The sequence below is a fragment of the Parasteatoda tepidariorum genome, chromosome 12 (genome assembly GCF_982258835.1).
Source record: "Parasteatoda tepidariorum strain Cologne lab strain chromosome 12, Ptep-v5.0, whole genome shotgun sequence".
In the NCBI taxonomy this organism is placed as follows: domain Eukaryota; kingdom Metazoa; phylum Arthropoda; class Arachnida; order Araneae; family Theridiidae; genus Parasteatoda; species Parasteatoda tepidariorum.
The window spans coordinates 47,196,413-47,338,224 of record NC_141766.1 but is presented as its reverse complement, the minus strand read 5'-3'; the positions used below and the strand labels follow the sequence as shown (position 1 = coordinate 47,338,224).

The window sequence follows — 141,812 nt, the reverse complement described above, 5'->3', positions numbered from 1 at the left end:
GAAACGACTTGTACTGATACAAATAAATGATGAAATTTTCAAAACAAAAGAAACAAATTAAGCGTCCGAAATCAGTATTTGGTGCAGCCACCACGCGCTGCAATAAGTGCTGCTATACGACGTGGCATGGAGTCAAACAGATGTTGAATATCTGCTTGAGGAAGAGAATTCCATATCGCTTGTATGCGCAACCAAAGTTCGTCTTTGGAAACTGCAGGACGCGGATCACGAGTGAGACGCCGACCAACCATATCCCACACGTGCTCAATAGGCGACATATCCAGCGAATAAGCAGGCCAAGGAAGAAGTTGCATGCGTTGTGCTGAACAGAAGTCTCTAACAGTCCGCGCAACATGTGGGCGTGCATTATCCTGCTGAAAGATAGCTCCAGGGATGCCTTGAAGGAAAGGAACGACTTCGGGCTGTAGCACTTCACGGACGTATCTGTTGCTATTGAGATTACCCTCAATTCGTATCAAATTGGATCGTCCATGATACGAAATCGCACCCCAGACCATAACTCCGGGTGTTCGACCACTATGTCGTTCAATAATACACTCAGGAAGGCAGCGTTGACCGGCATAACGTCTAACACGAACACGGCCATCATGGGTCCACAAATTGAAGCGTGATTCATCTGAAAAGACAACTTGGTGCCAATCAGCTCGCCAGTCTCTGTGCTCAAGAGCCCACTGCCGACGCAGCCGTCGATGATCCGCCGTGAGGGGAATCCTGTATAATGGCACCCTTGCACGCAATCCACGGCGCAGCAGACGACGACGAATTGACGAAGCCGACAATTGTACACCTGTAGCAGTAGACCAATGTGCTGCCAGCTGCCTGGAGGAAGCTGTGCGATCATTCACCGCCATGCGGAGCAGGTGTCGATCATCGCGCTCTGACGTCACCTTCTGTCGTCCAGTGCCTGTTTTTCGAGTTGTTCGGTGCTTGTCGGTCCACTGCTTCCAAACTCGCATCACTGTGGAGCTGTTCCGCTGCATACGAGCTGCTATTGCGCGATAGGAAAATCCTCCTTCTCGAAGGCCGATTATCCTCCCTCGTTCAAACTCCGTAAGTTGCTTGAATTTCTTATTCTTCCGTCGTGGAGGCATACTCAGGTCTCACTAAACGTTTGCCACTAACAAATAATCATAGACTATTTTCAACGTCCCGCTACAGCACTTTATTTATACGCTTTCAGCATCAATTCAGAGGGCGCTGCGCGCGCCACGCACGCGATGGCTCTGAAACTTTATTAATTTGCATAATATCCTATAATTGACATTTGCTGCGAATTTCATTTGATTCTGATGATTCCTTCATGGTGTTGCATTTTCTACAAACAGCAGTTTAAGTTCTAGCTAGAAGTTTCTATATAGTATAGCTAAAGAATTGATTTCAGATTTTTTTTATTCCCCTTCTAAAAATGTTTTTCACAAATAATTTCTATCAGAAATCTCTAGGGATGTTTTTAAAATTTTTGTCTATATTTGATATCAAAAAAATTTGCTATGCTCTAGAATTGAATGTATTTTAGTTGATTTTAAAACTATAAATTAGATATCCCAAAGTTACTTCACCCAAGGCACCCTAAGTGCTCATGTGGTAATTTTCAATCACAGAAGTTTTTTTTTTTTTCTTATTGTAGGCAACAGAAATCAATTATATATTTATGTTTTTTGTGTTATGTTTTTTTTTTCAAGTTCATGAATAGCTAAAAAAATAACTTCATAAACACATCAGGGATATTGCTCTAAAAATTTATAATAACAATTTAAAATAATTTGAAACATTAGGTGATTAAGTTTTAATGAGATCTTTTAATATGATACGTATATTAAGATGTCAGACGGTAATAAGTTTTTGAGAAAAAGTGAAAATTACTTCTCCCATAAACTAACATGGATGTAGATTATAGCTAAAAACGATGCCAACAGTCTTAAATCAACTAAACCAATCGAATAAAACTCTTTTAATTAGACACGCTTTTCTATAAATAGCCTTTTAGACTAGTAAAATTTATGGTCCGTGTTCCTTTTACTTGCCCAAGGGCGCCCCTGGGACTTCATGATGTTTTTGGAAGTGCGAACAATCAAAGGAAAAGAGGGGAGCAAATTGAAAAGGAAATGAAAGTTGAGTGCCTAAACACCTCATTGAAATGTAGAGAATTTGGTTTCCGGTCACTTTTTGAGTATCACAATTTGAAAAAAGAAAAAAATATATACTATTTATTCAGTATAATATATTTATTTTAAAAGATTTACAAGGCAATGTGTTTCTTCGTAGATTTTTGTTTTAATACAATTAATTGGAACTCAAATTTTCAAGAGCTAATCCCCCCCCCCCTGATTGCCTGGGACCCCAGGCGCCAAAGAGAATTTAAAAAAGAAGAAGAAATAAAAGTACATGAAATGCTCTTGTATGTTCTAAAGCATTCTAAATGGCATTTTCTTTGCAGCTGTCAAATCTTTAAAAAAATAAACCACCGTTTTTGTTTTATGCAAATACACACTTCAGTAAATGAAATAAAATAACAAATGTTCTTAAATACTAATTATTTTAACTAATAACACCTCATCTACCACTGCGGGGGGGGGGGGAGAATACACGAGGTTTAAAGACGCACGATTCCAGAATTAATAAATTTCATCTATATTGACGAGCCTTCTACGGCCTGCGGTCTTTCTTAAACATATAAATAAAATAAAAACATGAATAAAATAAAAACTATACATTTTTTTCACAAAAAAGGAAGAAAAAAATAAGGAAGAAAAAAAGATTAGGAATTTTAAATTGCAAATGAGTCTTTGAACGCGCCAAATCTAAATGATTGTAGTTTTTTTATAGCTCTTTTCGTTGTTTTTTACTACAAATTTTCATAGTTTTTAAAATCCCGATAATTTTACCTCGGCAGAATTAATGCGTGAATTTCGAATTTTAGTAATGCTTTTAAAGCTCTTTATTTCAGTCCATTTCAAAGTTAATTCAAGTTATTTTCGATCGCGTTTCATCGGAAGTAAAATTTTCAAGAGCTACCCCACCCCCCTGAGTCGGATTTCCAAATGTTTCTTGTCCGATCTCTTAAATGCAATATTATAACGGCTCGAGACTTTCAAATCGGGCAAGTAATAATCTCTTTTGAAGTACGTTATTTATGTCAGTCTTATCGTAAAAACAGGCTATTTTTCCATTGCTTGTTTTCGGCAATACGCATTTTCTCATGGTTTTGAAAATACCATACTTTTAATATATATTAACACGACACTAAATCGCGAATATGCACTTGATTTGTGCCAAATTCATCAAAAATCTAAGAGATTTTTTATTGTTCTTTCAACTGTTATTGCTAGGCTTCTCCACAGGGTTTCAAAAATCCTGTTATTTTTAATCCGGCAATAAAACGACTTGCAACTTTCGAGGCATTTTAATCATTAATTTTGATGTGTTTTACTACTGCCGATTTCATCGTCCATCCAGCATGTTATTTTATAATCTTTTTTTCTTCTTTTAAAATAGCCATTATTTCCCTTTTTTGATTTTTTCAATACAATAGCATTATTACAAAACGCAAAATTCGACTATAGGATTTAATGCGTTTTTAATTTTTTGAGCTTAATTTCTAATTTTTGGTAGTTTAAAAAAATAAGAAGAAAAAACTTTTATGATTTAATATTCATGAAATCTCTTATAATTCACTAATTAGCAATGTCCTAAGGTTAAGAATATATAGAACTTAATCCTAAATTAATATTAAATCTTATTTTGAGCAATTATGCGTGTTTTTTTTTAAAAATTTTATTTTAAAATTTAAATTACCCCATACGATTTCTTTACTTAAAATATTTACTTTGCAGTTATGTTCTCAAAAAATATTTATCTCTTTATTTTTTACTTTCATTCAAGAACATTACAGTTAATTGATTTTAAATTATACTTTTATGTTACTTGATGTGATATAAAACTGTTATTTTTTTCCCATCTTTATATTTTTCGATAAATCTATCTATTTATTCATTTATTTTTGATAAAAAGGAAATATTTTTATTTATGACAGTATAATTTTGGTTTTCTTCAGTTGTTAATGCTTAAGAGAATTTAATTTTATGCAAATATATTACAAAGCTAACTGATAAAAAGAAAGAATTAGTTGAATGAATTAAGATAATAAAAAATAATTATAATTATTTAAAAGAATTTAATTTAATAGAAATTTATCACTTAGTGACTGATGAAAAGAGCTGTGTGTAAAACACTTATGTTTACATTAAAATTATATCTAATCTATTCAAATACTTGGAACGTAGCCCTTCATTCAGAATGGTAGTGCACTCTACTATAGATGAATTCAATGTTGTTACTCAGTAACAATGTACTTTTCTAAATTTCGCCTTTTCATCGCGATTATTAATTCTTTGCTAATTCATATAAAAATAATTTAAATTAAAATCTATAAATTTTTATAAATTAGAATAAAATGAATGATTATAAATTAAAAATAAAATGAATGACTATAAATTCCCGATTATCTCTTCACAGTGTTCTTGTCTCATATAATATATTTTTCAAAAAATTGTGTTTAGTCTAAGATTGAGTGCATTTATAATTTTTGCTGTGGGGGGGGGGGGCGCACCTAAGTCTAAAACATAATCAAATAATATTAATTCTCAGTCTTTAAGCCAGGATGTAAACATTTCCATTACAAAAATACCTGTTAGAAAAGTATATCAATTTTGAATTTTTTCACATCAAAACTTTAAAATAATGAATGTAATTGAGAAGCAAGAAAATATGGACAATAGGAATTTTTTTTGATCAGTAAAACAAAACTTAATGGAAAAATTATTTTTGATATAAATGTGGCATGTGTACAGATGGATGGAAATGGAATTTCTGAAGTTGAAAACAAATTGTAAAATTTGTATTGGAATTTTTTTTTTTTAAAGATTACGTTACATTTGAATTTTCAACTGTGTAAGAATTAATCACTTTTAATGAATAAAACGTGGAAAAAAATGCATATAATTATTAAATATAATCTAGTTTAAAGAATAAATGTGTTAGTCGAACAACATTATCACAATAAAACTTAATATTGATATTTCAACTGTAACTGTTGTACCTATTTTCGAACTTATTAATTATTCTTACTGTTCATGTATTTCATTTCAATTTTCAAACTCAGCTGTTTACTTGAACAATAGGGCAAAAATCTTAAACAATTTTTATCACAAAACATATTTATAATGAAACTACATAAATTATTTATGCTACGTCCTGTGATTGCTTTTTTTAGGTGCACCTAAATACTTTTCATTTTTGAATGCTTATAAGTTTAATTTTTTTAACTCTAATCTGAAATATTTAGGATCCTCTCAATCATCTTATCTTTCATAATTTATTGCTACCAGCTGTCGAGTAAACAGCCTATTTTGTAAGTTTTTCGTTCATGCGTATCCTTTCTCAAAAGGTTGGTGAAGGGAAGGGAAGCATCAGTTAAAAAAAAGTTTAGATAGAAAGATAGTGGTGGTGCCATCTACAGAGGCGTTATTGAAATATAAGAAATTTTTAAAATGATTTGTGTAAATTTGTAATTAAATACATTGAGTTTGGGAAAAGAATACAAAAATTATGTGCTAATTAATTCGAATTATGTTAGTCAATTTAATGCAAAAATTTCCTTATTTTGTCGATGATTTTAATCAAGTCTATTCAATTTCGCATTGAAGTTAAAAATATTGGCCCAAACTTTTTAAATTCATTACTTTGTCATGAACTCATACTCCCCTCAAATATGACGGAAAATTTACCTACACTCAATAAATAAGTGCCTCAAATTTTACATTATTGCTTAGTCTAATTAAGGAAACATGCTTTATATTAGTCACACCAATTGTATCACGAGTATGCTTGGGTCACATTTTGTTATGATTATGAAATATTTCTTTTGTATTTTTTATTAAATAATCATGTGAAGACTCTTGAGTCAATGAAAAACGAGTGAACAAAAGAGATCTTATTATGAGCAGTAAATATATTTTATTCAATACATGAAATGCTGCCTTTTCTTTACATTGAATGATCGTTAAATACTAAGGATTGTATAAATATATTTGCACTTACAAACTATAAATAATTTATTCGGATTTCTGTTCGCAATTTTTGCATTTTAACGTCTTAATCACCAGTCATTACATTGCACATTTAACATCAAATAAAGAAAATAGGAAAGAAACTGAACATAGATTCTTGCAAAGCTTTTTATTTATTCAACGTTCATTAATTAATTAAAAAAGATGATCATTCAACAACTAAGGATATACATATTTCTAATGAAAAGGCAGAAAATCAATACTTCGAATAAAATATAATTACATACCCTTTTAATAATCTTTTATTATTTCTTGATAAGCTTTGATTTGAAATGAGCTTTGATTCTGGAAATGAGCGCGCCATTTTCTGTTCTGTAGACGTCTGTAAGAAGGTCTGGGAGGAGGCGTTACTCATTATGATTAGTATACTGCGCATGCTTGAAAACATGCCTTGAGGGATCATCCTGTTTCCTGAGGATTCACAGGCATCCTCACGCTATACACTACCGCGAAATTATGACGATCTCAACAGCAGTATAATAAAGTTTGTAAACAAATGAGGGTAATGACGTCATGCGAACTGACCAAACCGACCAGAAACCTGGTGCACTTCGTGCGTAACTGGTGACACTGGTTTGAATATTGGAACGATCGGTGCAGTGCACTGGTGTAACTGGTTTTAATATTGGAACGGTCGGTGCGGCAAACCAGTGTAACCGGTTACACCGGTGCGAATATTGGAACGTGCCCATAGAGGAAGGAAGTACGTTAGTTTCTCTCTTGATTTTCACATAGATTAAAATATTTTAACTTGAAAAACTATATGGAACTGAGAACTACATTAAACATAGTTCTAAACAAAAGTATCACGGTTATTTTAAAAAATATTTTTGTTAAATAAAAAAGGGAAAATATCGTAGTACATTCCTATACAACTGAAAAGAGGAGGAGAAGGGCTAAAGGCATGAAACCGGTCTCTCCCCAGATGGCATATTCGAGTGTTGCGATCGCGAATTGAAACTAAAACAAAAATCGTTCTTAATTTTTAAAAGAAATATTTACCTCTAAAAATCTTAATTTAATTTTTTCACATTGCCGTATTTTTGGAAAAAAGTGACCATAAAAGAATAAAGTCTGTTTAGAAATGTTCCATTAACATGCTACGCTTTAATTAAAAAAAAAAAAGTGTTCTCAACTTTTAAGACAAAAAGTGTCGGAAAACGACGAAATTGACTTGTTTCAATATAATTTTTAAAAAATCAGCATTACAAAACTCATGGTTGAGTATAAAATAAAACAAATTAGAAATTGACCACCACTGGGATTCGAACCCTGAACATCCTGCTTTGCGAAACTTACTCGCGCTCAGCTGTACCAACCAGGCCACGCCACAAATAACACGGTGTTCCAACGAACATTTAACTTAATGTACACTCTACCGGTCAGTCAAATAAAAAGGTTTTGGGCCCCCGAATTGCTCTATAAAAATTTTCTTTGGTACATTTGTTCGGCCCATTGAACCCTATTTTCGGGCCGAGTTTGAACATTATAGGTTAATATTAAAGGGAGTTACGTGGTTTTGACGTGTGCGTGCCGACCCGGTCCATTTCCGACCATTATATACAATATTCGCATCTTTAACTAAGAAAGATACTTGTTTTTATTTGTAGAACGCATTTTATTCACACTAAAATATTGAAAAAATAATATTAAGTAAATTATCCCGAATTTATCCTTTTTTTTACCCCTTATTCGCCATTTCCTGAAGAAAAAAGAATTTTTTTTTTATATGGAACACTTATAAATATCGAAAATCACATTAAGAAATTAATATAAAATAAAGTAAACAAAAAAAAAATTAGAAATTGATCACCGCCGGAATTCGAACCCAGGTCATCCCGCTTTGCGAAACTTACTCGCGCATAGGCCTACCAACCAGGCCACGCCATACACGGTGTTCCCACGAACACTTAGCAGCCAGTCAGTCAAAAGCCCATTGGGGGCCCTCTAATTGATCTATAAAACTTTCCTTCGGTACGATTGTTCGGACCATTGAACCCTGTTTTCGGGCCGAGTTTGAACATTATAGGTTAATAATAAATGGAGTTACGTGGTTTTGACATGTGTGTGCCGACCCGGTCCATTTTCGGCCATTTAAAATGGGGCATATATGTACCATTGGACAAATCATTTAGTTGAACACTAGTTTTTTGTGACATTTTATTTAATTTACAGAACTTACAGCTTCAATTCATCATCGAAACATATATGATTAACATTTTAAATATGATTGACATTAATCGAATTGAAATGATTTTTAAAAAGTCGAATCTGTCAATACTCGTCTCAAGTGAAAAAACTGGTGTAGCGTATCTACCACTACAAAATTACAACTACAATTCACTAGTATATAAGACATGTTAACTCGACTCTATGTCGGGGTACCTTTTCATAGATGAAGGTTGACATGGTCAATATCTACGCTCCCCACATTGGTGACCCGGGCGTGATGTGAACACGCCTACCTTGGCAAAAACGCCCACTTTGATCTGGATACGCCTACTTCGTTGGATGGTCCACATTGAACAGTTGACTTGCTACTTGTGACTGCATAATTATCCACCTCCTCACGCAGTTGCTACTCAGTCTCATCTCGATCACACACAACGTTGGCTTGCATACACTCGACTGCTAACGGCAACACAGGAGCGACTACAACCGTGAAGTTAATACACCTCTCACATTCAGCACTAAAAAAAAATACGGTGATCTTAATACAGCTCTCCCGGCTTCGCACAAAAACAGCAATGAATCAACTAGTGGCATCCATTCATCGAATTCTATCATAGCTATAATTCTGGTGGGGGAGTACTGTAGCGTATCTACCACTACAAAATTACAACTACAATTCACTAGTATATAAGACATGTTAACTCGACTCTATGTCGGGGTACCTTTTCATAGATGAAGGTTGACATGGTCAATATCTACGCTCCCCACAACTGGCATAGTTTAAAAATTTCTCAACAGAAAGAATTTACTCCAATTGAATTACTAATATTTCATATATGTCTTCAGGATCCTTGGCAATAACAGAAAAACAAAATTAAAGAAAAATATATCACAGTGTTCATAAAAAAGATATTTTTCGAAACTGTGCTTTTACGCACCTTTGGCCAAGAAATGGATTACCTTAATTTTTTTTGTTAGTCTAACAAAAGTGTGATTAATGCTTGCAATAAAAAATAGTTTATCTTACAAAAAAAAGTTTTTAAACTAAGAAATGCAGGAGTAATAGTGATACAAAGTAAAAAATTTGATATCAAATACCAATTTATATATCATACATGCTTTATAGTTAACATAATTTTTTGAACTACGATTTATAGTTAAATTACCTACCAATGAAGAATATCACATCATAATAGTAATTAATTAAAAAAAACTTACTTCTTATAAGAATCGCTATATTTGACTTTAAAATCACTTGAATATGAATCTGATGCATGATTTCTAATCACTAGAATTGCAATGCATAGCTTTTGAATCTCGTACAGGGTGCGTAGCCAGATTTTTCAACAAAAAATAAACTTTTTAAGCTCTCAAGAAATACTTTTAATTACTCTCCAGAAAAATTATAATTAGGATCTGTACGGTAATAAAAATTATTTTTTTCTATCGTTTAAAGTTCTTAATGTATAAACATAAAATGAATAAAATTCAAAAACATTTTCAAAAACTTTATATAATGATTATAAAATAGCTAGTTTCTGATAAATATTGCAGAGAAAATTGTGACAATCATGCATTTTTTTTTTTTTTTTTTTGTAATTTAAAACGACAATCAACATGGCAAAGAAAAAATCTCTTTTTAAAAGATGGAAAATTAAACGCTTTTTACAAACCCCGAAAAAAAAAGCACCCTTAATCACTTTTTAAAAACGCTAAGCACCCTGTCGTATAAATAGAAAAATCGATGCTTGATATTACAAACGCTCAGATACGAATTGCAATATTGAATTTTAAAGATGCCTTTAGCATCCAAATAAGAGTCTCGGTGCTGCCATCTAGTGTGGCAGAAACTAGACGTTCAAATTAACATGGCCAACGGTATCTCAAACCTTTGTGGTGGTCCTGAAAGAGTGGATACCACTTCTGGAGAACGCACTAGGTCTGCTCATGCGTGCGCACTTGTGCAGCTCATTGGAAATTTAAAAAATTGAAGATGCGTGAATAGGAAACGCAACATTGGATTTTAAAAAAGCGTGAATACCAATCACGATATTAATTTTAAAAACGCATAAATATAAACCGAGATATTGGATTTTTAAATCGTGGAAATACAAATCGCAAGGTGTAAATTTTGAATCAGGTAAATTCGCGATCGCAACACTCGAATACGCCATTTGGGGAGAGACCGGTTTCATGCCTTTAGCCCTTCTCCCTTTCCTCTCCTCCTCTTTTCAGTTGTATAGGAATGTACTACGATACTTTCCCTTTTCTTAATATTTTTCCTTTTTATTTAATCAAAATATTTTTTAAAATTTCCATGATACTTTTCTTTAGAACTATGTTTAATGCAGTTTTCAGTTTCATATAGTGTTTCAAGTTGAAAGATTTTAATCTATATGAAAATCAAGAGAGAAACTAACGTACTTCCTTCCTCTATGACTTTCCACACGCTAATGGGGAAAGCATGTGAAGTGTTGCCATAGGAAAAGAGTTCTGCTCTACGCCACCTGCAGCCCATTTCGATCGCCAATATGAAAATAGATATTTGATATTAGCGGAATCCGACACAATTCCAAATATTCAACATAATCCGCCAAACCAAGAGTTTCCGAGAAACAATGGTCTTAAAATACACAGAATTCCGCGAGATTCGCAAAAAATTAAATGCATTGCTCTTTTTTATTAGACCCATAAGGATGGGGGGGGGGGAATGGAATTCTGCCAATATAACGCGAATTCGTATAATCCGCAATATATCTGTAGAAAACCATGAACGTCACTGTGGATAATATGACAAAATTATTTCTGGGCATCAGCCAACGCAAGATTCATAATCATCTCACGATGAGGTAAATATTTATATTGAAAATTAACAGCCTGAACAGAAGGAAATAAACTCCACTTCTTTCCAGTTGTGTATTGTTAATGTCAACATGGTTGCAGTTCGAAAATAAGTTAGTTTCCGAAATGATGTGCCATTGAGAAATAACACTAAAAATGATGTAGAATAATTTCCACAAGACACAAAATAAAAATACAGTGTTTAAACTATGCCTGACTAAAGTTAATTTAATAAAAGTTACTTTTAAAAAGACTGAATCATTTAACATCAATTATTTTTGAATTTTTATGCATTCCCATAGATGTCAATATCTGCAAATTTCCTGTTTTAATAAAACAATAATGTTTTTACAACTTCACAGACATTTCTTTAATTTTGCCAGTATTTTTTTAAAAAAAAACATCAAAAACATTTAAGAAAATCTTCTGAAACTATTATACATATATATATGATCCAACTATTTTTATGTCATAGTGCTCAAAATAATTTTAATTCAGATTTGTTAAATCTAAGATCAAATAATGGAACATAAATTTTGATATCAGAGGAAAAAATTAACTTAAAAAGTATTAAAAAATAACAGCTATTTTTATTCAACAAAACTGTATTTTTTACATTTCATACAGTCATTACTCATAAAGGACATTTTTGATTTTAAGGAAAGTTTAATTTCTTCAACTCCAAAACAAAATTTCAAGATTTAATGAAATTATGTTATTTGACAATCTAAAAAGATAATTCAAATACACAACACAAGAGTTCAGTCCATTATACAAATCATCCAATTGCAAAACTTTAAAAAATACAGTAGTAGTTATTTTTTTTTATAAAAATAACTTTTATAACAAAGGGAATTTTCAATTGAAAAAGAAAGTATAGAACAGAAACTAGATTAATGCCAAAATGTAACAGAGCTAATACTAAATCAATAACAGTTATTTTTTCTTAGAAGTTAAAAAATCTGAATTGCACTTATGAAGCTTTGCAACTGCCATAAATGCTGTGGAGATGGGGAATTTCAGTAGTGAATTGATCCATTTTTAAAATTGATAAGTGTTTTGCGTCATTTATAGTCATTTAAGAAACATATTTAAATAAGAGAACAATGTTTGCAACAGTATTTATATCTGGAGGTATAAAGTAACAATTCTAAGACAGAAGAAATAAAGAACACAAAAAATTTCAAATATATATTTATTAATGACGTAAAGGACAAATTCTAGTGTAAAATAGTAATACAAAAAGAAACACATTAAAACAATGTTTTGAGAAAGTATGTATGAATATTAAGTTTTAATGAACTTTCCTCAATTTCTCTACAGCATAAATTTCTAACTGACAAATTCTGATAACTTTAGTGAGTCATTTAGTTTAATTATCTACCAAATAAGCTATCAGTATAATTAATTATGAGATTATCATTTTAGGAGACAAAAAGACTGTATAAATAATATAAAAAAACAATTGAAATTTTTTATAACTTACACTATGATACAATTAAAGTTTATTCTCTATAATAAAAATATGGAATTTTTTAAAAATGTATACAATATATATAGTTTCCATAAGAGACTTATAGTAAGGCATTCATGCTTTTTTTTTTCTATAGGGCAATGTTAAGTCCATAAGAAAAAAATATATATTCTGACACAAATACCTGAATAAATTTGTAGCGTATCTACCACTACAAAATTACAACTACAACTCACTAGTATATAAGACATGTTAACTCGACTCTATGTCGGGGTACCTTTTCATAGATGAAGGTTGACATGGTCTGTAACTACTTTCCCCACATTGGTGACCCGGACGTGATGTGAACACGCCTACCTTGGCAAAAACGCCCACTTTGATCTGGATACGCCTACATCGGCAGTAACGCCTACTTCGTTGGATGGTCCACATTGAACAGTTGACTTGCTACTTGTGACTGTATCATTATCCACCTCCTCACGCAGTTGCTACTCAGTCTCATCTCGATCACACACAACGTCGGCTTGCATACTTGTGATTACTCGACTGCTAACGGCAACAGAGGAGCGACTACGACCGTGAAGTTAATACACCTCTCACATTCAGCACTCAAAAAAATACGGTGATCTTAATACAGCTCTCCCGGCTTCGCACAAAAAAAAAAAAACAGCAATGAATCAACTAGTGGCATCCATTCATCGAATTCTATCATAGCTATAATTCTGGTGGGGGAGTACTGTAGCGTATCTACCACTACAAAATTACAACTACAACTCACTAGTATATAAGACATGTTAACTCGACTCTATGTCGGGGTACCTTTTCATAGATGAAGGTTGACATGGTCTGTAACTACTTTCCCCACAAATTCAAATGTTTAAACTTTTTTATAATGAAGATATAACAATATATTTCACATTTTTATAATATTTAATAAGTTAGGTTTCAGAGTTATAAAATTTATAAAAAATCCAACTCTATCAAATGCAAAAACCTATTATTTGTGCATTTTTTGAAATATACTACAACTGAAGTAGAAAATAATGCGAAAAATAAACATTCCTCTTAACATGTGTTTACATTAAAGTACACATGACCAAAAAATTAAAAGGAATGTCCTATACTCATATTTTCTATTACAAATAATAAGTCCAAAATTCTAATATATAATAGAAAATCAGAAGTACATTGCTACTATACAGTTTTTGTTTGTTTGAAGAATTAATTAAGAACTTGTAGCTAACGAAAACCTGTTTTCCTAATTTGATAATTAAAAAAATTAAGACTTAGAAAACATCACTAGAATTATATTACAATTCTAAATCAATCATAAAATATATAAAATAGAAACTTAATCATAATTCTCAAAAAGAAAAACAATAAAAAATAGTTTTAAATGTTGAAATATTTGTGCCAGAGTATCATGCATTCTTATAGACTAAACAAAGTGAATGAAAACAAGGTATATGTTCTTCTGCAACATTCTGTAAGTATAACATTTATTTTAAACTGATCAAATATTATACTTAGCTATCTTGATATTTTTACAAAAACTTTAAGCAAAATCAAACTTTGTTACAGCCTCAATCTCACATAAAATAAAATTTTCTAAAACATTTGCAAGACAGACATGTACAAACAACAGAAGGAGTGCCAAGAATCCAACTCCTGATTTTTAAAATATTATTAGTTAAGAAATACTGCAGATACAAAGAAGCATGCACAGGCATGAGGCAGTCATAAACTTGGTTTTCAAAAGGTTTGGAGGTTAGATTTTCAATGAGAATAGTATTCTTTAGCCATTTAACATATGGGTATACCACCACAAGCGACCAAGACAATAATTGAAAAAAACATGTTGATCAGACATTTGATAACCTATTACTTACTTGAAGAAAAAAGCCCAAGTCAACATACAAGCATGGTTATTGATATATTGCATGAAGCTATGATCTTAAATTGAGCTTTTTTTTTAAAGCAAAAAGGTGACAAACAATTAAACTACTCAGGTAAATCAACTAATTTTTCCAATTACTGACTTGGTCACTTTTGGCAATATGCCCACAATATGTGTGTAAAAATATCAAGAGTATAATTATATACTGTTAATAAATAATTATGAGCATAAAGTTTTGGTCTTAAATACTGGTGCATTAATTTTAAACATTTATATTTAATATTTAAGCATTTTGCCCATTCATTTAGTGTTTGTATAATTATCAAACTTTTAATTAAAATTTAAACATATTTTTATAAGGCATATCTAAAAATCTAACACAACAGTATTTTATAGAAAATATAAGCTACATTGCAAATTTATTTATATGCGACAATTTTATTAAGAACATTCTACAGCCTGACAATTCACATAAAAAATATTAGCTAATAATCATATAACATTATCTTTAAACTCTTCACAATAAACTTTACATAGTTTTAAACAGACTGACATTTGTAATGAAGAAAATATAAAAGATAAATTTTTTAATTAGACAACAATTTGTGACACTTTAACTTGAAAATATATTTGTTATTAATTTATAATACAATGAATAGTTATTTTTTGCATCAATAATAAAAGAAATACTATTTATAATTGTATACTAGATTTAGATCAAATATTTAAGTATTCATAAACTCTGACTAATTATTAATTTATAATCAACTACTTAAAAGCTTTGAAGTGTGTATTTATTAAAATAAGTATCATTAGCAGCTGTAAGACAACTCTAACTATTAAACTAGCACTGATGTAAAGTTATTTTAAAAGTTGAAATTAAAAAAAAATAATAATGAACAATTAAAATTCGTAGGATAGATGGTTAAGTAGGGAGATTTTTTTTATTACTTCAATAGATTTGAATAAATTCACAAAGTCAACTAACACATTAGAAAGAGAATAATGCAAATTTCAATACAAAGAAAATTTTATAATTTTGAAATTAATATTGGTTTCTTATTACTTCAAACAGAAGTAAATGTAAACTATACAAATCAATACTCTCAACATATGACAACAATCTCACAACACAAACATTAAATATTGCTTAAAATAGCTCATATAAAAGTAAAAAAAAGGCAAATATAGAGCACAAGACACAACCTTTGACAGAGAAATTCAAGGCATTTAGTTTCAAAAGAATCTTATTCTGCTTTAAATAATTTCAAAAAATAGACAAAAATATCTGACCGATACCTTTGAATTCTGGTGTAAATTTGGAAGAAGAAAAAAAAAACTAAAGTTGTATTTCATAACTCTTTAGTTTTTTTTTTAATACAAAAATCATTTTAGTTTTTAAATAAAATAAAGAAAAATAATTTTGTACCGAATTTGTTTTGGTACCAACTGGATTTTATTTCTTCTTTTTTAACTAATAAAAAAGTAAAACAGTTAAATTTAATTAAAATTTTTGAAAATAAAAAACTTATGCAACTAATTTCAACCAGGAACATTACAAAAGTTTCAAGACTAGACACATAACTTGGTAAAAAAATGGGGGAAAAGTTTAAAAACAGTGAATCAAAGTTTTAAACTAAATGCCTCATTCCTGAAGGAATTCACAATAAATTTTCATTCATCTTAACTATCATGTGGAAAACGAAATATATTTTAAGACAAACAAGAATGAGATAAAATACAAATCCTTAAATGAAAATGTTTCACATTTAAGCAAAAACCAAAATGTTTTTGAGTTCCACTGATAAGCTATAAACGTTAATAATGAAAGTAGTAGACTTTTAAACCTCAAGCAATAGATATTACAATATTGTTGAAAAAAATAGAAAAACATTTCAAAGCAGATAAATAGATAATAGAGAGAAAATATAGTTTAAGCCTCACATAAAGAAATGCTCGATAAGATGCTAGCCTTCTGAATAGAAAAATAGGCACCATAGTTGAATACTGAAGCAAAAACACGATTTAACTATTTTTTCATGCACATTTCTTTTCGTATCAGGCATTTCATATAGATATCATATAGTATATTTGATAAAATAAAGTTACACGAATATGGCAACAGTTAGTTAAAGGGCAGTAAGATTCGTTGTTTATGTCTGCAAACAGATTGTAGCATCAAAAGAGAAATACCTAAGCTCAACAACATTTGCAGTTTTTCAGAAAAAAAGTTTATAAGGTATTAATGAAGTACTAGAATTGGGTGATTAAGTGCTTAGTATTTACATACGGAGTTGATTGTTGGAACTTGGAATTCTAAGTATATTTCACAGCATCTTTTTAGAGAAGTAACTATTATTTCGTGATATTACACTTTCAGAAACCATAATTTTTGCAATAAAATGTATACAAACATGTAGGCAAACAGAACCTTAATTAAAACACCTAAAAAGAATATATGTTTTGATTATCTTCAAAAATGTATTTAGTACTTTTTTAAAGCTAACCAATATTTTCTAGCAAAGTATTATTGATAATAAAATTTTCAAACCAGATTTGGCATGTAAAAAATATGTAGCTCAAATAAGATCAAACAAATTATATTGCACCAAGAGTTAAGTAATTAAATGAGTTAGAACAATAATTTAATATGGAATAATAAGACTGGAAAATTGTACAAAAAATGTAATGCATTTAAGACAGTGAGAAATTATATATATTTTTTAAAAATCCTGTACAAAAATGGGGGAAAAAACCCAACTCAATCCCAATTTTCTTAAAATAAATTTTTCTCAATTAATTCTGCACATATTCTTTAGCCATTCTGCAGTAATCTTGAGTAAAATCAGTTCCTTCCACAGGGTTTGCACTTTTCTTAAACAAGTGACTATATTGTAATAACAAAGTAACAATATTGTAAAACAAGTGACAATATTGCAATATAAAAGTTATAGATTTCTTTTTATTAGTTTTCACTTTAAATTTAAAAATTCTTTTTCTTTGATTTTGCAATTAGACATACTTATTTTGAAATACTAAGCTTTGAATACAAACAATTTAAAATATATCTTACGTTCCTAGTTTAGCAACTACATTTACGTTTTTTAAGGATCCTCTGCTCCAGTATAAGAGATATCTGTCAATGCCTGAATGAGAAATGTTTTTGCCTTCCGTGTAAAAATGTGAAAAAGAATATTGTTGCTTTTAGATTAAATATCTTGATTCAAGAATTAACTTTAGTTAACTATATAATTAGCAAGTTTTAAGTTATTTTTGACTTGTTAGAAATTTCAAACAATTTAGTTTAGAACAAACAGTTAACATAGCATTCATAATTTTAATATGACAAAGTTAGAAACTAAGATATTACATAAGTTTATGGCACTCATTAACAATGATCATTTATAGATTGAAATAACTATAAAAAAAATTTTCAAGCTCACTGTGAATTCACTTGAAAATTACATCACTTTTTGAATGGATTTATATAATTGTCAACATAACAATTGGTGATTACCAAACCAAGTTTTACGTACACATTTACTTCATTAATGAAAATAATTACTATGCAAAATGGTATTTTAGAAATAGCTGTAAGGTAGTGTGAAAAAAAAATAGATATTTAAAAAAAAATCTTATTTAAAATTTTATGGTCACCTTACCTGTATACAATTTACTATTATGTTGCAGCATTCAACCCTTTAACTGCTATACTACAAGGGCAATTTGTACAAAAAGCTTCGTGCCAAGCACAGCCTCACCAATGAGTAATATGAGAGAAAACTGGGTTTTTGTACAACCAGCATGTATCCCAAACTGAGTTCAAGATCAATAGCTAAGGGTTAAAACAACTGTAAAATTTAATGCATGGTATATATACCTTAGTAAAATAGAATTAAAAATTAGGAAAACAGTTATAATCTAATATTTTGGCACATCAACATTGCTCAAGCAGTTTTTCTTATTTCGGTAAAGTCGAGCAAAGTAATATTATAGGATCTATTTTAGTATGAAAGAGTTATGAAAAGTATTATGAAAAACTTAATTTTTAAGCAGACCTTTAACTGAACTATTTTTACTCACGTTTCAACAAAACTAAAAAAAAATTTAAAAAATGACAAAAAGTAAAATATTTAACAATTCAAAAAGTTGCTAAAGCAAAAAAAAAAAAAAAAAAAAAAAAAAAAAAAAAAAAATAATAAAATAAAATTAAAAAAAAATCAAATTCCGTAAATAAAAATATAAAGGCTACTTAAAACAGGTTAATTAAATGAGGATAGTTAAAAAAATTTTATGAAAACTCTCATCTAATCAATTTATCTAATGCAGTTAAAAACATTTAAATAATAAGAAAAAGAAAGCATTTAGAGAAATGTTAAAATAAACGAACATAAAAATATAATACTTACTATGAAATACTAATAATACCCTTAAAAGAAAGACGAAAATCTTTCATATAGCAATGTTTAAAGTCTTACTGAAGAAAGAAACTAATTTTTAAGTTAGACTCAAACAATTCTCTTTTATACGAATAAAATGTTAATATTATTGTTTCTAAGTAAAATCATTTAAAACACTAGATATTGTCAGGTATTTTAAAACACAGGTTACTAAAAATCATAAGCAAAAACTAACAAATTTAAATTACTGAGGAATATGAAAAACATTTTATAACAAAAGCAAAAATATAAAATGAATTATTTTTAAAATTAAAAAAATTTCCTAAATTTAAAAAAATAAAAATTCATAATTAAAAAAATAGCAAGACATTTGGAAGTATGACACGACAAAAAGTTAACAAAATTGAGGTTATCGAATTAACTTAAAAATACTGTTACAATACTAAGATGAAAAAAAAATCATACTAATGAAAAATAGTTGGCATAGCTCACACAATGGAAAATACTAAATATAGTATCACAGTATATAGGTACTCATACCAATAAATAACATGGATCAGGCACAATGATCCAGTCTTGCTTATCAAGCAGAGTTAAAAGTCTTATCCAGTTCAAAATGTTTGATGAATGAATGAAACTGTATATAGTGGTAGATGGTACAATGAATGCAGAAAACTAATAATTTTCCATTTTGATGTTTGAACTAAGAGCTTTAAATGGAAAATGATAAACATGAAAATTTGTAACTAAAAGCACTAAAAAGAAATGCATACTCATGGGAATTTTTACAAGAGTACAGAAGGCACCTTTATTCTTTTTTCATACTGTGAAATAAGTAACATTATAAATAATATTGCCACTCATTATATAGGACTAATACTTTGTAACTCTCTGGCAGCTAAATATGTAGAAAGTCACTTTTAGAGCTGTATTCTTCTCTGCATAGCAAATCAAGCATTCCAATATCATTAGATAAGGAAATGGCATATCAAGAAGAAACTTTTCTCCAAAATTGCTTACTAACACGACAGCAAGAGAGTTAACAAGTTTTCAATGTACAATTTATATTATGTAACAAAATATTAAGAAAAATATATAATGATATTTTCCAGCAAACCATTACAGTTTTTTAAGAATGAAATATTTAATAACAATTATTAACTTTTATAAAATATTATTTATTTTAATTGTTAATGTAAATAACATACTTAAATATGAATACATATTATATATACAAGTGAAATGTTCAAAACAATTTTGTTTCAATTTTACAAAACAGCAAATTAGTGCACAGCACAACATATAAGATGGTTCATGCCTAGGGAATTTTAGGGATTTATTATAGGAATAAAATACAAAAACATACCATAATGATAAGGACAGAATTCAAAATGATTATAATTTTTAATTTTTGTAAAATTCATAATTTTGTATTTCTATAATTTTGAGTTCTAGGACATTTTGCTGTAAGGATTTTTATTTTTTGTGATATTAAAAAATTTGTATTTTCATTATTCTGAGTTCTAGGACATTTTGTGTAAAGATTTTTTCTCAATTCCTCAGTTTGAGGTAATTTTTCTTAAATATGCGAAAATTTGGGTGAAATTTTGATTGGACAAGATCATGAGAAATTTGCAAAATCTAGAGGATTTTGTAGCTGCGTATGTTTTTGTGAAATTGAACTTAGAAAATTACATAGAACTGGAGTGCAAAATTAAAATCAGTTTATAAAAGTTTAATCAAAACAAAGATAATGAGTATTAAACAGGTGCAATGTGAAGTTAACAAAATGATAAAAATAGAGCATGATCTTTTGAAACAAAAGTTAATGACAAAATATAAATAACAAATGCGGTATTGCCACATGAACACAAAAGTACTAATGACTAACGTGCAGTTTTAACATATTTTTAAATTTTACATAAATTCAAAAGCATATTAAACAAGCTTTGTACTCCAGAAAATTGCCTACTGTGAAAGCAATTGAAATATTAATACAACATTTGCACGTAAATTAAGACATAGAAATATCTTAAATGTTTTATAACAGACAAGACACGTTAGTTATGTTATTCTAAAACAAAAACACAGAAAATCTTCATAATATATTTAACTAAATTTTATGAAAATTTTTTACAGATAATATTTAGAGCATCAACCAAATGAGAGTACGTATAACTAAAAATATCTTATTTTATACCATTATAATAGAAAAAAAAATAACAGGGTATAAATATTATACCATAAAATATCAAATCAAAACAGTTAAGTAAAGCATTTAAAGACTCTGTTTTTATTTGCACAAAAGTCTTTAAATATTAGTAAACTTTTACTTAAAGAAAAGATTTCAAATTATTCCTAATCAAAAGTACTTAAGATCTATTTACTAATAATTTTTTTCACATGAAAATGTGTATGAATAATTTAACTAGCTAATCTTAACAGTGTAATAAAAAACTTTTAAGTTCCTTGAAAGGAATAATGTTAGTTTGTTATAAATATCAGAAAACACAACTATAACAGAGATTCAAAGACTAAAGTGGAAAACAAATTTACACATGAACAAATGTTAATGATATAAAAAGTAGTTTATATGATATGTATTTTTCTAACGATGCCAAATAACAATTTTTTTAAACAATTTAAACAGCAGAACTAACACAGTAACAGAAAAATTACAGAATAGAACTATTTTTATGCCTCAAAAATTATTCTTTAACAAAAGATTAGGCCTCTGAAGGAAATAATAGCCTCGTTCGTTCATTACTTTGTTCTGCAGATCCATTAACAGCATTTTTCTTTTTATCATTTACACCATCTTGTATCAAATGTTCACAGACTTCAATTGAATCACAATGTTCATCTTCAACAACACTATTTAAGTTATGAGGCATATCAATCATTGGAATTTCTGAAGTATTTAGAGCATTTACTTTTGATAAGGACTCTTTACTTTTTTGTTTTTTTAAAACACAATCAATTCCTGAGACTCCAGGACGACTTATACAGCCCACTTCCACACTGGCACGCCTTGTTACAGCATCATTATCAACAGATGCAGTTCTGTTCACAAGAGGACTCGACTGAATCCATTTTTTATTAAATTGGGAGGAATTATCACTATTGGAACTAGAACATGCTGGCAATCGATTTAATGATCCAGATTTAGGAATCCAGACACTTTGATCCCAACATGTGTTGTGAAATATTTCTATTTGTTCAGGGTCTAACTTATGGTGTCTTTCCATTAATGTAGCTCTATAAGCAGCTAAGTACACAGCCCAATGAATTTTCATATAAAGTATTTCTGTTATGGCCACTACAGTATAGTCAGGATTGAAGGTTTTTAAAGTTGGATTCTCAGTTGTTACAGCTGATGCAACAGATATACTTGATAAACTTTGTCCACGTGCTTGTTGTGATGAGGCATCTAAAAATTTAAGTGGTTTGAATCAATTTTATACAAGTATTGAATATACTTCTAATTGAAATACCTCATTTATATATGAATAGAAAATAATATACCATAGGGTATGAATTAGTACATTGAATAAATATAAATTAAAGGCAGAAATTATTTCGTCCTTGAATTTATCAGATCTTAATCTAGGTTTTTAAATATGGAAAATTCCATACAAATTTGCAAATGCTGAATAAACTTAAGAGGAACTATATCGAATAGCAATAATAGTTTTAGATCAATTACACTATTATAACTGCCAAAATTTATGCTTTCTATTTATGTCTTGCATTTTTAAATTTAATTTTAATTGATTTGGACCATCACCATTAATGAAAGAATTAGACATGTAAATAAATATATGACATTAACCTGACAGTATAGTGTGTTCAAGCTACCACAAAATATTAAATATATTTATACTTATAACTGTAATTCAATTGTCATTATAATACCACTGGGGGAAATCCTCCTTGGAAGAATTAAAAGTTGGCAAGTATGCACTATCTTTTCTATGTAAGAATAATTATCGCAGGTCTAGTTGAACCTCAAAAATTTCATTTGCTCATTTATTAATTGTAAAAATGCCTTATATGATAGTAGTTGATGAAATTAAAACACTTGTTTCAAGTCAGATATTTCAGATTAAAAATAAAATGAAATTTAGTATCTTTTCTTTTCATCAATATTTCAACTTTTTTAATTATCATATGTGTATTTGAATTCTAATAAACATTCTAACGATTTAGTTAAAATATAATTAATATTTTTTATATTCTGATACCATAGACACCAGCAGAAAAAAACTGCAGGTCCGTAATACCACCATTGGAATTTTACATAAAAAAATAGCAATAAAGTTAAGATTTTGATCAAGGACTGAAATTCAGCAGATTAGATTTTTACATTAAGTTTTATCACTTCCTTCACACATAAAATTACCATGATTGTCATAGAAATATGGAACTGTAATATAGAACGAGCTTTATCTCCAGGTGTATGCATGAATCATGCAACTATAAATTAAAATAGTCCTAATTTAAAACTTTTATTATTATTATTCGAACAAGTTTATGGATAGTAAAAGCAACATCCACACAATTATAAAATGCTGAGAAAATTTAAAAAAAAGTACCACTTGAAAAACTTACAAATCCCAGAACTTATATGAAACTTGAAATAATGCTAAATTTCAAATAAATAATTTGTTACAAGTTGTTATAAACAGTAATATTGTTGTACAACAATAGACATTCTTATAAAAACTAAAATAAATATATAAATAATATAATATGCTTTTCATAATTTACTCTGAAGTTCAAAAAAAAAAAAAAATTACGTAGGATAAAAGAAATTTGATTTTAATTTACTTTCAACCATCCAATTTTTTTTTTTACATTTAAGGATTAACATAAGTGTAAAATTTAAGGATTAACTTATGAGAGACAAGATAAATAAATTTATTATAATCAAGATAAATTCTGCATATTTCAATTTATATATCAAATAAATGTACCAGTTTTTAAATATTATAATTAATATCCATTGATACAAGGTATTTTTAAATTAAATATTACAAAAAGTTCAATGCTTCATAAGATAAAAAAAAACTAGTGTATTTTACAAGTTATTAAAATAAAATTTATGCGTGTCATTAAGGTAAAATATTACTTCATTCATAAGAAACAACAGTTATAGCTTACAAATCTAATGAAACCATAATGTTAAAATAAACAAACCTGGGCTAACAGTAACTGTGATTGCAGGTATTCCAAAGTAGCTAAAAGGCCCAGTTTCAAAAACTAAGTTTTCTTTACAAACAGTCACACGACATCGGCCTTCCAAAATAAGCACAAAATAATCAGCTGGTTTACCAGCTTGATACAATATACCATTAGAATTCGGACCATCCTTTACTTGTTTTGACTTGAAGAATATATTTTGGGTAAGAAGTCTTTTCAGTACTGTTTCAGAAAGGTAATTATTCCTGAAGGGTTCGATTGCTGAAAATAAGTAATGGCACAAGTCAATATTTAAGAAAGAATATTAGTTATTCAACCTTAAACTCTCCTTTTCAACAATTCACATTTTTATATCATAATCTCTTAAAGAATCGAAAACAGACATACATAAAACAGTAGCTACAACAGTTTACAGTGCAAATAATGAAACAATCTTAGTTAAAAAGCTTTAAGGCAAATAGTATATTTGGATATGTAGTGACTGGAAATTTAGATTCAATAAATGAAACAAAGATTCACTGTGGTTTGATTCGCAATGAGGACATAAATAAAACATTAGAAAAAATCTGGCAATTAGAGAATGTAGAAGAAACAAAAACTAAAAGTAAAGAAAATTTAATTTGTGAGGAACAATTTGCAGATACACATTTTAGAGTTAAGGAAGGGAAATATGTTGTTTCAATGCCCCTAAAAGAAGATCCCTGTGATGCCAGAATTGGCATACACATATTTATTTTCTATCTTTTAAAATATCTTTCATTACTTAGGCGGATTTTTATTAATAGAATTATATTTAAAATAAATCACAAACTTAATCTTTTTAAAACAAACATAAAATATTTATTTCTTCTCTTCCAGATCAATGTAACGGATATTTTTTTATTTCATTACTAATGCAGACTTATATATTCACTGTCGCCTTTAATCGAAAACAAAAATCTATTTATAACTTTTTATTCTAATTTTCCAACGGCTAAATGTTTCGGTTGCATGGTTGTAATAATTCACATAAATTTGTTGGCGACTCGTGATCGCCAAGGTATTATTTTAACTCTATTTTGATATGCTGGTTGGCCTTGTTTTGGCTATGCTATATTTTAATAAATCGCCAATTTTGGATCTCCTGCCAATGCTTCTGTGTCCGCTGGGAACAAAATTACATGTACTTTTTAATTTGGCTTTTGATTAGGCAGGTTGTGGGGGAATTGTCTCCCATGGCCTGTCCTTAAAAATATTATGCAAAAATTGATTCAACTCAAATTCTTATGAATGATATTCATATATTGATACCTCGAGCTCTGCAAATATACTACTAAATAAAAGCTTTTTTATTAATTCTTATCCGGCTCAACTATTATTTTATCATCTTCTGTTTTCATCGCAATCTTCAATTTGTCAATATCTTCAACTAATCCACTATACGAATACACCCTCCAACTACTCCGACCACACCTTAATATTCCACCATCATCTTCTCGATAAATTGGCACCCTTGGCTTATCCTTCTTCATAAATATGGTGCCTAGTTACAAGGAACGAATTGGGTTATCAACGCAAGTCTTTAAAAGCATCTACTGATCTTCAAGTCCATAAATTTTGTATCTTCACGGCTACTTTATACTGGAGCTCATGCTTAGCGGAGAATGTGCAAAGCTGCGAATGCAATTGGAATTCGATGAAACTTGACCCTGGAATGGTTTCTTTAGATGTTCGACTTTCCCCCTCCTACGCTACTCGAAAGAAATATCTATTAATTTATGATTCATCATAAAGAAGAAACTAAATTTGTGTTTCCTTCAACTCTCGTCTTGCTTTTGATTTCGTTTTCATCAGGATTTCATCGAACAGTTATCCGTTACGTATCCTTTCAATTATTTATATTTTATGTTTACAACATTTAATTGAATTTAAAATTTTTGTATGACAAATTGATAGAGCATTTGACTTAAAAAAAAATTTTTTAGAAGTTAAAAATATAATAGAAATTTTTTTTTAATTTTATTTAATTACAACCTGAAATTTTGTAATTTATCCAGTTAAGCGGCATATTTGATTTTATTATTAGCCTTTTGGTGATGTTTATACAGGTGAAGAATTTATTGAAAATTGAATTATTGTTGGAATTAACTTAAATTCTGAAACTAATATATTTTCACAGGATTTGAATAATTTAGTTTATATTTTTATTTCAGTGATAAGGATTTAATTAATTAATATACAAAAGAAGTGATGTGTAAAATCAAATTTTTCCATATTTTATTTTCTATATAAAAAAAAAAAAAATCGAGTGTTATATATTTTATTCGAGTGTTGCATTTTTTAAAAATGAACATTAACGATGTTTTCAGTGATTTTAAAGAATAGCAATAACATTTAAGAGCTTTTTATTATTCACGTTTATTGTTCTGTAAAATGATATTTGAGTTAAGATTTAAATTGCCTATAACTCTTGAATTAAACTATTTTAACGTCTGAACAGAATGATTCAAATATACTTTGATTTTCAAAGAAAATGTTTTTGGTAAATTAGAAAGAGTGTTTTCCGATTTTCTTACGTTTTGTTTTTGTGGATGTTACGGTGGCTTTCGTATTTTTGCACCTGATTTGACCAGTGAGCAAACTTTGTTAATTTGAAAAATTTCTTCAACTCTTGTATTCTTATAACAGACAATTTCTTCAAAGCAAAACAAGAAATGATTATAGTGTTGGTTAGGTGTGATTTGCATGTGAAGTTTCTTTAAATATCTTGTATTTACAGATCGTGAGGTGTTTGTCATTCTACTTATGTATAAGTTTATTTTCAAAGATTAATTTCTGCAATCAAATTTTGCTATCTAATTAAGAATAACAGAACTTAAAATATTCATATCATATATTGGTTCATAATAAGAATTTCAATTTTGTATGATTTCATTGGTCATTTTAGCATTATTTATGTTACCGTTAATATTTTGGGTTGATCATTATCAAGCATTGCTATATTACAATAAAAAGAAATTGATTTTATACTGTTGGCCATAAATTGATATACGCTATATATATTTTTAAGTGCATTTTTATAATTATTGTTCATTTATAAATGTTATTAAACTAAACCAGAAATGTATTTTAAATAATACTGATAATAATAATGATATACTTTATAAACCCTTATGCACACTTAAATTTTACAATTTAAATTAGCTTCAAGCAAATTAAGTTACTTTGAAGTAATCATAAATATCAATAATTATCTCTCTAATTTTTTGAAATGTTGCAAATTTTCAAATAAGATAACAATACTTAAATATGAAATATTGACAGCTACACAAAAACACAATAGGGAATAACATGTTATTAAAATGTATTATAAGGATTAAGCTATCCCAAAGTGATTCTTAATCAGTACTTATAGTAGTGTAACATAATTTCACCCAGATTTTTTTAAGAAGTTAAATAATAAACACACAATAACACACTTTTGTTATCTTATGAAACCATGTTAGTCTGATATTCCAATCCTTTAGAAATTAGGTTGGTATGAGTGTTTGCAAATTTGAAAATTAAGGATTTCAGAATCTATATTTTTTCTTTAATTAAAAATTTCATTAACTGTCTCATTGTTACTGTTGTTTTGCATGGAGGCATCTGTGCAGAATAATTTATGGTGATTTTCTTTACTAGGGCCCAGGTAATTAAAACTCATTAAGTGACATAGAGATATTTTTATAATAAAATGAACATGATAATAAATAATTCATCTAATATTTTTTTTTAATTTTACAATAGCTATTACAGTGTAACGTCCCATATCCGGATGTCCCTTTTCCGGAAGGGTCAATTTCCCGGACACTTTTTAACAATCAAAATAAACATTTCTTCATCTTCCCCACTCTCTTAAAAAAAAAAAAGTATTTTGACAGGTTTTTTCCTTTCTTAGCTTCTAGTGATCTATGCATTAAACCCATAAATCAACTGAAAAGAGAACAGAAGATCTACCAAACGCTCCTCCTCTGGAATGCAGGAAGGGGGGGAGATTTGTTTTCAAAAGAGCACAATTGAGTCCCCTCCCCCCTTCTTTCCTGTGCTGCTGGCTAGTAAAAGAGGCATTTCCTGGAACCTTTTTGATAAAGTGTTAGGGAAAGAAGTACTGTGAAAAGGGTAAACACAGCAAATGTTAAAGTGGAGGGGGAATCCCCTTTAGTCACACAAGAAAAAATAAAGAGAACCCAATCAGCATGCCACGCCTTTATGCTTGATTGATAGCCAATGACAGGAGAGAAAATAAGAACTTGTCACTTCCCCCCCTTCAACTTGAATGACAAGTAAGAAGGAAATGAATTTTGCTTCTTCACCTACCCACCTTAATGAATGAATGACGGGAATTTCCCCTTCTTGCTTGAAACGTTCTAGTTCAAAATGGCGGAGAGAGCAATTAATATTTTCATAACTGTAAATTTTTTTAGTTTCCTATATTTATTTTTATAATAGCAATAATTATTTTTTTTTTAATATTTTGTTTTTGATTGATTAGATATCATTCTAATACTAAAACATTATTGCCCGAAAAATAATGTTATTTAATTTCTGCTTCTTAGATTCAGATCATTTTAATCTCTGTTTACCTTGGGGGGTCTATTATACGGAAAAATCGATTATCCGGACTTCGGAAAGTCCCGCCGATTCCGGATACGCGACTTTCCACTGTATATTTGTCACAAATAGTTTTTCTCTTAAGAAAGTAAGCTATTTTATTCAATGAAAGTGCATATTAAATAGGGTTAATCCAAACAGTTACTCATGAATATTTTGTTTAATCAAAACATAAATAAATTGTGAAACATTATTATATATATAAAAAAAAATATTCTATTGATTTGAACAATGCAATTGTCGAGTATTTTTTAAGTATTTTAATTTTTAAATAAGTGTCCAACTGAGCTAAAAATAAATTCATGAAATTCAAAATAAGAATAATTGAGCATTTTTATATAAGATGACAAAATTTTCCTTCATTAAAATGAAGTGAATTTTTATAGATGCAGTAAAAAAAAAAAAAAAATAACTTTTATCTTCTTGAATATAATATACAGCCATGATAGTATAAATGATAATACAATGCATCAAGTATGCAAAAATTCAGGTTAGAATCCTGATCATAGGCATGCTATAACATTAATTGAGAAGTTGATAGGGTTTAAAAAAAAAAAAAAAAAAAAAACTATAAAATTATTTTACCTTGAATTTAATACTAGATAACTGTGATAGTATAACTGTTAATACATTGTGTCACAAAGATTCAGGTTGGAATCCTGATCACATGCTTTCTAGATCATATTAATTAGTTCAAAGGTTTAAAAAAAAAAAATGTTAAATAAAATATAGATATACATGCTGCATTTTTAGATAATTTTGCCTCTGAAATAAAAGAGATGATTTTACCTCTTGAAATATAAGAGATGAAAATTTTGCCTCTTGAAATATAAGAGATGATAATTTTGCCCCTTATGAAAAAGGGATGACTAAACCTAGGTAAATAATGTAGCAGTCTGATCAACTGTTTACTTAGAACTGAAATAAAAGCTCATATTTTTTTTTTTGAATTATATGCTCATGCTCAGTATGTTTCTAATAATAAACTAAAGAATTTTATTGACACTTATAGACATTTGATATTAACAAACATTTTATTAACTTATAATAAGAAATATAGAATATGATAAGATAAATTGCACTTATATGTTTAAATATTTTGAATTGTATAGGTATATCAATGTGGAAAAGAATTAAGTATAAAAAATAAAAAAAATTTTTTTTTTGGGTAAATGAAATGATTTTGCAAATTATGTTGTTTGTTACTGATAAAGTTTTCTCAAAATCGAGAGAAATTAGAATATCCTGTCCAGGTGATGACAATGCTCAGCTAATTTTACATCAACATAAGATTTAATAACATGAATATCGAAAATATATATTTGAAGTATAAATTTATGTCATAAATTTTTTTTAATAATTTTGCTTTAATATTTAACTATACATAAGTGTATATTAATATTTTGTTTCTTGAATATATTATGTTTCAATGCATAAATTTTTTTGTAACACGGGGGAGATCCATTAATTTAAAAAAAAAATATATATATACTATATATATACATATTTTTTTTTCTGTGTTCAGCGGGGATATATGTGATGCCAGAATTGGCACACATATTTATTTTCTATCTTTTAAAATATCTTTCATTACTTAGGCGGATTTTTATTAATAGAATTATATTTAAAATAAATCACAAACTTAATCTTTTTAAAACAAACATAAAATATTTATTTCTTCTCTTCCAGATCAATGTAACGGATATTTTTTTATTTCATTACTAATGCAGACTTATATATTCACTGTCGCCTTTAATCGAAAACAAAAATCTATTTATAACTTTTTATTCTAATTTTCCAACGGCTAAAGTTTCGGTTGCATGGTTGTAATAATTCACATAAATTTGTTGGCGACTCGTGATCGCCAAGGTATTATTTTAACTCTATTTTGATATGCTGGTTGGCCTTGTTTTGGCTATGCTATATTTTAATAAATCGCCAATTTTGGATCTCCTGCCAATGCTTCTGTGTCCGCTGGGAACAAAATTACATGTACTTTTTAATTTGGCTTTTGATTAGGCAGGTTGTGGGGGAATTGTCTCCCATGGCCTGTCCTTAAAAATATTATGCAAAAATTGATTCAACTCAAATTCTTATGAATGATATTCATATATTGATACCTCGAGCTCTGCAAATATACTACTAAATAAAAGCTTTTTTATTAATTCTTATCCGGCTCAACTATTATTTTATCATCTTCTGTTTTCATCGCAATCTTCAATTTGTCAATATCTTCAACTAATCCACTATACGAATACACCCTCCAACTACTCCGACCACACCTTAATATTCCACCATCATCTTCTCGATAAATTGGCACCCTTGGCTTATCCTTCTTCATAATCCCTCATGTTTGGGATACTCAAAAAACTTTGTCCTCAAACAACTCAGATCGCTGTAGAATGGTTTAGCAAAAGATGAATATGAAAAACTGGGACACATGAGAGAGGTTACTAATGAAATTGAGCCAGAAGTAATATATGCTATGCATCAAGTAAATCGCATCATGGAATCACTACACAAATGGAATTGCATCAGTCTTATGAAAGAATTTTTATATGGACGATTGTCCATACAAAAATTGTTGCAGTGCTGCAAGATTAGAGGCAATTGAGTTTAAGCAACAATAGGAATTTTGCAAAGTGATGACATGAAACTACACCAACTCTGTGAAAATAACGTGAAACTATCACCAGATTCTGGATGCAAATATAATTTTGTAATGCTATTAGAAACAAAAACTTAAGGTGTATCTTTGAAACCAATCCTGGATTGTTTTTTAGTCAGAGTAACACTTAATGTGACATTTTGTTCACTAACGCCAAGCTTTTTGACCTGACTGGTCCGGTGGCCATGGTTATAGCAAAAGCAAAGATTTTTCTTCCTTCAGTGTTTGTGAAGAATTAAAAAAATGGACTGGGATGACTCGCCGGATAAAGGATATCGAGAGTGGCACCAATTTCTTGTGTCTTCAGAGAACATCAACAATATAGAGATTCCAAGACTAATAATTTTCATCAAACTTCCAAAAATTATAGAAGTATATAGCTTTGCTAATGCATCATAGTAATGTTATAAGGCAGCAGCCTACTGTAAATGTAAAAATTAAATGAATAAGACTTAAGTTAGTTCTATCACGAGCAAATCAAGAATGGCCCTTATAAAATATCTGACTAACCTAAGACTTTAGTTATGTGCTGTGGTTCTTTTATCAAAACTTGTGAAAAGAGTTGTTGCAGCATTCAAGTTAGAAACTGCTCAAATATACCTTTGGGTATACTCCATTATGGTTATAGCCTGGCTTCAAAAGGAACTGATAGACTTAAAATTTTTTGTTCAAAACAGAGTGGCCACAACACAAGAACTATTTCCTAATCAGCCATGGAGACATGTACCAACTGATAAAAATCCTGCAGGCTTAGTCTCCCTGAAGGGTTGATCCTGATAAACTTTTGCATCACAACTTGTGATGGCATGGACCAAATTTCTTGTAGGAAATGATTACACAAATCGAACTATAAACTGTAGTGAAATACACCATGAGTATAATACAGAACTGAAAAATTCTTCCAACAGAAAATTTGAAGACTATCAATCTGTGCTTAATATCCATGTTAATAACTTTATAAATGATTTTATTAATTTAAGCAATAATTATATAACTATTTTACGTGTTGTGAGTTTTCTTTTTAGGTTTGTGGAAAATGTAAAAACAAATCAGAAAACAACGTGTCCTATGTGGATGAAGGAGTTTGAAAAAGCAGAAAACTTTCTGGTAAAAAAAAAAAAACAATCACGAACAAGAATTTTCTTTTGAAATAAAAAGTATTAAACAACATGGAAGTGTACTATCAAACAGTAAGTTAAAGACTCTTAGCCCCTTTTTGGATAATAATGACATTTTATGAGTCAGTGTTCGCTTATGTAATATAAAGTTTAATTTCAATAAAAAGCATCAGGAAATTTTACCTAAGAATAACAAATGAATTTTAATAATAATAGAATATTTCATAAGAAATATTTACATGTAGGACCTGTATCGTTACTTAACCATATTCGTGAAAAATTTTGGCCCTTAAGTGGTCGATTAAATTACAGAAAAATTGTCTATAATTGCATAACTTGTTTTAAAGCAAAACTAATAGTGTCAACTCAAATAAGAGACAACTCGCCCAACAAAAGGCTTATACCTGATTATCCATTTAATTGCTCTGAAGTTGATTCCAGTGGTCCTTTTTTCTTTAAGAATGAAGGACAACTTAAAGGAATTTAGTATAAAATGTATCGATGTATATTTTCTTATTATTTATTTAAAGCCATACATACCAAGTTAACTTCTGATTTAACATCGGAAGCATTAACTGCTACGTAGAAAAGGTTTACTGCTCTAAAAGGAAAATGAGCAAAATTGTTTTCTGACAACGTTAAAATTTTTTCAGAGCTAGCAATAAAATTAAAAGACTTCAAGAAATGGTTAGAAACCAGTAAAAAATTAGCTGGTTATTTAGCAGCAGAACGGATTGAGTAGAAATTCATTCTGCCAAGAGTTCCCAATTTTGATGGCTTTTGGGAGGTAGTCATATAATCATGTAAATATAATTTGAAAAGGGCTGTAAAAGGGATAAACTTAACTTATGAAAAACTTAATATAATTACAGTACAAATTGAGGGAATTGCGAATTCCCGGCAGAATCATCCCTGTCAGCCAATAATTACAATTTTGAAGTTCTGTACACTTTTATTAAATAGATCATTAAATTTTATTGAAGAGCCAGATTTAACAAAATGTAAAGAACAATGTAACAAAATGTCATCTTAAAAAATAACAAGAGTAGTTAAATTAATGTGGAAATTTAGAGTGGTAACTATTTGAGCAGACTGCAACAACGAGGCAAATGGATGTTCCAAACAAATAATGTTAAAATCTATATATGTATATAACTACTTAATCTATATTTTATGTTTACTGAATTATGAACTGTGTTGTTAATTAGCATTTAGTGATTTATGTAAGTGAGAGTTGCAAATGCTAATTGTGTAAAGGGTTAAATGAATGTTAATTAGGACACTTAATTGTTGAGTATAACAATGATTGCCTGGTTGAACCAGTACAACGTGGGACAGAATGTTCAGTTTTGTGAGCGAGCAATGCTGTCTATGTGGGTAGCAAGGGAAAGAAGGAACTAATGTCAGAAGAAATGAAATAAAGTCCATTGCTGAGTGTGAGTTTCTTTAACTTTTGAGTAGTGTGTTTTAAAGAGAAATTACAAAATCAATTGAATTCAAATAAGAAATTGGGAGATAAAATAAAATGCATATTCTAGTTTATATTCTAGTTAGCTTTCATAAAAATAAATTTTTTCCCCAAGGAATCTGGAGCCTGCCTAACTTTTAAATCTTTTTTTTATACCAATAAAATTGGAAGAAAAAAGACAAGAGAAATCAAAATTTCTAATGTAATTTGGGTTTTATACGAGATTTATAAAAATATGCATAAAAAATTACAAATTTAACCTTTTTGAACCTTTCTAGACTCATGTTTAATAGTAATTTTAAACTAATTTTAAGAAACAGATAAAATTTGTGGATTGATGCAAATTATAATAACATACCTGCAAAATAATCAAATCTTACAAACTATTTACTAGTTTTTAAAACAGTTATAGCAGAATAGACACACCAAACAAAAATTATTAAATTATTAAAATTATTATTAAAAAAAATTAAATGAAAAAAAAATTAATTTAAAAGAAAATTGATTTTCTAAATATATACTTCCAAATTTCAAGAGAAACAGGTTACACATTTTGAAATTGTTCACAATTCCGTTAATTAAAATGCTGAAGTGCAATATCTGTAACTTACATGTTGAAAGGAACTGATACGCCGCCAATGCAAGTTGAGGCGATACAATAGTAGTTCCTTGCTGGCCTCCACCGATTTTACAGAATTCAGAGAAATCTTGTCTTTGTTGTGTTTCCTTTCGTCGTTGTTTCCCTCGATTGTCAGCTATTAAGAAATAAAAATGGGTCAATTTCAAAGATACATATAAAATCAATAAAGAGAACAAGTTCTAACATTGAACATACTTAGTACATCAGTTTCATCCATTATTTCAGATTGTAATATTTCTTCTATGACATCTTCAAGAGTTACAACACCAAGTATTTCATAAAATGGATCACCTTCTCCAGAGCTATTTACATGTCGAACAAATGCCATATGAGAGCGTCCTACAAATTTTCAGGTATATTTAAATACATATTTAATATATATTTATAAATAAAAATATATTTACAAAAAATTCTGAGTAGCAAAATGTTATTGCTATATTTATGACATGATAAATTTTTTAGAAGTAAAACAATAACAAAATGTTTTTATAATTCTGCTTCAAAGCCAAAACCAGTTTTCCTAACTTATTTATTTATTTTTTATTTATTTATTAATTTTTTTAATGACACAGTGGAAGGATGGAATTTTTTTAGTTGAAATAAAAAGGTAGTTCGAAATATCAACATAGAGGAAACTTTAAAATCAAATTACACATTTAGTCACACTTTTGTAATAGTTGCACACATTTTATAAAAACAGAATGTTCACTTTATTTTCCATTACCACTTGAGTCAACTTAGCAAAAAGCTACAAGAAAAATCAAAGGGAAATATTTTTTTAAAATTACTTATATGTAGATATGTATAATTTCTAAATATATAAGCGTGGAAAAATTAATTTCCAGAAATAAATAATGAAATTCAAACAGAAATTTGAGAAATTAATTAAAATAGTATGTATTTTTCATAAAAAGAATAAAAATGTTAATGATTTAAATAATTTAATACTGCAAAAAGTTTCATCTATTTTAAATATGTTCTCCACTGTACAAATATAAAATTAAATTTAAAGGGGTTTTATAAAAAAATTTAAGAATGAAAAAAAATGAAGTTCTTCAAAATTTATTAAACTTTTTATAGCTATAGATTTTTTTAAAGAGAATTGCACCTAGTCATTTTATTCGACTGCTCAAAAATTGCACTTTTTCACTTATAATTGTTATAGCTACACAAAACGAAAAGGAGCATAATAGAGAAAGGTACATTACTATAATAGTCTAAGAATAAAATTGCCGATTCTTGGTTAGTCTGAGTTTGGCAAGGTTTTAACACACCAGAATTTAGGTTAGTAAGCTCAGCTCAAACTCAATTATTAAAACTAAAGATTAGAGCTGTGCAATTTTTTTTTATGAAATATTATTCTGTTTGTAACAATAAACTGTTCTTATATATTTAAAAAAAAAATTTTTTTTTTCTCACAAAATCCTTAATTCTCGTTGATGTTTACCAAAGCTTACACCTTCATTTTTGTTTAGAGTTTGGTTTTAAGTCAATCCATCTCTATTTCAATTTTTAAAAAAAACTAAGCGATGTTATTGATGTTATAAAAGCACTTTTTACTAACATTTTCCTTTGTTGTAGATTTATTTATTTTAGATATTCGATTAAAATTTCCGATTGTGCAGTTTTGATTCAAAAGAAACAATATTCGAACTTATGTTATATCGCGATGCCCAACAGACGATAAATCGCGATGTCTAACAGACGATATATCACGATATAAAATTTTTTGCGTTGCCAAGTCCTAGCCCTAATATACCCCAATTTTTCTTTCTTTCTATTTTCCAAATTCTACACTAAATGCATAATTCCGTTCTGATGATTCTAAAGAACGATTGCAATACCTTACGCTTGAAAATATCAAATAAATTTTTAGAAAATTACGCACATCAATTTTACCGTTAGAAGATAAATTTTACTTTTCCTTAACTTTAGAAGCCCCTTCTAAGAACTTGAGGCTACAGCCCGAGGAGTTCCTCTTTTAATATGGCCCTATTTTTGAAAAATGCGCATACCAAGTCAAGGTGAAAATTCTCTTAGCTTTTTTCAACACAACAAATATTTTTTATTTATTTGTTAATTCTTTAAAATACAATAGCCATAAGAGTAATTCAAAATACATATGTTAATTTTCTTTAGTACAGATTTGAGCTACGTCCATTTTTTTAAAACACGCGTTTTAAAGCTACGTCAATTTTTATTAAAACGCATTTGACGTCTATTTTCATAAATATGCATTTGAAGCCATGTCTTTCTTTCCAAACGGCGCAAATCAAGATTTGTTTATTTTCTTGGCACACACTTTGCGATGTATCCTTTTTTCAAACGCGTATTATAAATTGGTATTTTGAGCTGTGTTCAAATTATAGAGAAGGCAACTGAATTCCCCCCTTTTTTAAAAAAAAAGAGTTAAATGGGAGCATTTAATCTTCCCTATCGTTAGACGCGAATTTTTGTGCAAAAGTTGCTTTGATAACTCTTCGTCAAAATCAGTTTGACTGCGTCATTGAGGTCAAAATTTCAATTTTTTAAACTTGGCCACTAATCTCAAGTAGTTCTTTCAGCTATGGCTCCCTCTTATTACACATCACAAAAGTCACGAGCAGCTTTTGCGGATTTAGAACCTTGACGAATAAAAAGAAGTGTCGAAAATTCTTATTACACAACTTGACATTCCATTTTAATAACCTGAAAATTATAATAATTTAACTTGGACAAACAAACAAAACATAGATTCCAGAAGAACAAAACATCCGCTTTCAATTAATCTAAAACATTATGTAAAAAACATCTAAACGTTTAAATTTCAAAAAATAAATGGCGAGAGCTAGGTTAACCCAATAACTTTGACGTACTATTGTTTGATAATTAACAATTTTAAATTTTAATGTAACTATAAACAGAAGTAATTTCGCTCTACTCTTAGAAAAAATATTCTTTTTTAAACAAACAATCTGATTTCTATAAATAATCTGCAATAAAATATAAAACAAATTCACTTCAACGTTTTACAATAATCATAACATAAAGTTTTACCGAAATTAGAACCAGAATTCTACAATTACATACCAAACAATCCAAAGAGGGTTTTGTGTAGAACAAGAAAAACAATCCTAGACGATTTTAAAACATTAAAAGAGTCAAGTGAGCAAGCGGGCAGCGACTGTCAGAGTTATTAATTACATTCAAAAAAAAAAAATATTTTCAGTAAAAAATGGTTGATTTTGATAAAAGACAGATAAAGTCTTAATCAAGTACGATGATATCTTTTTACATAAAGATAATCTTATCACTAACTTGATTTACATAAGTTTATAAATAATATAATTATGACTTTTCCTTTTCTTAAAAAATTATTTTCATTGAATAATTAATTAATTTTTCAGTGAATATTTAATTTCAGATAGAATATCTTTTCTTGTTAAATGTCTTGGTACTTCTAAAAGTTAACATTTGAAAAACTTTTACATATAAAAATTAGATTCAAAATGTATTTAAAAAATATATTTAGGACTAAATAGCGCCTATTTTGTTTTTCCTTTTTCGACAGGTCAAGTCTAAATTCCAAAAATTTCTGAATAGGGATGCCCGCCTTCCCCTTCCCAAAATTCAGAACAACCCCTCCTTTCAGCAAACAAAAATACAGGCAAACCATAAAATTTTTATTTAAAAAAAAAAGTTACTTTAGTTGTATTTGAATACTATGCGAATCCTCCATGAGAACTAGCATACTATAGTGAAATTTGTGAAGGATAGTTCAATGCAAATTTTCTTTTTATAAATATTTATTACTTTTTTATATTTTATTTAAGTCGAAAAAACTTTAAATTATAAGGTATGCAATATTTTACCATCATTTTAAAAAATGTAATTTTATACGACAAAATACAAAATTTGAGCGATATCGGTCGAATAGTTCCTGAGAAATCGAATTTTAAATATACCACATTTTTGAAATTCAATTTCTAAGAAATTATTGAACCTATTTTTCTCAAATTTTGTATTTTGAGATATAAAGTTACTATCTTAAAAATGATGCAAAAAATTACATATCTTACAATAAAATTTTTTTGGACCATTATTTAATAAAATAAGAAAAAATAAATGCTTACTAAAAGTTATTTTTTGCTTAGAATTATCTCTAAAGAAGCGAATTTTACAATTGAGAGTAAAAAAATTTCAAATAGCTCAAAAGGTTCTCGAGAAAAGGCGAAATACGCAAAAAGTAAAGTTAACATTAAGGGACCCAAACTTTGGATCAGATATATTTATTCACAAAAAGAACATTTTTGTGTCTGATTTTGTAACTTAAAATATTATCTGCACGTATAATTAGCATATTTGAGGTCACCTCCTCGAACCATTAAGATAGAGTCCGAGAAAGTGAAAATCCGATCATTGAATCAAAAGTTATTCAGAGAGAGATCCGGTTTTTTTCTTCCTTTACATACTGTACATACAAGATATCTAATGCATTCAATTATATTAAAAAATATTCCAAATTTAACAGATAATCATTTAAACACTTTTTTAAAAAAAACATATGTAATTAAAATTGTCTCTGATGCAATTTTTTTTTTTTTTTAATTTGGCGTAAAATACAATTTAAACAAATATTACTTGAATTGTTTTTAACAATAAACAACATGAACAAATGATCAGGATAAAGAAAAATCAACTACAAGAGTAAAGAAATAAAATAATTTTTCTTCTTCTTAGAACTGAAGTGAATGAACAATTAACAGAATTGAAATAAATACGTTTTTAAAATAGTTCATCAATTAGTGAGAAATTGCTTACTTAGCAACAAAGACTATATATTAGATAAAATCTGAACTAAGTTAATACAACTACAATTTTTTTTTGCCACAATTATCTGTGTTTCTTTGCCAGGTCTACTAACTTAGTGGCAATTGTTTGTTTAGAAATAAGTCTAGTATATTTGTGGACAATATTCCAAATAAATAAGCTATCAGTTATCTTTTATCTATAAAAGAAAACTGATTTTACGATAATGTTAAATGATCGATTATTAAAGGGTTAAGTAACTGATAAACAAATAACATTTAATACAATAAGTAAAAAAAAATCTCAGATATCAATTTTTGATTTACACATTTGTATTTTCTTTTGATAAGTACAAACAAGAGCCATTCACATCTTTCTTTCACAATTGTATTCTTTAATAATTTATTACAGTATTTTCTCATCATAACACGAACTCATATATATCGTTTGTTATGTCATTCATTATCTCGAGAAAAAAAAGTAACGGAAGAAAAATTTGTATTTTCCATGAATCCAATTATTTTCTTAAATTGAACAAATTGAGAAATACTTTCGAAAAGATAATTTTGTTGTTTTTCTAGGCTGAAAATGAAGGGGGGAAAAATAGATTCATCAAATTTTTCAAAAATGATCCACGATTTGAAAATTCAGCTAAAGAGAGAGGGGGGGGAGATAAAAATTAAATGCATTGCTGCGTTTAGCTTAGACCAGATTCGAATTTCACCAACAGATGGTACTGACAGTTATGACAACGATTTTCGCACCATATCAAACCATTGCAACCGAAAACTAAAAATATATGCAAGGTAATTTGTTAATTTTGTCTTAAACGTACGCAACTTTTACGCAAACTACTAATGTTTTGAAAGCACTGTCTTATAACTTCCCTAAGGCTGTCAGGCTAACCGTGGGAGGTTTTCATGGTATTCCTCACCATGTACCGGAAATGCGGGTTAGTTCTATCAAAAAGTCCTCCACGAAGGCAAATTTTTCTCAACACTTGATCCAGGAGTTCCTTTGTCTTTTGAATGGGGCTCAAAATTACAAGGCTACGGTGTTGAACATTAGTAGCCGTAAACACTTAATTAGGTCGGCTGTTCAACGTCGGTTATATAAAAAATAGATAATAATAACAATGAAAGCCCTGGTTGCTTAGGGGATAGAGCGTCCCAATGAAGTGACCCAGGTTCGAATCCCAGCGTTGTCTGGTCGTTACGAATTCTGCTGCCAGCTTACACTAACCACAGTGTTGACACAAACTATCCTCAGTGGTCGATGGATCATAGGTTAGAATCACTTTGTCGTCGTGATAACCATAATAGGTTTTCGTGGTTTTCCGCTCCCTGTAACGCAAATGCGGGTTAGTTTAATCAAAAAGTCCACGATGAAAGCTTTGGTCGTAATGCTTGATCCAAGGGCTCCCTTGTCTTCAGGTTTAGGTTCAAAATTACAAGTCATCTGAGATTATTATTGATAGTCTTCTACTCAGAATTGGGACGGCAGTTTAACGCAGGTTATATAAAATATTAAATAAAATAAATTCAGCATTTTCTCACTAACAGAAAGGAAGAAAGAGCTATGAAGAAATTTTTTTTAACTGTTTTAGATGAGTTACAGATCATTCATATTGCTTACAATTTTCTTTAACACAACTGCCAGAAAGGGAATTCGAATTTCTTACAGATAAGCGGTAGTTCAAATATTACACCGAGTAATAAAATTTTGCATTACGAATTTTAAATCAGGGCTCAAAATTGACTAAGAACACTAAAAAGTAAATTATAAGTAATCCCACACACCAGCTCTTAATGTAAAACGATGATGACAAGGCTGTTAGTATTTGATATTTCCTTTTGAAAAAGAGTTTATTCCATTTCTTACCACTTAAGTAGAAAGAAACCTATTTCTCCCAAAGCAGTTTTTTTCCACAGCGAAAGAAACCTACCATCCTTGAAGAGAAGTTAATACCAAGGAAGATAATAACTGAAAGGGTGGAAATACTAAATTAAGTAAATTCACTTTTGTCTTGACTAGTTGAATAATTATTAAAAACGCTTTTTGGTTTCATCCAACAAGCACCACAGCCCCTTGTAGGCATTGGATTTTCCACCTATGTGCTTTTATTCAGTTTTTTCTCCCCTCCAAATCTACTGCAACATTTCTCTAATTTTTAATATTCAGTTTTCGAGCCTCTTTTTTTTTTTTTTTTTTTTTTTTTAAACTTCCAACCTCCTACTTGCTGGTCTTTCTCATAAAATTGTTTTGATAAGTCAGATTTAGACAATGGTTTTATTGTTTTCCACCTAATTACACTGAGGAACAATTTTTTTTTTCTCCACGAGATTTTGTTCTCTATCAGATCTCAGATATTTTCACATCGCTGATTTCAAGTCAGCAATCTGTTTCTGTTAACAAGCTACAGCATTTATGCACCTTAAAAACATAGACCGAACTAATGTTTTTTAAACTCCCGTTTGGGATTATGTGATTACTAAGCGTCCTTACTTCTCTAGTACATAGTGCGTGGTAGAAAGAAGACGATAATACTATTTAATTTATGATGTGATAAGTAAAGATCACACGTTTTTTGTCTTTAGCATTATTTTCAATCGAACAGACAGACCTGGCAATTTTCAGGTTTTCAACCGGAGCCTTTTTTTTAAAAAATTTTATTATATTATTTTTATTCATTTATTAATTATTTAAAAAAATCAAATTTTTTAAGTGGTAGAAAGATTTGTAGTTTACTATTCGATTAGAATAATTTTGTCAACCACAGCATTATTATTTCACACCCACTCTATAGCACACACTACGGCAGTCAGAACTTCCAGGTGTATAAATGTATATACACTCTATAACAAAAAAATCGATGCACCAAGAAGCAATCATCCGATTGCTTTGAAATTTCGTATGCATGAATGTTTTGAACAGATATGGCTGGAATGATGCCGACTGGGGACGTATAGTCTTTAGCGACGAATCCCGCTTCCAACTGCGTCCTGACGATCATCGAAGACGTGTTTGGAGACGCACAGGGCAGAGGGGGGGATCCTGGCTTCACTATTGCACGCCACACCGGCCCTCAACAAGGCATTATGGTCTGGGGTGCTATTTCCTTTGACAGCCGGACCGCTTTGGTCGTCGTTAGAGGTACACTTACTGCACAGCTGTACGTCGACGACATCCTAAGACCTGTTTTGCTACCGTTCCCTTTGCAGCGCCCTGGGCTGGTTTTTCAGCAAGACAATGCCAGACCACATACGGCACGTGTTGCTATGAACTGTCTGCAAGCTTGTCAAACTCTTCCTTGGCCTGCCAGATCACCAGATCTCTCTCCCATCGAGCATGTCTGGGATATGATGGGAAGGCGATTGCATCTGGCACGGAATGTTGATGACCTCGTTCGACAATTGGATCGAATTTGGCAGAAAATACCGCAAGAGACCATCCGGGAGCTTTATCGGTCTATGCCAAGCCGTGTGGTAGCTTGTATCCAGGCTAGAGGTGGGTCAACACCGTATTGAACTTGTTACTGTAACTCTGCAATAAATTATTCGATTGTCCTGAAATTTTAATAATTTACTATTCTGCACATTGTCTTCCTATCCACCAATTTTCGTTTCAATCGGACAACTCCTTCTTGGTGCGTCGATTTTTTTGTTATAATATTGTATATAATATAATATTTATAATATAATATATATAATATAATATTTTGTTATAATATATATATATATATATATATATATATATATATATATATATATATATATATATATATATATATATATATATATATATATATATATATATATATATATACTTACAGTGCAACCTCTATGTAACGCCTTCCTTTATTTACGACCACTTTTGGGTGGTACGGAATTTTTTCCATAGACTTTATGTTGATGAAAACCTTTAGGAGAGCCCAATAAAAACTCTCCCAGCGAGCGGGCAATGCTTCACATCAAATGCGAAAAAGGTTAATTAAGTAAAGATGAAAAAAATATCAGAACATAAAATGTTAACAAAACAAATAAGTAGATTAAAATGTATTCAAAATATTTGAGAGAGGCTCTTATTTAGAGAGCTCGTTTTGACGATCTCTGAAAAATATCTACAACCTCATGTTGCAGTCAGAGTGCACTAACGACGATGCTATCAATGATTAGATTTAAAAATTAGAAAGTTAAATAAGAATTTTTTTTTTGAGATGTGTAATTCCCTTATTAGTCGTATTTCTTTATCTAAAATTAGTTAGCAAGATTAAATCCCTTTCAACACACAACGATTCAATTGAACACACAATAAAGAAAATAGATAATGCTGAAATACTTGTATTCGTTTTCCTATTCAAAAATTCATAAATTTGCAAATTAATCAAAATTTCTTAAATGTAACAGGGAAAAATCGATTTTTTTTTGACATTACACATATATAAAAGCGGCTCTAATATGTTTTAAGAGTTAAAATAATTTTCGAAAAAAAAAATTTCAGATAGTTGTAAGCGATTGAATTTCTTGCACTTATTTATTAAAAAAAACTTATACTTCGAGAATCGAGAATAATAAAAGTAAATTCGACAGTTTTTGGTATTATGTGAAACAGCAAGTGTTTTTCATAGATAATATAAAACTGTTAAAAGCATAATACTGCAAAGAGAATCTTTTAATTAAACCTTAAAAAAACTTTTTTTTAATTAAAACATGCTTTACATCATTAAAAATAGAATGAAAACAATGTATGTTCGTTGTATGTGAGAATTTAATATAAAAAAATCGTTCGGAACTTTAAAAGAAAAAATATATGGAATGTTTCTCACTGCCCGATGACTGGTTCTTAAGAGAAAAGTTACTTTTCTTATTCTGCTATTGAGAAATTTTATTCTTCTGTTACCAAAGTAACGCCCTCCACTTTTCCTACATTTCGCGCTACTATGGCAACAAATTATAAAAATGTTATTTCATAAGAAAAGAAGAATAACAAACAGTGAAAATACTTCATAACTTTGTTCTTTTTAAGTGCCGGTTGATATTTTTCTTCGTTAAATCCTTTTAATAAATTCCCTATTAGACAATATTCCTTTTTTCTCTCTGATCATGTTTTAATTATAAATTGAAAAATTACTTTTCCAGTATTGCTATTTTGCTTTTAATATGTTTTTAATTTATTTTTGAAAGGCACTATCTCACGTAAGCTTTGAAATTTTTGAATATATATATATATATACGTGGGTGATTCTCACGAAATATGAAAATTTACTGTTTCTTGCTTCAAGATCTAACACTATACTACTAAAAGAACTTTCTTTTTTTTCTTTTTTTTTTTAATTTTAATAAATAGCATTACTGTTAGTATTCTAAAATGACCTTTTACTAGCATTGGCTGTTTTGAATATTTAAAAAATTTAATTGAATTTCAAAATGTCATTTTCCTGGTATGTCGCAAACAATATTTCCAATAATAACTAGTTTCAAAACATCCCATAAATTTTTCAATGCCTAATTTTTTCTTATCTCAACCGTTGTAAGCATTTCTAGAATATATGCGGAGGGGATTATCTACAAAAACTTTGTTGAAAATAATTTTTTCTGTCAATAATTTGTATGTCACAAGAAAATCTGTCATTTTCCTATTTAGTGATTTATAACCAAAATAGATAACGCCAGCAATCAATATCTTATGTTAATAGATTGAATACCATCCTATCTGAACATCTGAACATGTCTTATTGCATGAACGAAGTACCAACTTTCTGGTTCAAAACCTATTTCCAAAAATTTTTCAAGGTGAGTAGGTTTTTATGTTGTCATTTTCCTGTCTTCTTGAAAGCATTAATAACATGAACTACATAGATTTACCTGAGTTATTTCAAGAAATCCTGTTGTTTTCTGCGGAATGTAGACATCTTAGGCCGAAATGTTAAATTATAGTGAAATTAAATGCTATATAATGGCAAATTGACATTATCCTGACTGTCATTTTCCGGGCTTATGAATGCCAGGACATTGAAAAAACAGTTACCCGAAAATTTTTTAAACAGTTGAATGTAAAGAGAGAAAGCAAATATTAACCTAATATCAAGTTTATATAAGATTGTAATAGGCTTGAATGTAATCAAAGTTTTTTTATTTAATGATTGATTATTATACACAATTTTATCCTGTACATATCAGCAACAAAAACATGTTTGATTCTTTCTACAGTGGATAAAAGAATTTATTTAAACAATTCATGGTCCATCTAACTCAAAGGTTTAAGTTGAGTTACTTACTATTGGATTAAAATGACTGTTTTTTTAAACTTCTAAGCTAATATGTCATTTTCCTGGCATTCAAAATTTGGTGAATTTCTATTTTATTTTTTTCTTGAGCAAATGTCAATTAACTACACTGCTGTCTGTAAGATATTAATAAATGTAACTAAATAAATATGCAAAAAAAATTTAGATTTTGAAGACTTTAAATTTGAAGAAATTTTTTGTTCCGAATTGTCATGTTTCCAAAGAATCACCCATATTATATATATATATATATATATATATATATATATATATATATATATATATATATGTAACATAAAAAGCTTCAATTAATCTTTTTATGTTAGTTTCTTTTATAAAACTTCATCCTAATTAATTATTCTAATCGAAATACTTTCTCACACTTTTAAAAGCCACATCCTGTTCTTAAATCTATTTTTGGCTCAAGTATGCATTTAATTAAGAGCAGGTCAGTTTTCCCTTTGCTCTGTGTGGGAAACATTCGATCTATTACATAATCCAATGGCAACTGCTGAGATTTCCCTCTTTCCCTAAATTAAGACATTTTACGGATTTTACTTTGCAAGATTTTCCCTAACATATAACCAAGGAGCGCAACTTTTCATGTGCACTTTCACTCAATCTCATGACTGCTCTTGTCTAATAATTAATAAATAAATTTTGTACACTCCTTCCCGACCTATGACCTGTTTTAATCCTTCCACTCGGCAACGACGTTATATATATATATATATATATATATATATATATATATATATATATATATATATATATATATATATATATATATATATATATATATATATATATATATATATGGGTCATTCTCACAAAAACAGTCATTTTCTTGTCCCCAGTATATTTTATGTTTGTTTTACAGCTTACGAAAAAAAAGTGTTTCGCGTCATTCCCTCACAAAAATGTTCTTATCACCCGCAATCTTCTTAGAATAAAAATATTTTAATAAAAACTTCAGAAGTTAACAACTGGCATCATAGAACAAAATTGCAGTATGTTTCCATCTTCAACTTACAGAAGCTTTGCTGTGGAATAAATTTGAATGAATCAAACCAGGTAAATTTTTAACATTTGTCATTCCCTCATGTCATTTTTTAGAGTAAAATAAAATACAACTTCATCGAGAAAGTGGATAATTATATGCTGCTTTCTTGTATGAATATAATTGTATGTGATTGACTTCAGAAATTATTTAGGCCTAACTGTTATTTTTAAATTTTATTGAATTCGTCATTCCCTCACTAGTATATAAAGTGAGGGAATGACGCTGAAGTGAGGGAATGATTCAAGATGTGTATATTATTAAATTTTTTTTTGTTCAATCGTGCCAGCCAATTTTATTTCCCAAACCTGTAAAAACTATTAAACATATAAGACTAAATTATAATAAATATTAGATATACTTAGTATGCTATCATTTTCAAACTTTAGGTAGATGTAACTTAGATAAAAACATGTATTAAAATAAAATATCATTCCCTCACTATTAGTGTCATTCCCTCACTTTTTAAATAGTGAAAATAATTAATTTACTTATTAATTAATTTGAAAAATAAATTAAAAAATTAACAAATTAATTTATTAAATTAATTAATTATTATAAATAAATTAATTATTAATTATTATAAATTAATTTAGTATGAATTAATTATTTAAAAAATTAATTAATTTAAATATTAAGTATAATTTATAGGATATTCACTTTCTTTATAATGCCATTACATATTTCTATTAATATAAAAAGTTTCAGAGCTTTTTATTCACTTTACTTTTTTGGGATTTTATGAACTGAAAAATGACAGTTTTCGTGAGAATGACCCATATATATATATATATATATATATTAATAAATAAGAGCAAAAAATATCTAATAACCTACTAATAACTAACTGAAAATCGGTTGTTTTTTGAAAAATTACTTTAACAACATATTAAACAAATAAAAGTTTATTTAATGCACATAGTTGTATAAAAAATTACTCACTTTCGTTTTTTCCTGCTACAGTTCAGAAATTGTTTTAAAAAAAGCTCGTCATTTCAAAATTCATTTAAAAGGAAATAATTGTCTTTTACACTAAACAACCCATATGTCAGTTAGAAAAATATAAAAAAAAAATATAGATTTACCTTTTTTAAATTCATTCAGCATAACATCTAAAGTACAGTCTTCAAATACATAATTAATTGGATGGTTATAAAAGGCTGTAAGAGTTCTAAGCGGTGAATTATCATCAGGATCGACAAACGCTAAGTCTTTAATGTTCAGCAAAGCAACAATATTGTTGCGATTCCCTTCAAAAACAGGTATTCTAGAATATCCAGATCTCGTTATTTCAGCCATAGTTTCAAAATTAAGAATGGCTTCATAAGGCACCATAAACACATCATCAACTTGTGTCATAACATCAGTCACTTTCTTCTTCTTCAGCTCTAAAGCTCCAGATATTATATTGACTTCTTCATTTTCTAAATTATTGTAGTCTTTAGTAACGCGAATAAATTCCATAAGCCTTTCTCGGTCATAAACATTTCCTATCTCCTCCCCGAGAACACAATCTAAAATTTTACTAATAGGGAAAGATAAAGGAAATGTTGCAAGCATGAAAAATTTTGTAATATACACTGTTTTTGCACCGATTGCAAGACCATGCCGAGAGCATATTGCTTGAGGGATTATTTCCCCAAAAATCACAATACTTATGGTTGAACCAACTATGGCTATAATTCCAGATGTGAGATCATCCAACAATATTGTCAGTGAATTGTTAACTAAGACGTTACCTAAAAGAAGCGAACACAACAAATAATTGCCTCTCTTGCGTAACGGTGCGATGATTCGGGCGTAACGTTTCTCATCTTCTAATCCGCAATTTTCAATGACTTGTAACTCAGTTCGATCTAAGGCCATCAGACCGAGATTGAGACCACTAAAAAGTCCAGATAGCATTAAAAGAGAGCAAATGATAGCAATTTGGAGCCACATAGGTAAGAGACGACCATAGGGTTCTATTCGAAACCATGGGTCATTCCCTTGGTGAATCCACATGGTGACTTCTCTTTTTTCACGCGTTTCTTTAACACAAATGAAGTAACTATCACTATCTTCTAATATGGGAAGAGAAATTTCAATTTCCAACACATGTTCTGATAAAACATTCTTGTTGGCAATTTTAACAACTTTCGCTATGTTTTCACAGTGTTTGTCCGGGTGAATTACGCTATCCGTTGTGAAGGCTATTTCTGTTTGATTCGAAAAACGAATCCCAAACAACCGAAGCGTAAAGTTGACCATTGCTGGAACTTTAGTGAAACCTTCTTCAGTAATATACACACGATCCCCTTCAGCTCGTAGTCCATATACTTGCGTGCCAATAATATCATTGTCATACCTAGAGGGGAAATTCACCAATTATGAAAGCAAAAAATAGGACAAAAATAAGTATTCAAATTGTTTAAGGTTTTTTAAGATATTTTACAAATACTATGGGGAAAAAAACATGAATAAGTTCAAAAACATTTGCATAGACGACAGAACTAAAATAACTGTGAATCATCAAAGGACACACAATTGAGAGGTGTGAGCAATATCAAATTTAATCATTGGTATTTTTTTCAAATAAATTAATAATTATTTACTCTACACCATCGAAATACGTAAAATCCATGAAACTACATTTTTTGTGACAAAATCATACCGATACAAATCGTCAATAATCATTTTTAGTAAGGTAGTTCAGTATTACACTTTTGTCTTTTTCAGATTTTTGAAAAACATTTTTGTTTTTGTTTAATTTAAAACGGTTTTTCAGCTTCACCCAAATTGGGTTTTGGCAGTTTAAACTAATTCGAAGTAAATTTTTAAAAATCTAAATGCATAAAAATGCACAGTATTAAAATACTTATCCAAAATGACAAAGCACATAATTTTATCTGATGAATAGATGCCAGTAGATGAGGATTGTTTAAACTTAAAAACTAATAACTGGGTGTTCGGATGCTAGTAGAGGTGGCAGGAAAAACCTAGTTCAAGCGCTGTTTTTCCAAATCTAATATAACAAAGCCTTCATTTCATACCTATGTTACCGTTGAATAATATTTTATTAACTAGTTGAGAATAAAAGACAGAGAAAACGGATATCAAAAATTTAACCTAAAATCCAAGATGGCGAAGCGTAATTTGATGCACTTGCAAAATAAGAATACAAATTTACACGTTAACTATATCACGCGTTTACAGTAAAATCTCCTTCAGGCCACAAGTACCGCTGTACGAAGCGTATTCTGCTAAGTACCCCCTTTGATATGCGAGTCTCTTGCGGTCAAAAGAATCATATCTCACTCCGTTTGTTTCCATGGTATCATGCCTGTTTATTTGTGTCCGTTACTTCACTTATTAATTTTAAAAACGCATGAATACAAATCGTAATATTAGATTTTTAAATTTCAAGAATACGAATCACAACGAGTAACTTTTAAATCAGGTTAATATAAAAATCAATGTTTGGTATTAAAATCACGTGAATATGAATCGCGATATAAGCGGATTCCGGTGCAGTTCCAAATTTTCAAAATGGCGAAAATCTGCCAAACTAAAAAAAATCAAATTGGCGAAGTTCTGCCAATTTTGGTTCCGCTAATTGGCAGAAGAACCACATGTATGTAGACGTCTCCTTAATGGGATTTAGCAATAACTTGAGATCTTAAACTTTAAAACTCTGAAAATATAAGTATGATTCACAGAAAAATCACATATCCTGCTCCTAAATTTTAGACCTGGAAGGAGGGTATGAAAACCCTGAATTCCGAGGTACACCTTGTGTACAATAACCCTTAAAATATGCTAATATACATTCTCTAAAAAAGCTTAGATTGAAATTAATTTCATTTTCTTTAGATACACCTTTTTGAGTTGGAATAAGAAACTACTGAATAAGTTATTGAATTTGTTCACACTAGCCTCATAGCTTTTTAAAAAAGTATGGTGAAAGAACTAAAAAAATTTTTTAATTCTAAAAAATATTTTAATGCGAAATTACCCACCTGAAGAAAGAATTATTCTTACAATGGAATTTATTAAAATATTAACTGGATTAATTGAATTAAACGCAAAAGCATAGCAAAAAATAAATAATTGATTAAAACTATTTTTGAGTCTGCCTTGAAAATAAAAGTGAAAAAGTAATAATAGACTACTTAATGAAGCGAACGCTTAATAATGGAATCATTAAAAAAATAATAAATGAAATAAAAAAAGACAACAACAGGTGACTAACTGAGCTTTGCTGCAGGAATTTGAAAATCTATTCTCACAGCTAAATTTAAAAACAAGTTACAAAGTATGCCAACAGGTAGCGCTACTAACCGAGAAAACTTTCAAACAATATTTTGTAAATATCCATCTTTCAAAATGTACCTATTTCGAAACTAGAATAGATATACTATCAAATTTTCTTCATAATATTAATTTGATATTGTTGAATCAAAAATTATCAAAAATATCTAGTTTATACCTAAACTAACCCAGTCTAAAATAGCTTTTTTATAAAAATTAAAACTTTCGATAATAAAAATTTGAATGTTATATTGGAACAATTTTAATTTTCTTGTTAACTTTCTAAAATATTCAATGAAATAAATTAAGCTTAACACAACATGCAATAAATTAAATAACCCAGATGGCATGTTTACACTTATTTATTTTTATGAATAGATAGAAATAAATACTAATCCTGCATTTCAGAACAGAAGGATGCACACAATTATTAATGCAAGGGTTTCAATTTTCAAAAATCAGTTTATTCTATACTTGACACAATCAGAATGGACATGAAGAACGCCGATTACTATCGTAAATTTAGATTAGATTTAAGGTAGCGTCATAGTATGTCAGCAATTATTTTTATATTCAGATATGGCAACTTGTTCCAGACAGCGAATAAATATTTTCGAGTGATAGTCTTTCAATGTACGATTCGTGATTTAGTAAATTCAATTTATAGAGTTTTTACTCAACACTACTTCGAAATAATTCAAAGGCTTATATAATACACCACTCTGCTACAGTTCGCCTATGTTGAGCCTTCTAAAAAATTGAAAAAATTAACCGAAAATCAGCACATTTTAGTTAGTAGATCTCTAACATTTTTTAAAATATTTTGTAGAATACGGAGCAGTTGGCATTGCTGTTAAATTATGCCTAGGATCTGGAAAGATGAAGCAATACATCATATTAAAACGTATCTTTGAAAATAATATCAGTCTTGTATTCTATATTTTAATAGTTTGGCATGCAAAAGAATACTGTTGGCAAAAAATATTACCTTTCTTAGAAAAGTATAACGTAGTGAAATCATACAATAGAAACTTAAATGTTTTTTTTTTAATACGCAGTTAAATTTTGAATAAAATAGGATCAAATATACCCTATAGCCTATTGAGTTAGCAATTATTGAGTATACCCTATAGCAGCAACGTTATAAGTCCTGGAAATTAATAAGCAGCTATTTAGTGTTATTTACTGATTTCAAAATTTAAAATCTCGGAAATGAGAGGCAATCGGAAAATGAAGTAAACGATATATTTATAGTGAAAGCTGTAAATATTTTATCCAGAAATTTCGGAATTTAAGAACAAAAATCGCCAGCAGATGGAGCTGCAAGACATCGCTGACCCGAGCGATTAGTTCTAGAGTTGAAACGTGAAACAAAGTTATCATGAACTTATTGAACTACTTGTGCTTCTAGTATTGGAACATGACAGTTTTGATTATGATACAACGGCATTTGTATTCTTTTTAAGAACTCTGTTCAGTGTACAGCGCCATCCGTCGGAAACTTTTGTGACTAAATTCCAACATATCTATATAGTTTTTACAGCTTATCAATAAACAAACTGTTTGCTTCATTCGCCTATAATTCTTTGTTTCCGAGATTTTTAGTTTTGAAATCAATAAGTCTTACACTGAACATGTATTTACATGCAGAATGTTCTGAAGTCACCGCCCTTTATATACAGATGTCCAAAATGTACGAAAAAGGTTAAATATCTCGAGGAAGACACATCGGAGGAAAAATTTGAAAATTCACGAGTGAAATACTTTTTAAAGAAGCATTCAATGGTACCTAACTCGACCACCCTAGGAATCACCCGAGTACCTAAAGTTGAAAAAAGTACCAGAGATTGGTATCATTAGATGAATTTTTCATTAAATAAAACAAGTAAATTTTTATATTTGCGAGCTGACATGCCTTTCTCGAACCATCTCTATTTCAAACAATTTTTAAGCGATCTTCATTTTGCAATAAGAGCGCCATCTATGAACTCGTGGTGGCTCAGGGGATAGAGCGTTCGACTTTTCATGGGATGAACCGGGTTCGAATACCAGAGATTTATCTCTATCCGGATTTGAATCTCAGCTCTATTTCCTTCAGCAATCATAAAGGTTTGATATTTTAAGCCCTTAGCGTTAAGTTTCTATAACATTTTTAACTTCCTTAAGTATGAATTTGTGAGCTCAATTGTAGAGGAAAGGTCATAATACACAAAAGTTACCTAATATGAGAGAACATCTGGAATTACCCATAAATACATGAAGGTTGTAATAGTGAAATGCAGGAATATTTTGTAATTGTTATATAATTGTTTTTGTCATAAAATTGTAAGCAAATAACAATAGTCCAACGATATAACAATTAGAGCTTACGTTTTTAATATATTTTGGTACTGTAGCATATAAGGCCGAGTTTCTTTTTTTCTTTTTTTTTTTTGCAGATTTATTAGCATTTTTACTGCAGTGCTTTTGAGCTTTACAAATTTGGCCCATCCCTAGATATAATAATTACACCGGTAAGATACAATAATAAAAATGGACATAATAATTCTATACTAATCTTAATTTAAAAACCTTTTCCGTGTGTACTTTTTGTCAAAGATATATGGTCATTAAAAAACACAATTAAAATGCAAAGAGACAATTTGCAATTATCATGTGACGTTCTCATCAAAATTTGACGCATAGAGTGCCTCAAACAAGCAAGAAAGCTTCAGTCATAATTAACTTTCAATAGCTTACGAGTGGGTGTGTAAGAGTCGGGAAGCAAGAAAGCTCGAGTCATAATTGACTTTCAGTAGCTTACGAGTGGGTTTGTAGAGTCAGGATGCAAGAAAGCTCGAGTCATAATTGACTTTCAGTAGCTTACGAGTGGGTTTGTAGAGTCAGGATGCAAGAAAGCTCGAGTCATAATTGACTTTCAGTAGCTTACGAGTGGGTTTGTAGAGTCAGGATGCAAGAAAGCTCGAGTCATAATTGACTTTCAGTAGCTTACGAGTGGGTTTGTAGAGTCAATATGCAAGAAAGCTCGAGTCATAATTGACTTTCAGTAGCTTACGAGTGGGTTTGTAGAGTCAGGATGTAAGATAGCTTGAGTCATAATTAACTTTCAGTAGCTAGTTCGAATGCTACTAACGGCTGCTTGCAATAACCACTGTGTTGATGCGAAATAACCCTAGTAATAAACGGATCGTAGGTTAGATCAATGGTGCGCAAACTAGGGGTCGCGACCCCTGTGGGGTCGCCAGAAGTTTTTTGGGGGTCGCCAAATTTTTATGAAATGCATTATCCCTGCATGCTGCATACCATACAGTGTACATATAAAGAGTGAAGCGCCGTCACTCCCTGTTTAATTGCAATTTCATGCTGTCCAGTCTTTCTGATGGTGCTGCACCATTAACAGGTTCGAATAAAGGGCTTAGAGGCTTAATTCAGAAGGTGGCGCCTCATATGGTATTTAATCACTGTATGATTCATCGGCAAGCTCTTGTTGCAAAAGATATGGATGAAGAGTTGCACAACGTATTACAAGACGCTGTTAGTTCAATTAACTACATTAAATGCAACAGCCACAACAGCCGTCTCTTTTCAATACTTTGCAATGAGATGGGCTCAACGTATGAGCGATTTACTGTTACACACCAAAGTCAGATGGCTTTCACGAGGGAAAATACTACGACGGATATTTGATTTAAGAAATGAAGTGTACACGTTTTTAATCGAAAAGAAACATAGATTGGCAAGTTATTATATCAATGAAGTTTGGCTAGGGAAGCTGAGCTATTTAGTTGATATTTTCGAAAAACTTAACGACTTAAATTTGAGCTTGCAGGGTGAGAATTCAACTATCATAACTGCAGCCAGTAAAATTCAAGCTTTTAAGAATAAGCTTAGTCTCTGGAAATCTGAACTGAATAAAAACAACACCATGTTCCCTTGCTTTAACGATTTTATCAAGGAAAATAATATAGATATATTTACATTTAAAAACATCATTTCTAATCACATTGAAAAGTTAAAGAAAATTTTTTCGAGAAGATTCGAGGATTTTCCTGAAAATATTGGTTGGATTCGTGATCCATTTTCCTTTGACATATGCAGTTCAACTCTTCAAATTAGTGAGAACTACTGAGTCGAAATCAATTTAAGACTCAGCCTTGACAAAATTTTGGCTATCCGTGGAAAAACAATATCCCATTTTATGCAAGAATGCCATCAGAGTGTTAATACAATTTGCATCAACGTATTTATGTGAAACTGGATTTAGCAAACTAGTTTCAATAAAAACTAAATACCGCTCGTGTTTAAACCCTGAAGATGATATGCGAATTGCAATTAGCAACATACACCCAAACATCGATGAGATAATTAGAAACTTGCAGCCACATACATCTCATTAAAGGGCAATTTACTGATTTTTGTGTTATACAAAAAGTATTTTCTTAAAATTATAAATAAAATTAATATGAGTCAAATATGATGATGTTTTTATTCGATGAAACGAAAGAAATGCGCGAAATATACATCTTATTTGTGAACATTTATCTCTAGGTGTCGCCAAAAATTTTCTTTCTACTAAAGGGGTCGCAGTCGAAAAAAGTTTGCGCACCACTGGGTTAGATCACAGGCTTACTATGTATGGCTACACAGGTTTTCATTCCAAGCAATACAACTTTTTTCAAAATATACTTTTGGTATTAATATTTTCGAAGGAGCATTCTTTTTATTGCTGTAATTACTAGACTAAAAAGTATTACATCGAAGCCACAAGAAATTGTGCTCATGACGGATTATTGCTGTGACGAATTCTGCCTACGATTAATCTTGCTTGCGACGATTTGTGCTTATGACGAATTATACTCACGACGATTTATGCTCATGACAAATTATACTCGCGATGATTTGTGCTTATGCTGAATTATACTCACGACGAACTGTGCTAGCGGCGAATTGTAGGTGCAATGAGTTGAGCCCACGGCGATCACGAGTAGTTGTCACTACAAGTTGTTGTAGTTCGGGGTGCCAAACTCAAAAGCTAAGTTGGGCCAAATAAACAATGCTTAACTTTAGGTGGGCCGCAAAAAAAAAAAAAAATCTATGTTCATGGAAACAAGTATTTTTATTTGGAATAGTACATTGTAATAAACACATATAAAGTTAAATTATTTTTTTTCGTCTTGACACTTGACATCTCTTCTCTGCTACTATCTTTCCTATTTCGGGGGAAATTTTATTGGCCGAGACTACTTTCAAAATTGGCCCAACGTGAGCGTTATTAATACGGTTTCGGGCAGGAGATTTATTTTCATTTATAACAGAAAACAATTGCTAGCACTGATAAGTACTTCCAAACATGGAAATAATTTCATATGCGAAGTTTCGAGTATTTTCAAACCTTGCCGGTAAATATTTTTGAAATTCAGGAACACCCACTTCAATGAATTTTACCTTCAAATTTGAGTCGCACTGAATTTTAATCAATTCCATTTGTATATTACTGGGTACTGAGTCTACATTTATTGAGAAAATGGAAGAAAACAAACAAAATTTGTCTTCCAAAGAATTAAAATCTTTAAATCTTGTTTCAAATTCTGTTCTAAGATTTGAAGTTTTTTTCTGTGTATTTTTGATACGATGCAGTATCATCTAAACTAGATTTGTTCTTGTTGCACGTTGGGAAATGCGTTAAATCTTTATTTTTCAGTTGCCTTTCCCAAAGAAATAGTTTACATTTGAATTGTGTCAAACTTGTTCGTAATGATCTGATCCTTGCCTTGTAACAATAAATTTAAATCGGATAAGTGTTTGGTTATATCAACCATAAAAGATAAATTCTGCAATCATATTTGATCGGAGAACAATCTTGTATCCTGATTTATAGTTTGTAAAAACTTGCTTATTATTTGTTTCAAATCCCAGAATTGATTGAGAACCTTGGAGCAAGATAACCAACTTGCCTCGCTATAATAGGATAAACCTGATTATGTACTATCTAATTGATAGCTTAGTGTGAAACGGACTCCATTTCACTCAATTAGAATTCTACATTTTCGCGCGGACAATTTAAAATGATCCGTATAGTTTATAAGTAAAGTATATTATAATTTTATATGCTGGTTTCGTTTCTAATTCACATTTCTATTTTATTTTTACTTTGCTTCGGATATATTGACTGGGCTACAAAAATGTTCATCTCGGGACGCATGCGGCCCGCGGGCGGCGAGTTTGACACCCCTGTTTGTTGTAGTTCATCTACGTCGTACTAGAGCAGGACAATGGGCTATCGGCGACGGTCTGGGAAACATCCTTGAAGATGATCGAAGGCATGCCATTGCAATTTTGATCCTCAGCAGAGAGGGGGGCATCCCCGCTTCGGTAGCCCGACGACCTGCATGCGAAGTTGAGCACTTTACGACAGAACAGTTAAATGAGGATAAATACCGCACATCCTCGATCCCTACGCAGACTGATATAAGTGGTCACCCACCCGCACACTTAGAGCAGCCAGAGATGCGCGACTTCGGTGATCTGCTGGGAACCGTGTCTTAAGGATTAGTCCACTGTGGGAAGTTGTCACTACAACGAACTGTGCTTAAAGACGAATTGTCCAACGACAAATTGCGAGTAATGAAAGCAGCTACGTGGAATTATGAGAGATGAATTGAAGCAGAACCTTAAATATGGATGCTATTATACTGAAGCTGTAGCGAAAAAGCAACGGTGTGATAGATGGAATTCAACGTTTTCTGAAGGACATGGCGGGGAATTGGTATGATATGATGACATAAACACTGCACGATGTCAACAAAAAAAAAAAAAAAAGCATCGAACGAAATAGCGATTATAAAAAAAATAAACAAAAGTGCAACCTTTAAAAATTGTAAATAGTATATGATTTTTTTTTTTTTTCGGTACTGTATTTCTTGAATAAGGGACCTTGTTTGGGAATTTCTCTAATAAAAATGTCTACTCCAATTGTGTCAAGTATAACTTTAGTTCTGTTGTCTACTCCTTTTCTCACAAACCATGTAAATTTATGCATTATTAACGTGCAGGAGTATAAAGAAAGACACAATAAATAAGAAAACTCACGACATTAAGGCATTTGAGGAAATCTTTTGATCATGGTTTTGAGAAGCCAAGCTGTAGGAAAAAAACGTGCAATACACACATTGATAAAAAAGAACATTTATAAAGAGAAAGTCACAGTTACAAATAGAATATACAAAATAGAATATACAGAATAGAAAAGAGGTTGCAAAGGTAAAGGTAGCAACAACACATTAAGAAATAGCAACAATAATGAGAGAGAGTCATGCAACAAAAATTACTTGACGACATCTTAGGATAAATACAATCAAAGTCATGATGAAACATTCATATAATTTAAACAATATAAACATGCACATAAATACTTAGTATATAAGATTATTTCTCGAAGCTCTTCAGTCAAGAAAAATAAAGAAGCCATAGATTGAATCCCTTAAATAGAGTTGTTGAAATGTCCGACTCCAAAGTATACTCAATTAAATTTTCCACCAAATCGCAGAAAAATATTCGAGTATTATTATTAAGCAATAGTTAATTTCAAATTATATACTTCTATTTATTTATGAACAATTAATGTAAGTGGAATTTTGTTTAAAATTACATTTTGCTTTAAAAAAATTGGTAAAATAAATTTTAAAAAATATATTGGTACAAAATATTAAAATTGTGCAAAATCATTCCAAGAAAAGAACTTCATATCTATATCTCACACGCACATACATTAACGTTTTATGACAAAAAAATTTTTAGTGAATATTTCTGAAGAAACTTACAAATAAATTCGGTTTTGGAATTTATAAATTAAAAGATAACTTAATAGATAACACTAGGGAACAAATTTTTGGCGGCATTTATAAAAGTACTTATTCTTAACTAATTCGAGTGTGGGGATCTGAAACTAGTTTCGTTCAGTAAGCTGCAGATTCTTTTCAAAATAATATTTTCAGTTTATTTATTTCTTTGTCTGAATGCACAAGATAATAAAAACGCATAGATTTATATACGTACATATGCACTTGTCTGCTCCTTTGAAAATAACCCTTAAGACAAAAAATATGACCTTAAAGTATCGCATCATAAACTGAAATGTATTATCGTCTTCTTACCACTTCCTACGTAGAAGAGAAGTGGGTACACTCAGAATTCACTCGAGAGAATTTAAAAAAGATCCTGGTTAGGAATATATTCTTGAATTGTATAAAGACTATAGCTCTTAGAGAGAAACAGATTGCAGATTTGAAATTAGAGATCTGAAAATATTTAAGATCTGTTCAGAAATATCATGCGTCAAAAAAATTGTTTCCCAGATAATTTATTTAATAATCTCGATTTTCCCATGGTAAGCATTTTGTGTTCTTTTTCAATAGTTCGGTTAAACAGAGGCACAAAAATGTTAAAATGTGATAAATTAAATTTACTGTAATTAATAATTTAAATAATTGTTATAATAATCATTCAAGTAAAAATTTTAATTACATAATACAGTGAAACCTGCCAAGTTGACCACCCTTGTAAGTTGGGCACCTGCATAAGTTGACCTTAATTATCAAGAACGGAATTTTTCCTATATAATATAAAGAAGCAAAACCTTTGTAGCTTGACCACCTGTCCATCTTGTATGTTGACCACTGAAATAAGTCAATTTTGTCTAGGAGTATTATGAAATTCTATTCTAAAACCCTCATAAATTGACCAGAAAAAAAAATCAGAAAATTTTCTGTCATTTTTGCAATGTATATTAAAATTTCACTTGTTTGGTGAAATAGTGTAAAAAGCTAATCTAAACCCTTTTGTGAGTTGACAATCAGGGGAAACTGTAAGGGGTCAGCTTTTGACCATTTCTTTCATCCGTTCATTGAAAACAGGTGTGTTAGTTGAAAAGTTGCTCTTCCAGTTGCAATAGTGAGCATTTGAATAAATGAATGCTCTGAAATATGCTTTGATCCTTTATTTATGGTCTTTGATCTTTAAGTGTAGTAAATAAATTTTAAAGTGTTCAAATAATTTTATTTTGTTAAAGTTTTCAAATTACATGTTTTCGTGTTCTGATATTTTAAGAAATTATACTTATTAAGCACTTCACATGCATAACTAACGAAATAATTTTTTTAGAAAAAATTAGTTAAATATAAGAATTATATGTATCAAATTGAAGTTCATTCAGGTTTAAACACATTTCTTAAGATATTCATTTGCATATTTTCTGAATAAAACTTTTAAGTCAAGTAAAAAAAAAAAAAAATTTACATATACAGCAACATGATATAGGAAACGAAAAAGTAAACAATGACCCACCCCTCTATAAGTTGACCGCTAAAACAATGCACCACAAGTGGTCAACTTACACAAGTTTTACTGTATTAGTTTTGCTCCGAGAGCTACAGATTTCTTTCCAAAATGGTATTTTTAGTTAAGGTTATTATTTTGTTTGAATGTGTAAGCTTAAAGAGAATTTAAAGGTTTATATACATACATATACACTTTCCAGTTCCTTTGAAAATAACACTTAAGAAAAAACATATGACCTATCACATAATAAACTGTAATGTATTATCGTCTTCTCCTACCACTGCCACTCGGTAAATAGTGAATTTAAAAAAAACTTGGCTAAGAATATGCTCTTAAATTGCATAGAAACTGTAGTCTGTTTGAAGAAACGGAATGCAAATTTGAAATCAGTGACGCGAAAATATCCAAAAACAGTTCAAAAATCTTATGCAACAGAAAAAAAATGTTCCTTTGTGTAATTGCCTCGAACTAACAAAATGAAAATTAGCAAAAAGGGTTTTTAAGTAAGGCGAAAAAGCCCACGAAAATCACTCTAAGCAAAAGGAACATTATATTGATATATAGGATATTAATAAAAGGAGGATAGTGTTGGTAGAAAACAGCTGAACACTAGAGCCAACTTAAATAAAAGGCTCGAGTTCAATTAGATAAGAGATGTTCCGTAATCATCACCTGGTACAGCTCTTAGAATATTTATTTAAAAAAATTGTAATCTATACATGTTTTACAGTATTTAAAAGTAAATTAATATTATGTGTGAAAAACAAAAGTTATCAAAACCTGACAAACATTATCGAAATCTGTAACAGCGAAGGTTTTCAGCAACAAAACCAATTTAATTGTTGGATAAAACTAAAAAGCATTTAAACAACTTTTTCCTTTCAATTCTTGGACATTAGTGAGTTTTTGAAATCCATTCCTTCTTTAAAATTGACCGAGAAATTTTTTTTTTCCTTTCAGTTTAAGTATTATTTGTGCCTATTTTTCACAGTTTCTTTCAATGTCCCGCAAGAAATAGATTTCTTCTGAGAAAATGTCAAGCTTGTAAGAAATATACTCTTAACCCACACTTTTGAAAGCCACCTGTCATAGCAGTTCAGTTGAATGTAGAGTACAACAACGCAAGAGCCGGAATCAACTGTACTGTGCCAAATGAAACACCAATGCATACTCCAGGTTAGCTTATCAAACGGTTTTTTAAACGGTTTTGACGTAAAAGAAAGAAAGAAAACGGAAAATAAGAAAATATCACTTTGGTTTTTGGAGATAATGGGTCTTGTCTAAATAAAATAAATCCTGTTTATGTTAATTTCTAAAATAGTTATAAAAGAGGAACATACGAACAAATACGAGACGCTCAAATTAATTAAAAAAAGGAAATTAGCAAATTTGTACTCAAGTTCACATTAATAATAATAAATGCTTAATAGGTAAACTATAATAATATATAAAAATATGTCAATTTTTCTTATCTTAAATAAACTAGAAGGTAGAATTGTTACTATAATATAAATTCATCGAGAAGTATCTAATGCATTAAAATATTATAAATAAAATTATTTGTGTTTAAATTAGTATTTATAAACAGTCTATCTATTAAAAAAGGAAATAAAGCGATTGACAGAGCGAATTGAATCACGAACATTCCAGCCTAAGAGCAAGAACTTACCACCAGGGTATTAACCGTTAGGGAGGCGAAAAATTCAACTAGCATATTAACGGTGCTAAAATTTTCTTCCAGAATTGACACATCAGTGAGTTTTATTATTTTAATCCTTGCTAAAGGATATATTTCACAAAAATGAACCAAAAATGGAAAATTTGTTTGACTGTTTAATTTTGTTCTTTACATTATTATAAAAGTTAGAAAATGATTTTTTATTACAAAAATAAAATTTTAAATGCAATAACTACTGTATTTATAATTTTTACACGTAAAAAAGTAATGGATTACACACATATCTTATTTAATTAGAGCAAATAAAACAATATTTTGTAGCTAAATATAATATAACTAGTATAATATAATATAAAAACGCAACAATATGATTTTCAATACATAAATTTTACAAATCTTTTACAGTATGGCAACAACCACATTTTCCCTCCCTCGACTGAAGTCGTAATCTGTGAAAAACTAGAACCACTAATGCCATCTATTAGGAAAATAGTGAATTAAGTATCCTAAAGTAGAAAAGAACTGATTTCGGACTTCACAAATTAGAAACGTAAATTTTTCAGAATGTATGAATAAGACCAAAATATGAAACTTTTCATAATTGTTATTTTGTAAAGGATGAGAATTAATATTTTTAACTATAAGAAATATCCCGATCCAAATATTAAAAACATCCACTCTAAATGTTAAAAAAATTTCTCAAAACTAAAAAATTTTGTTATCAAAATTATTATTTTTAGATATTAAAAAAAAGTATCCGCTCCTTATGCCTAAATGAGATTACCTATGGGGTTATATCGACAAGCCCCCCATAGAATTAAAAAAAAATTTAACCGGCCAAGAAAACAAGAATTACTAGCGTACGGAATTTTTTCTTTTAAATAAACCTAGTTCTAAGAATGTATTGATTTTTAAATTCTTATTGCACAGTGCACAAAATAAAAATAAAAACGAGAACATCTTAATAACTTCTGATCTAATGGACAGATTTTAACGTATTAAGATTCAATTTTATTGGTTCGATGGTCCAAACTTAAATAAGCTAATTATTGCAAACGATATTTTAAGTTACGAAATTCCACAAAAATACTTTTTTTTTTTTGAATAAACATACCTTTTATTTCGACGGCTTTTAATTCACTCTTAAAGTATGAAGTGGGGTAGTCGAAATATAGAAAATATAACTTCAATAGTTTGGTTAGGACAGCGGCCGAAATTTTGAAACCCTAATTTTACTTTTTGCTATTTCACAAATTCAAGGAGGACGCATTCAGAAATTTTTATTTCTCAAAAACTATTCGACTGATTTCTTTCAAATTTTGGATTTTATTCTTATTTAAATGGTGTAAAGATTTCCACAACTCAAATTTTAAATTTTTCAGCTATTATTGAATTAGGAAAAATAATTATAAAAAATTATTTTGTTCATAAATTTATCTTTGATGAACGAATTTTACAATTGAGAGCAAAAATTTGTGTTTCGCTTAAAGCATTAAAAAGCTCTAACGATCAAACTATTCGGAATATATTTTTTAGATTGCAGCTATCCACCTTAATTTTGAGGGTCAGAAAAAAAAAAGATTATTTTTATACAGCGAAAGAATGTTTTTAAAGTCTGGATTTTATAACTTTTACGACTACTAATGTTAAACTGGTTATAGGGAGGAAAACCACGAAAATCTCCCACGGTTAGCCTGTCTGCAAGGGGACTAACCCATGATCCGTCTACCACTGAGGATATTTTACGTCAGCACTGTGGTCAGTGCTAGCCGGATGCGAAATTCGTATCGACCAGCCATCGCTGGGGTTCGAACCCGCTTCACCTCATTGGAAGGCGAACGCTCCATCTTCTGAGCCATCACGGCTCCATAAAGGCAAGGATAATCAAGGTTAGGCCCTCAAATCATTGAAGATTGCAACGTAGTACGTTAATATCCGACCATTAGATTAAAAGTTATTCAAGTGTTCGCTTTTCTATTCTGCACTGAACAGTTAGTGGTGTCGTTTCTTGAATTTTTTCCACATAAAAACATGGACAGAGAAGTAATTATTTGAATCAGAGTAATTATTGACGCTAAAATTTAACCATTAGATTAAAAGTTATTTAGGTGTTCGCTTTTTATATTTTGTACCGAACAGTTTGTGTTGTCGTTTCTTGAATTTTTTTCAGATGAAAACATGGACAACGGAGTAATTATTTGACATTTTTGCTGAAAAGAATTTTTGTCATATTTGATAAATCGGATGCTATCTATTTCTAATAAATTCTTTTCCAAAGAACATTCCTCCTGTCAAATAAATCAGCAGGTCTTCAGAAATTAATGTATTCTCACAAGATAGGGAATTTATGAATAAAAGTATAGAACAATTTATTATGGCTAAAAAACAACGATTTTATGTTTTTTCTTATATAGTTATAATAATGAAGCATGCAGTTAAATAACGATTATCTGTTTATTGATTTATTGATATTTAGTTAAATGCGATAACAGGAAAAAAAGTTTTAATGAATATACTATAAAGCAAAGCATTTCTGCAACAGCTTGTTGTCATGGAGGCTAAGCGTTACAAATTCTTGACCATTGACATGATGGCAATGTGGTCAGCATTGCGCACCAACCACTTTTGATTCTCAGACAGAATAGTACACATCAATGTGCAATAGCTGCCAACATGGACAGGAAAAAATTTAATAGATTTTACGAAATATAAATTTCATGATAATTGTTGCATAACGTATTAAATATATTACACATAGGGATTTTTAAAGTCAACAAAATAGAAAAACTACAATATTTTCCAGTTATGATTGACATTAAATAAACTTTAAATGTTATGTATTTAGTTTTAAATACATTTTTATAAATGAGGCTCGCTTTATTATATATTCGCAATACTTATTTCAATATTCAAGCAAGCAATAATCTGTGCAAAAATTCTATTACAATAGGGAATTTTTTAGAAAAACTACTTAATTTTAGAGAATTTTTTAAAATGTTTAAAAACCAGGAGAATTTTTATTAAACCAATAAACCAGGAAAAACTTGGAGTTTGCAGCTATGGATGTGACATAACCCCGATGTTACATAATGACAGCTCAGTGGTTAAGCATTCTTATCCCTTTGGCACATGGGACACCGGTGTAACTTTATATTTTTTTATCTGACGCTATAATTACAAACAAAAGCAAATTTTGGTATTTTTTTAATTGTAAAAAGCAGCCTAACAGTTACTGAAAATCTGATAGATTGTCGGAATTATATTTGTACTAAACTATAAAATCCGAAAAGAGTCGTTAGAAAATTTTTTTTTTTTAATTCATATTCAAAATTTCATTAACAATTAACTTAAAGAAATTTCAATGATGAATAACTGTTTCTTTTAGATCTAAGTAATTGCAAAAAGAGCAAATTCGAAAAATTATTGTTTGGAAGTGAGCAGTGTTTGGAAGATTTTACATTTAACGCAGAAAAAGACACCGGTGTTCCATGCTGTATTTTATAACCAGAAATTATTAAAATGCTAAATATAATATTTTTCACTCATTTTGACCTAAATTAATACAAAATAATAAAAAAAGTATGAAAAATGTAAATAAAAATTAATATGTGAAAAAATTCTGCGTTAAAGGGTAATATACAGGGTGTCCCAAAATTCATGCATGTCAAGTTTGATAAAAATAAAAATGTTTTTAAATCATTTAAAAACGAAAAAGTATTTTAAAAATGCATGTTGATGGCACTTAACTCAAATAATAAGATATTTATAAGCCATAAAACTGTCCGAATGATTAATTGAATCAAATTTCGTATAATTTTTTATTGCACTTAAAACCAAGACCAACGAGGGTAAAAACTATTTTTTTTCCAGAAAAAAAAAAAAAAACATCGCTTGTAACGGCATACAAAAATTTTTTTTAAAATAATTATTTTTTTAAGGATAGAACTGTACCATACGTTGTCCTAGATATTAAACACTGGACCTCAAGAGATTTTAATTGTTAATATAATTTGATATACACAAATATTTTCCCAAAAGTCAAACTAGAAATGAAATGGCTCTCTTTCCAGTGTTTTCTCAAATTTCTTATAATCTCTATTGCAATTCAAAACAATCTCCAGCGAACGTAAAACCATTTTTTTTTTTTACATTAAAAATTGCTTTGCAAATACAAAAAAGATTTAAAATAATTATTTTCTTTATGAGATGGAATTATACAATATGTTGTATAATATATTGGACGCTGGACTTCAAGACGCTTTAACTTAACAATTTTTTATTGCAATTCAAAACAACGACCAACAAGCCCAATTTTTTTGAACATACAAAATAGCTTTGTAAACATTAAAATATTCTAAAATAATTATTTTTAAGCGACAGAATTATCTCATATGTTGTATAATATATTGGAAGAGTCTTTTAACTTACGATTTTTTATTGCAATTCAAAACAACCACCAACGAGCGTAAAACCAGTTTTTTTTTCTACATTAAAAATCGCTTCGTAAATACAAAAAAGATTTAAAATAATTATTTTCTTTGAGACAGAATTATACAATATGTTGTATAATATATTGGACGCTGGAATTCAAGACGCTTTAACTTAACAATTTTTTTATGCAATTCAAAACAACGACCAACAAGCTAGTAAAACCATTTTTTTTTAACATAAAAAATAGTTTTGTAAATATTAAAATATTGTAAAATAATTATTTTTTTAGAGATATAATTTCGCCATATGTTGCCTTATATATTAGACGCTAGACCTCAAAAGGTTTTATATATAAGTGTTAGTAGAATTTGATATTTATTAATAGTTTCACAAAAAAATAAACTACAAATAAAAAGGTTCTACAACCAATGTTTTCTGTACTGCTATGTACTGACACCCTGTACTTTCAGCCCTGATTATAGTTTAGTTAAAAAGTTTAAAAACAGGGAGTTTAAAGAATAACAGAAGATAAAAATGACTTACATAAATTAAAAAAATAAGTGCATTTTAATGTATTTAGATTAAGAAACGAGATAATGACAACACTTGATCTTTTTGCTTACACTTTCTAAGAGCACTTATCACTTTCGTCAAAAAATATATTCAACATTAATTGAATTTCTTTGTATTTTAAATACAGACTGGCTGACATAAATAGATAAAACTAATCTCTCACAACATTGTTTTAACCACACATCATCAATTTATCATTTAACACGTTTAAAGAAAGAAATTTTCCATTGTAAGGGATTTTAAAAGAAAACTTTCATTTCTAGAATTTCATTTAATTAAAAAAAAAAGAAAGACATTTTTGGATATAATTAATTCTAAATTTTTTTTTGGGGTTCAGACTCAGGACACTTTAAATTGAATGAAAAGTACAAGTAAGCACAGAACATATCAGGGCATAATTTCTAATGAAAAGAAAGTAGGAATTTAAGGAGCAAATAAAATTAGATCTTACAACATTTATGAATTACTTTGGAAATTATTAGATTGTAATTATATCTCATAACTTAAAAAAAAAAAAAACATGAAGTAAATTTTGGAAATTTTAAAAATATGCAGAATGCTGTGCGCATGATAACGACATAAGTTTGTATACAATTTGAGTAATACAGGTTTTAAATTATGCTTAAATAGGTAATATTCCCTTTTATATTGGGAGTATAAATTAGTTCGGCCCGTTTTCTTTTCGTGTGGTCAAAAATGCATTTATTTCAGAACAGAATGAATGAACAGATTAATCAAAGTATTGTCCATTGCTGGCTACAACTTTTTCCCACTTCTCAGACAATTTTCGAATTCCATCTCGAAAAAATTTCTAGTCTTTCGTGGCGATCCAAGTTAGGAGCCAATTTTCGATCTCTGTGAAAGATGTGAATCGGTGACCTGCCAAATCATGCTGCATTCGTCGGAACAACCAGTAATTAGAAGGAACAATGTCCGGCAATACGGCGGGTGTGGTAAAATATCCCACTCAAGCGTTTTCAAAAAATTTTTTACAACTTTTGCAACTTGAGGCCGACCGTTATCATCCAGAAGAATAGCTTTGTCACGTCTTTGCTCGTATTTCGGCTGTTTTTCCCATAATGCACGGTTCAAACGAAACAATTGTAGCCTATTCCGATCTCCCGTAATGCAATCGCCAGGTTGTAGCAGCTCATAGTATAACAACGCCACTCACCCTTCTTCATTTATCATTCTTGAAACGTCGAAACCATTCCGTGCATGATTTATCAGTTGGAGCATTGTCACCATAAACTTCTACAAGCATTCGATGCGCTTCAGCTGCACTTAGAAAAGTGTAAGAATAAAATTAAAGCAGAAATATAAAACCTCCCGCAATTGGTGCTTGGTTACCACAAAATTTGTGTAAAAAACAGGGTTTTTGTATGACCCTCAAAGCGATTTAAACTGAATATCATTGACAGATGTCTAACCTCTCTGAAACCACCGAAACTAGCTGCCACTATGAAACATTCATAACAGCCAGAGCCATCTCTTGATAACGGACCGAACTAATTTGTACTCCCAATAGCTTTATTTTAAAAATGGAAATTTTTTTAAAAATTTTTAAGATTTATTTGAAATGAATAACACTTAAACATTTATCTAGTATAAGTTATTAAACGAGATTAAAAATAAATCTCCGTTAAATTTTTTATATTAATGCATAAAATATAGTTCAGAAATCAAGCGTGAAAATGTTTGGAAAATTATAAAAATGAAATTATAATTTTTTATATTTTAAAAAAAGATCTATTAAACTTGTGATAATTTACAAGTTGTTAAATAATTTCTAGTAATATAGATTTTAATTTACTAAAAACACATAATTATACTCGATTCTGCTTAAGTTGTTGAAATGTTAAATATTTACCCGTACTTTTAAGGGTCTAGGTATTTATTATCATAGCTTTATGGCTATACAATATCATAGCTTTACTGAGTTCAAAATCGGTAAAATACGTCGTTAAAATTTTAATGTGAAATTAGCAGCAAAGAAAAAAAATCATTGAATAGAAACGCCATGAACTTTAAATCTTATAAATAAGTATATACAATTGAATGTACTGATGATTTTCACAAAAACGTTATTTTACGAGCTGGCGGGAGTTCCAAAAAACAATTTTTTATAAATCAAATCATTCTTATTTAAAATTTCGAAGAATAATGTACATAATGTAGATTAGAATTATACAGTCTGTCTCAAATGTTAAAGTTCACATTGAAATTCGCCATTAAACAATTGAATTATACATCACGTAATAAAGGAGAAATTTTTGAAATTAATAACTGTGATATATGAATAATACTATCAAGAAATTATTTAACAATGGTTGCTTTAAAAATTTTGTTTAAAATGACTGTCTTTTAACTTAAAACACATTATAAATTTCTTAGAAAATGGGGGACTGGTTAAATAAAGTAACGTCTTTTCTGCGAGACAGGCTGAATATTTCTAGTCAAGCTCTCCGACGATCACAAAGCCTAATTAATCTTAATAAAATCACTAAAAAAACATCTAATGATTTGATAAAAACCTTTCTAATGACTTCACAAAAAAAAAAAAAAACTTCGGAAGTTTTAAGATTAACTCGAAAAAACAAGAGCGTTTCTGAAATTTCTAGTACTCTAAATAGATCAAAGCGAGGTATTTATAATCAAGAGTAGAAAAAAAAAATTCTTCCATAAACCGAAATTTGGACGATCTCGTGCGACGCTTGTTCAAACTGATAAAAAAAAATTTGTAAAGCTCGAAAAATTTCAAAATTTTTACATGCCTCGCTAGGCATGTTAGTTTACAGAATGTATCTCGGAAAGAAACTTAAACATGCCCGGACATCTCTGTCGATTGCATACAAGAAGGCACCTATTACCAACTTGATAAAAAAAATGGCATTAAGATCTATCATTGACATTAACATCGATAAATGACATTAATATCTAGTAGAAATCAAAAGTATCAATTATTATTCAAAGTATAAATTATTAACAATCAAATCTGAACAAAGTATCAATTATTAACAAAGAAGTATAGGTATTTGTGACATTAGGTCACAGCCTAATTTTCTAAATATCCTTTTTTTAATCAAAATACTAATTTCTTTCGACTTAATTTATAATTTTATAATACATTTTTTATTTCATCTTTTTTTCTTCTCACCCCTTAACGCGTTAGCGCAATTTGGACATTCTCCCCCTAAAAATTCCTTACCAGCTCCTTGCAGAGCCCCTTTCTTTCTAGAACATTCCACCCTTTTCGTTTCTGAGAATTCGCACTGGTTGTCGGCATCTTTCATCTCCGCGTGTATGTTGTGTTTCTCAACCGTAACTGTTAACGTATAATCAATTTTTCGTCTCAACTCGTAATTTTTAGATAATTTAACTTTAACTTGCACAACTTGTACTACAACTTCAACTATTAAGTTTTTGTCTCTTATAAAAAGAGCGCGCGAAAGATGACGATTGCATTCGAAATTCGAGAGTATCATACTCCACGTCGCGCTGTTGGATTTTTGCAGAGTGTGAATTCTCTTTGCATAAGTAAAGTATAAAGGTACACCTCATTGTACATCTCAAGGTGTCACAACGTTTGTTATGATTTTTTATTGTTTTGTGTTATGTTGTTTTATACAAATTGTTGATGCTGAGTTTGTTAATTGTATATTGTTCAGCAATTTTTTTTAGGTAATGCTTTTTGTAAGCAATGTGTCAAGGCCTTGTTTTTGTTTTGTTTTAGCAGTTTTTTTTGGTCAAAGTTCTATGAGTCAATTTGTTGTTTTTTTAAGTGTTAAAATTCCTTGCAGTTTGTTAAGTTTAATGTTTTGCCTAGGCTTTTCCTGTTACAACTAGTAAGTTTAATTGCAATTTTTTTAACTTCCTTCAAGTCTAAAATTAATAATTTTTGTGCACTTATTGCTCTCACTAATGACTTTGATTCGTTTCAGGTATACATTTTGATGTGTACTAAAAAAATTTTTTTTTGTCGTTTTAACTCGGATTACTACTTATCAATCTTGTTCGATTGGTTTCAATTTTTTTCTCAAAATTCACTTAATGGATTGATGTACAAAATGTTGTACAAAGTTTTTTTTTCGTTTAAGCTCGGAGTATTGTCAGTCTACAATGGTAGCCTGATTTTTCGTTTGTTTGCAATTTTTCAATTTTTTTTTTTCCTAATAATTTCCAGCAAACAAATCAATTTTTTTTCAATTCCTTCTTACAAGGAATAATTTGAGTTAATGTCCTTTACCTCAAATATTGTTTTTCCACTATTACTAAGTGAGATTTTTTTGAATAATCAATTATCCATTTTACCTCCTTAATGTTATTTTATTTGGAGAAGATTTTCTCAGTCTACTTCATGTAGCCTGAATTTTTTTATACGGGTGTTATTGCACTTATAGGCATTCACATGCATCAAGGCATATGTTGTTTAATTTATATTACATGTGTTGACGATTCATTGTCAAAATGTTTGTTTTCATGTAGCAAACAATTAAGATTGTTTTGTGTTTTTCGTCCATTTATCAAACAATTAACATTGTTTTACCATTTCACTAATAGCTGCTTATATGTATGTGTCGTTATGTGTTACTAGTTCTTTGTATGTCTTATGTTTGAGGCACAGCTTTTCTCATTTCAGACTCTTACTATCAAAAGTTTTGATATATAGATTGTTATGTAAACATCTGACTATTTGTAAGTGGAGAAGTGGTGAACTGGAGTTGCAGGCTGTTAGAACTTAATTTCATTTATAAAATTTTTTTGGATTAATATCTTTTTTTTGGCAAAAAAAAAATTTCTTCAAAATTTTTTCTGCAGTGGGGGGTATAATGTGACATTAGGTCACAGCCTAATTTTCTAAATATCCTTTTTTTTAATCAAAATACTAATTTCTTTCGACTTAATTTATAATTTTATAATACATTTTTTATTTCATCTTTTTTTCTTCTCACCCCTTAACGCGTTAGCGCAATTTGGACATTCTCCCCCTAAAAATTCCTTACCAGCTCCTTGCAGAGCCCCTTTCTTTCTAGAACATTCCACCCTTTTCGTTTCTGAGAATTCGCACTGGTTGTCGGCATCTTTCATCTCCGCGTGTATGTTGTGTTTCTCAACCGTAACTGTTAACGTATAATCAATTTTTCGTCTCAACTCGTAATTTTTAGATAATTTAACTTTAACTTGCACAACTTGTACTACAACTTCAACTATTAAGTTTTTGTCTCTTATAAAAAGAGCGCGCGAAAGATGACGATTGCATTCGAAATTCGAGAGTATCATACTCCACGTCGCGCTGTTGCGTGTTTTATTTTTTGATATCCTGTCCTCGTTAGGAGGTGAGGATGGCGTCTCCTTCGCCATTTTTTTGTGTAGTTTCTCATTTATGAGATGAACCTTTTCTTCGGCCATATAAAAATTCCACTGACTGCCTTTTTGCTAATATAGTAGCTTCAATATGCCTTCCAATAAAATTTCCGAATTTTTGATAGCAGATCATAAAAAATCTTATTCATAAAAACATAAACGTTATCTTCAATTTTGAGAAAACTGTTTGCGATGGATGCTTTCTTATCAAGAATCCCAAATCCGGGAGTGTGCTTCAACTGTCGGTATTGCTGCTAACACCTTGGCTTCCGGTTCTCACTTATTGATTAATGGATAAAATTGATCTCTAAGATGGAGGAGAATGATCGTCAACATGCAATCTGAATTTGATCTCGTCTAAGTCAGTTTCATCCAAAATTTCCGTGTTCCTGAATTTATTACCCTTCACCCACTTCTCCACCAGAGACTGTGTGTTGGACACTATTTTTGCCGTTAAATATGGATCCTCAAAATAAAGAGTTTTTAGTTTGAAATAACTGTTTTATTAGTGACTTATTCATCTGGATTTCCTAGAAGGTAACCACAGATTGTTGGAGATTTTCTTTGTAAACTCATCTCTGATCCAGGACTGGATATCTTCTATGGAGAGGAAGGTATGTTTTTGTAGAATATATTTGTTATCTTCTGGAACTTTTTTTTAAAAATTAATATTTCTTCTGGGTTGTGAAATTAGCCAAACTTCGTAAATGTACCACTATATGTTTCACCCGGCCATTTATTTTTTTAATTTTTTTAAAAAATTGTTATCATTTTTTTGCAACTTTTCATTTTTTTATTCTATACCCAACCGTAACAGGGCAGTATTATTTACAAGAAAGTAAAAAACATACATGGAGTATTATTTACAAAATAAAATATCGACAAGATTACGTCGTTCAGCATGGTACATTAAAACGATATTACATTAAATTTTTATACGAATTATTTACTTAAGAACAGCAATGGGATAAAAAATTTTAAATCCCGATAAAAAAAAATAAGCATGGCTACTGGAATAATAAAAAGAATAAGCTTATTTTGATGAATGCTTACTTACATAAATAAATTCAATAATACCCATATTATCATATATAATAATTTTTCCCCCTCAATTTTGTTGTCATTTTTTCTCGCGTTCTCCGATATCTTGGCGATTCTCGTCAATCGATATTTTACGATATCTCTAATTAAATGCCCGTCAGACACGATAGTGCAATATCATTTTCGAACCGGTATCGAGGATAATTTATGATAATTCGTTAAATGAAAAACAATATTGGTAAGGCAGTGTCTAAGACAGGGTTCCGTTCCCACTCAATTTCTGAAGGAAAAAAAAATTCCCCAACTTTCCTAGGTATATCAGGTAAATTTCAACGAAAATCCATACCATATTTTATCCATAACATGCAATTTTTCCTCAGAAAACTAGTTTTTTTTTTACCTGAAATGCCAAAAATTTGGTTTTGTGAGCATAAATATATAATAGAATGATAATAGAAACAGAAAATTTTCACTAAAAAGTGGAATTTTATAAAAAAATTTTAGTCGATGTAGTAGAATTATTTAACTCGATTCTCTAACTGATTACCGTTACTGACAATTCTAAGACTGGTTATTTTCCAGGATTTTTACTAAAAAAAATTGCAACTGACTATTCCCTGCTTCATTAAATTAAAACAAAATTCCCTGATAATTACAGGTTTTCCCTGATCCATGGAAGCCCTGATGCTAAGATCACCACTCATTTAAAGACATGGTCGATAAAGCAAATACACCATGACGAAAATACGCCGAAAGGCACGTCTTAATCTAGCAAGAATGAATTGGGCATAAAATCACATGCCATATATGAAAATAAATAGTTCTGTGAGACTATAGAGTGGTGGAAAAAATTGGAACTCAGATAGTCCAGACAATTGCTTTCATATTTTAATGGACAGTCATTCCTGCATTTTCTTAAGGGTAGATCTGAAAGTATCAAGATACACTGAGTTAACATATGCCGTGCTTTCAAGACCTCCTTTGAGGAATTGATTGCATATCTCAGCAAGGAAATGTCTCGATACGCAACTCACTTTCGACAAACGATTAGCATTTTCAACAAAATGTTCACTTACTAGAAGTCGACATTAAATCAGAATCTAAATTCAATTAAGAACGTTTGGAATATTTTAGACAGCCTAGTGTATTGAAATAGTAAACAGTATAATGCTTTTAAAGAGCTCCAAGAATCTAAAGAGATAGCATGGTATTGTTCCCATCAGAAGCTAATTAATTAAAAGAAAAGCATACTCGAATTCTAAGAATAACAACGAAATAATATTCAAGTAAGATTTACGCTGCTAAATAGCATCACTTAATCTTATGTGTTTAAACTTTTCAGACAGCATATTTTTATTATTATTATTATTTTTTATCAAAATCATGATAAAATAAATATTTTTCAGCAATTTATTTATTTCCAGTTTTCAATGAAATCAAACAAAATTTAATTGACATTTTGTTGCTGCCTTTAAAAATTTAAATTTTTTCTTGAGCTTAAACTCAGTGTGTACAATCCCTGGCCAAGTTATTAGACGCACTATAAGATTCTATGTAAAATCTTAATCATCAGGTGATAATATAAAGCTTTGTTGCTTTAATGCGGCTGAAACCGGTTTGCACTAGTTTACGTTCGTGTATCAATTGGTTAACATTGTAATGCAATACGTTAAAAATAAATATAAATAGGAAGTATGTAAAAAATCTCCTGAATAAAAACCCATTACATATATGTTTAAATATAAAAGTATTGCATATAAACTCCTACAAAAGATGTAATTATTTAAAAACTACAATGCATTAAATAATTTGATCTAATTATTACAATATAATACCTGATATAATAAATATTCTATATTATATATATATATATATCGTCTAATTTATTCATCTAAATAAATAATAAATCTAAATAATAAATAACAATATAATAAATCTATCTCGAAAAAATTTCTTAAAATATTCCTCAGAAAAATGTCTCAAATATATATGGGAAAGTTACAAAAAATTTTATTTTATATTTGACCTGAAATAAAATAAAGTAAAATAAAAATGTTTTTTAATATTAGATAACAATAATTTAGGCAAGAAAGAAATGAAATGCAGGTAAAAATGTGCCTATTTCGCTCATTAAATAAATGATTGAATTTAACAAAAGATTATAAATTACAAATTTTCATATAAAATTCATCAGAATAATACAATAGGTATCACTAATATCCAATTGATTATAATTATTTAATGAAACATAATATAAAATGCAGGTTAATTTCCTATAAAATATAGTGCAACATAAAAAAGAGTACCCTATAAATATAATCAGTTTTCCTTACTCCTCGCAAAAATACTCTTAAAGTAGCAACATCGGAGAAGCATAGCTTATTTCCTTTAACTTATATTTTTCTTACTTCTTCCATTTGCTCAGAACTTCGGAAAGTGTTGAACGATAAAGAAAATTAACGGTGAAAACTTTTTTTCTTTTAGAAGTATTCAGATGTTCCCCTTTCAACTGGGAGTGTAAAAAAGTTTCTTAACAGTCAGTAAAAGAACTCTAATGCAAGGTAGTGTTTTTAACTTGATTGAACGATTTTAAAAGATTGTGCCTTTCTATAGAATGCTGATGAAAGAGTATTTTACGAAGATATAAAATCTCGATTTTAAAGATATAGTGAATAGAACTATCTTTTTTATTATATCGGTCGTTGAACAGCTGACCCAATTTTTCGGGTTTACGACTACTAATGTTCAACTCGGTAGCCTTGTAATTTTAAACAAATTCAGAAGACAAGGAAAGTCCTGGTACCCCCAGAAGTTTTGATTTGCTATGGGAATATGGTGGACTTAGCGACTCGACAGATTTAAAGTGCACCAGTCACCTTTTACAACACGGAGAGTTTTCGGCCGGCGGGAATCGAACCCATTAACTCTTGGACATGGGCCCAGTGCCCAACCAACCAGGTTATCCCGGCCCTAAATAGAACTATTGCATAAAAGTAAAGTATTCCTACAACAGCTCGTTGTGGATCAAGGGGCCATGGAGGTTAAGGGTCGTGACCAACGGCATGATTGTGGCAATGTGGTCAGCATCACGCACTTACCACCTTTACAACACATACCCAACGATATAACGTAGAGTGGGCTCAACCCATAGCTTTCTTCCATCACATCTCAGAAATTAAATGTGTGATTTCAAAAACATTTTGTATACATAAATATTAAATACAATAGTTAGTATTTTATATATTTACAAAAAAAGTACAGTATTTCAAAATAATTATATAAATTTATAAAATTTTAAGAAAATTTAAAGGTATTTTAAAATTGAATGCTCGCATTAAAAATAATTTTTATATTTAAATTTTTAAAAATCAATTTAATTTAATTTTGGATAAACTGTCTTAAAACGAAGCACCAGGGTAAAATTTGCATTGGCTCACTTTCACTCGATTCGCCCTATTATATTAAGGGAAGTCATTAGGAAACATCCTGTATAGCAACCCAAGGACTTAGTTCTTTCTTTAGTCATAATAACAATAAATAAAATTAATTATTCCTTCAGCACATAACTAAAAAAGTACTGTTAACTCGTTACCTGTTTTATGCACCCTATTTTTGAAATATTACGTTTTGAACTGGTCTTCCCATTTTCTCTAGTTTAAGACGTATAATTTTGTTCTCTATAACTTGCCTGTATGCTAGCAAACGGCAAAGATTACCTGCATGCTAGCAAAGAGAGATAAAAGCAAATAGCATTAACCCCTTCCTTCTCCCTCCCGTGATATTTCCGGGCTGGAGTGTTTAGTAGTAACGAGCCAATAAGAATGAAACTAATTCATTTCTTTTACCCGGAAAACATTTGATTTCTCATTTTACACACCAGATGGCAGTACTAGGATATTTTTAACGTAATTGTAGATAGTTAGTTTATTTTAAACTAGATGTCAGCACTAATCAATTTTCAGGGATAAAAAAAATAGGCACTTTTATGACCGTTTTCTTGAAAATAAACCGATCGTTAAGGGGTTAAATAGGAAAGAGGTTAATCGATAAAATAGGAAAATGGTAATTTTAATAAAGACCGGCAATTCTTAAAGTGGGGGAGCTTAAATGTTAAAAAAAAAAAATGGGTTTTAAACTACTAATTAAGAAGTTCTAAAAAAAGAATGCAATAAAACTACTATTGTTTCAACAATTCCAAAGTCACAAAATAAAATTTCTTTTAAGAAATGAAAAGTCAGTTCTTTTTACTGCGTTGTCATAAAACTAACAATACTCATTTGTCACCGTTAAAGTTCGCAATAAATTAGTTTCTGACATTAGTTGCGCATAAACGATGATAAGTCACTAATTATAGAAAGTTCGCTAAGTTGAAAGAAATGTTAAGAACTCGTTTTAATTTAAACCGCACGCATGAATAAAGATCCGCAATGAGCAGTTCAGTTATTCAAAAAGTTTGAGAAAGAATTTGAAAAGCATCAGTCGTTAAAAATTCATCGAGAAAGAGTTCCAGATGATAGGATTAATTACTTATATGCAAATGTAAATGGAAACTGGTTAAAAGGCTAAGACTAATTATACTAAAATGAAACGATCTGTAAACGTTAAAAATTGATTTTAAAATAGTCTCGTGTACGGTTATTTAAAATCCAACTAACAAAACTTTTGTTACTGTTTTAGTATTACTTCCTATCTTAAATAAGCTTTTATGTATGAATATTTTTCGTTTCATTTAATTATTCATTTCATCAGAGGTACACTTTAAGAACGGTTTCAGAAAATATTTTTTTTTAGTTTAATATTTTTATTTAATTTAATAATTATCAAAAAAATTTTGAAGTTAAAAGCATTTTTCAGATTAATTTGTGAGTTTTAAATGACATTATTTAAAGTTTAAAAAAAAATCGAAATCTGAGTTTTGTCATTCAAAACTATTAAGTTCTAATTATGTGATGATATACTTTAAGGCAATGTAAAAATAAAATTTTTTAAATTATGCAACAAAATAAATATAGAGAATTATTTTTCTGCATAAAATTATTTTTGGGTAAGCAAGTTTCAATTCATATAGGATTATAGAGAAAAGGTGAGAAAAATTTATAATAAGAATCATAAATGCAGATTTTGTTTGCATTCTTGGTCCTTTTTTTTTCTTCGATAAAGTATTTTTCATTATATTAAATAGAAAACTTAGCGAATTGTTAAAAAAGGAATTTCAAAATTATTTATTTTAACAGTTTGCCTTTTTCACCAGAATGCAGCTATGGAAAAAAAAATTTTTAATCAATGAACAAATATTAATCAAGAAAAAGTGTTTCATTTTTTTTTTTTTTGACGAACTTTAAAAGTAACCACCCTTACTATAATGAAATTGGGCGATTCCATGAAAAAGGGGAAAAGCATCGGAAAATTCAAATAAGAATAATGTTATTATTTTGGATTTTTTCTGAATTAGAAAGGTTTGAAGTTTGATAATTTATAAAAAAAAATTTTGAGAATTCAGTTTTTTAGTGTTGGTACCCCATTGAACATTGGCATTTGCTTGTTCTGATTTGGGTGAAGAACATGGTCAGATTCTGAAAATCAGTAAGTTAACATTATCTTCCTTTCAAAATGTTCCAAAGAATAAATATTGTTTATTACACTTAGTAGAAGTATTGTGCAGTGTTAAAATAACTTTTTGTTGTTAAATTCACTTAATTATATAAATTTCAACTAAACATTAATGCCTGTAACGTAAGTTACCAAAAACTAGGAAAAGTTTTTATGTGTAAAAAAAAACATGTGATACAAAAGTAAGAATATTATTTTTTCTATTTAGAGGCTAGCACTAAATAAGTAGCAATAGTTTTGCTTTCAAATATTATTTATTTATTGTTTTGTGCACTATTCAATATATGTAACGTAAGTTACTGACTTGCATGTAATGTAAGTTACCAATGTGAAATGAGTTCATTTCTTTTGAAAATTGGCATATAAACTAAATAAGATGTATCCAGTTACAATAACAAAGTTTAAATAAATTAACACTGCCTTAGGATATTAATTTTATTGAAAATCTTTGCATTAAATCATTTTATTGGGTGTTGGCATTCATATGTTTTCAAAGTTGGACGAAATCTCTCTACAAGCTAATGGTGGCAAGAAGAGAGTACAAGCACGTTATCTTCTTCATTCAGTTCGAGAAATGTACCAAATGTTTATGGAAAAAAAATCGAGAATGCAAAATTGGAAAACTAAGTCCTTTGAGCTCCGTCCAAAGCATGTCTTGCTTAGTAACAAACCTCCTAGAAATGTTTGTCTTTGTAAGTATCACGAAAACTTCGGATAAGCTGCTGAAACCTTCAGAAAATTCCATAATGTTCCATCTTACGCAATTCTTCAGAAAATTATTTTTATGTTCAGAAAAAACAGATGAGTGCTGGTCTGGAGAATGTGTGCCGGTGGATATCAAAAATGTTCACATCTGGTCAGATGGGCCAAGGAGTCAGTTCAAGAATCGATATATAACTCCGGTCTTACCTGTTTTTGAGATTCATCATGGAAAAATATTGATGTGGAATTATTTTGCCACGTCACACGGCAAGAGTCCTGTTGATGGGACAGGTGGATCTATTAAAGTATAAGAAATGTCGTGTAGTGGAAGTGTAAGAAATGTCGTATTGAAAAGAAAACATATTGCCATCAATGCCTCTGAGTTTGGGGCAGCAACACAAGAGCATTGAACAAAAATAAATATGGTAGAAATCACACCAGAAGATATTAAGAAGCGTCAGAAAAAGTTAATCTGTGTAGTCTATTCTCAAAAGCTCCACAGATTAAAAACATTAAGCGGATCCCCCATTTAAAAGTTCAAGAAGGTGTAGAAGGGTTTTTTAAGTGAAAGATGTTGAAAAACAAAATGATGAATCCAAAATAAAAGCTGGATATTGGTATATGGTTAGATACGAGGAAATGTTATATACTGGTGTGGTAATGTCTGTTGAAGAGCAAGAATTTAAAGTCAATGAAATGGCTGCTGTGGGAATCTATTGGAAATGACCAGGAAAAAGAGATGAAATATTCTACCAGAAAGAAAGCCTGGTGAAAAGAATTGAGCCCCTATACTAGTTAATAACAGAGGACATTATAAGTGTGCATAGTAATGTCTGAATTAAGTGTGTAAATCAAAAGTTTTTTGAGTTTACTTCATGTACACTTTTTCTCCCTTGCACTATACTGTTTAAATATGTTAATTTGCATTTGTACATTATTGGAGTAAAAATTTGATGCAAAGGGAATTTCGTAACGTAAGTTACTGTAACGTAAGTTACCCATTTAAAAAATCATATTTAATTTAACTTTTGAAATAAAATCTTAAATCTAGGCATAATAAATATTTAAAATTGTCAGTAAAATGATACATATAATCTTAATCAATTAACATTTGTATAAGAATAGAATTTTGCCTTCAAGCATATTGCAAATTTATGCCATTCCTTTTTCAGTAACGTAAGTTACCACACTAGTTTTAGATTTTTACACTACTTAAATTGAAAAATATTAATTATTCTAATTAGGTTCCTTTTGGTTTTGATTGTAATTTTAAGAAATCACTTTATTTTAGATTGTATATTAGTATTATTTGTTTGCTTCTAAGCTCTCAGTGCAATAAAGTTTCTGTGAATGTAACGTAAGTTACCATGGAATAGCCCAATTAAATAAAGTACACACATTAAGGATCACGTATTTACTCGACATGTTACACAACAAAAAATGCGATCAAAATCTGTCGAATCACTAGTGAAGAAGTTAACAATTCTGGCAATCAAAACCAGATTGATTGCCAGAAAAATTTGAAGGTCTTTCTGATAATCGCCTTTTAGGTCTTTCCTGTTCCTATTAGTAACTAAACAAGTTTTAATGTTCCCATTCCCGCTTCCTCAGTAAGGATCCGTTTACTACATCAACAAAACCTAATTTTTGATTAAACACTATCCCATTTGCTTTATATACATTTATATAATAAAAAAACCAAATTTATTTATATGACAAATAATATAATTTCAAATTTGGACTGTTGAAATAAACATCAATCCAATGATTTTAAAAATGTCTTCAACAATACATTTGCGTTATATTCTCAACACTAAATTTTTTCTTAATCTATCCTAACCGGATATTAAAATATCGAATAAATATTAAAATATCAATGAGTAAATTCATATAAAATCGGGCATAACAAGGATTTTAGGCATTCATCAAAGCTACTATAAGATTGTTGACATTCATCGGTGAAAGTTGACATTCTCCAGATTTCGGATTATTCACGGTAACATAAACACTAATAAAACAAATATTTTCTCAAATTGAAACTTAGAGAACATTCAGCGACTTTTTTTCCCTACTACTATATTTAAAGTTACTCATAATTTCTGACCATTCTTCTTAAAACGAAAGATTTTTGTTGGATTCAAGCCAGAGAAAAGCTTGCCAAAACAATCCATTGATTGAGGAGAATATTTTTCTTTCTTTTCTTTGAAACAAAATATACACATCTTGAAAAATACGTTCTTTTCTTTCGATTCCATTTGACGTTTCCATCTGAATGCACACAAGGAAAGATTAATAACCAGCATAACTTTATTATATTTAGATTAGATGTGATTTCAGAATGAAAAATAAACGTTAGTCGCTTTGATTTTAATGGTAATACCTAATGTGAAATAATGTCATAACAGCAAAAAATTACGTATAGTATTTTTTTTTCTTTTTCTAAGGTTAACATGCATTTCAGTTTAATAGCAAGAAGCATTTTACTTCATCGTAGCTGCCAACACGGATAGGAAAAAACCCAGTAGATTTTACAAAATATAAATTTCATGATAATTGTTGCAAAATGTAACTAAATATTTTACATAGGGAATTTTAAGGATTTTTATAGTCATTAATATAGAAAAACTGTAATATTTTTCAGACATGATTTCACTTTATATGATCTTGAAACGTTATGTATTATGTTTATTCATAATTTTGAATAGTGATAGGCATTTAAATCATCGAAGAAGTTAACTGAATTTTATAAATGAGGCGCGCTTTATTATGCATTAGTGACATTTATTTAAATATTCAAACAATTAATAATCTGCACAAAAATTCTATTTCGATAGGGAATTTTTAAGGAAGCATACTCAATTTTAGGGAATTTTCTAAACTGCACAAAAACAAGGAGAATTTTTATTAAACCAGTAGAAAGTGACAAAATCCATTAGTCCACTGGAAAATCCAGTAGATTGGCAACTATGCTTCATTTACATTTACCAACTAATTAAAACAGTTACGATACGCATTTCGTACTCGAACAAATTTGAAGAACTGCATTCTGGGACTGATATGACGGAGTGTTATTGCTGTTGTTTATAATGCTACTTGTCAATACCAGCAAGCCTACTTGGTGAAACCAAGCGAATTTAAGGCAGAGGGTGAGTTTCTTGTTTTTCAGTGGCGCCATCTATGGTCAAGAATACGACTTTAGCTACACACACGTCATAGCACGTTTACAGGGTGAACCCATTCATACATCCACAAATCGTAATTGTGACCTAAACCACAGAACGATCCATCTCCAATTCCGTACCCCCAGGATATGATTTTTTTATGGGAACATGGAGGACTATGTGATCCGACAGATTTGACGTACACTAGTTCCCTATTACTACACGGGGAGTCTTTGGCCGGCGGGAATCGAACTCACGACCTTTTGAACTTGGGCACAACTCTCTACCAGCCAGGCTATCCCAGCCTGATGGAGTGTGAGGAACTATCTTTTGATGAATTTGTATACAGTGTGCAAAATAAAAAAAACAGACCAGCCTGAATAAGTTTTGATCTAATGATCGGGACTTCACATTCTAGAAACCAATGTTAATGGTTCGAAGGGGTGACCTCATATATGCTAATTAATTAGCGCAGACGATATTTTAAATTACCAAATCAGACACAAAAACGTACTTTCTCTGCATAAATATACCTTTTTTTCGAAGAATTCGGATTTCTAACCCCCAATATACGGTAGCCGCAATCTGGAAAATATGGTCCAAGTAGTTCGGTCAGGAGAGCGGTCTAAAGTTAAGAGCCCTTAATGTTTATTTTACTTTTTACGTATTTCGCAATACATCGGGAAAGTTATAAACTAATTGAAAAGCCCTTGCACACAATCCTAAAATACGTTCATCCAAAAATAATTACATGCAAAATATAACTTTTAGTATCTATTTATTATTTTATTTCATAGTCGAAAATTTTTTGAATTGTAAAGTATGCAATTTTTTAACATCATTTTAAAGCGTCGTTGCACGCGGCTTTCTATTATGACCTGTTTAAAAGAACACGAAGAAACAGTCTAAAAGAGAAGAGCGCCCCTAGCGGCGTATAACATTATTTTCGGGCATGTGTTCCTGTGAAATTTTGATCCTGATGTTGGTTCTTAACTCCAGTAGAAGTTTGTAGTAACATTTATGCACCCCCTGGTTTTATATAACGTTTCTAAACACACATTTCGACAATTCATTTCCTCCTTTCCTTTTGACGGTAAGTCAATAATCTCCAGTGTGGTGTAGCGCTAGTAGTAATGAGGAAAATGCAACCATTGAAATAAGTAATTTGTGTTTTAACAAGCTTCTAGCCATCCCAGTGAGAATATTTTTGCTTGTTATAACGTCACAAAATGTACGTCATCATTGAAAATTCAGTCAAATGAGAGGTAACAAGATTCTTCCGGCAAAGTAAATTAAAAAAAAAAATGCCAGCAGTATACATTCTGCGGGAATTATTTATCGTATTGAGGTGTGTTACTGCATCATAACTCTCGCCCTCACAGTGCTTCGCAAACACAAGCTTTTTAAGTCAATTTAATGGGATGTGTTTAATCACCCTCTCCACAGCCAGGACTTATCTCCTTTTGATTATCATCTGTTCATTGCCCCAAGTGGTTTGGGGGCTCAGCAGTTCGCTGACGATAACTGTAATTAGCTGTGACAAGGTGCACTTGGTTAAGTATCATGAAAAAAGTTTGGCAAAGTCAGTAAAACGGAATTAGTGCGTGAATCCCCATGACTCAGTTGAAAAATAGAATGAACTGCATTTTTCATATGCAAATAAAAAACACGTTAAATCTAAACGGGTTAATTTTCAACGGCAAAACGGATGTTAGTTTCGGAATTGCAAATGCATATTTGTGAAATTTCACTTTCGTTTCGATAATGGTAAAACTCGAATTTTGGAACAAAAAATAAAAACTGCTTGAGATGACAGGTGGGATGACCCCCCTTGCTTGCTTACCTCTGTTATCAACTAAGGGAGGGGGGGGAACGTTTCTAAGATAAGGGGGCAAAGCATTTATTATATAATATAGAGTATTCAATTAATAATGAATGACACTGTGTTCGCAAATAGATAAAAATAATGAGTGATCTGACCTGAAAAATCTTAACTGAATACAAAAATAACATTTAAAAGGATATTAAAAGAAACATGAGCTCTTCTGTTTCTCTGTTAAGATGGTTTAATTTGATGAAGGTAGGAGGAGATTGGCACATTTATGAAGTAACTGCAATACCTGCTAACGCCAAAGACTAAAATATAGATTATTGCTGTGTTGGGATTATAGAACTACCAAATCAAAAACATGAAGACCGAAGGGAACAAAGCACTTGACCATGGAAAACATAACATTTCACCCTGAGAATGAGAAATAAACAATGTCAACATTTCATGTTGATACTAGAGAACAAAAGATTTTTTCTGTCCATGGAAGAAAAAAAATTTCCCTTAAAAAATAAAATTAAAAAACATTTTTTGAAGAAAAAACGAAAAAATTAAAACTTGGGCTATTAAGTATCTCTTCATAAAATATACATTTTTATTTCAACTTGTTTTCTTTAAAAGCTTTAAAATCATTTTGCAGAATTTCTTTCAAAATATTTTTGCGTTTTTTTTTTATTTGTTTTGTTTTTAAACATTTACAAAAAGATCCTCTGTGCACATTTGCAATTGCAGAGATGCCAACTTGCTCCGGACAGCTAATATATAGTTTAAAGTGGTAATTTGTCAATTGTGATTCTTGGTTTCATAATTCAATGCAGTAGATTTTTGGCCACCACTATTTCTAAATAATTCGTAGACTTATATAATTCACCACTTTATAATACTTATGTCAAGCTATACCTCTTAAAAAGCAAGAAAAAATATTCAAATATTTCCAAAATTTTACCGTCTTAGTTAAAACAATAAAAGTTATAGTTATTTACCGTCATTTTTATTATTTTGGCGTGTCCGGAGCAGTTGGCATCTCTGCAATTGGTTTTACCGTCAAAATTTGAAGTTTTGAAACGACAGATATCAAAAGAATAATCGCGAAAAAAAGAAATCGGATTTAAATAAACAATTAACATATTTATTTTCTTTTTAACAGGGTCAAGTATTTTACAATATTTTTCGTATTCCGAAATTAAATAAATAAATTGAAACTAAAAAAAAAAGATTTAATTGATCAGTTAACAAACAAATTCAACCTTTTCAAACGATGAAAAGATACATTTTATAAACCTAACATGCCTTTCTTTCTTGAAACTTGAATCAAAACACTTTTACTGAAATCAAAAAATTTTCTAAATTCAAATTTGTTTTACAAAAAAATTTTTAATTTCTTTTCCTTTTTTTCGAAAAAAAATATGTATTTAAAAGAACAAAATTAAACGGTGTTAGAAACTATGTCATACGCAATATCAGTAGAAAAGAAGGGAAAAATAACTAACAAAAAAGGAGGAAAGTACACTAGATAGCTTTGAAGCCGGTAAACACTTAACTTAAACCTGCTAACCGGTAAACACTTAACTTAAACCTGCCAAGGTTTTAAGTAAAATTTAAAACCTTGAAGGTTTTCCATCTGAATATAAAATATATTCATAAAATTATTTTTAAAAAAAATTAAAATTTTAATTTTAATGACAGAAAACAATTAATAAATAACTAAACAATTTTTAAAAAATTACGGAATCGATATTTGAATTAATTCCGATTACAAACTATAGATTTTTGCATCATTCTCAATTACACTACAATTGTACCCAAACAACAACAACGGTCTTTGATTTCTATAGATAAAACACCTGCACACTTAAATCTATCAACAAGATATTTCTTCCCACGTAACGCTTTTTGTCTTTTATTGTTTACGATTTAGATAGTCAGGCGGATGCTATTCAGAAAAGTAATAGATGTGCTATTAATTCAGGAGAGAAGATACCGAAGACCGACAGGAAACACTTCATGCATTGAAACATTTCAAAAAAGAAAAACAAAACTAAAAAAGAACCGATTTTCTAATAGTATTGTTTTTGTTATCAGAGGATTTCCACGCTTTTCCCCTATTGTGAATTTCATTCACCTCTAAACTATTTGATGCAGGTGAAACACCAGTGCTCTATTATTTATATATTTTCTGACGGTCTAATGACAGGGGAAAATATATTTTGGTATCTTTTAAATATAAAAAAACAGTCTAACAGTTATAAAAAAATCTGTTAGATTATCGGAATTAAATTTGTACTGAAATATAAAATCCCCCCCCCCCCCCAAAAAAAGAAGTAGTTTGAAAAAAAAAAAGATTTTTCTTTCCCCATTCATATTCAAAAATTTATCAGCAATTGATTTTTTTAAATTACAAAAATTTGAATCAGGAATAATTGTTTTTTCTAGATCTAAATAACTGTAAAATTGAAAAGTTATTGTTGGGAAGTGGGCCGTGTTTGTAAGACTTTATTTTTAACACAGAAAAAGACATCGGTGTTTCAAGCTCAAACAATGTTTTGGTATTTTTTAATTATAAAAAAACTAATAGTTATAAAAAAATCTGTTAGATTAGCGGAATTACATTTGTACTAAAATATGAAATTCAAAAAAAAAGTAGTTTGAAAAAAAGCTTTTTTTTATTATTCATATTCAAAAATTTATCAGTAATTGATATTTTGAAATTACAGAAATTTCAATCAGGAATAACTGTTTCTTCTAGATCTAAATAACTGCAAATTTGAAAAGTTATTGTTTGGAAGTGGGCCGTGTTTGTAAGACTTTATTTTTAACGCAGAAAAAGACATCGGTGTTTCATGCTGTATTTCAAGCTCAAACTATTTTTTGATATTTCTTAATTATAAAAGAATTAATAGTTATAAAAAAATCTGTTAGATTAGCGGAATTATATTTGTACTAAAATATAAAATCCAAAAAAAAAAAAAAAAAAAAGTAGTTGAAAAAAAAAGCTTTTTTCTTTCATTCATATTCAAAAATTTATCAGTAATTGATATTTTGAAATTACAGAAATTTCAATCAGGAATAACTGTTTCTTCTAGATCTAAATAACCGCAAATTTTAAAAGTTGTTGTTTGAAAGTGGGCCGTGTTTGTAAGACTACTTTTAACGCAGAAAAGGACATCCGTGTTTCATGCTGTATTTCATATGCTGTATTTCAAGCTCTAACTATGTTTTGGTATTTTTTAATTATAAAAAAAACTAATAGTTATAAAAAAATATGTTAGATTATCAGAATTAAATTTGTACTAAAATCCAAAAAAAGTAGTTTGAAAAAAAGATTTTTTCATTCATATTCAAAAATTTATCAGTAATTGATTTTTTTAAATTACAGAAATTTCAATGGGGAATAACTGTTTCTTTTAGATCTAAATAACTGTTAATTTGAAAAGTTATTGTTTGAAAGTGGGCCGTGTTTGTAAGACTTTACTTTTAACACAGAAAAAGACATGGGTGTTTCATGCAATATTTCATATGCTGTGTTTCAAACTTTAATTATATTTTGGTATTTTTTAAATATAAAAAACACTCTAATAGTTACTAAAAAAATCTGTTAGATTATCGGAAGAAAATTTGCATTAAAATATAAAATCCAAAAAAAAAGTTTGACAAAGAAATTTTTTTAGTCATATTCAAAAATTTATAAATAATTGATTTTGCAAATTAAAGTCATTTCAATGATGAATAACTATTTTCCTTAAATCTAAATAAATACAAATAAGCGCAAATTATTGATTGAAAGTGAGCCGTATTTGTAACCCTTTACCTTTGACGAAGAAAAAGACACCGGTTTTTCCTGCTGTATCTCTACCATAAATTATTAAAATGCTGAATATAATATTTTTCACTTATTTTGACCTAAATTAATGGGAAATAATGAAAAAAAGCATGAAAATATGATTAGTAAAAAAAAAATTCTGTGTCAAAGAGTTTAAAATAAAAGAGACCATGTCGGGGAAAAAAAATAAAAGATTGAAATTAGAGAAGATACCGATTTCTTTAAATTAAGTTTGATTTGAGAGGTTTCATTAAAATAAAATCATCTGTAAAAGAATTTTTTAATTCCAATCATTAGTAAATTCTTAAAAAATTAAAAACCATTAGGCGCAGACTTGAAAAACGGGTTACAGCGCATTGACGTCATTATTGTGTAAGCTTCGCAAGAGAAGTGAAATAAATTCTCACTCATTCGTTTCTGCCCGGTGATTTTAATTAATTTTTTTTAAATCGAGTAGTAAAGATAAGATATTGTATTAGTATAATAATGTTAATTAACAACGGTAAGTTTTAAACATTCCACTAAACCGTTTAATTAACATACCTAAAAACGATGATGTAAGGCTTAAATTGTAGATAAAAGACGTATTGTGACATATCCTACGATGATGAACAGTATATTCACCGTTTTTTTTTTAGACATGGCCTAAAAATATTTTCTGTTAGTAATGTAAAATACTTCAATAATTTTAAAGTCGACGTTACAGTCGAAATTCAGGTTTTCATTAATCAACTTAAAAATAATTAAGATGTATAATAAAAACAATTTACAGCGGAGAATCGGCTGCAATTCATTGTTCTGCTTACCTATTTTCTCAAGAACTGACCCATAAATATTTTAATTGTTATAATAATGAAATTGATTATTCACCAACAATAAAATTATCTAAGCGAAATAATTAAATATATTTTTCTCTTATTATTAAAAAATCGCAAGCATCGCCGCCGCCGTTTTTGAGCTTTCAACTTAACGTTATATTTTTGCTCGATGCGAAAAAACTATAGATAAGATTTAGAAGCCTAAAATTACAAAAGGAGAGTAAAAAAAAGTACAGGGAAAACAATTGATATTGATATATTTTGCTGCGGCTGGCTATATTAATGCAATATTAGAAAGCACTTTTTTTCGGATACAACCGTGTGAGCTGTATATATATATATATATATATATATATATATATATATATATATATATATATATATATATATATATATATATATATATATATATATATATATATATATATATAAGATTCAGTTATTAATTCGAGAATTATAAAACATTTAAACTTCAAGCGAAAAAAAAATGTTTTGGTCATTTGACTGCACGCTTAATGATTTATATTCGATTGATAAATTAGCCCTTTATTTCCAAGAATAAATAATATTTAATAAAAAAATACTACATACATTAAAGAGTAAATAAATAAATTTTTGAAAGTTTGCCAGTATCCGGGTGAATCTTGAAGTAATAAAAAAAATAAATTTTGCTTCCTGAAACATATGTATTTATGGCATTGAATTAAAGCCTTTATACATTGATTAAGTTTATTTTTTCTTTTTTGATTTCCAGTGGCCGAGGTTACAGAAGACCACCGCTCAACAATATAAAAAATAACGTGAAAAAAAAAACGAAGAGGCGTAATGACAGAAAAGTCTATGAACCAAAAATGCCACTCAAAGTCTATGCCACTCAAAGAGGCGTCGTTTATCTATTTCTTTGCTGCGGCGAGGGTGGTTCATCTCCTCGCGAAGATCGCAGAGCAGCTGTTGGAAGTAGCCTACAAGTAGTGAAACTACTGTAGTCGTAACTTCTTTCGTAGTTTGTAGTGAAGTGAACTATTTTTTATTATTTTTTTTAAAAGTGAAGTGAGTAGCGCGATTAAAAAAACAGTAGTTTGTAGCGATTCCTGGAAATCACTTTTAATGATAGTTTAGTAAAGAAACACAACAAATTTTTCGAATTTGATGGGTACAAATCTTCGCGGGTCCAGGACCGGATTAAGCTCACGCGGGGCCCTAGGCCATTCAAATTTTTGGGGCCCTTAGATTTAATTTTTTTCTCGCATATTTTTTATTTATTCAAATATAAAAGTATTTATATATCTTTTCATTTAAGAAAGCATATTCAAAGTTAAAATAAATAATAAATTAAATTTTACTTTATTTTATTAAATTAGAATTAAAAAATTTTGAAAAAATTTGAAAAATCATTGTTTTTCTTAATTTTTTTAAATTTATTTTCAAAAAATCAATTTTAAGGGGGGCCCCTAATCATTGGGGGCCCCAGGCCATGGCCTCGTCTGGCCTAATGAGTAATCCAGACATATGCGGATTCGTCAATGGATGCAAAGAAAATGACCTCGTGGCTGCAGTTGAGCTTTAACAGAGATTACATATTTAAAATCACTTACAACTATTTTTTAAACTAACCATTACGAAAAATAGATAATCAATTTGCTCACATGCGAATACAAACTCGTGAAACATTGATGTTATTTCAAGGAAACAGAACGTATTTTCGTTGCACTTAATTTCTTAGAGGAAATAAAAGAGCATTAAACAATTAAAAAGTTGCAATTATTTCATAATTTCACAGTTCTTAAATTAAATATTCACTGTCGAAAAAGTCATAAAAAGTTAAGGTTAAATGAACAAACTCGGAAAAAAAAATTTGGAAAAAAAAAAAAAAAAACTCGCTCTTGTAAACAGGAATAAATATTTCTCAATTATTCCCTTATATTTAATGTAAGCCAATGGCTTATTCAAAAACATTTTGAACATAGGTGTAAGTTAAGCTCCCCCAGCAAAGTTAGTCTCCTTATAGTAGTGAAGTAGTTACTAAATTTCAAAGTAGTTTGTAGTCACTACATTTAAACAAAAAGTAGTCGTAATTATCTACATTCGTAATAAAGTAGTTGTAGAAAACTACAAAAATAATGTAGTTTTCCGACCACTAGGCATCATTTATCTATTGCTCTGCAGCAGCGAGGGTGGTTTGCGTTCACCTACCGAAGGTCGCAGAGCCTGCAGAAAGGCAGACAAAATTATATCGTGTTTAAAAGGCCTAGTTTCTTAAGGCGAACGTTTTTGCTTGTGTAATAAATAGGAATTTATTGGAGTTTTTTTTTTTGTATCAATACTTTTTAAAGAAGGGTTATTTTTCAATAGATGGCACCACTATGATAAAATTTAAATGTAATCAAAATTATGATATTTCATGAGAAATTTTTATTGATCCTTTTAAAATGGGATTTTTGGGGTAGATTGTGGATATAAATTGTATTAACATTTAAGGAGGATTGGATTATCACTTTTATGGCGTATTAGTGGGTTTGTAGCTGGTTTTTCTCATGGATCTTTTTTTTTGTTCTGACGTCCACTGGATGCGGGATGACTTTTGAGCGAGTAAACAGGTCAGTATGGATTATTTCGCCTTGATGAAAAAAGTATAAGAGGCGTGAAGAGTGGCTGAAAAAGCAGTACGACGGGAGTGCGGATCGTGCCCGATGGAATGTTGGGTTGAAACATCACCGCTGACAGGATCTATCATGGCTGCTAGAAGTGTGTTCTGAGCCGGTATCATCGAGAATGAGTTTAGATATAGCTGGAGTCTCGGAGTGAGTTGATCTAGGCTGAAATGCTAAAAAGGTTGGTGTTTGGAAAGAGTCTCTGGATGCCGCGACTAAGTACGCAACATTGGTCGGATGAGCTGTTGTCTGGAAGAAAGTTGATCTGAAGCCTCAGAATAGTTGACGGGAAGTGATAGACTGAATGTCGCTAAGTTCAAGACGGTTGGCAAGAATTGAGCGTTCCTCGGCAGAAAATCGAATGTTTCTGAAGAACTGAATGGCGGTCGGAAAGTCGAAGTTCTCCTAGTCCACAAGTCTAGCTGCAAACCCGGTGGGCGTTCCAGAAGGTGTGATCTGCAAGTTCCCTGTATATTTATAAACTCTAATTTCTTACCTTTTTAGTAACTTTTTAGAAGAGCATTTTATTCCATATTTTAAATTATTTCTATCAGGTGTTAAGATACCTATTTTAAGAAGAGCCTTGGATATTTAATTTTAATTATCTGTTGTAGGAATATAATGATCTAAAGTTTAAATGTTTTTGTAAGTTTAGAATGAGCTAGTATTTTTATTTCGTAAATGGCTCTTTTAGTGTGAATTAATTGAATGTTATGCATATGAAATTTAAAAGTGCTTTTTATCGAAAAGTTTTATCTTGAGTATAACCATTTGGAAATTTAAAAGTGTATAAATTGGAAATTTTAGTGCACATGAAGGCATCTGGAAATGATTGAAGTTGTGTTTGTTGAAAATTTATAGTTATAATAAAATTTAATTTTAATCGTTAAATGTTTCATGTAATTTATTAGTTATTTGTCTATTTTTGAACCTGGGTAACTGTTACCAAAATTGAATTAAAAGATCACAGCCTTGCCAAAGTTTGAAGGGTAACGGTACACTTGACGTGAACGCTTAAGGCCTGGTTTCTTAGGACAGGACGCCGTCAGCAGGAAATCAGCGCTAACCTTTGATTGGTTCATTTGTGAGTTTGATAGTATACGTCATCGAACGCTCATCTTGAACTACAATTGCCGTCCAACTCAACTGCAGTTGGATTACAACGTGACGTTAACCACAGACGCAATGGCGAACAGCACCCAACAGCACATTGAAATCAGCCAAAATTTTGGTTTTGACATTAAACATAGCTTCTTCATTAAACATAGCACTCTTCATTTAGCTCAGCTATAATGTGTTTTTTCTTGGACAAAGTCCTTATTTGCTCTCTAAAACACTGGTCGACAATAACAAAATCAATATAAATATTTGTTTACGTTATTAACGCATGTGCAATGAGAGATAATGTCCGCGTTGGACCAACTGCTCACGCTGAGCTAATAAAAAAGTATTTTTTGGGCGTCAACTCTACGTCAACTTTCCGCTGACGCCCAGATAAAGCGCTAGTTCTAAGAAACCAGGCCTTGAGTTAACAAACCAGTATTTTGTTGGCGTCAGCGGGACGTTGACGTCACGCTGACGCCCAGATAAGGCGCTTGTCCTAAGAAACCAGACCTTTAAGCTCGCTCCCCACGTCGACGTCGGAAACTTCGCCATTGAGCTTGAGCTTTAGCAGAAGTTGAGATAAACAATACGATGAAAAAAAAATTTCGTTGCTTAGGTACAAATAGACTCTTTTTCTTATTGACATACAAATTTTTACATATAAAATCTGTCACAATTTAAAATAAATAAAAGCAGCAACGAATCCATAAGTAAGTTTTACATATTGAATAATTTTTTTTAACACCATCAAGATAAATATTCTAATTCTTCCCCCCACTTACAGGGCCCGACTTAGCCTAATTGGGGCCCGGGGCAAAAACTTATTTGGGGGCCACTTCTGCTTCACTACTTCAGTAATGAAGAACCGGACTTTATGGAGGTATTAAAATTTTTCACCTCTTTATATATATATATATATATATATATATATATATATATATATATATATATATATATATATATATATATATATATATATATATATATATATATATATATATATATATATATATACAAAATTGACTAATACCTAAAAACTAGCAATAAAGTGTCCCCCTTTAATGGTCTGAAGAAATATCATTCTGACCATTTTATTGATTTTCTGACAATTCTATGCCCATCACGCCGAATGCAGATTTCTGATTGTTAACTTTGTCATCTAGCTGCGAAAGATTCATATCCTTGCTGACATTAGGGCGGAATTCAGCTAAATTTTCTCACTTACGATGGCTCACCTAAGCCAATCAGAAGCCTGCATTTTTGAAAACGTATCACATTTTGCGATACGTAAAAATACAGGATTTTGATTGGCCAAATTTTTCCATCTTCATTGCAAAAATTTAGCTGAATTCCGCCCCTAGAAAGCCAAGCCATGGATTTACGAAATATAGATTAATGAAGAAGCAAACATAAAACTGACAGATTTTTTACTGTACTGATATTTCGTTTAAAAAAAAGTTTATTAAGGAAGGAAACGTAAAATTAACTTTCTATTCGATTTGGGGGCACCCTCTGATGTGGGGGCCCGGGGCGATTGCCCCGTATGCCCTTGCCTTAGTCAGGCTCTGGCCATTACACTAACGAATAACACAAAATTTTCATTTCCTTTGAGCAAATATTGAAATTCAATATTAGGTTAAATGAGCTGCTCGTAGTATTTTTCTACCATTACATGTTCATCGCATTCCTTTGCAGTATCGTAGGACACATTTTTTTTTTTAAATACAATTCAGATCGATTGCTCTGGAATAGAAATTCTTATGCAGCAATCATCCATTCCATAGAATCAGGAAAGTGGGATGGTTAAAAAAAATATTTTTAATCTTGTAACAAAAACTGGAAAAATCATAAATCTTATCAAAATGATAATTAAATCATCAAATAAAATAATCAAAAATAAACAAATCAATATTTTTAAAGTTCAAAATTGTCGCAATGAGATTTTTAATTGAGTTTGGTTTAGCTTTAATTGCTTAATGGTAGCTGAGATGCTTAAATATCAATTAATAAACATAAAAAATTGAATGTAATGAAAAGTAAAGTTTAGTTTTATTTTCAATTTTACCGGTTATTTTATTTAATAAACAGAAAAAGCTTCATTAAGATATTATCAATACATTAGCTATATCATGATATAAAAATGCTAAAATTATTTCAATCAATTTAATTTTACATTTTTAACCTCCCCAACCAATCTATTTAATAGGATGTAGAACAATGGGATAACAAAAATGTTTCGCAGTTTAACGTACTATTTTATTAGTAAAAAAAAAACATCCGTAAACGATTCATATACGAATAAACACAAATGATAACACTTCCTCTTACAGTAACACGCGAAACAATAGATTAGTATTAGTTTATTATTTACTTTAAGAAATGTAGCTTATTTCTTAGTTTACAATAAAACACAACATCCGCAAATGATTTAAAGCAAATAAAAATAGATTAGTTTTAGTTTATTTACTTTTAAAAAAATGCAACCTCTTTTTCAGTTTATTATAAAAAAGCAACATCCGCAAACGGTATAAATACAAGTAAAAATGGATTAGTATTAGTTTATTTACTTTAAAAAATTTAACTTATTTTTCATTCTATAACAAAAAGCATCTATCGCAAACAAATTAGATGCAATTAAAAACAAATGATAAAATTTTCTTCAACAGAAATACATGAAACAATAGATTAATATTTAAAAAACATTTACTTCCGGAAAATAAAAATAACTGAGAAATAGTTGTGAGTTGCTTAATGCTAGCTGAGATACTTAAATATCAATTAACATAAAAAATTATATACAGGTGTAAGGTATAGTTTGTTTTTTTTAATTTCACCGGTTATTTTACTTAATAAACAGAATAAGCATCACTAAAATATTTCCAGTACATTAGCTATATCATAAAATAAAAATGTTAAATTTATTTCAATCAATTTAATTTTACATTTTTAACTTCCCAAAACAATCTATTTGATAGGATGTAGAACAATGGGATAACAATAATGTTTACACAGTTTAACATACTATTTTATTATTAAAAAAAAAAAAACATCCGTATAAACGATTCAAATACGAGTAAGCCTAAATGATAACACTTCCTCTAACAGTAACACGCGAAACAATCTGTTACTATTAGTTTATTATTTACCTTAAAAATGTAGTTTATTTCTTAGTTTATAATTAAACACAACATCCGCAAATGATTTAAATACAAGTAAAAATAGATTAGTATTACTTTATTTACTTTAAAAAATTTAACGTATTTCCCATTCTATAATCAAAAACATCAATCGCAAACTATGTAAATGCAAGTAAAAACAAATGAAAAAATTTTCTGTTACATGAAACAATAGATTAGTATTTAAAAGGAATTTACTTCAGGAAAAGAAAAAGAAACATCTGTTCCTTTTCCTCCTAGAAAATATTCTTATCAATAAATTTTTACAATACCTTACGTCTCTAAAAAGAAAGAAAAAGAAAATATGTGAACAGACACTGTTCTTAAATATTTAACATAAAATGCGGTTTTCGCTCACAACTGTTTTTGGCCAATTAAAATGTTGAAAATATTGTGAAGTTGTTAGTCAAACAGCAAAAATGTCTTAATAAAAAATAAGCAAATAAATAAAATGGAATGAAGTTGGTATGGAGTTTGAAGTTATCTGTAATATTTGTCAGCATATCATTTAACTTCAAGTAATAATATGATTTAAATACAAGTAAAAATAGATTAGTATTAATTTATTTTTAAAAAAATGTAACCCCTTTTTCAATTTATAATAAAAAAGCAATATCCGCAAACGATATTAATACAAGTAAAAATGGATTAGTATTAGCTTAATTACTTTTAAAATTTAACTTACTTTCCATTCTATAATAAAAATCATGAATTGCAAACGATTTAAATACAAGTAAAAACAAATGATAAAATTTTCTCTTACATGAAACAATAGATTAGTATTACTTCAGGAAAAGAAAAAGAAACATCTGTTCCCTTTTCCTCCTAGAAAATATTCTTATCAATAAATTTTTACAATACCTTACGTTTCTAAAAAGAAAGAAAAAAAAATATGCGAACAGATACTGTTCTTAAATATTTAACATAAAATGCGTTTTTCGCTCACAACTGTTTTTGGCCAATTAAAACGTTGAAAATATTGTGAAGTTGTTAGTCAAACAGCAAAAATGTCTTAATAAAAAATAATCAAATAAATAAAATGGAATGGAGTTGGTATGAAGTTTGAAGTTATCTGTAATATTTGTCAGCATATGATTTAACTTCAAGTAATAATATGATTTAAATACAAGTAAAAATAGATTAGTATTAATTAATTTATTTTAAAAAAAATGTAACCCCTTTTTCAGTTTATAATAAAAAAGCAATATCCGCAAACGATATTATTACAAGTAAAAATGGATTAGTATTAGCTTAATTATTTTTAAAATTTAACTTACTTTCCATTCTATAATAAAAATCATGAATTGCAAACGATTTAAATGCAGGGTCATTCCATGTCAAATCATACAGGATTTTACAAAAATGGCACCCACCGTCTCAGATTTTGATGAAAATTTGTACACTTATAGAATTTTTTGGGCTGATTTCAAAAATATCAATTATATTTAAATCGGTTAAGGGGTTTAAAAGTTATAAGCATTTGTATTTTTGCCAAAATGGCACATTTGCCGCCATTTTGATTCATACATCAAAGGCTATTAATGATTGTAACTCACCTTATATTTGTGATAGAGCAATAATTTTTTTTTTATTTTGTTCAGAATAAAGTAATCCGTCATATAAACACTTTTTTTTTGCAAATAAGTATCTTACTTATTTAGTAAATGGGTCTGTTTTGCAGTTTTTTGAACAACGGAGTTGAGTAACTTCAGGAGATTATTTCTGGCAACTCGCCCCCTTCAATTTCAAAAATATTTTATTCAAAGATAGTTGAAAGTGCAAACTAACATGTGATATAAAAATTTCGATGGGCCGTTCACTCACTTTTTAAAAAAAAAAAATTTTTCTTATGAATCATTATGCGCTAAAAGTACTCGTAGTTTGATGATTTATAGTCCTTAATTATAACTAGAGTATAATAAAATGATATAAAAAAAATGTGAATGGTAGAAAAATATGTAAAATAAAGTAATCATTTATTAAATTTTTTTTTCTTGTTTCTTTGAGCCCTCAAAAAAGAAAAGAAAGACAAAATTTTAGAATGAACAAAATTTCACCTTTTTTGCAAATAAATTTATCCAGAATCATATAGTTTTGGTAAATGAGAGGGATCAGAATCTAAAAAAAATATAAATAAAAGCTTCTCTGAAAGAGTAGAAGGCAGTGCCAAATAATAAAAAGCCGCCATTAAATTTTTTTTTAATTGAACTAACTTTGATCTTTATGGAAGGAGAAAATCATTGTACACTTTAATTTAATTCAAACATTTTGTCTGATTCTAAAATGTAATTAAATGTAAGACCAAATTATGAATATTTGAAGTTAATTTTATCCTTTTATTTGTCACAATGATTGTTATGGTAATGAGATACCCCTACAAAATTTCATTTGAAACACTGATAAAGTTAAACTATTTATTATAATTATATTGAAATGAAATGATTTTATATCACTAACTATAAGATAATTTGCATGCTCTTATTTCATCACTAATACCTGCAGGCCCTTTTTATTCTAAAAAACTTTTATTATAATTATATACATCCAATTTTTAAAAAAAAAACTTCTGAATAGAAAAAAAAATACTGAAAACTATTGACACATTCCATCTCTACCTTCCCAAAAAAGAAATTTGACTAATCAGAATGTATCATCTGCCAGAACATTTCTGTTTGCTCCAATCAGAATTGAGTGTCATGTAAAATTTATTTTCTTTCCAATCAGTAAAATTGTATTTCTTCCATTTACTTAGAACAGAACAGAAATAAATAAGTTTTCAAAAGTTTTAAATGTATCAATTTGATACTTAAAAAAGAGTTTTATTATGAAAACCCAAGTATTATATAGTATTGGATTAACTTTGAAAGATTTTAAATGCAGTTTAAACTCATAGAAGATTTTAGAACTTTCTTCAGAGAATATATAACTTATTTCATTTAGGAGCAATTTAGATTTTAAGGAAAGTTCAACTATATACCTCATACATAAGGAGTATCTCCTTTATCAGTATGAAATATATAGGGTGACCAGGGATAATTCACAATCACTCTGTTTCTGGGGTAAATAATGATCACCTAAGTTTTATTTTAAATTTTTTTTTTTTTTTTTTTAAATTTGAGACATGGACAAGAATGTTTGTACATTTTACTAAAGTATAACTACATTTACTTAATTATAGTTTCTTGTTTAATCTAACAAAATAAGTATCTTTTAAACTGCTTTCTGTATTTTCCATTTTAAAGATGGGTTTCAAAACGTGCACATTTCTGCAAAGATCCCCTCCTTCTCTTAATAATAAATATTTTGAGTTACTTTCTTTTTCTTTGATATAAAAATAGTGTAAGTTTTTGTTTAATTGTTTCACATCTACTGTAAGCATTATAATTAATTATAGGAAACTATATCAAATGTTGCCCCCCCATGGGGTAATTATTGATTACTGGGGTAATTCCTAATCATTGTCATTTCTTTTTATAAATAGTATTAAAAATAGCTAATTGTCTTTTCTTAAATGGCAGTTCATATTTATTAAGTGGAACAACCATTAAAATATATTTTAACTGTAATCACAAAATTTGTTTATTAACTGTATACAAGACAAATGTGTTCTGATTTGTCCCATTTCTGGTTTGCCTTACCTTGCTTCTATCTTAATTTTATGTGTGTACATTGTTAGAATAATTTTTAAGTTTATAAATTTGCCTAATATAAATATGGTGAGAAATTATAACACTAAAAAAGATACTAAGCTTCTAGAAAGCAAAATTAGTGAATTTGCCTAAAATGTATCGCACGATGCAAAGATTTTTGGAAAATTTAAAGTGTTAATCTTTATTCTTTGCTTTTAAAGAAATCGTTTTATTAGCTGCTTAAACATCTCTTTGGTTTATTTGTTTGATCTTGATGTCTTATTTGTTAATTACCATTGTATAATTATTTTTAAACAACCCCTTTACTATAAAAACTGGTGATCAAACTGGTGATTACCCCAAAAGTGATCAGGAATTACCCCAGAAATGATCAAGAGAAGGGGTAATTTCTGATCACTAAGAATTTAAAATCTTTTAAATTCTAATTAGATTTTCCAACAAAAGAAGGTAGCATAGGACTCATCTCATATAGTCTCAAACTTCCAGTAAATATTGAAATTCTATCTTGAATAGTTTTTTCACAAAGTAGATATTTGCATTTTTTGATCAGGAATTATCCAAGGTCACAATATATAATAAAATGAAAAAAAATTGTGACTTATTTAATTCTCCTTCCAATAAGACCAAGAAAGTCTCCCTTCATGTCATAAGTGTAGATCAGGCTAAAACATACAGAGCTAAATAGCAAATTTCAGCAATTCCTGGCCAGAAATTGTGTTTGTCTTGCTCAGTCTCAAATTTTTTCCTTTCTTCTTTTCTTTTTTGAGGGGGGGGGGGGAGGGCTCAAAGAAAGAAGAAAGAAATAATTTAATAAATGATTACTTTATTTTACATATTTTTCTACCATTCACATTTTTTTATATCATTTTATTATATTCTAGTTATAATTAAGGACTATAAATCATCAAACTACGAGTACTTTTAACGCATAATGATTCATAAGAAAAATATATTTTTTTTAAAAAGTGAGTGAACGGCCCATCAAAATTTTTGTATCAGATGTTAGTTTGCACTTTCAACTATCCTTGAATAAAATATTTTTGAAATTGAAGGGGGCGAGTTGCCAGAAATAATCTCCTGATGTTACTCAACTCCGCTGATCAAAAAACTGCAAAACAGACCCATTTACTAAAAAAGTAAGATACTTATTTGCAAAAAAAAGTGTTTATATGACAGATTACTTTATTCTGAACAAAATAAAAAAAAAATTATTGCTCTATGACAAATATAAGGTGAGTAACAATCATTAATAGCCTTTGATGTATGAATCAAAATGGCGGCAAATGAGCCATTTTGGCAAAAGTATAAATTCTTATAACTTTTAAACCCATTAACCGATTTAAATATAATTGATATTTTTGAAATCAGCACAAAAAACTCTATAAGTGTACAAATTTTCATCAAAATCTGAGACGGTGGGTGCCATGGCTGGATGAACTGACATGGAATGACCCTGCAAGTAAAAACAAATGATAATATTTTCTCTTACATGAAACAATAGATTAGTATTTAAAAAAAGAATTTACTTCAGGAAAAGAAAAATAGCTGTGAGAAAACAAATGGAAGAAAATTTTCTTTTTAAGTTAACTGCCAGAAACGACAGTTCACAGACCTACTAAAATCTTTCAATCAATTCACATAGTTTCAGAGATTAAGAAATATCTGTTCCTTTTCCTTCTAGAAAATATTCTCATCAAAAAAGAAAGGAAAAAAAATGTGAACAGATACAGTTAATATTTAACATAAAATGCGTTTTTAGCTCATAATTGTTTTTGGTCCGTTAAAATGTTGAAAATATTGTGAAACAGCCAAACGGCAAAAATGTCTGTCTTAGTTAAAAACTAGGCAAATAAATAAAATGGGATGGAGTTGCTATTTTTATAATGTAATATCTAATCGTTAAATTTTTTTAAAATTAAGCTTTTTAAGTAAATATTTTTATTACATACTTAACGTTATAAGATTATAAAGGTTGTTCATAAATTCCCGCAAAAAGTAATTTAATTCTTAATATTCTTTTAATGATTTATTAAGTACATAGTAAAGAGTCAGTACTTTTAGGAAAATGTCAATTAAGAAAGAAAGCTCTCTATGAGTTCATTAGCAAGAAGAGTAAACGGGGTGTTCTGTAAAGAATGCCCTCAATATGAATATTTTAGAATCCTTGAAAACAAAAAAAATACACATTGCGTGGGAGCAAATTAATATTTAATCGAAGCGTAAAATAAAAACGCTATTAAAATCTGACCAATCGTATTAAGGGAGTGTTATAATAAACATCAAAATAGGTTTAATTGGAGAACTATTGTCTTTCCTGACTTACTGTTTATTACTTCTGCGTTTGATGGAATCAGAATATCAGTGCTTGTATTAGCACAATAGATAAAATATTTCATTATAGAAGTTTTAAAACATTGCATCTGTAAAAGGACGAAAAACAATCTATTAATCCCCAAAGCTCGTTTTAAATTTCCGAGGAATCAATATTTTAGCACATCCCATTAGTACAATAAAAAAAAAATATTCTATCATTGAAGTTATAAGACTTGATATCTATAAAAGAACAATAAATTTATCTATCAATCCCAACAAATCTATATGAAACAATCTATCGTAAATAAATCGATCTCCACAAATCTATTAATGTACGTTCTATGGAACGCATTGTATCACATCTTTTTTCAGCACATAGTACTAGCATAATAATGATAATATTCTATGATTGAAGTTATAAAACTTAATATCTATGAAAGTAAGAAAAATTTATCTTGTCAATCCCAACAAATCTATATGAAACAATCTATCGTAAATAAATCGATCTCCACAAATCTATTAATGTACGTTATATGGAACGCATTGCATCACATCTTTTTTCAGCACATCGTATTAGCATAGCAATGATAATATTCTATGATTGAAGTTATAAAACTTGATATCTATAAAAGTACAATAAATTTATCTATCAATCCCAACAAATCTATATGAAACAATCTATCGTTAATAAATCGATGTCATCAATCTCATCTTATTTCAGCACATCGTATTAGCAAAATAATGATAATATTCTATGATTGAAGTTATAAAACTTAATATCTATAAAAGGACAAAAAATTGATCCAACAATTCCCATAATAAAGACACATCTCAAAGGTCAAAATAAGGATAAATTTTTGATCCCCCCCCCTCAATCAATTCATTCCGAGACATGGAAGAGATAGCTTTAACTTAGAAATCTCGTTATACTTCGTGACCGTAACTGAATCGATAACATCCAAAGCACTTAATCAAAATTTCTCTTTGTTTTATCGATGTTTCATTGTAACTGACATCAGTTTTATGCTATTTTATATCTATAAATTCAATAGTTGAACTTATTTATGATATAAACAAAAAAATCGGAAAACACGAAAACTAAAGTTTTGAAAACGAAACTGTAACTCTTACACGATAAAAAAGCTATAAGAAAAATAATTCTTTTTATAAACATACTCGTAAAAACGAGAGTTTTTTTTCTCACTTTTTGTTGAAAATTTCAAGTGGTAAGGTAGTAAATTTTATGCTTTGCCATTCTATTTTCAATTTAATAAATATAATTTAAAGAGGATTTTGACCACCACAATTTCAACAAACAAATTCGAGACCACATAATCGAGCAGTAAGTTTTTAAATGCAAACAAATTAAGCTTAATTTAATTGTTGCTTTATTATTACTTTAAATATTATGAGCAGCAAGGATTTCTGAAATGACATCTATGTATAATGGATTAACTAAAAATGAGGAATTTGTAAAGTTTGAAAACATTTCTGAAAGGGGGGGGGGAGGAATAGGGGTTTGTTTTTAAGATGTCCTCATTATAAGGTATAGCACAAAATAGGAATCTTCAATCTCAACAAAAAATAAGCGCTTCTAAATACAAAGCATTTCCGTTGTGGGCCAGGGGGCCATGGAAGTTCAGGCTCTACAATTTCGAGATAACTGCGTTGTTGCGGCAATGTGGTCAGAATTGAGCACAAGCCGCCTTTACTTCTCAGAAAAGCTAGAAACCATCGATCTGAAGCTGAGTGGGTTTTAGGCGTCGCTACTAGAATCGAAATCCAGTCTTCCCACATTGACAGTTCATATTTTATTTACATTTTTAGAAAGGAAAAAAAGTGTAAATATAACATTTTATTAAAACCTGTATATTAATTAATAAACCTTTGGCAAAAATATTTAAGATCGTCTGCAGCTTCAAATAAATTTATAGTTAAATACACTTCGAATTTGAGAAAAATGCTAAAAGTAAACTTAAAAACAATTTCGAACCAATTTTCAATGAAATTTACTAAAGATCTTCATTAAAAACTATATTTAACTTGTTTTTACTAATCTTAGCAAGTATAAATAAAATTCAAACGTTTATCCAGCCAAAAATAATATGCCTTTTTTTAAGTATTTCAAATACTATATTAATTCTTTCTTTATTTGTAATTACTTTCTGTTCTTGTAAACATTAAAAAAAATCACCGCTATAAGCAAAATGCGCTGAAAATAAGTAAAACACATTGAATGTATGAAAAAAAAAACTGAATTAGGTAAGTAAAATGCACTGAATATACGTAAAAAAACTGAATTAGAAGATAAATTTGGTAAAAAACCAAAAAAAGCAGAAAATAAAAATCCAAAAATGCACTGTGTGAAATTTTAAATAATTGAAAAAATACCTGAAATTTGAGCAAGAAAAAAGTGCATATAGGAATTGTATATCTATAGAATTAATAGTATCAACGTTTTACTAAAAAAATATAGGTGCATGATTTAAAAAAAAAATTGTGTAAATATAAATCGCGATGAGTTATTTTTGAATTGCGTGATTACGATTCTCGATGTCAGATTTAAAAAATCCGTGATTATAAATCGCGAAGTGTAACTTAAAATCACATGAATGCAGATCAAGATGCATAATTTTAAATCACGTGAATACTAATCACGATGCGTGATTTTAAATCACGTGAATACTGAAAGTTGATGTGATATTTTAAATCGTGTGAATGTAGTTTAAAATCGCATTTACAAAGATAAGAAAAAGAGTAAAAAAAACTTTCTTTTTTTTAGGGGATCCGAAAAAGCGGAACTTTTTTTGAAAAGGTGGAATAACCAATGGTGGACGTGAAAAGATAATCTCTGTCACATGGAAATAGCATTAATAACAAATTTTGAGGCGTCAAATTCAAATATGACACACATTTATTATCAGATTAAGTGCACTTTTTTTTAAAACAAAATGCATAAAAAGAATGCAGATATTGTGGGAAGGGTGACAGCATCAATTTCCAAAAATTAGAAAAAAGATTATACGAGTGATTTCCTATCTATGAGGAGAGGGGATTTTTTAGTTCTAAGGGGAGATGAGAAGCAAAAACTGAATACTCAGTCGAATTCTAAAGAAAGCATTAGAAAACAAAAGCTGGGAAAAAAGTAGCTGCAAAAAAAAAAAAAAAAAAAAAAAAAAAAAAAATTAAATTAGTCGAAAAATAACTTTCGAATTGTACATTTAATCTGATCCATCCGCAAAAGTTTTCCTTTTACTCTACACCAAAAAAACACGCACTTTTTTTTTTTCGTTTTAACAAAATGCATAAAAAGAATGCAGATATTGTGAGAAGGGTGGCAGCATTAATTTTCAAAAATTAGAAAAAAGATTAAACGAGTGATTTCCTATCTATGAGGAGAGGGGATTTTTTAGTTCTAAGGGGAGATGAGAAGCAAAAACCGAACACTCAGTCGAATTCTAAAGAAAGCATTAGAAAACAATAGCTGGGGTAAGAGTAGCTTTAAAAAAATAAATAAATAAATAAATAAAAATAATTCAATTAGTCGAAAAATAACTTTCTAATTGTACATTTAATCTGATCCAAGGATTAGCAATATCAGTGGCATGCATTTATTACATTGTTAGATCAGGATATATTTTAGGATAAACTTTCTAATTACAAGAATTATGTTTTATTTTACTTAATTATTACGTACAGTGCCTGCCGCCAATTGTAATCACGTCCGTCCTAAAAACACTTGATTTTATAAAGCAATTGACTCTATAAACCGGAATATATGCGCCATTTTCAAATTGGAGGGGCATGAGTCGTGATGGCTCAGCGGAAGGAGCGTTCGCTTTCCAATGAGGTGAACCGGGTTCGAATCCCAGCGATGGCTGGTCGATACGAATTCCGTATCCGGCTTGCACCGACCACAGCGAGGACGTAAAATATCTTCAGCGGTAGACGCATACCTGGCAACTTTCACTTTTTCCGAGAATGGATTTTCAGAGTGGTAGTAAAACAATAAACGAAAAGCAATCTCACTCAAAAATATATTTATATTTTGATCCCGTTGAAATTCGCTTGCGCAAGGATCATTATACTTTCATGTATTTATTGTAATTATATATATGTAGTGGTGGTCAAACTCATTTATAATTATCATTATAATTCAAAAAGTTAATTGGAATAACCGGAGTACTGCTACCACTTTAAATATGAAAATAAAATCTTCCGGAAAATCCGGAAGAGTTGGCAGGTGTGTAAACGATTCATGGGTTAGAGCCCCCTTGCCGTCAGGATAACTGTGGGAGATTTTCGTGGTTTTCCTCGCTATGTAACGCAAATGCGAGTTAGTTCCATCAAAAAGTCCTTCACGAAAGCACATTTCTCCCACTACTTGATCCAGGAGTTCCCTTGTCTTCTGAACTGAGTTCAAAATTACAAGGCTAAGGAGTTGAAGATTAGTAGTCGTAAACCCAAGAATTGGGTTGGCTGTTCAACAACGGTTATAAAATTAAAGAAAAAAAATAAAAATAAATTGGGGGGGGGGGGGCATTGCGAAAGAATTTTCTAAAAGAAAAATATTCAAAAAACTGCTTGAAAAAAATTTCAGCTGTCATTGGAATGTTTCTTGACCATAAAATTTGAAACAGCGGTGCACTTTTCGATGCGAACCATAAAATTTAAAAAAAAAAAAATTAATTTATGTTCCCCTCTGTTACCAATGTTCACCCGTGTTAAAATAAAACAAACCTGAAACAGTATACAACTTACATTCTAGTCAAATTTACATTTTAAACCACTAAAATTGTTTTTTTTTTTTTTATTTAATCTAAAGAGAAATAAAGCTTAAATGGTTTAAGAGAGAAAAACGGTCACAAACGGGAGGACCGACAGTAGAAGTATATTTTAAATGTTCTTACATTACAAATTTCTGAATATTATGAGTACAAATATTGATACCAACTTTAAAAATTAATATTTAATTAAAAACTAAATTAAAAGTCAATAAATAAAGTTACCCAAATAACAGAGTGGAAAAAAACTGCAAGTCAATTTACTTGGATATGTTCAATTGAAAGGAAATGTTTAGATAAATCTGAAAAAACGTAATTTGATTTTAGCATTAAAAAATCAAATGAACATTTATACAATAAGGCTAGTAACAGAAGGAAAAATGAATAAAACATGTCAAAGCTTTATTTTTTAGAATACAGCAAATATAATGACATTTTTTAAAATGGCTGCCTTATACGAAGATAAACTTTTCAGAGAACCAGAAATAGTTTAATATTATAATTAATGACGCATAGTTGGAAAAAAAAATCCTAAAACTCTAAAATGTAAAATTTTTACTTAAAAATAATTCTAAAACTGTATATTTAATGAGCCATGCTGTATATTTCTCATAACACAATTTTTAGAATTAGATAAATTAAAATTATTTTCAATGAGCAGTTAAAATTTAGTTGCAATTATGAGAGACAAAGAAATCTGAGACATAGCAATTTGGCTGTATCTGTCTTATTAACCCCTTGCTTACGGTATACCAGTTGTATCATCACATGTGGTTCATAAGTTGTACCAACCATAAGCAAAGGGTTAAAAAGGTATTACACAGGCATTATTTTTAAAGTATTAATATCAATCTATCAGCATTTACTAAAATCATATAGTAAATTAATTTAAATGCTTTAAAATGTTATCTGGAATTTTATTTCAGTAATTAAAATTACTTAAAATCATTGAATATTAAAAGTACATATTGAATGAAAATGACCCATACAGGAGACCTTAGGGAGAAAAATGTTTCTAACATGATCATGTAGATTCTACATGATTAGAAAGTTTATAAAAGTTTTATAACTCTCAATATTTAACTTCCTTTGCCTTTAAATTCATTTTTGAAAGTTTTTCTATGATTGATTGAATGAATGATTCATTGAATGAATGATTCATTGAATGAGTGATAATCTTGGATAATGATATTCATCATCTCTTAACTTTTCTTACTTCATGAACAGTTTTTATTTAGATCCTTTTAACAATCCCCAGTTTCACCTTTTTTATGTATTTATTATTTATTTATTTGCTTCTTTTTTTAAATTTTCTGTTACCCTTTAAATTTTTCTAAGAGAGCTTTTCATTTCTTTATACATATGCCATGTAAAAAATTTGTTTTACGAAACCGGAATAGTGATTTTAATAAAGGATGGTTTTAACATGTTTTGCTGTTGTAATGATTCCGTTCTTGCTTTGATTAGATATTCCGGAATTTGATGATTCCTCTTATGTTTTAATTAGAAATTCCAGATTTTGATGATTCCGTTCCAGCTTTGATTAGAAATTCCTGGATTAGATGCATCCGTTCTTGCTTTGATTTTTTTATATTTACTTTTAAAAAGCGCTGAATTTATTAGCCCGTTATTTTATTATATTTTTTACCCACGTATTGAATTTAAATAAGTATGAAACTTAATAGGTATATTAAAAATGTTTTTTGCCCACAAATTATTTTATATACATTTAATGGAAAATTATAATTTAAAAGTTTCATAACATTCTTATCCAAGCTAGTTTTATTTCTTATTTTTAATCTATTTTGAAATATAATAATTAACATGCATATCCCTTTTATTATTTCTTAGTAAGAAATTTTTATTATGAAATAAGACTAAAGAAAATCACACCTTAAATAATGTATTTTTAATTATATTATAACAAAAATATACTTAAATTTTTAATATAAAAAAATATGTTTATTTAAATCAGTGTTTTCTTTAATGGAAGAATAAAAAGAATATGCATGTAATAGAATAATTTACTTGCATATTTCTTTCATTATTTCTTGGTAAAAGACCGTCAATATCACTGAAATCAGGGTGTGATTAATAGTAAATGTTAAAGACCATCTTTTTTTTTCTTTGTCTACTGATAATAGTCAAAACTAAATTAGAAAAGGGTCGGAATGAGTTAAGTGTTTTTTCTGAAAGGGTTGTCTGTTATGTAAAAGCTATATCCCAGAGTTTAAATAACATAAATTTAACTAAATAAAATTCAGAAATTTTATTTTTGCCTAGTTCTTATCTAATAAAGAATTAAATGAATCACTATAATGATTTTATTTGCTTATTAGCTTTTTAAAATAAATTTTATGTTTAATATATCTTCTAACATTAACACTGTGTGCTGTTATAGATTTAGTGATAAAACTAATAAAAAAAAAAAACCAATTAAACCCCACCTGAGTTGAGCTTTTTTTTTTAAATTTTTTTTTACAAAAAACCCGGGAATTTTTCAGCCTCGATCTGCAGATGCTGTTATAATCTGCTGGAGGGTCCAAATGCTACTAAAACTTAAGGAACTTCGAAGTAACCTAATATTAGCGGTTGCTAACAGAGAGCAAATAAGCATTTAAAATAATATATTTCGATTTTTTTTTTCAAGGGTAAATTCAGTTTTTACCTACTTTTTTAATAAAATTCGATAATATTCAAGAAATCATTTAAATAAAATGACAATGGAAAAAAAACAAAATTTTAAAAATATATGATTATAACAATACAATGAATAAACTTAGAAAAGGATATGCATTTATAAAATTATTTCTCTTTGAACATTTTTCAATTCAAATTTTTTTGATAACGATTCTCAAGATTTAAAGCAGTTCTTCTACATTGACATTTCAACAAAAACCATAATTCAGATTCATTGTCAGCATTTGCATACACTAGAAAACAATATACAAACCCAGTTCTATGAATTTCTAATAACATAGCCTAATTTCTAAAACTATTATTAATAACACTAGGAAAATTTATATATATATATACATATAAAATATTCTCTAAATAATTAGTAGTCATTATTTGGTTATTAATACTATATCACAATTGCTATTGAACTTAATTTTATTAAATCATAATTTTATTAATTTTATATGATCATTTAGGGTTCCCCAGGCAAAAAAAATGGGAACTGATGTACTAGACAACTATTCTGACAGTTTGATCCCCTTAAGTGACTGACCTTTTCTTTTTAGGTAAACACAGATCCCAAAACCCAGTGATCACTCTGAATTTTTTTCCTTCTAACTTGGCATTTAAAGTCATTCGATCAGCTTACCTAAATGACACATTATTACTTACATTTGGAGCAGTAAAGACGATTATGGTGTTCCATTAAACTCTACATCCAACTCAACTAGTTAACCAAATTGAATTATTCCATACCATAATTAGCAGTACTAACTTTCAGTGAATAAATGATTTCTTATAGCAAGTATGAATAAATACATTTTAAAGTTTCACAAATAATTCCTAGCAACAGGAACTGGTTTAAACAAAAAATAAAAACCAATGTTGTCCATACTAAACTTCTATAAGTCAAATATACAAATATATCTTTATACTCAATTAAATTTCAACTGAATAGATCTCTTATAAGCACATCAAGTGTAGTCAAGAGTTTAAAATTACAAATAAAAATATAATTTATACTCCAATGAAAAAAACAAAATTACGAATCTTTTAATTTTTCTGCTAAAAATTTTAAAACAGCAGAAAAAAAAAGTTAAGTACAAAAACAGTAATTATGTGATATATAATTTGAAAACACTTCATAATTAAACAACAAGTAAATGTAGCTTAAAGCAACAACCAGCCCTCCCCCTTTTCTAAATGAGGCCCTGTAAACTACCTTAGGCCATTCAAGGCAAAAGATATATGTTCATGTTTAATAAAAGAACTCAAACTACTTTTTTTTTCCTTTTTTTACAATTTCAACCTTTTATCTCAACTCTTCAGAAGGCCATTTGTTAAACTATTTACAAATAAAAGTTTACATTTTCTTAGGAAAATCTAAACGTTTATAAGATGTAAATAAAAAAAGCAACAGTTATGGTGCACATAATATGGATTTTACTACACAGTACCAGCTTTTTCTATCGAGACATAAAAGAAAAAAAAGTAGCACCATCTTAAAATATTTTATCAGTATAAGCTTAAAAACCTTTAAGGTTGAGTGACAGTCTTTATTTCCTTTTCAAAATAAATAAAAGCACAATAAACAATAAAATAATAAGATAAACAAAATTAAGACTGTAAGAATTCAAACTAACAAATAATATAAAAATATAAATAAGAAAGAATTCCAGAAAAATAAAATAATAGAAAAGAATAAAAAAGAATACCGAGAAAATAATTCCAGAACTAAAATAAATTAAAGAAAAAAACCTTTTATCTATAAATCTTGCTTTAATTAAAAGTTTTTCATGATGTTGTTCCCAATCCATAATACACTGACATCTAAAAGAAAGCACAACAGCTTACAAAAAATACAAATTTCCAAATGAAACCATAAGAACAATAACAGCACAATCACTCAAATTAATGAGGAAAATAACAGGTGAGCATAGTATCAAATTTAGAAGGAATGAAATGTGCAACAACAATATTGAGAGTACAACCACCAAAAAGTTGGATCCCAACTAAAGCATCATTTCTCAACTGCCTATCCACTGAGGTTCAAAGGATTAATATTTGTATTAGAATTAATATAGACTCTAATAATAATTAAATAGATTCATTGCAGCAAGTATGATGGGTAACCAGAAGTAAGCTAGTCAAGAAATTATGTACATATTAAGTCCATGCCCAAATCACTAATCTTACCAGCCTCGCTAGAGTCTGTCTATGGAAAGAACTTCCCTTGCCATACTTCTGGAGGCTATGGTTACAAGGTTTATCTATTTTAAGTAAGGGTCAATATTTAAGAATGGCTTTGTCTCAGACGGGCAAGAGAAAGAGATGCTTCTCATATTAGCAGTCTGTTGGTGAGGTCAGTCCTTTTTATAGACAAACTCTGACTTGGAGCTCTATTTCAAATGTTATTGCTACACATCTCAATCCACCTCAAAATCACTGCTGAAGAGAGACATAGATTGTCTGTAAATCAGATGATAGCTTCTTAAACTATTCCTAATAACTTATCTAAACGAATATGCAGACATACTTCCCGCCTATTACTTTTTTAAAAATAGAATAAGGCCAATAAAAAGATCACTGCTAAGATACATTAAGTAACGCATCCCCACAATGGGCAAGGGGGTTCCTGGAGGAAGCTCCACAATTTTGTGACTAACGGCATGATTGTGGCAATGTGGTCAGAACTGCGCCTGTATTTCCCAGACATGCTGGGACCTATCGTCCCGGACGAGACGTCACTGGGGAGCAGAGCCTCGTTCCTCACAATGATAGTTCAGCGTCTTAATCACCGAGTCATTGTGGCTCAAGATATAAGATGCAATGATAAATGCAATTCTCTCTCGATATAATAGCCTTCATAACCTGCTCGTAATATCCATGAAAAATAGAATCTAATCCATTAAATCCATGAATCTCACCATAATCCAAGAAAAATAGAATGACATTTGAAATCTAGCAAAAGCTATATGCAAGCGTAATAGAATAATTTAACAACCTGCATAGCCTCTTTTCAAAACAAAAAGTTGATTTCTTTGCTCAGTAAAAAGATTGCATGTAAGTGATAACAAGCAATGGACAAAAAAAATAATAATTTTACTTTATGCATGTGTTTCTTTCAAAATTAGCTCAAATAGGAAAATGCAGAACTAAATTTTATGCTGCATTTTAATGAAATGAACCATAAAGCGTAATAAATAAATTATAATATAAATAATGCAAGGTTGCAAAAGAGAACATGCTGTGTCAATTATTTAAATGCGCAAGAATTAACCTGAAAATTAAACATGTGAATTTTTTTTAAATTAGTTATAGAAGCAAGAAAGAAAGAAATCTTGTTTAGGGTACCTAAAACTACAATGACTACTTCAAAACTACTATTAAGTCAATGAAACTACAAAAACTACTATTGAGTCAATTAACAGTTTTCGAGATTATAGTTAACACTAAACAAAATCTTTAATAGAAATTTCAAAGAAATAATTCTCGCCCTTTTTCCTAGGTCTATCGGATTCAACAAAATAAACACTTCATAATTATAAAAGAGCGCAAAATAAGTTGAATTTATCTTAGGTATTTAAAGACACTTAAATCTGTCAGCATTGGAATAATTATTTTCAGATTATTAAAACAAGTTTACTCGTTAGATGGGCATATCCATATTTAGAAGATAGGAAGGAAAAAAAATTGCAGTAGTTTTATAATTTTATTTTCCATAACAAAATTTGCTGTATCATGCGGAAACGGTTACAAAATTTGGTAAAAACCAATAAATAGCATGGGAGAAATTACGAAACGAAATCACAAAAGAGGACAAATGCAAATAGTAAAATAGAAGCAAGCTACTACCCACATTTTTTAAATAGATACCATGTATAAAACTCAGGTAGTGACACTTCAAAACGTCGGTGCATGAAATCTATGCACCCAGATACAAATATTGAAATGTTCCAAGAAACATAAAATACAAACTAGCATAAATAATTCCATTTGCAATTGACAGAGAAGTTAACTTTTTTGTTGCAAAATACAATAACATTGAACTGAAAAGTAATGATATAGAAGAGTTAACCTCCATAGATAAACATGGTTAGAAATTTTATACTTAGCCCACATAAGAGAAAACTAATTGGAGTACAATAAGTTAACGGAGGTTGTGCTACATAAAATGTTATTAATACATAGTATTTTAAAATTTCACAACCTAACAACTGAATCCTTAGAACAGAACTAGAAAATGAATATGAGAAAAAAAAACTATTAATTAATTATTATATGGGACAAGAAAATATACAAGGTATAGCGCATTTAAAACAGTTCTAAAACACACACAAGTAAAAAACAAAAGGAAAATAACACAACACAACTGAGAAAAGCTGTTTTTCCTAAATTCGAAAATAGGAAGCCATTTAGAGAAAAAAAGAGAAATTGCTAGAACACTGAAATTTGAAAAAACACATGAGGCAAATTTAATATTGAAACACTAAAGCTTATAAAACTTTCAGAACATATAAATACAATTAAATGGCAAGTTTTACATATTTTTATTTTGCATCATAATAAACTAATAAGACTAAATTTTAGTTTCTAAATGTTAGAAAATGTGAAATAAAACTTATGACCAGATAATATTTGGATATAATACTTAGAACAACCTATTAAAACAATCAGATCAATACTAAATAATAAAAGTTCTAAAATAGTCACAGTAATATTAATAGTTTATATATTATACACCTATAAATTGCATTACAGTAAAAAAAAGCAAATAATTACAAAAAAGAATATTTGCAAATTGATTAAATACCAAAACATTTGAAACTCAACCTAAGCCTTCAGATAGAAATTAAAATTAAATATTATAAAGATTTCTGTTTATACTTAGTTGTGCACTTTCCTTAAGAAAGATAAATGTAGATCTTGAGAAAGAAATGCTCTGAATTATCTTTATAGAATGAATATCGAAATAATTAGAATATAATTTAGAACTGAACCCATGCTACTGTTTCACGAAATAATAGTGCAATATTTGAAATGAAGAAATTATAGACATTAAGAATATTTTTGCAAATAAGATTTGCCCTTTAAATCAATTGATCAAAATTTTTGTTTAAACTGCCATAATACTAATACTAGTCTAAACTATTTCATATCTTGCAGTAGCTATGTTTCAAATGCAAAAATAAATGTGCAGTATTTAAAACGGAGAAATTAAAGATCTTAACAATATTTTTGCAAATAAGATTTGTCCTTTAAATCAATATAGATTAAATGTTTTGCTGGAACTGCCATTATACTAGATCACTAGTTTAAACTAATTCATATCTTGCAATAGCTGTGTTTTAAATGCAAAAACTTACAGAAATCAATATCGTATCAAAAACTAAATAGTATATTTTAGGCATATCAATAATTATTTAAAAACAGTGAAATATAAACTAGTCTGATACACAGAACCTTTTTGAATTAACATTCATAAGAGCAATATTCCCAAATGAATTAAATAATATTACCACATGAAGTGCGGATACTTACATTTTTTCTTTACTTCTTTTTTTAATTTTTGACGATGGGTATGTTTCATATTTTCCAATATGAATCCATTTCCCATTGAGTGGTGGATGTTGTCGCATGCATAGATGCCATGAAGTTGTGAGCAAAGAATATTCAGAAGCATTTACCTGAATATCTCCAGAAGATGTCATCAATACATCTTTTAAAACAAAATAACTTTCATTACATGGAGTCCCAGTAGCACCTTCCTCGCTAGTAAAAGCTAAAAAAGTTTTCGAACGTAGGTCAACACCTTCTAAATGAAAAGTACTAGTTCCTAAAGTTCTATTTGCATGTTTAAGATTATGAGCAATAGTGCGAGCTTTTAATGATTTTGGCGAACGAGTAGACAGTTGTTCTGATTGTTCACTATAAACACAACACACGCTAAACACGAGTAATAAACAAACGAAACTTAACTTCTCCAACTTCCACCATCTATTACGCGCCATGTTCTAATAACAACCATTCGGCAGCAGACAGCTGGTTGAGCATAAACACAACACGATAGCAGCGCTCTCTGGCGGAATATGCCTCATTGGCCATCGACTGTGACGTCATTCCAATAGATTTGCGCACTTGTTCAAAGAATGAGAACTTTTGCAGTGCTGCAATTTTACCTTCACTTAAAAAATAAATTCCGTTGCACAAAAATTTCTATCAAAGGTGATAAGAGCTGAAAATTCAAAAACTCTAGCTTGAAAATCAAATATAAAAAATATTACGTTGATTTTTATAATCTTCACAGAAATTTCTGATAGGAATGAAAAATATTGTATTGATTTTTTACTATATATAGAATTAAGCGCCGTTGCAGATATATCGACAGAGAATTTTTATGTTAATTTACTCAGATCAATACAATCAATTATTATAAATATTAGTCCTAATATTCTTTATTATTGCTTTTTTAATCAAATCAAATTCAAAATATTATTATTTTTAGTTAAATGCAGTCTAACCCCAAAGAGCAAATGCATAATCCAGATAACGCAGGTAAAATGAATCAAAAGGAGATATCGTCCTGAATAATTATTGTCGGATTGGATTTTCAGGAACTAAGTACCATTCTTAATAGTACAAAAATTTGACCTCAAGTATGCTAATTAACTAGAACTAACTGTAAATTTAGTTATGGAAGCAGACGTAAAAGAAAAACGTATTTTTCTGAATAAACATACCTTTTTTCAACGGATTTGAATTAAAGACGCAATCTAGAAAATATAGCATGAGAAATTCTGGACCCTTCAATGTTAATTCCTCTTTATATGTATTACGCTATATTTCGGTAGCCTTAGAAGCAAATTTAAAACTCTTTTCATATAATTATACTGGAAAATTTCATTTATTTAGAAACTATGCAAAAAATAGTTTTAAATAAATTTTTTTATTCTTATTTATTTATTTTTTAAATTTTTTTTATATTTTTTAATATTATTTAATATTTTTTTTTATTTTGTTTAATATTTTTCTATTTAATTTATTGATGGTCGAAAAATTGCGAATTGTAAGGGATACAAATTTTTAGATCGCTTAAAACTATGCAATTTTAAATGAAAAATCTAAAATTTGAAGGAATTCGGTTGAACATCTCTTGAGAAATAAAAATTTAGGAATGCAACTTTTTTTTAAATTCGTTTCATTTGTTTAACTTTATAAATAATAATAATAATGTTTTTTTTATTTATTTAATTTTTTAAATATTTTTTTATTTAGTTTGTTGATGGTTGAAGAATTTTGAATTGTAAAGGATGCAAATTTTTAGATCATTTAAAACTATGCAATTTCAAATGAAAAATCTAAAATTTGAAAGAATTCGGTTGAATAACTCTTGAGAAATAGAAATTTAGGAATGCAACTTCTTTTTAAATTCGTTTCATTTGTTCAACTTTATAAATAATAATAATTTGTGTACCTTAAAATTCAAAATTTAGCTCTAGAGCAGTATTTCGCAAACTATTTGATCCATCTATCTCCTAATAAGTAAAACTACTTTATCTTTGGCTTATAACAACTTAGTCAGTTTTGTTATTAGGGAAAGTGTGTGCGGAAATTTATAAATAGTGTATACAAAAACTTACAATTTAATAAATAAATAATTTATTAAATTTTATGTTTTTTATATAAATAAATAAATTAACTTATAATTTAATAAATTGTATATACAAAAATTTAATTTTAATTTAATTTCAATCAATGATTTAATATTTTTGTGTGTAAATTCAATGTAATGTAATGCAAATTTTGATGTCTACTCAATGTATTTTTTGACTTCTCAATTTTAGATCAAAAATGTACAAGTTTGAATTCATTTCTAAAAAAAATATATGATTCTTAACAAACTTAACGAAATTGCGTATGCAAAAGAGTTGAATTAATTAAAATAAGTTTCTGTAAAACTTATGATTTACAACTTTTATATAAAAAATTACAAAAGTTTTATATAAAGCTGTTTTTATATAAAACGTTTTGTCGACAGTGTATTAAATATTTTCAACCACAGACTTCAAAAATGTATAAGTTTAAATTCATCTCTAAAAAATCATATGCTTCTTAACAAACTTAACAAAATTGCGTATGTAAAAGAGTTGAATTAATTTAAATAAGTTTCTATAAAACTTATGATTTACAACATTTATAAAACGTTTTGTCGGCACTGTATTAAATAATTTCGACCACAGACTTCAAAAATTTACAAATTTAAATTCATTTCTAAAAAATCATATGCTTCTTAAGAAACTTAACAAAATTGCGTATGTAAAAGAGTTGAATTAATTTAAATAAGTTTCTATAAAACTTATGACTTACAACATTTATAAAACGTTTTGTCGGCACTGTATTAAATAATTTCAACCACAGACTTCAAAAATGACAAGTTTAAATTAATTTCTAAAAAATCATATGCTTCTTAAGAAACTTAACAAAATTGCGTATGTAAAAGAGTTGAATTAATTTAAATAAGTTTCTATAAAACTTATGATTTACAACATTTATAAAACGTTTTGTCGGCACTGTATTAAATAATTTCGACCACAGACTTCAAAAATGTACAAGTTTAAATTCATTTAAAAAAAATCATATGCTTCTTAACAAAATTGCTTATGCCAAAGAGTTGAATTAATTTAAATAAGTTTCTGTAAAACTGAAAAAAAATTATTTATGGAACATAAATAAAACTGTGAAGTTCACGATAATTGTTTTATCTTCAGTTAGATAATATTCTTCTTAAAGAAAACAAGCGGAATACCATGCTTATTTTGACAAACTAGATGAGATGCAATAACATTTTGTTGTTAAAACCGCTTCGGTTTTTCTCCGTAAGTAAACGGTAGTTATGAGTTCAAGATAGAAGAATTTATCTAAGATATACAGTTGTCATTTTACTATTTTGTCTGAGTAAGATATTTACAAGAAAAAAAACTATAAACCTCGTTCTTAAGACCTTCAGAATATTTATCTATAATTTTAGTTTCGGGTTATAAATTAAGGGATTAGTAATATTACAGCATAAAAGGGGATTAAATTGGAGTAACAATCGAGAGTCTAGGAAACTAAATTTATGAGTTATTCATTGTCGGGAGGAAAAATACGTTTAAAATTTTATAGTACGTTTAATAATGTTAAAATACGTTTGTTTGTTCATAAAATACGTTTTTCAAATTAGCTTAAATCTAACGTACCTAACTTGTAAAAAATGAATAAACAAAAGGATGATTCTTCAGAAACGACATATTCTAGAGTAGTAAATGTGATTAATGTAGAACAGTGCGCAAAATTAAAAAAATATCATCTAACTGTTGTTCTAATGACTGGATTTTCACGAACTGAGTGCAAATCTTAATGGTTCTAAAATGTAACTTCAAATATGCTAAATAACTCGTGCTAACTTCGCAGAAAGTGCAAACATTCAAGAGTATTAAATATGATTTCTGAAGTAAAATGTGCAAAATGAAAAATATATCATCCTAGTTTTTGTTCTAATGATCGGATTGTTAAGAGAGCTCAGTGCAAATTTTAATAATTCAAAGGGATGACCTCAAATATGCTAAATAATTTGTGTTAATATCTGGCAAGTGTAAGCATTCCAGAGCACTAAATGCGATTTATCAAGCTTAGTGCTCAAAATTAAAAATATGTAACCCTAAATAACTTTTGTTCTAATTAGCGGATTGTCACAAGAACTTAGTGCATAATTTAATGCTTCAAAGGGGTGATCTCAAATATGTGAATTAATTCGAGCTAACTATTAATTAAGTTGCGGAATCAGACTCGAAAACGTACTTTCTCTGTATAAACATACGTTTGTTTCGACGGAATTTGATTTTGAAATATGATCTTATACTTTTATTTACGTCTCACAAGTGCTGCATAACGGATTATTGGTGATATAAAATATGGAAAGGGGGTAGTCGCAATCTGTAAAATATGTCGCCATAATTTTTCTGTAAGATATTTTTGCTTTTTTTTTCGATTTTTGCTGCATCTTTTTATTAAATTTTCTCTTATTTAAATATTTTTGAATCTATATATTTTTATAGTTAATATTTCTCATTTTTTCCCTCTTCTTTTCTTTTTAATAACAATTATGTTTTTATGATAACGAAAATATCTATCTATTGTATGATATAAACAAACCATGGCATCGATAAATTTTGTAACAATTACTGATTGATACAAATTCATAATTTCAAGCAACATTTTGAAAATAATCTTCTTAAATCCCGTCATATTCGAATTCTCAAAAGTTATCGCTGAATATTACGGATGTTTAACACAAACGTAAAATTACTTTAACAACATATTCTATCATTGATAAAAATAGTTTGATTTCTTTATAGATTAGACGAACTTTATTTGCAAAAAAAGTACAGATTTTTAACCGGAGATCGAACATTTTATGCTGCATATAACGGAAAAAGCTATCACTGTACGTTCTAACTGAACGACAAGAATGATGGGTCACTAGCTAAACAAGTATGGGGTTCCGAATCGAAGGCATTATTGGTTGTAAATTTATCAAATACACTATATATACCCAACAATAATGGAAGAGACACTTTAAGTTTTGGAATTTTTTTTAATTTTCTCAAAAAATAAAAGGATTATTTTGTTACTTTAGAGGTGTTTAGTTCATGAAATTTTTCATACTTAGATATAAAACTTAAAGCTTTCAGAGGTTTGGAAAACCTACAATAAATTACGAGAGAAAGCAAGTATTTTTGAACACAGAATGATGACAGAAAATAAATGACAGAAAATAAAGACAGAAAGAATTTGATGACAGAAAATGAAGTTGTAACTTGAATCGAATACTTTAGTTGCTGTTTTTAAAAATTGCATAAAGTTTCGTAAATTTAGAGTAAATATTTATGGAGATAAAGACGTTTTTATTAAAAAAATTAATTTTTTCACTTTGCTTTTTTTTTTTTTTTTTTTTTCTTTTTTGCTATAACTTCAGAAATATTCAGTGGAATTAACCAAACTTTTTGGAGAAATTTAAGATAAATTAAAAATTTTTTGATTTAAAACGTTAAAAAATTCCTTGAAAACTGTGCAAGATATGAGTAATTAAGCTAGTTTTTTATACTGCGCGTACGCAGAAAAAATTTAAAAATGTTTTATTATAATTTTGTTGGGAATCGTATTTGGCAGCTAATGATAAAGCTTTTTTTGAAAATCTTAATTTAAAAAGTTTTAAACAATTTTTTAAGTAGTTTTTGTATTTTAAAAGGAAGCTCAAAAACCGATAAGGGGCTCTCCACAAATATCATCTTGTGCTATTAGACAAGATTTATTAAAACTGAGACCGGCATTGTGGGGGATCGCCCCCTAAAAATATTTTTCTTTTTCTATACCATTAAAGTTTAGTTTCCCGCGATTATTGTAAGGAATTATCATTTGTTATTAAATTTTGTCTTATGATACAAAATAAAATTTGTGAAAAACCGCTGATTGTTTTGAGCTTTCTTTTGAAAAGTATTAAAACCACTTTGAAAATTGCTTGTAACTTTTTAAATTTTTAAGATATTCGAATCAAATTTTGTTATTAGTTGCCAGATGCGATTCATTACAAAATCATGAAAAAACTTTTGAATTTTTTTCAGTACATGTGCAGAATAAAGGAGCTAGCTTAAATACTCAGTTTTAAAAAACGAATTCTTTTAAAATTTTGAATTGACAATTTCATAATTAATTTTAGCTTGAGCACACTGAAAATGGGCTGTTCTGGGGAAAAACCGCTCCTGTGCACGCGTAATCAAGATGAACAAAAAAGGTATAAAATTACATATTTTTTAATTGATGTTAAAATCTATATACTTTAAAATTCAAAATGTTTCGAGCATTATGAAATGAAATAATAAATAATTATTGAAAATTATTTTTTTAATACATTTATCTTTAGATAAACGAATTTTATAATTGTGTGCAAAATTTTGTCAATTCGCTCAAAAAGTTCACAAGATATGGCGAAATACGCGGGTAAAGATAAGGAATACGAAATTTCTGCCGCCTTCCAGACGTAACTATTGGGACCATATTTCCCAAATTGCGGCAGACATTTTGGGTCTCAGTTTAAATCCGTCGAAAAAATGGCATGTTTATTTAGAGTAAAACGTTTTTGTGTCTGATTTTGTAACTTGAAATATCGTCTGCATATTTGAGAATTAGCATATTCAGGTCCCGCGCTAAGGATTTCAAATTATTAGCAAGTAAATTAGCCACATATTGAAAGTATTCGCCAATTTTCGAAAGTCATCGCCAAATGCAAATCTTAAAAATGTCTTCTTACTAATTTTTTTTTCCAAATAGAAAACTATTTTACAGTAATTTGTTTCAGGCTTATATTATTTAGACCCAATTCTAATTGGCTACGCGGCGCATCTCCCGAAAGTCACTATAATTGAATTAAAAAAAAAAAAAAAAAAATACCGATTTGTTCAGAAAAATTCACTTTGACGTAATTCTGAGGATCAAGTTGAATATATATTTTTCTTTCCAGTGGAAAAAATCAATCGCCAATACTTTTCACAATACAATTTTATTCGCCAAATTTACGATTTTATCGCATTTGGCGAGGTGGCGAATGCTTAGCGCGGGCATAAGCCTTGAGCGTAATAACTCATTTCAAGTCATCCCCTCGAACAATTAAGTTTGAATCCTAGTGTGTGAAAATCCGATCATTAGGATTAAAAGTTATTCAAAATAAAGCGTTTTATTTTTATTTATTTCTTTATTTTGCACATGGCACTGAAATGTTTTTGAGTAGTAGAAATATAAAAATACCCAAATTTCGAGTTCATGCGCAGCTATTCACAGCAAAAAAATACGTTCTTGAAAATATAAGTTTCAGAATCAGAATCAATTCTTCTGTTGCTTTTAGACTTTTCGAGTTTTAATTTGCATATTTGTTCTACAATTGCACAGCCGAAACTGGTTGAACAACCTAAGCTAATGCTACTTATAAAATACATACAGAAAATTATCACAATTATGTCATTTAATGTGTTCTAAAACTTAGACTTCAAAGTTTTATGACTAGGAACGAATATTTCACACTACTTACTATACAAAAAATAACAATAGTTCCTTTATAATAAAAGTATTAAGCTCGTTCTACATTTTGGAATTATTTTCATTCCTTGAACTGAATTTCATTGGACAAAAGAGCAATGAGTACTTTAAAAGATTCACAATTGAATGTATATTAAGAAAAGAATAATGTCAATTTCAAAAACATTTGTCATAATTATTCAAGGTAATCTTCATCATTCTTAAACATCTGACATAATATGGGGAAATTGCTGTTACGCTGATATTTTTAGAGCTAAATGGTTTTAAATAATTATGAAGGCAATTTTAAAAGGATACGTTTTGCTGATTTCTAAAAATAATTAAAAAATAAATGTTCAAGTTGTTCAAAAATTTTTTCCTACACATATTAAATGAAATAATATTTCAAAAAAAAATTGCAATTTTATTTTCGAGTTTTACGTTTTTTTAATAATTTTTTGTCATTGAATGAACCAAAACTATGGAGTACCCATTAAAATGTGTAGACTAACTTTAATAGAGTTTTTGCATTATCATAGTGTTAGTTAATTCTTTTTACTAAAACCTACAATTGCACGTATTTATATTGAAGTTTCATTTTCTTAAAGCTCCATTAAAATTCTCACTTCAATTTCTCTCGTCTTTCTCTGTTCAATTTCATAATTTCTGTTCGTTTCCAAGTTTTCTCAATATTTTTAACTTATTTTATGAGTTCTATAAACTTGCAGCTTATAAGCAGTAAATAGCACTTATTTTTCTTTATCTGTCTTTTTTTTTTTTTACATCCTTTTATATCTTAGTCTGTCTTTTTTTCATATTGTCTTTATTGTATCATAGTGCACACGCCCCACACACACATATATGGGTGATTCTCACGAAACATGAAATTCACTGTCCCTTGCTCCAAGATCTAATACTATAATACTAAAAGAAATTTTCTAAAAATAATTAATAAATAGCCTAGTAGCAAGAATTAATACGAATAATTGCTAAATTGTCAAAGTATCTCATTAAATTTTAATCGGTGTTAATAGGAGAGCTAATAAGGAAACACTTTTCACTCTAGTGAAAAAGGATTACCGTAAACCGGGGCGAGTCTACCCATTTTTTCAGTTTGTCAACTTTCAAGTGGTCAAACTTTTGTAAATATTAAAGAAAAAAGGTTTTTAATAGGTGCTTCGGAATCGCTATTTATCCCTCTTTAAAGCTGTGAAATCGATTAGTTAGAAAATATTAACAGTTCCTCTGTTACTGTATATTTTTATAGAACTGCTGACAAATCTCTGGTATGGGGCGAGTCTACCCATTCTACTAAAATGAATGTTAACATTGTAAATAATCAAATTTTACTATTAAATTGTTATTTTAGTTACTATATAGGATATTTATGAAGTAAAATTCATAACTTTATTATATATTCCATTTTTTTATTCATGAAATAACACAAATTGAGTATTTGATCGATTATCACATTTTGATCACAGTTTTGTTTTTATAATCATGAACATTATAAAATAAAAAATTTTTCTGATTATTGTTGATAAAAATAAATTAAAATTAATATAAATTTGCAATTAAATAATTAATAAATAATAATAATTAAAGATTATTAACAAAATCGAAATTCAAGCATTGGGAATCATGAAAAATCGAACCATCTGTAATAATAAATAATAATTTATTTAACTTGCATTAAATAAAAAAAGTTAATTTTGTAATATAAAAATTGAAAAACTAGGTAAAATAAACATATTTTATATTTACATTTATATTTAACCTATAAATTTTCTTATTAATGATAAATTTATCAATGCAGAATTAAAATAATATACTCAAATGCATTTAAAATGACTTAATTTTAATATAAACAAAGTTCTAAATTATATTATTATACTTTATTAAAACTAAATACGAATGGGTAGACTCGCCCCGCGAATTCTGGCTTTTTGTTTACAACAGCATAACTTACATTCTTTTTGTTTTTTTTTCATATAAAATTAATGTAATCTTAGTCTTAGATAAGTTTATCACTTAACCAAAGTGAAAATAGTAATAATAATAATATACTTACGGAGCACCAACTAAAAGTCTGTTGATTTTCAATACAAATCTCTCAAAAGACGTTTGAACAAGTCGGTTAAAAAGACACCAAATAAATAAAAACGGATCAAACTGTTACAGTGCCATCTTCCTTAGAGTCTGAACTAAGTCCTCCGTCGGTAAAAATTTTTTTATTTGCAATTTAAAATAGGGAAAATTAAATAAAACTAAAATGGGTAGACTCGCCCCGGTTTACGGTAAGTTAAAAGAGATTAATTAATTAATTAAAATTTTAAATAATTATGAAGACATTTTTTATTTTTTATATTAGACATATTTCAGAATAATTTAAAATAATTATAAAGATAAAGTTTTGATAATTTTTTAAAAATTGTTCAGCCGTGGATGAATAATCTAACAATAACTTGTTAGGAGAAATCTTTCCTTATTTGTTATTTGTTGATTTGTAACGCATGCGCTCTGAAACTCTTGCTAACTAGAATATTTTGTCTGCTTGTCAGTTGGATTAGCGATTTCGCACAGCTTGATTACTTTAGCTTTTATGTGAGCTTCAGGGCGTATAGTTCCTTTTCCCAGTTATTTTAAAAGTTCCAGCATGTGCTAGGTCTGTTTTTATTTTAAAGTTTTTAATAAATAGTTTATTTTGGCAATTTAGTTTTATTTCATTATCGATGGCTCATATTAGTTTAATTCATGTTAGGATTCCCCACAAAAATTGAATATCCAAATTTTTTCAAAGAATATTTAATACATATTAGAGGAAATAATATTCGAAATAAATAAAAAAAATTTTTATTTTAGACGAAAGTGGTGCTTAAATAATTTTGGTAATAGGTACTGACTGAAATAGAAACAAACAAATAAGCTATGCAGTAAAGAGCAAAATTAATGGAGGAATTGTACCTTTAGGAGAAAAGAACTCCCTATGCTATTTTTCGCACTGATGATTTTTTAATTAGTTTAGACCAGAGGTCGCTAAAGTGGTCTATATAGACCCCCAGGGGTCTATCTAACATAAGCGGGGGTCGATCTGAGCCAGGGGGTCGATCCGAACCGGAAGGGTCATTTGGTCGAAGGATTATCAGTATTTTTCAGATATGTGACAATTAGAAATAAAAGAAGACTTGGAAATATATACAGGTAATCTTCAAAAATTGAGCGACGATTTTAAACTGCGTTTTGTTGATTTGGAAAACATTGACATCCCTGATTGGATTATTGTGCCATTTTCTGCTCAAATTGAAAACGTGGACATCAACCTGCAAGATGAGCTTGCTGAATTATTATGGGAATTTGAAGCAAAGACGCTTTTTAAAAATTTAACAATAAGCAAATTTTGGACAAATATAAATATAATGCAAAAATATGTAAAACTTTACGAAATAGCTCAGCCATTTATGATAGCATTTCCAAGTTCCTATATGGTTGAAGCCGGTTTCAGTCACGTAAATTCAATCTTAACTAAGAACAGAAATAAATTAAATGTGGAGTTTCGAGGGGATTTAAGATTAAAATTGACCAATTTTGAACCCAATATAACAAACCTTGCAAAAAAAAAAAAAAAAAAAAAACAGGCATTGATTAAGAAGCAATAAATCCGCAGTTACTTTAATTATTATTTCTACTTACTTATAATTACTTATTATTTCATAAATATTAAGGTATTTATATTTCAACATTAATATATTTTTCATATAACTATTGTTACGCTATGTACTATTACTTTAATAAATGTTCAAAATCATAAAATAAATGTACAAACACAGTATCTAATAGAGTTTTATTTTAATTAGCAGAAAATTACTTTTATGGGGGTCGATGGAGATTTCGAAAAATTTTGTAGGGCTCGGTGATCAAAAAAGTATGGCAACCCCTGGTTTAGACAATAGCTAACTGAAATAAAGAAATAAACTATATACTATACATTTCTGCACCAATTTAATCTACATCATTTTTAATGATTAAACTCAAAATTTGATCGAAATTGTACTTTGGAAATAAATATTTAAAAATAAGACTTATTTGATATCGAAGATATACGCAAAATGTAAAATTAACATCATAAACATGTAACATGTGATTAACATGGATATTAACATGTGATTAACATGGAACCAAATTTTCGTCAGTTTTCCTGCCAAAACTATAGGGACCATATTTTTCAGATAATAATTGGGGGATTTCCCCGCTATCATTGGAGGAATACTTGCTAAAAGAATCCAAATTCGTCAAAAAAGTCCATGTTTAATAGGAGAAAATACGTTTTTGTGTCTGATTTCGTAACTTAAATATCCTCTGCACAAATTAATTTGCATATTTAAAGTTACGCCGTCAATTAGTTACTATTGAGTCCTAGTACGTTGAAATTCAGTCATAAGATCAAAAGTTATGCTTCTTATTTTAGCTTTCTTATTTTGCTTATTGTCCGTTGTTTTTGAGTAAGATATGCATTTTTGACGAAAGAAAATCATATTTTTGACCAGCTACGGATTAACTTTCATTTCGAAATAAACGGTTTGTTTTTTAGGAAGTTGTTGAGAGTTTAATAACTTTAAAAATGGATTCGTTAAAGCATTAGATTAATCAAAGTGTTTCTGCATACTTTGAGATATTATATGAAATACTTTTGGATGCTTGGACTGGCTTACTTAAGAGATGAGATAAATTTTTTAAAGAAAGTTAGAAAAATAAAGTTTTACATTTATGTTTGAAGAAACCAAAGTTATTAGTTTGAGTTGGCAAGTTTTCAAGAAATTTTCAAAAATAGAACGTTAAAATTTAAAACAGTTCAGCATTTTCTTTTTGCTTATTTTTTCCTCCTTTTCTAGAATCTTCTTTTTTATCACACCTGAAAGTTTTTCTCGGTGTTGTTCTTTGTCTTGCAAACTTCAAGAAAAAATATTGCCTTTATTTAACCCTTTCCTACGGTATTCATTTTGTTCATAGTTTTCATACTGGTTGGAATTAAGCTCTGTTAGACAAAGATAAAATGTAGGAGAATAAAAAATTAGTTTTAGAATCTGCTAATTTTTTTAAAAAAATAGCTGGTATTAATAAGTAGCCTCTTGATTTTAGTAACATTTTTGTTTTGCAATGATAAATTTTTAAAAGTAAACTTTAAAAGCAAAATATAATTTGAAAACTTTTTATAGAAATTTCATTATGAATTAAATAGTGAATCAGAAAATATAACAATTAGGCAAATATCTATCACATCCTAATTTTTTTTTTTTTTTCATTTTTTAATGAAGGTAATATACCCATTATATTATTACATTTATAATATCTATTTGAAAGAATGACAGCATTTCAAAACACATTTACAAAATCAAATAAAAAAGAAATTTAATCTGTATATATATATTTATTAAATCTTTAGAACAAATCTATTTATTACTGCAAAGTTCGAATAATTCAATGAAAGTAATAACTAAAATTACTATCACTAAGTGAACACAATTATTTATACTGAAACCAAAATGCATAAAATTCCCAAGCATGTTGTTGTTGTTGTTACTTTACGTCGCACTAGAGCTGCACAATGGGCTACTGGCGACGGTCTGGGAAACATCCCGGAGGATGATCCGAAGACATGCCATCTGAATTTTGATCCTCTGCGGAAGGGATGGCACCCCCGCTTCGGTTCACCCCAAGCATGTAAAAATATTAAACGTTTGAATAGAATGTGTTAAAACGAAATAAAGGGAGTTATTTCAGTTTACATTCGAAAAAACATTGTGAGATTTTAAAGGAGTTTTAAAGCTTATTTTGCTGATATTAAACACTAAACATACATTTCAGCCCTTATTAAATGTTATGATACAGGAAACAACCTAGACAAAAAACATTCTTCTTGAAAATTTGGCAAAGTGATTGGCCAACATTTTGAGTTTTTCATGTTCCGTTAATTGTTTCGTTAATTCGTTAATTGTTCCGTTAATTGTTTCGTTAATTGTTAATTGTTGATATTAAATGTTATGATACAGGAAACAACCTAGACAAAAAACATTCTTCTTGAAGATTTGGCAAAATGATTGGTCAACATTTTGAGTCCTTCAGGTTCCGTTAATTGTTTCGTTATTACTTGCTTTATAGTCAGTAGAGCTAGTCCAGATTTGAAGTGAAAAATAGATTTGAAAACACAATTGTCGCATGTTATATGAAATTGTGGACTTCTATGGTTTCGAAAAGAAGGAAACTTTATTTCTGATGTATTATTACCATTTTTTAAATATAACAAAAAATATATGAAAACTTAATTTTATAAGATGACAGCAATTTTTATATAATTTTCATTGACATTAGGGAGTGAATTAATTAAAGTAAGTGATATGAAGTCATACAATTAAAAAATGAAATATTTTAAATTAAGAAGAAAGGCATTTTTAAAAAGAAAGTATTTAAAGTTAATATAAAAAGGAAGACAATTACTTGGTTTGATTTTTAGACAATTATGAGAACTGACATTTATGCGCATAAGAATCAAATTATTCAAAAACATGCCAAATGCTTAAACACAAGGTACTAGATGTGTGCGTTTAAATTATGTAACTATAAACTTTTTTTCTAAATAAAACTAAGCATTACTAGAGAAGTAAAAAATTATAAAACTTTGTTTAATAAATCTTTATATAGATAATTAAATTCAGTAATATTTACTTAGTTCTTATCAAATATAATTGATTTTACTTATTATCCTTCCCTTCGGTGCCATTGATTCGCCCCTTCCAAGAATTTTTTCAAACTTTGAGGGGAAATTAACCAGTATTATTAGATATCGCTAAATATTTACTTGCCTGCATGGCCGGGCTCAAAACAGTATTTCTAATTTTAAATTTACGCCTTCATATATAAGGTGTGCACTATACAAATAAATATAAACTGAAAAAGACTAAAACAGAAGGAAAAAAATGTAGAACAAGAGAAAGAAAAGAACGCTAATTAATAATAAAAAATAAAGAGAAGCCGAAATTGAAATTACGAGGAACACCAAGAAATTTTTCACTTCATTCTTTATTTTAATTCAAACATTTGGCTAGATTAGTGTCGGCTTAGATTGAATTATGAATATTCATAGTTAATTATGCCCTTTTATTTCTCCCTTAAGTATAAATGATTGTATGGTAATGACTTTCTTTCATAGAAGACTTAACTTTTGAAGAGTTTAATAAAAATAAATTATTTTCATGGCGATATTTGTTATATTGAAAGGACGGGATTTTATTTCTTTTCTGTCATCAGCAGGGTTATTCCTCCTGCAGTTATTATTATTATTAATGCCCTGTTTTGTTTTGATTTAACATCTGAATTCAAAACATTTAACTAATGTTTTATCTAGATAAAATTAGTAAGTATACCGGTAAAAATGACTAGTTAAAAAAAGTAACTATAAATTTGTAAAATAAAATCATATTTTATTACTAGACCTTAATATAATTTAAATAAATAATTTTTCTGTTATCTTAAAATAAAGCAAATTTTTAAGAGGACTTGCTCTTACGAGCGTTGAAATTCAAATTTTAAATGAAACAAACGATCTTGTTCTGAAAGACCAAACTTATGGATGAGTACATTCCAGAAAATGGGTATACAGAAATCTGAATTAGTAATCAACAATCCCTTATCTTTTTAAAAAAATACAACGATATTCACTTCACCTGCTTTTTCAAACAACTGCTTTTGCCAGCAACCTCGAGTTAATACGTGGAACAAAAATACCCAAATAGCTACTTAGAGCAGACGATTATTAAGTCAATAATTTAAAATATCTTTCTCTTCTTAAAAGTGCCTTTTATCTTTAATGAAAGCATTAGAATAATCCAAACTAAGTAAAAAAGCAAAGTAATAATCGGCGGGAAAAGATATAAACAAAAATAATACAATAGTGGATGCAATAATCTTAATTTTTGATGAGTTATTAAAAAATGTTTTTTTCAAAGTTTTTTTTAAAAATTAATTTTAACTTTTAGTTATGCAATAAACTGTGTAAAAATTTGCATTTTGGCACAAAATATTAGGGAGGGGACACGTGTCCCTCCATGCATCCCCCAACGCTACGCCTATGCACCAAAGCAAATTTTGTTAAATACTATTACTTTATGTCTTTTCAAAATCGATCGACTTCAGACCATTATTGTTCAATACTATAAGAATAGCGTAATTATTTGCTATGTTGGCTGAGAACTAACATAGGACTGTAGCAGTAAAAAAAAAAAAAAAAAAAAAAAAAAAAAAAAAAAAAAAACTGCGATGAAAAATAGCAGACAAATGACAGAAAAGATTATACTACGTGCTGATCAATGCTTCAAAATTAGTATGGTTATCTGCTGTATTGGCTAAGAGCAAACATAGGATTGTAGCAAGAACAAAAAACTGTGTTGGTTAATAACAAAAAAGTGACAACAAAGATTATACTATATACTGATCAATACTTCAAGATCAGTATGGTTATTTGCTGTATTGACTAAGAGCAAACATAAGATTGTAGCTGTAAATAAAGCTGTGATGGTTAAGGCAGACATACGACAGCAAAGATTATAGTACATACTAATCAATATTATTTACAAGATCAGTATGGATCTTTGCTGGGTTGGCAAAAAGCAAATATGGGACTGTAGCTGTAAAAAAAAGTTGTCATGGTTAAAGGAGGCAGACATATGACAGCAAAGATTAACTCTGGAACCGTTAAAAAAAACTTAGGTGGTTAAGAACGGTTCATTGTAGACCTCGCCCAAAGTTAAGCTGTCAAGATAAGGATAATTGCTTTCAGGTGCGTTAAAAAGCCCCCCTAGAACGGGCTTGGCTTAATACTTTCTTGCATGATATAGTTTATTTCTCTTGGTGCTTTTCTTATAACAAGGTTACTATTTCTCCTGTTATGAAGAAGGATTTTTCCTGTCCGCAAGTGTGTAATCGAAGTCTTAGTCATGAGAGGGAAAAGTCTTAGCTATCAGAGGGAAAATTTTCTAAGAATGAAAGAAGCTTGACCTTGACTTACCCCCAATTCATGAATAGCTTATCTTGTCTAGCGAAGTGAAATAGATTTATGTAGTGTTTCTGCAATTTTAAATGAACTATAAAATTTCAATTATCAGAACATTTTTTTCTAAGCATTGGAAGTCGTTATTAACAATCGCATTAAATAAATATTTGAAATCTTTAAGAATTTTTTTAATTGTAGTTCAAATCTAATTTTTCATTGAGTACAATTATTACGTCAATTAAATTTAATGAAATCGATCATAATGTTATTACTATTATGATTAATAATTTTAAACCATAAAATTTATCGTCTGTATGAATGAGGTTTGAAAATGCAACACATATAAGAATTTAACATAATATAGTAACTGCACCGTAAAAACATAATTGGGTATACTATAGCCTACGTCACAGGTTGTGTTATTCCTACTAAATTTAACCCATGAACGGCATTTTCTGCGAGCCTAACTTCAAGCCCCAAATAAATAAACGAAGTGTTTGATCGTTTAAATAGCTGCTCGCCAAATTTTATTGCATTATAAAGAAAAGTAATTGATATTCGATTTTTGATTAATAACTGATTTATGTGGATAGTGGCATTTATGTGGATAGTGGCATAGAATTAAGCATTGCGTCATGGTAAATGTTATTCCTAAGTGGAAGTAGTTGTCTTTTTTTTTAATATTATACCCAATTAGAAATAATACATTTTTTTCAAGATTTTATGGGATAATGATTGAAATTATTTCTATGTATTGATATTCAAGCCGTGATACAGACTTGCGAACTAAAGAACTAAATTAAATTCATGTTCAGTACTGAGGAATCATGTCAGAACTGAGAAATCATTCAATAGTCTTTAATGGTATTAACAAAATATTTTCACTACAATTTTATTTATTATTATTAAGCACAACATTGTTAAATGCGGTTTTATAATTCACTCTCTTTTTTTCCCAAACCCAAAGTTTTTTCTTACTTTTTCAAAAATCTTGATCCTGAAGATTTTCTTTTTAAAACTTAATTGTTCTTTTTCGCAAATAAATTTTTCGACAATTTATTAGCTTTCAGAAAAATCACCTTTTACTAAAATAAATTAAATATAGTTAGTTGGTTTTTGTCATACGAAATGAAGGAATGTAAATGAATTCGAACAATCCAAAAAATTTTTAAAATTGAAATGAAATTATATTTTATACAAAAAGAAAAAAAAAATGTACAGAAAACTTTTTTTACACATAGAATATCCCAATAAACAACGCCTGTAAACTACATTTTTAAAATTCTTTTAAAAGTAAATTTGAACTTTTAGTTTTTATTAGATGTCTCAAAATAACATTGAATCATGGAAAAATCTACTAAAAACTGGACCAATAATTTATGAGGTGGGAGACATTGAAAAAAGTTTGAATAGCAGAATTAAAAGAAAGTAGTTTAAATACAATTATAATTATTTCTCAAGAAATACTTTAGTCGTGTTTAGGTCATGAAATTTCTCATACTTAAAAAAAAATGTTTCAAAGCTTTCAAAGAACAGCAATGAATTACAAACGAAAACAAGTATTTTTGAGCACCCTATGCCAAAAAATAAAGCAATTAATTTGAATGAAAGATTAAAAAAAGATTGATGATGGATAGATGAAGTAAAAGATTTTGCATTGATTACATTTGTTGTTGTTTGCAAACCCCTCCATACTTAAAATTTTAATAAAATAGTAATTTTTTTCTTGCATCTTTTTGGGCTATAACTCTGTAGATAATCAACGACATTTTCGGAACTATTTTCAATTACTATTGAAATTGCTATTTTAAAGTTTATATAAAAAATTGTTAACAATTTCTCAAGATATGAGCTTTTAAAGTAGTTTCTTCACTCTATGCATGAGCGGAATAATTTTAGAAATGTTTTTAGAAATGTAACATTTTCATCCATTTATAATTTTTATATATTTATTATATATTAAACAGGTGATTAAGAATTTAATGCATTCTTTAAAAAGTAATGAAAATCACGTCTCCACTCCAAACTAATCATCATGTAGATTAGGGAAAAAATATACCATGTGATTGCTATTTTATCAAGGAAGCCAACTCAGAAGACAAGGAAACCCTTAATTTCAGAACTAATTTTTGTGTGAAAGGCGTTTAAGAACTTTGCGTTACTTGAGTGATAATTTTATTGATATTATACTACTAATTCTATTAATATTATTTTGTTAATTTTTCATGTGTACTATAAGAAAATGTACAATTGTAAAGTTCAATTTTTTTAAAATTTGTCTACCATATTAAATTTAATGACAAATAAATAAATACCAAGGTGGCCCTTGGACGACTAAATTTTTATTGCTAAATTAAACCCTACGAATGACTTAAGTATCTCTAAAGTTATAAAATAATCTTCTTAGTATTTCTTGAGAAATTAATGAAAATGTCAAAATCTGAAAGTTTCTCGCCCATCATTGTAGGGCAGTATGTATTATTGTTACTCAATAGTTGTATTCTCTGTTAAATAATTACTCTCACAAACATTTGGAAGTAGAGCGTCTATCAATAATCCACAGTAAATCATTCCTATCTGTGAGAATATTTTAAAGTCACACCAAATTAATTTTGATAGACTATAATCAAACGATCACTGACAAAGTGTCCATCCTAAAGGTTTAAAAGACCTCAAAAATTAATAATTTCTGAATTTTTTTTTTAAAATTTAACTTTTATCTATTGAGAGATATTAAGAGATTATTCTAGTGCACGAAATATTCTAATGCGCAAAATATTCGTAAAGGTTCGTGAGCATTAAAAATAGTCTTAAATGTATGCACAAACTGTAATTTGTTTCAATTTTTGAATTTTTATCTGATTGACTTGTATAATCAATAATTTGAAGAATATGTAAACTACTATTAATTCCATTTCACATAGGATCAATATTTTTTTTTCCCTTTAAGTTTAGAATATTTGGTAAATTTGGCTTGACGACTTTCATTGAACGATTAAAAAAATAATGGCCTATCGGGGAATACTCATGGGTTTCGCTGTTGTTGTTCATTTACGTCGCACTAGAGCTGCACTATGGGCTACATCTTTTTGTCAGTTCATTGTAAAAACTTTTTCTTACAATTTTACCCTTATCAGGCGCATGGGTATGCTGAGCTTTATGGCTTACTGTATGATCATTTTCTAGAATTAAGGAAGCTTTACAATCATCTGAAATACACTTGTAATAGATTTTCGTTCTGTGTTTCATCCTTATTCTAAATAAAACCAATTTACCACCTCGAATTGATTCGACATACTCAAACTGAGCCATTTTGTTTGCATGTAAATCTTGGAGCCTACCTTAAAAAGTTATAAAGATAGTGGTGTTATCTCTTCCCTCTTTTACAAACAAAACTGGAAATTCAACTCCTTACCAACCCATACCCAATATAACAGGTGCTCATAAAAGAAAATTTTTTTGTTTTGTTAATTTTTAATACTTTTTATTCCTGTACTGATTCACTCTTACTCTTTCACTTATTTTACACTACAATATTTTAAATTGTTAATTTTTTAACAGCAATTTTTAAATTTTTCTCATTATTTTAGAATAATTTAAGTCAAAATAAGTGAAAATATTATATTTAGCATTTTATAATTTATGATTGCGCAGTACAAAATGAAACACCGTTGTTTTTCCTGCATTAAAATTTTCTAAACATGACGCTTCCAACCAATCTTCAAATGTGCACTTATTTAGAGTTAAATTAAGAAAAACAATTATTCATTATTGAAATTACAAAATTAATTATTGATGTACTTTTGAGTAAGAATTATTGATACAATTTTATAAAAAAAACTTTCGAATAACGCTTTTAAAAAAATGCACAAGTTTTTTCCTGATAATCTAAACAAATTTTTAGTAACTATTCGAGTATTTTTTAAAGTTAAAAAATACCTAAATATATTTTTGCTTATAATTAGAGTGTCAGGAAAAAAAAAATTTAAAACGGACACCACTCTCCAATCTACGTCAAAAGATTATTAATATGCTACCTTTGTAATTTTTCGCCTACTGTTTACGACGACGACAAATGAATCAACAGCAACAAAAGCATTCATTAAAAAAAAAATTAAAGCATTACTTTATAAAACTAAAGTGCCACTATTAGCTCTTTTTTTATTATTTTGTAAAAAAATTTTTTAATCGAGTCTTTTAATGTTTATGAGTTTTTTGAATATTACATAGTAAGAAAATTTTAATCATAAAGCATCTTTTATGGTAATATCATGTTACTATTCATAAAGCACCTTTTTATGAACGGTAGCATCTTCACTTGAATTCCATAAATAACTATCATTGTGGTATACTGATTATTTTTTACTATCATTTTGAGGTTTCAAAAAAAATAAAAAAAGCAAATGCTACAGTTTGATTATTCCCAGCATTTTCAATCGGATAATGCAATGCAGTATGCCCTTCAAATTTAAGTATAAAAAATGCACGAAGACACACGATATGTATAGATAATCTTCAAAAAGTTAGCATCGGAGTACCCCCTTGTCATTTGAACGGTACCCATAAAAAAACACTCGGAAATGTCGTGTAGTGTTTTAACTCAAATCCCTAAAAATCCCTTGCGCATCCGAAAAATTTCGTAAGTTTCACTCTCCCACTAAAGGAAGAATTAATCAACTATGTCTCTCAAAAAGGAGAGAAATCGGTTTTCCATTTGAGACCCTTTATCGTCATTGGCATCATAAAGATTTGGCGAGTAATCATCTACGGGAACAGGTGTGGTTTTTCAATAGAGCTCCTCCGCCCACCTCATCAATCATTCAGGTAGGGGAGAAACTTTTAGGCGAGATCTATAAGACAGCGTTAAGAACAGACATTCAACCGCAAAGGGTTAATAGTGGGAGCTTTTTACAACCCTAAGGAAATCTGTTTTTCATTGGCGAAAGAAAGGTGGTACAGCTTATGCTTCGTGAATAATTTGCAAAATGAATACACCACTCTAAAATAATGGAACAGACACTTTCAGTCTTATTGTAATTTTTGTGATATATTAAGTATTTCTGTATTATAATCCCTGATGTCGTATATCTGCCTAAACCATCACAGCTTTTTTCTTTTTTATCCCTCTGTAGGCCCTACAGTCTCATGTTTGCTCTTAGCCAATACAGCAAATAACCATACTGATCTTGATGTATTGATCAGCATTTAGTATAATCTTTGTTATCGTTTGTCTGTTCTTAGCCATCACAGTTTTTTTTTAATGGCTACAGTCCTATGTTTGCTCTTAGCCAGTACAGCAAATAACCATACTGATTTTGAAGTATTGATCAGCACGTAATATAATCCTTTCAGCCATTTATCATCGCAACTTTTTTTTTTCTTTTTTGCTTTTTTATATTTTACTAGTACAGTCTTATGTTTCCCAATAAATAATTATTTTATGATTTAAGAAGCGTTTATGTCATGCAATTTCTCCTACGCATTATCTAATTCAGTTTAAACCTTTCATATGCTTGAGGGACTGTCATTTAATAACTAACGTAAAATAATGTTTTTTAACACCCTATGAAAAAAAAAATAAAGCACTAGGTTTCTTATTCGTATCAATTACTTTGGTTACTCAAAGCAATAACAGCACAAAATTTCGTAAACCTAGTTTAAATATTCATAGAATTACGGACATTTTAATAAAAAGCTTTTTTGCCTTGCTTTTTCTTGCTATAGCTGTAAGAATATTCAATAAAATTAAAAACAAATTTTGGAATTATTTTTAATTATTAACAAAAATATAATTTTAAAATTTGAAAAAATTGCAAAAGATATGAGCATTTAAACTTTCATACTACGCATGGGAGGAAAACATTGAAAAAAAAATTTTTTTTCCTTCATAAATTTTTTCTGAATTGTATTTCGTAACTATCAAAAAAGTCCGATTTGAATATCGTGAAAATTTTAAGTTTCCAGCAAATTTTTAAATAGTTTTCGTAAATTTTGAAAGAAAGCTCTGAATAGTTAGGGGTTTTCCACATATTTCATTTTGTACTATCAAACAAGATTTTTTAAAAATAGCGGTTTTATTGAAGTTTAATTATGTTTTACTTCGCATGCATTTTTTCTTTATGTACCATCACATTTTGTTGTCCAGACAATCATTGTAGGGTACTTGTTATGAAATTTTGTTTTATGATACAAAATAAAATTTGCAGAAAACCCTTATCATTTAGAGCTTTCTATAAAAAAGTACAAACGCTACTAAGAAAATTGCTAGAAACTTTTCACATTATCAAGATATTCATGAAATTTGTGGAAAATCCTTATCATTTAGAGCTTTCTATAAAAAAGTGCAAAAGCTACTAGGAAAATTACTAGAAACTTTTTACATCATCAAGATATTCATGAAATTTGTGGAAAACCCTTATCATTTAGAGCTTTCAATAAAAAGTGCAAAAGCTACTAAGAAAATTGCTAGAAACTTTTTACATCATCAAGATATTCAAATAGAATTTTTTCATAAGTTAATACGATTCATAAGATAATACGATAAGTTTAAATACGATTCATATCAAGAAATTCAAAAAGTTTTACGCACATGCGCAGCATGAAAGAATTACTTTAAATGCTTAAGTTTAACGGTATCATATATGAGACAAGCCTTTTGAATACCATTATCAACAGTCCATGATCACATGGACGTGATTTCAATTTGGAACTTTTTATTTCTATTTCTAAACAAAAGTAGAAGGCGGTTGAATTTTGTTATTATTTCGAATGTTTTGCAAAGGGTTTATTTTCTCTACGCTCTTTCGATTCTGAGTTTTTTTTATTTTATCCGGAGTATTAAATATGCAAACAGCTGCACGCGTTCGGCTCTTTTGAAAAGATAGGGTACGTGTACGTCAATTGATGAGCTCTTAGTTTTTGTTTATATTTTGACTAAGTAGGAAAAGGAAGATTGAATGATAATTGGCAGCTTGTTTGCAGTTTGAGGTTTGGTACACTGTAAAAAATCCTTTGTATTTTATAGCAAAAATTGTATATAATAAGTTATGTATTAAGTTGTATATATATAGTAGTATTTCATAACAAAATTGCTGTTTTGAATATTACAGTAAATTGATGTAAGATTCACGGCAAATTTGCTGTTCTGAACATTACAGCAGACTGGTATAAATCTCACAAAGTGCTCTGAATAGAACCTCAAAATGTCGTTGGTTTCACAATATGTTGTTGCTGTCAGTGTTGTGAACATAACAAAACATTGCTGCCATTTGATAGGGCAATGATTCTGACAATGTTGAGCACTGTCAGCTACAGAACGTTATAAACTTTGCACGAAATATTTACAGCTGTCCCAAAACAGCAACTTAGTAAATTTTACAGCAGTAAGTTTCGATGCATAAGATTTTTTAATAGTGTAAATACAACTTTATTATTGAACTTGTAGGACTATATATATCAGCACTCGATATATGTATAAATAATGTCATTTGTATACTAGTGTAAAAAAAGACACAAATGAAGTATACATAAATTTATTACCAAATATTTACACACATTAGTAATATTGTAATCTGAAAATCTGATTTTATAATGTAATATAATATAATATAATGTAATATAATATAATATAATATAATATAATATAATATAATATAATATAATATAATATAATATAATATAATATAATATAATATAATATAATATAATATAATATAATATAATATAACATAACATAACATAATATAATATTCTGATGTTCATAAAAAATTACTAGGCGCAAAAATATAAAAATGTCCTCTTAGGAGAAAATTCAAGTACTTTTTTTTTAGGGTAAACTCTTCTGAGTTTCAATTTTATTGATAATAAATTCATAAAGCAACAATTGGTTTATCATTATTTACTATCCCAAGATGTTTGACAAGATATTCAAAAATTGACTGTAATATTAATTAAAATTTTTTATACGATCAAAATATTCAGCTGAATATAAATGTTGTAGTTTTTATTAAATTTCATAAAGCTGAAAGTAAGTTTTTTCTCATAGTTTTCCATATTTGAATCCCAAAAATGTTTCCTCGCCTTCATGAAAATGTCTTAACAAACCTGTGCCAAAAATATATAAATTTTACAATTATTATTTTTTCTAAAAATAAAATAAAATATTATATTGTTGAATTAAATGAAATGGAGTGGAGACTTATCTTAGGTTGCTCCTTAATAACCACCCTTAATAAGTAATTTTTAAAATCGTTATCAGAAAGCAAGCAAAAAAGTAAGTAAATAAGAAATCACAAAGTAATATTGAAGCTAGAAAAATGCAAAATCGCTAACGTAGAACTGAAAACATGAAAATTTGTTTAATTAACTGACGAAACTTAGAGTAGTTAAAAGACGATTGTTCGAAACATTCACTAACTACATCAAAGAACTTAACTATTTTTTGATGTTTTCGTCTCGCATTCCAGGGGCAACAGGATGGGATGGGTTTTGACCGTTCCTAAGATTCTTGCTATTCGGCAAATTTGGCATAGCAATTTCGGCATATTTACGAAATGTTTTTTTTGTTTGTAGAAAACACTAATCAAACTCGTCAATATGACGCTTTTTTAAATAGCGATGAAATCCCCTTGATGTCGGGCTAACCATGGGAGATTTTCGTGGTTTTCTTTGCCGTTCAACGCAAATACTGGCGAGTTCCATCAAAAAATTCTGCGCGATGCCTAGTTTGTCCTAATGCTTGATCCAGAAATTCCCTTGTCTTCTGGGTTGGTTCAAAAATTACATGACTGTGGAGTTGATATTGATAGTTCAAAACTGAGAATTGGGTCTGCTGGTCAACACCGGTTATGAAATAGAACACAGCATTGAAAAAAAAAAATGCAAAAGAATCATTTCAGGCTACAGTTTTACAATTCTTATATCTTCCTCAATAATATCTTCTCAACAATTCCTTGTCATTGAAAAGTCAATTATCAATAACTCCTCAAGGAGTCCTATTTCCGAAGGAGCCAGTTTGAGAAGTTGAGAGATAGACATTAAAAATCCTCTAACCTTTATTTCATGAAAAAGAAAAATTTTAAAAATGTAACAGTGAATAAGTAAAGATTACTTAGTCATATAAGCGAGTGCTGCACAAATTTAAAAGAAAAAAAAAATCTGTTAAATTACATACTGTAGAAACTTATATTAATTTTTAAAAACATAAAAATTTCTACGACTACGACACTAAGTTGAATGTTTAACTAGTGGAAGTATTTTTTTTTTATTCTGAAAAAAAAAAGTCGCCACACAGTCGGAGGAAAATCGATTTTAGCGATCAAAAATGGGAAAAAGGAAGAGTTTCCAAGAAGTTCTTTAATCTTTTTTTTTTTTTTTTTTTTTTTTTGGTAGTAAAATGCCAAAGGAATATGATAATGAACTTTATTTCACTTTAAATAAAATGTAAATAAAAGCAATAATGTAATAAAGTGCAATAATGTGTAATAAAGTGCAGTAATGTGTAATAAAGTGCAATAAAATTCTGATAAAGTTAACTTAAAAATATCGGAAAATCAAGCTATATTTATCTGAATGAAACAAACGGTAATAATGAATATTTATATGAAAATTAACAATAAATTTTCGTATTAACTACCTTTTAATATATAAATAAAAACGATTTTTAATAAATTTTATTAATAATATAGTCCTTTGCATTTCTTCTGAAATATCGAATAAAACCTCCTCTTTTAGAAGGGCTACAAAAAAAAAAAAAAAAAAAATCCTCACTTTGTCCCGATATTAAAGTAATTTATGAATCTTCGTCATATGTACTTTAAGAGCAAGGAAAATTAGTTGCTAATTTGGCTAAAATAT

General features: G+C 29.0%; 1 protein-coding gene across 3 annotated transcripts; it reads right to left on the bottom strand.

Annotated features, from left to right (window-relative positions):
• Positions 1-20,406: 20,406 nt before the first annotated feature.
• LOC107439819 (unextended protein) lies at positions 20,407-115,864 on the bottom strand. 3 transcript variants are annotated; one of them, XM_016052532.4, is made up of 7 exons: positions 115,346-115,864; positions 58,175-58,225; positions 47,881-49,142; positions 34,857-35,000; positions 34,633-34,776; positions 24,133-24,396; positions 20,407-22,363 (listed from the first exon to the last, which is right to left on the bottom strand). In XM_016052532.4, exons 1-7 carry the CDS (start codon positions 115,813-115,815, stop codon positions 21,660-21,662), a joined length of 3,039 nt encoding a protein of 1,012 aa, XP_015908018.1. In that variant the 5' UTR covers positions 115,816-115,864; the 3' UTR covers positions 20,407-21,659. The 3 variants fall into 3 exon arrangements, with proteins under 3 accessions (XP_015908018.1, XP_087012060.1, XP_015908019.1); XM_087155934.1 differs by lacking the exon at positions 115,346-115,864 and adding an exon at positions 111,563-111,726; XM_016052533.4 differs by lacking the exon at positions 58,175-58,225 and having other exon boundaries at positions 115,346-115,859.
• Between the last annotated feature and the right edge of the window lie 25,948 nt (positions 115,865-141,812).

Excerpts from the sequence above, each read along its gene's own strand:
- LOC107439819 (XM_016052532.4), bottom strand. The coding sequence starts at position 115,815 with ATGGCGCGTAATAGATGGTGGAAGTTGGAGAAGTTAAGTTTCGTTTGT. Across the intron at positions 49,143-58,174 it reads TCCTCAAATGCCTTAATGTC|GTATGACAATGATATTATTG; the intron begins GTGAGTTTTCTT and ends TTTCCCCTCTAG. Across the intron at positions 22,364-24,132 it reads CACAGTTACTGTTAGCCCAG|ATGCCTCATCACAACAAGCA; the intron begins GTTTGTTTATTT and ends TTAAATTTTTAG.